At 52.0% G+C, this 134175-nt stretch overlaps 16 protein-coding genes across 39 annotated transcripts in view; 6 read left to right on the top strand and 10 right to left on the bottom strand.

Moving 5' to 3' along the window:
- The window catches only part of LOC117651929 (protein kinase C, brain isozyme), a 75529-nt gene extending 61415 nt beyond the window's left edge, over window positions 1–14114 (bottom strand). For 3 of the 5 annotated variants that reach the window (XM_034396538.1, XM_034396540.1, XM_034396537.1), the window contains exon 1: window positions 13821–14114. In XM_034396538.1, coding sequence (XP_034252429.1) covers window positions 13821–14011 — 191 coding nt within the window. In that variant the 5' untranslated portion in view covers window positions 14012–14114. The remainder of the gene's footprint in view (window positions 1–13820) is intronic. The other 2 variants (XM_034396539.1, XM_034396542.1) reach the window with 2 other exon arrangements.
- Window positions 14115–14437: 323 nt separating this feature from the next.
- On the top strand, window positions 14438–18454 carry LOC117651930. The gene is made up of 2 exons (XM_034396543.1): window positions 14438–14610; window positions 15360–18454. The coding sequence occupies exon 2, from the start codon at window positions 15410–15412 to the stop codon at window positions 16295–16297; it is 888 nt and encodes a 295-aa protein (XP_034252434.1). The 5' UTR covers window positions 14438–14610; window positions 15360–15409; the 3' UTR covers window positions 16298–18454.
- Window positions 18455–36002: 17548 nt separating this feature from the next.
- On the bottom strand, window positions 36003–40935 carry LOC117651850 (E3 ubiquitin-protein ligase RNF185-like). 5 transcript variants are annotated; one of them, XM_034396288.1, is made up of 6 exons: window positions 40430–40602; window positions 39790–39973; window positions 39583–39714; window positions 39446–39500; window positions 37707–37818; window positions 36003–37610 (listed from the first exon to the last, which is right to left on the bottom strand). In XM_034396288.1, exons 2-6 carry the CDS (start codon window positions 39951–39953, stop codon window positions 37516–37518), a joined length of 558 nt encoding a protein of 185 aa, XP_034252179.1. In that variant the 5' UTR covers window positions 39954–39973; window positions 40430–40602; the 3' UTR covers window positions 36003–37515. The 5 variants fall into 5 exon arrangements, with proteins under 5 accessions (XP_034252179.1, XP_034252176.1, XP_034252177.1 ...); XM_034396285.1 differs by lacking the exons at window positions 36003–37610; window positions 37707–37818; window positions 40430–40602 and adding exons at window positions 38457–39131; window positions 40714–40935; XM_034396286.1 differs by lacking the exons at window positions 36003–37610; window positions 37707–37818; window positions 40430–40602 and adding exons at window positions 38457–39131; window positions 40720–40935.
- Window positions 40936–40983: 48 nt separating this feature from the next.
- Window positions 40984–53743, top strand: LOC117651848 (serine/arginine repetitive matrix protein 2). Of its 6 annotated transcripts, none has more exons than XM_034396280.1 (13): window positions 40984–41141; window positions 41525–41768; window positions 41854–41955; window positions 43902–44165; window positions 44253–44312; window positions 44398–44529; window positions 44610–44688; window positions 47482–47537; window positions 47635–48687; window positions 48772–49755; window positions 49841–50038; window positions 50117–50263; window positions 52340–53743. In XM_034396280.1, exons 2-13 carry the CDS (start codon window positions 41533–41535, stop codon window positions 52476–52478), a joined length of 3450 nt encoding a protein of 1149 aa, XP_034252171.1. In that variant the 5' UTR covers window positions 40984–41141; window positions 41525–41532; the 3' UTR covers window positions 52479–53743. The 6 variants fall into 6 exon arrangements, with proteins under 6 accessions (XP_034252171.1, XP_034252170.1, XP_034252168.1 ...); XM_034396279.1 differs by having other exon boundaries at window positions 48760–49755; XM_034396277.1 differs by having other exon boundaries at window positions 47485–47537; window positions 47635–49755.
- LOC117651851 (peroxisomal membrane protein 2) lies at window positions 53664–55436 on the bottom strand. Of its 3 annotated transcripts, none has more exons than XM_034396292.1 (6): window positions 55280–55436; window positions 54958–55085; window positions 54796–54891; window positions 54534–54696; window positions 54330–54449; window positions 53664–54249 (listed from the first exon to the last, which is right to left on the bottom strand). In XM_034396292.1, the coding sequence occupies exons 2-6, from the start codon at window positions 55056–55058 to the stop codon at window positions 54127–54129; spliced, it is 603 nt and encodes a 200-aa protein (XP_034252183.1). In that variant the 5' UTR covers window positions 55059–55085; window positions 55280–55436; the 3' UTR covers window positions 53664–54126. The 3 variants fall into 3 exon arrangements, with proteins under 3 accessions (XP_034252183.1, XP_034252182.1, XP_034252181.1); XM_034396291.1 differs by having other exon boundaries at window positions 55249–55434; XM_034396290.1 differs by having other exon boundaries at window positions 55230–55433.
- An 84-nt stretch (window positions 55437–55520) lies between these two features.
- LOC117651852 (thioredoxin domain-containing protein 17-like) lies at window positions 55521–56560 on the top strand. The gene is made up of 3 exons (XM_034396293.1): window positions 55521–55879; window positions 55966–56050; window positions 56120–56560. The coding sequence occupies exons 1-3, from the start codon at window positions 55735–55737 to the stop codon at window positions 56265–56267; spliced, it is 378 nt and encodes a 125-aa protein (XP_034252184.1). The 5' UTR covers window positions 55521–55734; the 3' UTR covers window positions 56268–56560.
- On the bottom strand, window positions 56375–66752 carry LOC117651849 (SEC14-like protein 2). Its single transcript, XM_034396282.1, has 9 exons — window positions 66532–66752; window positions 61115–61184; window positions 60986–61029; window positions 59621–59948; window positions 59402–59482; window positions 59017–59216; window positions 58390–58541; window positions 58069–58220; window positions 56375–57895 (listed from the first exon to the last, which is right to left on the bottom strand). Exons 1-9 carry the CDS (start codon window positions 66580–66582, stop codon window positions 57723–57725), a joined length of 1251 nt encoding a protein of 416 aa, XP_034252173.1. The 5' UTR covers window positions 66583–66752; the 3' UTR covers window positions 56375–57722.
- Window positions 66753–68465: 1713 nt separating this feature from the next.
- LOC117651578 lies at window positions 68466–70912 on the bottom strand. The gene is made up of 4 exons (XM_034395714.1): window positions 70643–70912; window positions 69764–69835; window positions 69339–69610; window positions 68466–68970 (listed from the first exon to the last, which is right to left on the bottom strand). The coding sequence occupies exons 1-4, from the start codon at window positions 70649–70651 to the stop codon at window positions 68613–68615; spliced, it is 711 nt and encodes a 236-aa protein (XP_034251605.1). The 5' UTR covers window positions 70652–70912; the 3' UTR covers window positions 68466–68612.
- Window positions 70913–71385: 473 nt separating this feature from the next.
- LOC117651603 (phosphoserine phosphatase) lies at window positions 71386–84808 on the bottom strand. 3 transcript variants are annotated; one of them, XM_034395756.1, is made up of 6 exons: window positions 73941–74088; window positions 73567–73721; window positions 73065–73199; window positions 72835–72980; window positions 72548–72709; window positions 71386–72454 (listed from the first exon to the last, which is right to left on the bottom strand). In XM_034395756.1, exons 1-6 carry the CDS (start codon window positions 74037–74039, stop codon window positions 72366–72368), a joined length of 786 nt encoding a protein of 261 aa, XP_034251647.1. In that variant the 5' UTR covers window positions 74040–74088; the 3' UTR covers window positions 71386–72365. The 3 variants fall into 3 exon arrangements, with proteins under 3 accessions (XP_034251647.1, XP_034251648.1, XP_034251649.1); XM_034395757.1 differs by lacking the exon at window positions 73941–74088 and adding an exon at window positions 84602–84808 and having other exon boundaries at window positions 71388–72454; XM_034395758.1 differs by lacking the exon at window positions 73941–74088 and adding an exon at window positions 74370–74527 and having other exon boundaries at window positions 71388–72454.
- Window positions 84809–86277: 1469 nt separating this feature from the next.
- Window positions 86278–92622, bottom strand: LOC117651602 (mutS protein homolog 4-like). 3 transcript variants are annotated; one of them, XM_034395754.1, is made up of 17 exons: window positions 91888–92622; window positions 91601–91808; window positions 91351–91529; window positions 91122–91270; window positions 90842–91032; window positions 90641–90762; window positions 90334–90554; window positions 90063–90260; window positions 89790–89976; window positions 89569–89708; window positions 89391–89494; window positions 89089–89308; window positions 88895–88996; window positions 88697–88810; window positions 88378–88586; window positions 88119–88308; window positions 86278–88039 (listed from the first exon to the last, which is right to left on the bottom strand). In XM_034395754.1, exons 1-17 carry the CDS (start codon window positions 92105–92107, stop codon window positions 86378–86380), a joined length of 4416 nt encoding a protein of 1471 aa, XP_034251645.1. In that variant the 5' UTR covers window positions 92108–92622; the 3' UTR covers window positions 86278–86377. The 3 variants fall into 3 exon arrangements, with proteins under 3 accessions (XP_034251645.1, XP_034251646.1, XP_034251644.1); XM_034395755.1 differs by having other exon boundaries at window positions 88697–88996; window positions 91888–92024; window positions 92195–92622; XM_034395753.1 differs by having other exon boundaries at window positions 88697–88996.
- A 1611-nt stretch (window positions 92623–94233) lies between these two features.
- On the bottom strand, window positions 94234–101061 carry LOC117652068 (ubiquitin carboxyl-terminal hydrolase 15-like). The gene is made up of 17 exons (XM_034396716.1): window positions 100730–101061; window positions 99994–100103; window positions 99783–99913; window positions 99583–99709; window positions 99293–99500; window positions 99094–99201; window positions 98878–98974; window positions 98624–98794; window positions 98375–98533; window positions 98114–98296; window positions 97802–98025; window positions 97467–97726; window positions 97135–97383; window positions 96867–97056; window positions 96483–96739; window positions 96308–96396; window positions 94234–96208 (listed from the first exon to the last, which is right to left on the bottom strand). The coding sequence occupies exons 1-17, from the start codon at window positions 100834–100836 to the stop codon at window positions 96149–96151; spliced, it is 2730 nt and encodes a 909-aa protein (XP_034252607.1). The 5' UTR covers window positions 100837–101061; the 3' UTR covers window positions 94234–96148.
- A 14-nt stretch (window positions 101062–101075) lies between these two features.
- LOC117652072 (RWD domain-containing protein 4) lies at window positions 101076–102712 on the top strand. 5 transcript variants are annotated; one of them, XM_034396722.1, is made up of 6 exons: window positions 101076–101225; window positions 101563–101673; window positions 101765–101874; window positions 101954–102149; window positions 102237–102417; window positions 102549–102712. In XM_034396722.1, the coding sequence occupies exons 2-5, from the start codon at window positions 101569–101571 to the stop codon at window positions 102396–102398; spliced, it is 573 nt and encodes a 190-aa protein (XP_034252613.1). In that variant the 5' UTR covers window positions 101076–101225; window positions 101563–101568; the 3' UTR covers window positions 102399–102417; window positions 102549–102712. The 5 variants fall into 5 exon arrangements, with proteins under 5 accessions (XP_034252613.1, XP_034252614.1, XP_034252615.1 ...); XM_034396723.1 differs by having other exon boundaries at window positions 101115–101248; XM_034396724.1 differs by having other exon boundaries at window positions 101118–101244.
- A 12-nt stretch (window positions 102713–102724) lies between these two features.
- On the bottom strand, window positions 102725–105194 carry LOC117652069 (RUS1 family protein C16orf58 homolog). The gene is made up of 9 exons (XM_034396717.1): window positions 104980–105194; window positions 104735–104898; window positions 104503–104663; window positions 104236–104428; window positions 104035–104150; window positions 103757–103956; window positions 103412–103679; window positions 103126–103333; window positions 102725–103040 (listed from the first exon to the last, which is right to left on the bottom strand). The coding sequence occupies exons 1-8, from the start codon at window positions 105050–105052 to the stop codon at window positions 103294–103296; spliced, it is 1215 nt and encodes a 404-aa protein (XP_034252608.1). The 5' UTR covers window positions 105053–105194; the 3' UTR covers window positions 102725–103040; window positions 103126–103293.
- A 13-nt stretch (window positions 105195–105207) lies between these two features.
- LOC117652004 (DNA replication ATP-dependent helicase/nuclease DNA2) lies at window positions 105208–113753 on the top strand. The gene is made up of 20 exons (XM_034396630.1): window positions 105208–105462; window positions 105559–106614; window positions 106739–106900; window positions 106977–107113; window positions 107190–107342; window positions 107431–107677; window positions 107762–107970; window positions 108060–108258; window positions 108341–108471; window positions 108564–108776; window positions 108875–109063; window positions 109144–109380; window positions 109451–109597; window positions 110638–111296; window positions 111935–112215; window positions 112328–112521; window positions 112598–112787; window positions 112858–113052; window positions 113130–113327; window positions 113401–113753. The coding sequence occupies exons 1-20, from the start codon at window positions 105445–105447 to the stop codon at window positions 113563–113565; spliced, it is 4980 nt and encodes a 1659-aa protein (XP_034252521.1). The 5' UTR covers window positions 105208–105444; the 3' UTR covers window positions 113566–113753.
- LOC117652071 (ER membrane protein complex subunit 3) lies at window positions 110207–111730 on the top strand. The gene is made up of 2 exons (XM_034396718.1): window positions 110207–110457; window positions 110729–111730. The coding sequence occupies exons 1-2, from the start codon at window positions 110305–110307 to the stop codon at window positions 111332–111334; spliced, it is 759 nt and encodes a 252-aa protein (XP_034252609.1). The 5' UTR covers window positions 110207–110304; the 3' UTR covers window positions 111335–111730.
- Window positions 113754–114166: 413 nt separating the features above from the next.
- On the bottom strand, window positions 114167–129379 carry LOC117652003. The gene is made up of 14 exons (XM_034396629.1): window positions 129321–129379; window positions 129058–129182; window positions 125763–125899; window positions 120794–121075; window positions 119838–120608; window positions 119740–119798; window positions 118867–118998; window positions 118377–118484; window positions 117996–118286; window positions 117673–117878; window positions 117070–117500; window positions 116860–116996; window positions 116579–116772; window positions 114167–114207 (listed from the first exon to the last, which is right to left on the bottom strand). The coding sequence occupies exons 1-14, from the start codon at window positions 129377–129379 to the stop codon at window positions 114167–114169; spliced, it is 2973 nt and encodes a 990-aa protein (XP_034252520.1).
- Between the last annotated feature and the right edge of the window lie 4796 nt (window positions 129380–134175).

Here is a 134175-nt window from a genome sequence, read left to right as displayed (position 1 = left end):
CTCGGCCAGGCTCGGCCGGGCGTGCCGGCAGACCGCCTCGTCTGCACCACGAAAATAAAAACATTTCTCGAAACAAGAAAATTTCAAAATACGTAGGATAATTTACTTCAAAAAAAATCTACTAATTATTGTTTCGCATAAATTTTCTTATTTCATGAATTATATTTGAGGGTGCAATCTGTTTCGATTCCCGTCGTGGCGGTCGTACACAAAACACTAGACTCACACTGAATGATCATGGATTTCATGGACAGTAAAAGTACATGAAGATTTAGTGTGCAGTTCGCACCAGTTCTTTGGCGGGGCCGCGAGTCTATGTAGCTTGACCCACCTCAAAGTTGACCTACCTATATATTAATTAATAAAAATATTAATATAAATATTAGAATATAAATATGGGAATATAAATAGGAGTAATATAAATATTACCAAAAAAAGTTGACCCACCCCAGAGTTGACCTACCCTATATTTTTGACTTGACCGACGAAGCGCGACGGCCTCGCGGCAGGGGAAGCGCGACGGCCTCGCAGCAGGAGAACCGCGACAGTGTCGCGGCAGGGGAAGCGCGACAGTGTCGCGGCAGGGGAAGCGCGACAGTGTCGCGGCAGGGGAAGCGCGACAGTGTCGCGGCAGGGGAAGCGCGACGGCCTCGCAGCAGGAGAACCGCGACAGTGTCGCGGCAGGGGAAGCGCGACAGTGTCGCGGCAGGGGAAGCGCGACAGTGTCGCGGCAGGGGAAGCGCGACGGCCTCGCAGCAGGAGAACCGCGACAGTGTCGCGGCAGGGGAAGCGCGACAGTGTCGCGGCAGGGGAAGCGCGACAGTGTCGCGGCAGGGGAAGCGCGACGGCCTCGCAGCAGGAGAACCGCGACAGTGTCGCGGCAGGGGAAGCGCGACAGTGTCGCGGCAGGGGAAGCGCGACAGTGTCGCGGCAGGGGAAGCGCGACAGTGTCGCGGCAGGGGAAGCGCGACAGTGTCGCGGCAGGGGAAGCGCGACGGCCTCGCAGCAGGAGAACCGCGACAGTGTCGCGGCAGGGGAAGCGCGACAGTGTCGCGGCAGGGGAAGCGCGACGGCCTCGCAGCAGGAGAACCGCGACAGTGTCGCGGCAGGGGAAGCGCGACAGTGTCGCGGCAGGGGAAGCGCGACAGTGTCGCGGCAGGGGAAGCGCGACGGCCTCGCGGCCAGGGCCGCCGGAAGTACTTTCTGGTGGGGGGGGCGAAATTTTTATGAAAAATTGTTGGGTTGCCTACCGTTAAGGGGCAACACCCAATACGGTTTAGACTTCTCTAATAGTGTTCCAAATCCAGCAAACGAAGCAAGCTTAAAGCGAAAATTCACACAATTCTAGACTTTAACACAACTTTTGCCATTTTTAGAGCTTAATCACACGCTTTATTGGTGGGCGAAGCGAGCCAAACGGCAAAATAATGGAGGAAAATTAAGAAAACCTGCGAGCGGAGCGAGCAAGAAGCCAAAAATCAAAGAATTTGCGACATTGCTATATTTTTCTCTCTATTTCGAGCTCAAAATGGCACTTTAGTGTCTGAAAGTGGGGGGGGCGATGCCAAACAGCAAGGCTGTGCCAGCGTCAAACAGCGAGGCTGTGCCAGCGTCAAACAGCAAGGCTGTGCCAGCGTCAAACAGCGAGGCTGTGCCAGCGTCAAACAGTGAGGCTGTGCCAGCGTTAAACAGCGAGGCTGTGCCAGCGTCAAACAGCGAGGCTGTGCCAGCGTCAAACAGCGAGGCTGTGCCAGCGTCAAACAGCGAGGCTGTGCCAGCCTCACACAGCGAGGCTGTGCCAGCCTCACACAGCGAGGCTGTGCCAGCGTCAAACAGCGAGGCTGTGCCTGCCTGAGGCTGTGCCAGCCTCACACAGCGAGGCTATGCCAGCCTCACACAGCGAGGCTGTGCCAGCGTCAAACAGCGAGGCTGTGCCAGCGTCAAACAGCGAGGCTGTGCCAGCGTCAAACGGCGAGGCTGAGCCAGCGTCAAACAGCGAGGCTGTGCCAGCGTCAAACGGCGAGGCTGTGCCAGCCTCACACAGCGAGGCTGTGCCAGCCTCACACAGCGAGGCTGTGCCAGCCTAACACAGCGAGACTGTGCCAGCCTCACACAGCCAGGCTGTGCCAGCGTCAAACAGCGAGGCTGTGCCAGCGTCAAACAGCGAGGCTGTGCCAGCGTCAAACAGCGAGGCTGTGCCAGCGTCAAACAGCGAGGCTGTGCCAGCGTCAAACAGCGAGGCTGTGCCAGCGTCAAACAGCGAGGCTGTGCCAGCGTCAAACAGCGAGGCTGTGCCAGCGTCAAACAGCGAGGCTGTGCCACCCGTCACACAGCGAGGCTGTGCCAGCGTCAAACAGCGAGGCTGTGCCAGAGTCAAACAGCGAGGCTGTGCCAGCGTCAAACAGCGAGGCTGTGCCAGCGTCAAACAGCGAGGCTGTGCCAGCGTCAAACAGCGAGGCTGTGCCAGCGTCAAACAGCGAGGCTGTGCCAGCCTCACACAGCGAGGCTGTGCCAGCCTCACACAGCGAGGCTGTGCCAGCGTCAAACAGCGAGGCTGTGCCAGCCTCACACAGCCACTGCAAATGCAAAGGCGATACTTAAGTACATTTTTTGGTGATACAATTGAGTATCGCCAACAAACGGCATTACGGGAAAGTATTGCCCTCAGAACGGCGATACACAGAAGTATCGCCAAAATTTGGCGATACTTTTGGGTATCGCCAAAACCGCGGCATTAAACTAAGGCCTTATCCCCTTGATTTGTTCAATGTTTAATGCCAAATCGTGGCAATACTCCGAAGTATCGCCAAATTTTGGCGATACTTTTGTGTATCGCCGTTTTGAAGGCAATACTCTTCCGTAAGGCCGTTTATTGGCGATACTCAATTGTATCGCCAAAAAAGGTACCAAAAGTACTGCCTTTGGATTTGCAGTGGCGAGGCTGTGCCAGCCTCACACAGCGAGGCTGTGCCAGCGTCAAACAGCGAGGCTGTGCCAGCGTCAAACAGCGAGGCTGTGCCAGAGTCAAACAGCGAGGCTGTGCCAGCGTCAAACAGCGAGGCTGTGCCAGCGTCAAACAGCGAGGCTGTGCCAGCCTCACACAGCGAGGCTGTGCCAGCCTCACACAGCGAGGCTGTGCCAGCGTCAAACAGCGAGGCTGTGCCAGCCTCACACAGCGAGGCTGTGCCAGCGTCAAACAGCGAGGCTGTGCCAGCGTCAAACAGCGAGGCTGTGCCAGCGTCAAACAGCGAGGCTGTGCCTGCCTCACACAGCGAGGCTTTGCCAGCCTCACATAGCGAGACTGTGCCAGCGTCAAACAGCGAGGCTGTGCCAGCGTCAAACAGCGAGGCTGTGCCAGCGTCAAACAGCGAGGCTGTGCCAGCGTCAAACAGCGAGGCTGTGCCAGCGTCAAACAGCGAGGCTGTGCCAGCGTCAAACAGCGAGGCTGTGCCAGCGTTAAACAGCGAGGCTGTGCCAGCCTCACACAGCGAGGCTGTGCCAGCCTCACACAGCGAGGCTGTGCCAGCCTCACACAGCGAGGCTGTGCCAGCCTCACACAGCGAGGCCGTGCCAGCCTCACACAGCGAGGCTGTGCCAGCGTCAAAAAGCGAGGCTGTGCCAGCGTCAAACAGCGAGGCTGAGCCAGCGTCAAACAGCGAGGCTGTGCCAGCCTCACACAGCGAGGCTGTGCCAGCGTCAAACAGCGAGGCTGTGCCAGCGTCAAACAGCGAGGCTGTGCCAGCGTCAAACAGCGAGGCTGTGCCAGCGTCAAACAGCGAGGCTGTGCCAGCGTCCCAAAAAGCGAGGCTGTGCCAGAGTCAAACAGCGAGGCTGTGCCAGCGTCAAACAGCGAGGCTGTGCCAGCCTCACACAGCGAGGCTGTGCCAGCGTCAAACAGCGAGGCTGTGCCAGCGTCAAACAGCGAGGCTGTGCCAGCGTCACACAGCGAGGCTGTGCCAGCCTCACACAGCGAGGCTGTTTCCAGCCTCACATAGCGAGGCTGTGCCAGCGTCAAACAGCGAGGCTGTGCCAGCGTCAAACAGCGAGGCTGTGCCAGCGTCAAACAGCGAGGCTGTGCCAGGGTCAAACAGCGAGGCTGTGCCAGCGTCAAACAGCGAGGCTGTGCCAGCGTCAAACAGCGAGGCTGTGCCAGCGTCAAACAGCGAGGCTGTGCCAGCCTCACACAGCGAGGCTGTGCCAGCCTCACACAGCGAGGCTGTGCCAGCCTCAAACAGCGAGGCTGTGCCAGCCTCACACAGCGAGGCTGTGCCAGCCTCACACAGCGAGGCTGTGCCAGCCTCACACAGCGAGGCTGTGCCAGCGTCAAACAGCGAGGCTGTGCCAGCGTCAAACAGCGAGGCTGTGCCAGCGTCAAACAGCGAGGCTGTGCCAGCGTCAAACAGCGAGGCTGTGCCAGCGTCAAACAGCGAGGCTGTGCCAGCGTCAAACAGCGAGGCTGTGCCAGCGTTAAACAGCGAGGCTGTGCCAGCCTCACACAGCGAGGCTGTGCCAGCCTCACACAGCGAGGCTGTGCCAGCCACACACAGCGAGCCTGTGCCAGCCTCACACAGCGAGGCCGTGCCAGCCTCACACAGCGAGGCTGTGCCAGCGTCAAACAGCGAGGCTGTGCCAGCGTCAAACAGCGAGGCTGAGCCAGCGTCAAACAGCGAGGCTGTGCCAGCCTCACACAGCGAGGCTGTGCCAGCGTCAAACAGCGAGGCTGTGCCAGCGTTAAACAGCGAGGCTGTGCCAGCGTCAAACAGCGAGGCTGTGCCAGCGTCAAACAGCAAGGCTGTGCCAGCGTCAAACAGCGAGGCTGTGCCAGCGTCAAACAGTGAGGCTGTGCCAGCGTTAAACAGCGAGGCTGTGCCAGCGTCAAACAGCGAGGCTGTGCCAGCGTCAAACAGCGAGGCTGTGCCAGCCTCACACAGCGAGGCTGTGCCAGCGTCAAACAGCGAGGCTGTGCCAGAGTCAAACAGCGAGGCTGTGCCAGCGTCAAACAGCGAGGCTGTGCCAGCGTCAAACAGCGAGGCTGTGCCAGCCTCACACAGCGAGGCTGTGCCAGCCTCACACAGCGAGGCTGTGCCAGCGTCACACAGCGAGGCTGTGCCAGCCTCACACAGCGAGGCTGTGCCAGCCTCACACAGCGAGGCTGTGCCAGCGTCAAACAGCGAGGCTGTGCCAGCGTCAAACAGCGAGGCTGTGCCAGCGTCAAACAGCGAGGCTGTGCCTGCCTCACACAGCGAGGCTTTGCCAGCCTCACATAGCGAGACTGTGCCAGCGTCAAACAGCGAGGCTGTGCCAGCGTCAAACAGCGAGGCTGTGCCAGCGTCAAACAGCGAGGCTGTGCCAGCGTCAAACAGCGAGGCTGTGCCAGCGTCAAACAGCGAGGCTGTGCCAGCGTCAAACAGCGAGGCTGTGCCAGCGTCAAACAGCGAGGCTGTGCCAGCGTTAAACAGCGAGCCTGTGCCAGCGTCACACAGCGAGGCTGTGCCAGCGTCAAACAGCGAGGCTGTGCCAGCGTCAAACAGCGAGGCTGTGCCAGCCTCACACAGCGAGGCTGTGCCAGCCTCACACAGCGAGGGTGTGCCAGCGTCAAACAGCGAGGCTGTGCCAGCGTCAAACAGCGAGGCTGTGCCAGCGTCAAACAGCGAGGCTGTGCCTGCCTCACACAGCGAGGCTGTGCCTGCCTCACACAGCGAGGCTGTGCCAGCCTCACACAGCGAGGCTGTGCCAGCGTCAAACAGCAAAGCTGTGCCAGCCTCACACAGCGAGGCTGTGCCAGCGTCAAACAGCGAGGCTGTGCCAGCGTCAAACAGCGAGGCTGTGCCAGCCTCACACAGCGAGGCTGAGCCAGCGTCAAACAGCGAGGCTGTGCCAGCGTCAAACAGCGAGGCTGTGCCAGCGTCAAACAGCGAGGCTGTGCCTGCCTCACACAGCGAGGCTGTGCCAGCCTCACACAGCGAGGCTGTGCCAGCGTCAAACACACCTTGGTCAAACAGCAAAGCTGTGCCAGCCTCACACAGCGAGGCTGTGCCAGCCTCACACAGCGAGGCTGTGCCAGCGTCAAACAGCGAGGCTGTGCCAGCGTCAAACAGCGAGGCTGTGCCAGCGTCAAACAGCGAGGCTGTGCCAGCGTCCAGGGCCGCCGAAAGTACTTTCTGGTAGGGGGGGGGGCAAAATTTTTATGAAAAATTGTTGGGTTGCCTACCGTTAAGGGGCAACACCCAATACGGTTTAGACTTCTCTAATAGTGTTCCAAATCCAGCGAGCGAAGCGAGCTTAAAGCGAAAATTCACACAATTCTAGACTTTAACACAACTTTTGCCATTTTTAGAGCTTAATCACACGCTTTATTGGTGGGCGAAGCGAGCCAAACGGCAAAATAATGGAGGAAAATTAAGAAAACCTGCGAGCGAAGCGAGCAAGAAGCCAAAAATCAAAGAATTTGCTACTTTGCTATATTTTTCTCTCTATTACGAGCTCAGAATGGCACTTTAGTGTCTGAAAGTGGGGCGGGCGATGCCCCCTCACCAGATTTTGGGGGGGCAAGTCGCCCCCCCCCCCCGCACCTCACTTCCGGCGCCCTTGCTCGCGGCAGGGGAAGCGCGACGGCCTCGCGGCAGGGGAAGCGCGACAGTGTCGCGGCAGGGGAAGCGCGACGGCCTCGCGGCAGGGGAAGCGCGACGGCCTCGCGGCAGGGGAAGCGCGACAGTGTCGCGGCAGGGGAAACGCGACAGTGTCGCGGCAGGGAAAGCGCCACAGTGTCGCGGCAAAGGAAGCGCGACAGTGTCGCGGCAGGGGAAGCGCGACAGTGTCGCGGCAGGGGAAGCGCGACAGTGTCGCGGCAGGGGAAGCGCGACAGTGTCGCGGCAGGGGAAGCGCGACGGCCTCGCGGCAGGGGAAGCGCGACAGTGTCGCGGCAGGGGAAGCGCGACGATGTCGCGGCAGGGGAAGCGCGACGGTTTCGCGGCAGGGGAAGCGCGACAGTGTCGCGGCAGGGGAAGCGCGACAGTGTCGCGTCAGGGGAAGCGCGACAGTGTCGCGGCAGGGGAAGCGCGACAGTGTCGCGGCAAAGGAAGCGCGACAGTGTCGCGGCAGGGGAAGCGCGACAGTGTCGCGGCAGGGGAAGCGCGACGGCCTCGCGGCAGGGGAAGCGCGACAGTGTCGCGGCAGGGGAAGCGCGACAGTGTCGCAGCAGGGGAAGCGCGACAGTGTCGCGGCTAAGGAAGCGCGACAGTGTCGCGGCAGGGGAAGAGCGATGACGTCGCGGCAGGTGAAGCGTGACAGTGTCCCAGTGACAGTAGACGATACTTCAAAAAAATTTATAATAAAAATATAGGGTAGGTGAACTGTGGGGTAGGTCAACCTTTTTTGTTAATATTTATAACACTATTATTTATAGTCCCATATTTTTATTCAAATATTTATATTTATATTTTTATTAATAAATATATTGGTATGTCAACTGTGAGGTAGGTCTAATGAACAGCCCCGGGGGCCGCGTCTAGCAGGCGGGCATAGCGACGAAAGCGTTCCGCCGGGGGGTCCGTAGAGTGAAGGGAAGCACGGCGAAGCACGGCGACAAGGGCCGGGTCGAGTTCGGCCCGCTTATTCCCTTCAAACTGCGCCGCTCGTCTCTCTCTCTCTCTCTCTCTCTCTCTCTCTCTCTCTCTCCGCAGCAATCAAATTAATTACCACTGATTGTGAGCCAGCCCTTGGAGCCGGGCCGGGCGGCGAGGTGTGCAGCGGCACAGGCACGGCCGCACGGGCTCGGGGACGCGGCCTGCCAGGGCTTTGCCCGCGCTCGCCCGCCTGCCGTTCAAACTATTAGCGGCCCACGGCAAGCCGCCCAGGCCAGGCCCGCCCAGTGCGGCCGTCGCTCTGTCTCTCTCGCACCGCCAAGGAGCGCCCCATGAGTGCGAGAGAGGCAGAGACATCTCACTTGGAGTCAGTCTGCAGGGCGGCACAATTAATGCGAGAAACTGCCAAACGAACCGCAGAAAGAGAGAGAGAGAGAGAGAGAGAGAGAGAGAGAGAGAGAGAGAGAGAGAGAGAGAGAGAGAGAAGAGAGAGAGAGAAGGAGATGCGACAACCGGTGGCAAGGACACGAATAATGATTTACTGTGGCAAAAGATGAGTGACAGCGAAACGAGACAGGAACAAAACGAAAGATACGAGCCAAAAAAAATGCAACACAAGTCCCGCTGGATTTTTTTTTTTGTTTTCGACATTGAAATGGGACGAACCACGCGTGAGAGTGCGACAAACGTTTTAACAATAACAAAACGGTCGGAGAAGGAAAACTGAAAAAAAAAGAGGGGAGAAGAGGGAGGTAAAAAAAAGTCATCGTGAAAAATAATAAGATGCGGTGAAGGGAGCAGGACCCATCCGTGTGGAGTGGGTGGGTCCGGGTGGGTCCGGGTGGGTCCGAGTGGGTCCGGGTGGGTCCGGGTGGGTCCGAGTGGGTCCGGGTGGGTCCGGGTGGGTCCGGGTGGGTCCGGGTGGGTCCGGGTGGGTTCGCTGCACGCTAATCAGCGTACGTTGCGTGAGGCCCGCCCGCCAGCCCGCCCCCACCCTGAGGGGGGGGGGGGGGGCTCAGGTGCCCGCACGCCCTTGCGCACGCCCGCACGCAGACCCCACATAAAATTTGATAAACTAGAGAATAAAAGTGGCGCCTCGGCAAACGGCCCCGCCACGGCACCGCAAGGTCCGCAAGGCACCCGGAGTCATTGGCTGCGACAGGCCGACAGGCACGAGGGGGGACGGCCGGGACGACGAAAGCGAGCGGAGTCGGCCATTTCGGGGAAGGAAAGCACGAACCACGTCCACGGTGCGAGTCTAATTGATAGTGACAGCTGTCTATGCCGCGGCTTACTTTCAATTACACTGGAAGAGACAGAGCCCATCATGCCCACTAGTGAGCGTCAGCGCGAGCTGGCGTGTGTTGTGTGCGTGGTGGGTGGTGTGCGTATGCTAGAAAGGGAAGGGGGGGGGGCTGCCTCTCCGACGGGCCCTCGGTCTATCAAGAACAAGAACACGAGAGTGATTGGCGTGAGCAAGAGATACATCAGAACCGGCTGGCCCCGAGTCGGCTCGCCCGGCTCGCGCGGCTCATAGATACATGCACCGTTGTTGGCGCCAGCCGTGCCGGCCGCGCCCGCGCACACCGCCAAAAGCCGTGGAGAACTATTCGCTATTTCGGAATGGCCCGCGGGCCGAGGGGACCGGAGGGGACCGGCCGCCGAGACGCGGCCGAGGCGGGGCGGGCAGCGCACAGCAACCAAAGAGAACAAAACAATTTACACAGCTTTTCCCTCGTTTCCATTTCTATTTTGTTTTAGTTAAAAGTGGATGCACGTAGGTTGTTGCCAAAACCTTCAAAACAAACGGCATTTATTTTAAATCGATTTTTTCTGTTTCTTGTGAGGAGGAAAAAGGGGGATTTTCGTCAGCGTGCACCTAATTTTGTGCGTACTTGTTGCCCCGGCGTACACTTCAGCAGCCCGAAGAGGAGAGGAAAGCGATATCTTGCGAAAGATAAACACGGATTATCTGTCGGTACTCGTCCGCACTGCTGCTGCTGCCGTCGCTTCCGCCGGCGGCCACGCGGCAGCGGGTGGCGCTAACGCGCTAACACAACAGCGCAATCTTCTGGCAGCGAAGCGGCGGAGCGGCGCACCACCCGGCCGGCTTAAGCCCCACTCGGTGACAGGCCGGCGGGCGGTGGATGCCCGGCCATCCGCGATCCGCGACGCCTGCTGCGATACGGGCTGGCGCCGCGCCAAGGTGCGAGGGGCGGGGCACGGTGGGCCAAGACCGGTGGAGGCGGCCAAAACTCAAGACGCGTTTTGAGCTCCAGAGTCGCTGAACAGGGCTCGAACCGTACGTGTGACCCTACCAATGGATTCCTCGTTCGGAGAGCAATCCATTGGTGGGGTCACACGTTCGGTTCGAGTCCCATTTAGCGACTCTGGAGCTCAAAACGTGACCAGAGTTTTGGCCGCATCCACCGGTCTTCTGGCCCACTGTGCGGGGCGGGGCGGGGCGGCTAGCACCTCCGCGATGTTTTGTCTCGGCCTCGTGCGACTCGCGTCCCGGCCCGCCGAGGGGTTAATGGGACTCGCTGCCAGCAGCACAGCACGACGGTAAATGTTCATCGCCCCCTGAAACCGACGCTGGATCCGCCCTGGACGCACGGCCGGCACGGCCCCTAGGACCGCAGTATCGGGTAATTCAATTTTCCCGTCCGCGAACAAAAGGGGCGGCAGGCTGACTCCGCACCGCGTGACGTCGCCCTGTCTCTCTCGCTCCCCCGGGGGACGCGCCGCGAGCGCGAGAGAGACAGAGCGACGCTGTTGCGTAGACAGCTTTGCGCGCTCCTCGAGAAGTCGCCCCGGGCCATTTAAAAGGCCAGAGCGTTTCCTCGCTGACCCGGGCAGTCCCCGGGCCGCACGCCGCTCCTCAAACGCAAGAGAAAGTCTGAGGAAACGCTTGGAAAACGTTCGCGAAACGCTCGGGAAACGTTCGGAAAACGCTCGAGACAAGATCGGGGACGGTCGGGAAAGTGCGCGGCTGGCGCAGCTCGGTGCGAATGTCAGCCCAGCCCGGTCCAGCCCACTGCGATGCGGGTCAACCTGGCTTGAATGCGCTCAAAGTCGGGCAGTGCAGCGCGGAGGACAGCAAGGCACGCGAACGCCGTGGAGGTAGGCCGTCCCGCCGAGCAGGGCTGCACCCGGGTTGCCTACCCCGCCTCCGTAAGGCGCCATGCCACGCCATGCCACGCCACGCCATGCCACGCCATGCCACGCCAAGCCACGCCATGCCACGCCATGCCACGCCATGCCACGCCGAGCCACGCCATGCCACGCCATGCCACGCCATGCCACGCCATGCCACGCCATGCCACGCCATGCCACGCCATGCCACGCCATGCCACGCCATGCCACGCCATGCCACGCCATGCCACGCCATGCCACGCCATGCCACGCCATGCCACGCCATGCCACGCCATGCACGGCCTACCGCCACGGCGCTAGCTCCAGCAGACTCACTCCGAGAGTCGTTTCCGTCGCCCTGTCTCTCTCGCACTTACGTCCTGTATAGGTGCGAGACGAAAACGACTCTCGTAACCAGAGTCCTGCAAAAGGCTCGCGGTCGGACACTAATGTGGTGCGTTTTCCAAAGCACAGCCAGGGCGAGCCAAGGGGTGGCAATGGTCGAGCTTGGCCACTGGAGTGTGACGCAATACTCGAACGGCACGGCCCCTCGCAACCCCCGAGGCAAATCGACGCAAAGCGTATCGGAGAGCCCCTCGCTGCCCCTCGACGCCCTCCGACGCAAGCGCGCACACCGAATCGTCGCTCTCTCTCGCACTCGTGGGGTGTCCCTACTTGTGCGAGAGAGACGGAGAGGCGAAAAAGACTCTCGGAATCAGTCTGCTCTGGCTGGGCCCGGCTCCCCCAAGCCCTCAAGCAGGCGGCCGCCACAGAGCCCCCGCACCGGCCGCACCGGGGGTTGTAGTGCAGGGACTCCGAGGGCCTCGCCACGCCATTCCCAAGGGGATTTGCCCTTCATCGACCTGCCCGGCAGTCCTGGTCGTCCTGGTCGTCTGGCCGGCGGAGGAGTCCAGGACAGACGCCACACCAAGTGCGCGCGGTCGACGCGGACCTGGGCCCGCAGGCAACCCGCAGGCAACCCGCAGGCTAGCCGGGGAGCTTCGGGCCGATGCTCCATCTCCCTCGCACTCACGGGGCGGTCCCGGCAGGGAAGGGTGCGAGAGAGACAGCGACCAAAGCAGTGCTCGGCATCAGCCTGGAGTGCCCGGGGCTGGCCTCGGGGCTGGCACTTCAAACGGATATCGTCCTGGAACGCAATCAACTCGGAGCGTCTGCGCGCCGTAAACGGATTGCAGCCGGATTGCAGTTCGTATCGGCGTATTGGCGTTGGCGGCGAGCCCAGCCAAGCCCGCCGGGCACCGTCTCATGTGCCGTAACACATCGCCAGATTGCAGTTCAGCGTCCTGTATCCGCTGGGGGATGGGACCATGGCACGCCGCACAGTGGGTCAGAAGACCCGCGCAAGCGGCCAAAACTCTAGAGCTCCAGAGTCGCTAAATGGGATTCGAACCGAACGTGTGACGACCCCACCGATGGATTGCTCTCCGAACAGGGAATCCATTGGTAGGGTCACACGCTCGGTTCGAGGCCTGTTTAGCGACTCTCGAGCTCAAAACGCGTCTTGAGTTTTGACCGCCTTCGGCTCGGCGGTCTTCTGGCCCACTGTGTCCCGACCAGCACCGGCCACACCACATGCCACCACACTGCACCAAAATCCGACAACCGCCGCCACGCCAGCTGCGTCTCGCCAGCCGAGCGATCCGGGGGAGTCGTTTTCTCTCTCTCTCTCTCTCTCTCTCTCTCTCTCTCTCTCTCTCTCTCTCTCTCTCTCTCTCTCTCTCTCTCTCTCTCTCGCACTCGCACTCGTGGGGCTCACCAACAGGGAGGCAGGGCGACGAACCGCATCTGAATCGCTCCACTGGAAGGCCTCGCAGGGAAGCGGGCACGCCCGGCAAGCAAGGACGAGGGGTCACCCTAGACAGCCGCCTGAAAGGTATCGGCAACCAGCAACACTTTGCCGCTGTCAGTGGGCAGAAAGTGCTACTCTCTGGATCCGCCACGTCGCGGAGCACGCTTTCCCTCGGTTTGGTCGTTCCAGGGCGACGCGGGCCCGCGCGGGCCGCAGCCTCGGCCGCCGCCGGATGGAGCGCGCGGAGACGAGACGAGTCGAGTTATTGGTGACCCCGCCGACCGCCGCGGAGCCATGCCGCATGCCGCTGGACGGGTATCCCATCCCACAGTCGCTCTGTCTCTCTCGCACCCCACCGCACGCGCCCCACGAGTGCGAGAGAGACAGAGCGGCGCCCTGCAGGACCAGCCTCGACCGGACTTCCCTTCAAGAGGACACGCAGCGTGGTGTCGCAAAGGCGGCCCGGCCACACTTTCCCACACTCACACATTTACACTCTCGTCTCTGTCTCTCTCTGTTTCTCACTCACTCGCGTCAGTGTATCGGCAGGAATTCCCCGGGGCGGGAAACGCCCGCACTCCGCACCGCGAGTGGGTGCCAAAGTGCGGCGGGTACTCGATGCGCGGTCCCCGCGGCCGCCGTCCCCGCCGTCGGCTCGAGTGCGAGAGAGAGCGCGCCAATTAGCACGGCGCCCACAGTTCGAACCAGCACCACGCGCGCCGCAGCGGCGGGCGAAAAATTTTAAACTGACGAGAAATTAAATTGAGTGGCGGGCGCTGCAGCTTGCGCACCGCGGCAGCGTGTGAAGTCCACATTCATCGCGTCGACGAAAAAGCGGCGCCGCGTTTTGAGGCGATCGCGACGCTGGCGCTGCAGCGCTGCAAAGTTGCCAGGATTGACGGACGACAACAAACGCGTATTTGGCGACCACTGCGTCGACCGCCCCGCGCGGCAATGGTCATCGGCTGGACCGTCCCACCGCGGAGCCGCGGAGAAGCCAGGGACCGTAACAGGTAACGACGGCACTCGCGCGAGCGCCGCCGTCTCGGCACATCACTGTGCACAGGTGACACGCCGATCGGAAATCGCTGTCAATCAATTGCCCACAACACCGAGGAGGTTAGAATTCACGGGTACCGATTTTCAATTTAGTTTACACTGCCGACACGACGGGCGGGGACTGGTTTGACGCGTCCCGTACGACAGTTCGGAGTGCGACGTACCTCACTGACACGCCACACAACCTCAAACGTCACCTAATGTGATACACATTCAAAAGAAAGGGGACTCACCAAATGAAGTCTTTGCAGTGGCTGCAGAAGGTCGGTTGTTTGAAGAAGCGTGGAATGAACTTGTGATCCTTCACGTTGTACACATTTTTCTTTTTGAGAGCACCTTTTCGGCCACGTAGTCGCAGGCCGAATTTTGTGTTCATATCCCCTGCGCCGGGGGCATCATCTTGAACATTTTCGTCGTCCGCCATCCCTGCGAACAGCGCACAGTTGACAGCTCTGAAAGCAGAGAGCTCGCCTGCAGCACTGCCGTGTACAACGGCACTGGACTCTCAATAACAAACCAAGTTCAAAATAGAAATTCAGCCAAGGCAGTATCTTCTGCTAGTCTTCTTTTCTTCTTCTACCCGAATGCGGCCTGCGAGATGAGACTCCAACTCAGCCAGGGTTTCTGAATCGTTTTCTGACCGTTTCCAACCACAATGCTACGCTTGCGGTTTTGGAGGGTTAAAATTTGTCTACTGGGAAGCATCTGTCTTCTTTTCCCCTAACCGCATTTTAGACATCAACTAGACAGAGAGAAGCCGCTGTTCGTGCCAGCGATGGCGGTTCCGAAGACGGCCGCGAGGTGGCAGCACCGTGCAGGCGCGGCAACGTCAGCACAACGAAGGCCGACCCCCCACGCCCATCCTTCCCGACTCGCGTCGCGGGCGAGCGTGAGCAAAGCGAAGCCTCGCCTCGCCTCAGTTGGAACGGGCGAAATGGCTCTTGTGGTCGTGGAATTTTCTCCCGTCGAAGTGATTTGCTTTTGGGAATCATCAGTTACCGTACCCTCTCGTGTAAAGCGAAGGTGAGTTCCTTTGAATATTTGGAGCAGTTTGGTGTAGCTCTTGCCTCATCTTTGGTTCGTAGTTGCAAGGAAATTGTGAAAATATGAGGGGCTGGTGGCGCGGGCGCAAGTAGGCGAGCCCGTCCAGAGCCCGTCGGTCTGGGTGTCATGGCGGACGAAGACAACGTTCCGTTTTCGTATTAGCCACAATAAAGCGTTGTACGGAATTTGCTACAACTATTGCGTGCTTCGGAAAGTTCGCTCTGGCAGCGCGGAATTCATTTATGCTTGGACTTGAGTGTAGAACGCTGTCATTTTGGTTTTACTGAGAATTTGAAAAATCTCTTTGTCATAATCGGCCTCTGTTGCTAAGGGACCTCTATTTAATATAGTATTACGTTTATAGGACGTTCACAAGTTGTGTCGACCGAGAACTTCCGAATCATAGTCCGCCCTTATTTTATTGGTGGGTTATAATTCATCATTTCCTCTGTCCTGTTGGAGTTTGCTGCATTTATTAGGATTTAAAGGACATGCTGTGGAATTTTAAGCTCTCAGTTATTTTGTCTTGAGCAATTTGTTCACTTCAGTTTTTTATCTTTTTAGATTATTTTATTCCAGTAATATCTACACCCTCATACTTCTATTTTTTAATTTTGGTTTTTTTTTCAATCTTTAAATTTTACCTGTTGAAAATAAATTATTTTTCTCTGAAGTTTTTATGTTTTAAGTCAACGAGTGTTAAATAATTTCTCTTTCTCTTGTTTCAGATCTTGCAATCGTTGAGTGGTCCGCCGTGTTTCGAAACTTTCGTGAAGTAATGTTAGAAGAAAATCCGAAGATGTTGTGTGAAGTGGGTCCTGTGCGCACAACGTGGGAATCAAGGGAGAGGAGAAAACGTCATCGTCGAGGGAAGAAGCGGCTCGTAGGCAGAACTGCGGCGGTGCACCCGCCTGACCTGCATTTGAGTAAGTCTGGCGGGGAAAGGGGAACTGATGAGGACTCATTTGAGTCGGGGTCGGAGATGAGTGTTTTGGGGTCTCTTACCCCTAAACATGTAGGCAACCAGCGTCCCCCTCAGCCGTCATTACGACCTATCATCGTCCCAAAGGCTCCTGAGAACTCTACACAGTTCTTGATCGACGATCACGAAGATTCCACCCAGTTCCTTAATTTTGAGGACAGTTACAAATCCCCTGCGTGGTGTGGGCCTATGGATGACCCAGATGCGTATTTCCCCACTGATTGTGATGAAGATAAAGATGCGTTCAGTCATATGTATTATATGCGTGATTTTGAGTCAGAGTACCAAAGTGCACGGGAAGAAGTCTTGCTAGATTGGTCAAGAGAAATGCTTTTTGAAGAAATACAAAAACTGGAGCAAAAAGCCCAATCACTCGAAGAGCTTCTGAACATGCGCGACCCGTACAAGTACCTCTCAAGTCTTCAGGAGAAACTGATTCGCCTCCAAGAAGAAAATAGACGCTTGCAAGCAGCTCTGCAATCTGACAGGAGCAGCAGCAGCAATCCAACATCTGATGAAGACGTGAGCCCCTGCCAACGGCAACGTGCAGATACTGCATCCGACTTGGTGATGGTAGTGGCCCCATTGTCCCTTCAAGATGGATCTCTCAAGAGCGATTCTGTCCACACTAGTCAGTCTTTGATTGACTCTCACCATCGTCCAGTGGCAGAGGTGGAATCTTAACTGTCAAAGCTTTCCATTTCAGATTTCAGTGATAGGGTTTGTGAGTATATTTTATTTACAAAATTGTCAAGTTTCTTTCAACCCTAACATATTTGACTGCAATGTGATATTCATTCTGTTACTCTGCAATGAACAACAAAATAAAAGATGACGCTTATTATCTATATGACTGTACATTGTATATAGCGGTACCCAAATGAATGCAATTGGTCTCATTGTTGGAACTTTGGTGTGGCTCACAGTCATTCAATGATTTTTTACCAATTACACCTGTGATTCTTCTTAGTTTTCCTCTTTTGTCAAATGAGTGGACATATTTAGGCTAGCTTACTGTATTTTCGGTGTACATAATTATTATATAAGCGAAAATTGGATATTTTGTTCAAGTGCACATAAAATTAGCTTCTGTTGGAATACCCAAATACTGCTGTGTCCTTTGCTTGATAATGATGTGCCCAGGCAAAATGATTATCTTTTTGAGGTATCTTTAGCTTATCTGCTGGTAATGAGGAGGTTCAGAAACTCATGTACGGAAATGTTTTGTCATGATATGTTACCTTTATTTCTTTTTCATACTACTGTCTGTATTTCATTGTTTTCTATACTGTTGTTTCTCTAAATTGATAATTAGTGTAGACATGTCACACATTGGTCTATTCTGATTTTTTTTTTTTTTTTTGAAATGTTTAAATTGATTATGTTGTCTCAGAATGAAAGAAATTATCCAGCCAAAATCACTTTCCTTTCAGTATTGACAATAAATGTAAGATTGGCCATAATTGTGTAAGTCAGTTTACATATTACATTTAAATGTGAAGAGACTGATCATTTTAAATTATTTATTTATTTTTCAAAACAAAAGAAACAAAAAAAAAATATCATTTGAAAGTATGTACCTGTGGAACAGTGATGACCTCTGATTGATTTGTTGGCAAAATTCTCATTGTTCTTGAATAATTATTTTGAGAAGTCCAAATTATGAGTGGCTGTTAAGTCTCTGTGGGTTTAGCAGCATTTGCATTTAGAATTTTATCATTCTGCTGACGGGATCTCCTGATACAGTTGTTCTTTTCCTTATTATTTGATCTGCATCTCGATTTGTGTCCTTAGGGTAGCGTTTGTTTATCCCGTAGTATTTTAAGTGAAAAGGAAGGTTGGTGGTCTGTGATGCAGTAGTCTTAGTTTTAGTCCTTACCATGTTACTCCTACAACTAACTCGGCCTTTACTTTGATCTTGCTGTTGCTTCACCCTTTATTGAGTGTTCTCTTCATTTTTTGACTGGATTTTTTACACATGCTTGTATGGCTTCGATTGTGGAGCTGAACTATGCAATCCTGGTGAATTAAATTATGTTCATTGTGTTATTTATTTTGTTTACTTTTGCCCACTGTGTGTTGTAAAAACAGTATCAAAGAATAGGTTTGAAAACCCAGTGGATTTCTACTTCACTTTTGCACCTTGTCTTTTTTTCATTAATTTTTTTTGCGTTTTTCGAAGCATAGAAATGAATTTGGAAAGCTGAAAAAAGTACTAAGGTGTACCTCATGAGAAAATTAAATGTTCCTTTCATTATGATGTATTATTGTTTGTTTCATTTGGTTTGTCTTCTGTCTAATTTTGCCTGTTTTAATGTTCAAATTTATCAAATTAACATGTCAGAAGATCTAGTGTGTGTTTTTATGCATCACATCTTGTTTTCAGCACCACATGAAACAAATTTTTAGTTTGTCTTTGCTTTGCTAAGTGTCCTCTTCTGATTCCTCTTTATAAGTTGGCATGCAGGAACCCATCTCTCTGAAAATGTATGTTTGAAATCTCCATATTATGTGACAGTTCTTTGTTGCAAGACTCTAGAGCTTTTATTGTTGAAGAAGTATTTTATTCCTCTGTTACTGTTTGATGAAATGTGTTTTCTGGGTTTGTGTTCTATCTCTTCCTATGCTTTCTTATTGATTCTTCTCAACAGTGGAAAGAAAATTGTTCCCCCAGATAAAAATTGACCTGTACGAAAAGCCATGTACATAATATGTATAAAATGTAATCAGAAGAGCATGAAATGTTGGATACATATTGTTTGGGTAAGGACTATGTTATTTAGCGTTAAATCCCTTTATTTTAAGTGTGAGACCTTTTAATAATAAACATAGATGCGTTCAGTGGATGGTTTTTGATTGAATCCTGGTGTTACTGAAGTTAAGTGTGTCACAGCAAAGTTTGTGATCAAGCAGATTAGAAGTTCAGGAGGTTGAAGCTTGTGGTTGGTCAAGTATGGATAGGAAGTTATTAGGAGTGTTCAAAGGACAGTGGTGAGGTAGCAACTCAGCTTTTGATAGGCGGTACACTCAAGAGCCCTTTCGTAACACAAAGGTACACAACATTCTTACTAATACTGGAAATCACTCACAAAGACACTTGAGGTCATGGGAAGCCAGTCACTACACCTTCTCAGCTCTTCTATGAGCATTTTGCTAGTTTGCTGCCGGGCACACAAGACAGGCAGCGCAGTGTGTTTCGAAGACGGAACTTCGGATGAAAATTGAGTTAAAGCAAGAGCCTTGCAAGTGTGTGTGACTCGGGGAAGTTTTATTTTAAAAGGGGGAGGGGTATGAACGGCATCCACGAGGAAGGGGGTCGGCACGGCGCTCGGCACGAAGACCCCCTCAAAGTGGAACTCACAAAGGCCGTGTCCTGTCTCTCTCCCACGCGTGCCGAAACGTTGGTGGGAGCGACGGAGACGGCGAGTGGTGGCCTGGGCTGTGTCTAGCTGTGTCCGGGCGGGCTGCGGGCCGAATGCCGCCTACGGGGCGGGACCGGGCGGGACGCGACGCGGGCAGGGTCTGCAGGGCAGACGCGAGACGGGACGGTTGGTTGCGCCCGTTACCAACCGAACAGGCGGCGGGGGAAATTGTGAGGGGGGAGGGGGCTAGCGCAGAACTTCATTCAGCTGGGCCCCAAGTAGAGCGCTTCGCTGCTCCGCCAGTAGACAACGCCGCGGCCGTGCTTCGCTCAATGAGGATTGACCCCGACAGGCCGACGGCACAGTGTAGTGTACAGCCCGGCCGGCCAGGACGGGCCTCGCTGGAGGAGTCTCGACTCGATCCGGCATCGCCGGTAATCGGCGAAAGGCAGTCCGAAAAAGAGGCGTGGCACGGCGTGGCAAGCGCGGCACGGGGCTAATGATTAATGATATGGATACGCGGGGCGACGCGGGACGCGCGGTGGAACGCCTGGGATCGGAACGGCACGGCCGATCCCCTTGCGCAACGCCCGCAACACCGCGGCGCGGGGCCTGAGCTGCGCTGTGCTGCCCGGCTGCCTCGCTGCCTGGTGACGGTCAGGGTCGCCCACTGACTTACTCACTGACTGGCTTGGCTCAGCTTGGCTATAGTCGCGGCGGCGTAGGCTCTGCCGGGCCGCCTCTGCCGGGCCGCCTAAGGCAGCCTTAGGCCTCGGTGCGAGCGACGCCTCGGCCCGGTTCCGGAAAGCGAGTCTCGGTGTCCCCCAGCCGGCTGATTCCCAGTGTGAGGTCTCTCCCTCGCACTCTTGGGGCGTCCCGTGCGGGTGCGAGAGAGACAGACCGACGAGAGTCACCGTTCGGAAGCAGCCTGCACTGCAGTGCCCCTCGCGAGCGTTAGCGCAGTGTACGTGCGCCGAAGCGGCCGGATTTTGGAGCCCCTCTGCCCGTTCCCGTGCCAAAGGCTTTCGTCGCTCTGACTCTCTCGCACTTATGGGGCGTCGCGTAGGGGTGCGAGAGAGAGAGAGCAGCGAAACGATCGCCCGCTGGCGCGCGAAAACGCCCATTTTTGCGACGCGGACTCTGTTTTTAGCGCCGAAACGCGGGGCGTCGCCGTGCTGTGCGGACTCGACGCGACGCGACGAGACTTCCCTGCTGCAGCCTGCAGACTGATTCCAAGAGTGGTTCTCGCCGCTCTCTCTCTCTCTCTCTCTCGCACCCCTGCGGAACGGCCTGCGAGTGCGAGAGAGACAGAGCGACGAGACCCACTCTCGGAATCAGCCGGCCTGCCGTGCCGCCTGGATTGGGGGGCTTGGCACGGAGCGCGGACGTGCGTGCCTGCGCGTCAACACGAGGCTCTGCGCACGCGCGCACGCACACGGCTGCCCTCTCCCGCCCCGCCCCACCACACCCCGCCCCGCCCCACCTCTCCCCGCCTCGCCCCGCCCCGCCCACCGCGACATTGTTTGTCACCGAAGCCGCGCCGCGCCACGCGCCCCAGGACGACGTGATCCCCGTCAAGTACGACGGGGTCCATATTATGCGAGATGCGGCGGCACTGCCACGGCACTGCGTGAAACGAAATGTTGAGCCTCTGTAAACGAAGCATGGCGTAATCGACGAAGTTTGAGCGTGCTTTACACCGCGTTGCGCAATGGGCAAGCTGAATATCCCTCGACGTCGAGGTTTCGGACAGGAAAAGATAAGTCCGCCGACGTTCGAACTTTTGTTGTGAACTGCAGCGGTTGACTGGCCGCGGTGTGGATGCTCGGAGTGGAGTCGAGTGCAGTTGCAACTTCCCCCTCTCCTTGGCGTTTTTCTAGCGGACTGGGAGGAGGAGGGGGGGGCAGCTCGGAGCCCAGTCCCTAGAGCAGCTGGCCGGCCGTCTAGTTCTAGGAGAAAGTGAAGACGAGACGAGGAAATTCAAGTTCGCAACGACGCGAGTCGACGCGTGCTTGAGGAAATGTGCTGCTACAGTGGGCCGATCGACGCCGAGTGTCAAAACTATGGCGCAGAACACGCGAAAAATAAAAACACGAGCTGAGGGAAGTTTCTTCCTTTTTTTGGCAGAGTCGCGCGTGTTGGAGTTCGGCCTGCGGCCTGCGGCCCGGCGTTTGAATAACTCGAGTGTCTAGCTCCGCGAAGCTCGCAAAGCGAGTCGGTGCGGACCGTGGCATTACAGTGTACCTACGGCGCGGCCGTAATTTGGCGACCGATAGAGGCTCACTCGATAAAGCCTTGCGTCACTACGTGTCGTGGCCCAGTGGGCCGCCAGGCCGCCAGTGGGCTGGTGCCTCCGACGAGGCTAGGCCCACCTGCCTGCCCGGGCATGACTTCGGTTTCACTATCGCAATAAAGTGAAAATGAAGCCGGCCAGACTGATTCGTTTTCGTCGCTCTGCCTCTCTCGCACCTGTACAGTGTGCGCCACGAGTGCGAGAGAGGCAGAGCTGAGCGCGGTGCGCTGGCGGACTGAGATCGGAACGGACGCGATGCCGCACTGACCCCTTGTTTGTTGTTGTTGCTGCTGACCCTGCGCGAATAAAAGGCTAATCCAGGCGCGTGCCGCTGGCGCCGATGCGCCCAAACAACAACAAGAGGTGGTGTTGCCACGCCCCTCTCCGCCCCGGCCACGCCACTGTGGCCGCTCTATTTCGAGATGCACCGGGCCGCTGGCTCCGAATGAGCGCTCCGTCGCTCTGTCTCTCTCGCTCTCGCGGGGCGCCCCGGAAGGGTGCGAGAGGGACGGAATGAGTCCGCCGGGGTGGGCAGAGCGGCACAGTGCGGGGTCGGCCCAAGTTAGGACGGGCCTACTGACAGTGGCCGACAGTCGAGACAGCCGTCCGTCCGATGCTGGCCTCTGCTCGCTTGATACTGGCCTGATGGGGCAGTTTGGCGCGGGCTTTGCTGCCATTTCTAGTTGATGGCAGTGCGGTATTAGCGCGAATCGCCTTTGGAGTATTAACGGAGTGATGATAGGCTGGCCGGGAGCACGGCATGATGGACTCCAGGCTGAAGCGCCAGCGCCGCCCGGCGCCGCCCCCCGGGGCTCCGACGTCAGCGACGCCCACCGGGCCTCCGGGCCCCACCGCTTCGAACGTGCGCGCGAAGCACCTCGGCCGCGCCCCCCCCCCCCCCGGCCCGCCCCCGCCCCCCAAACCCCCACCCCCGCCGTCTCGCCCACTCGGTTCCAGTCTGGCCCACGACCCCGCGCACCCCGCGCCCACGCCCCCGCCGCCAAACACTACTAATCGGATGAACGCGACGAGACGAGTGGTTTCCGATGCCGCGGCGCCACTCGTGTCGAGAACCGTTTGTGGTTCGGGGTTCGACCGTCGCCGCCGCACCCCCTCGGTCTCTCTCACGGGGCTGTTCGGGCAGTGCTAGCAGCGTGCTCGCGGCCGAATCGATCGTAAATATTGCGTCGCAACATGTCAGAAACATCCGTACGCCCGGCGGGCCGGCGGCGGGGCGAGGGCGAAGCAGGCCGAAGACGCGAAGACGGGGTGGCGCCGTCTTGGCCCGAATGGGCGGCCCGAACGGACGCCCGAACACGAACGGGGGTAGTCTCGGCCCTCGGGCAGGGCCACTGGGCGAGAGCGAGAGAGACGGACAGAGTGCGACTGCGATGCAAGCGCGTGACGCCACCGAGCCTCGCGCTGTTTCAGAGGCATGTGTGATAAGGGCACGTCCCTAAAGGCCTTCCCCCGTCGGCCTCGCGTTCGTGTAGAGCGGCTTCAAGCCTGGGAAACCTGGAAAGGACCTGCGAAACCGAATGTGGTCGATGAAATTCGTGGAAAACGCCGCCCGTGTGTCGGCCATCTCTGTCGCACGCTCTGAGCTCGCCGTTCGGGAGTGACGAAGACGGCGCGGGGCACGGTGCAGGCGCTCTAGGCCCCGGGGATCTTCGAGTGGCTGCACTAGTGCTGCGCAGGATGGCGACGCGGCACAGTGGGCCGGAAGACCGGTGGAGGCGGCCAAAACTCTGGTCGCGTTTTGAGCTCCAGAGTCGCTAAATGGGACTCAAACCGAACGTGTGACCGCACCAATGGATTGCTCTCCGAACGAGGAGTCCATTGGTGGGGTCACACGTTCGGTTCGAGCCCTGTTTAGCGACTCTGGAGCTCAAAACGCGTCTTGAGTTTTGGCCGCCTCCACCGGTCTTCTGGCCCACTGTGCGCGGAGCCGCTCCGACGAGTCACTTCGTCGCTCTGTCTCTCTCGCGCCCGCACAGTGCCCTGCGGCACGCCGGGCACGCCGCGTGAGTGCGAGAGAGACCGGCGGCCCTTCGGCGTGTATGGCGCGCTCCTCGACAGCGCTACGCCGTGCTACGGCCATGCTACGCCGCACAAGGCCGTCGCGGCCTCGCTACACTGTCGGAAACGAACCGGCGGTACGGCGGAGCGCGGCAAGGCGGCCACAAAAACATGTGTGCGTTGCGCGCCTTTTCCCGCGGCCCGCGGCACAGTCCGTGCGCGCTTTGCCTTTTTCCTGCGGTATAGTCCGTGCGCGCTGTGTGCCTCGCGGCACCGCCGCCTCGGCTATCAGTGCTAACGACTCGGCGATAAGGAGACGGAGACGGACGGACGTCTTGGCGAGTGCGTGACAAGGACGCCCACGCCGAGTGTCGGAGTGACACGGAGGGAGAGAAAAGTGCGTGCGGACGGTGCGGACTGTGTGTGTCTATTCTCGGCGCGCGCCGCTCCGTTCACTCCGTGCACTCCGTGCCGCCGCTGCACTTGACTCGATAACAGGCGGGTCAAAATCGTGTCGTTCCTAGTTTCTCCGCCGCAGGAGGGGAGGGGGAGGGAGGGGCACTTGATCGAACTGGGCCTGCCTGGCTGCCGGGCTGAAACCGCGACCTGGGAGGCTGCCAGCCTCGCCGCCAGCGGTCTGTCGGTTCTTTATTGGGGCGCTGGCAGGCTGAGGCCTCGACTGACGCTGAGGCCGTGTCGGGAAGCTGGCGAAGCGGCGAAGCACAGTGGATTGGCCGGGAGACCGGTGGAGGTGGACACAATTCTAGACGCGTTTTGAGCTCCAGAGTCGCTAAATGGGACTCGAACCGACCGCGTGACCCCACCAATGGATTGCTCTCCGAACGGGGAATCCATTGGTGGGGTCCTGTTTAGTCCTGTTTAGCGACTCTGGAGCTCAAAACGCGTCCAGAATTTCGGCCGGCCCACTGTGCGAAGTTGCCCAGCGAACACGACAACGCGTCCGCTTTTCAACGCGCCAGCGTGTTGTCGTGTCGCCTGCGACAGACCCCCGAGCCCTCAACACTAGCAGTTAGGGTTGCCTACCGAGGCGCCTGTGATAGGGCTGCCTGCTCCGGCCGGAGCCCGTGGCTTGGACCGGCTGGGCTGGGGCCGACTGACTGGGGCCTCGCCACGCCATGGGGCATGGGCCGGCATGGGGCCCCTCTGCCCCGCTCCGCCCCGAGCCCCGGACCGAGCGTCGGCACTGTTCGGTGCGGACTGCGCGCTGCGCTGCGCGGTTCAAAGCGACGCTCTGGCTCCGCTCTTCTGTGCCGCCTCGCTCGCTCGGGCCCGGGCGCAGTGCGCTCGCAGCGCGCTGAGAGCGAGAGAGAGGGGAACGGAAGGGGTCGCCCCCTCCCACCCCCTCTCTCTTTAACCACCTCCTGCTGATGTCAGTGCCAGCCACTAAAGCGCTAGCCCAGCGCAAGCAGTGTTTTCCTTTCTGCTTATTTTATTGGAGATGGTGAACTCGGTGGAGAAGCCTCCCTATCTTTCGGGGTTTTCATTTTTCGTTTTTATCCTTATCCGTGCACTGTAATCTCAACTTCTGTTCGGAAAATCCCCGCGTGCACTCTTCGTGTGCATTTCTTGCACAGTGCGAGTATAGTTTAGTCGTCTTTTCACGCGCGTTAGGCATTGCGGTGGTCAGGCCGCCAGGCCTCTGGTCAGGTGATCGGCCCCGAAGAGAGGTCTTGGCGGGTCCGCGGGGTCCGCGTGGCGGTGCGTACACTGTGTGTACTTAGTGCGGAAGTGCTTCGCTGCACTGCGAGACTGCGAGGCCGCGGCCGGCGTGGGCGAGGCCCTAGCCGAGGCCTGATAGCCGCGTCCCGCGGGCAACGACTGGCGTCCGGCCGCGACCGTTCCGAACCGCTGTTCTCCGACTCGCTCGCACCCAGGCGGGTCGCGCCGTGAGTGCGACGGGGACGGCACGACGGAACGGTCTCCGGAACGTGGGGCCATCCCTCCCTGGTTATGAATAGGTGGCCCCCTTTCGCTATCGCCGCCTCTCTCTCTCTCTCTCTCTCTCTCTCTCTCTTTCTCTCTCTCTCTCTCTCTCTCTCTCTCTCTCTCTCTCTCTCTCTCTCTCTCTCTCTCTCTCTCTCTCTCTCTCTCTCTCTCTCTCTCTCTCTCTCTCCCGCAAGGACGGACCGACTACCTGTTGGGGCGTACCTACGCCGCGGGTGCGAGGTGCAGTGCGGCGCCGCGGACGTGATGTTTGACGCGTCGCCCTGTCTCTCTCGCGCCTGCACGCAACGCCGCGTGAGTGCGAGAGAGACAGGGCGAGTATGAGAAACTTGGCGGGCAACCTTTGCACCTGTCCGCGGCCCGCTGCACTCCGCCCGCTCGAAAGTAAAGACGGAAAGAAATGCTCGAGTGGTGTGGGCACGTGTCTATATTTACGCCCTCCAGTTTGCAGTCTGAATCTGCATAATCTTTGTCGCCATGGCCACCGCCGTTGTCGAGGGCACATTTAGAGTCACTCTGTCAACAAGTGAGAATTTTTAATTTATTTAATTTTTGTTCAAGTTTTTTCATTTTTAATTATTCCTTTGGTGGGAGCAACATAAAGGGTGTACGCATTGGGCGTTGGTGCTGCCCCAGCTTGCCTCAGCCCCTCGTCGGTGGCGATGCTACACTGTTGGCGTGCTGCCGCCAGCTGGCCCGCCCTCTAGAGCTTTCCGGGCCACAGGCCTCCAGACTGGAAATGATTGTTTGGGCTTTCTTTGCTGGAGAACGAGGGGCAGTGGGCACGGCACGGCACGACACGACGCCGTTGCCGGGGACATGGCACGACGTGGCATGGCACACATTTGTGGGCGTCATGGGTCGATAGCTCGACGGGTGCCATGAGGTCTGCTCGCATATCGCTGTCTTGGCGTTTTTAGGGCTTGGGACCCTAGGCGGCCCTTGCTGGCCCTGACGCCGCTTGCGCTTGCTTTGCGCGGGCTTCAAGGGCTGCACTGCACAGTGGGCCGGTGGAGGTGGACAAAGTCCCGGACGCGTTTTGAGCTCCAGAAAAGCTAAACAGGACTGGAACCGAATGTGTGACCCCACCAGTGGATTGCTCTCCATCCAATCCATTGGTGGGGTCACACGCTCGGTTCGAGTCCTAGTTAGCGACTCTGGAGCTCAAATCGCGTCTAGAATTTGGACCACCTCCACCGGTCTTCTGGCCCACTGCGCACTGCTCTCGACTGCCTTGCGCCTCGTCGTACGTAACGCCCAGGCGGAATTTGAAAGTGTCTCAAGATGAAGGCCTTTTATCTTTGAGTTTATCATCGTAGGTACGCCGTGTATTTTGATAACGATTACGTTCCCAAACATGCGCGCTCGGCGCTGTAAGGCCACACGCAGCCGTGTACACACCCACACGCGCGCAAACACTCCTCCGCGCACACACGTGCATCACCCGGCCAGTGTACACGGTGTACACGGAGAGAGACAGAGCTAGGGTGCATGCCGGAGTTATCGGCCAGGAGAGAAGCAGCGTAGTTACTGGTCGTAAAACTGTTTCTGCGGGTTGCCTACCCTGGAGGGGTCCACGCGGATGTCCGGCCGGCCGGATCGCGCGACTCACCAGTACTTTACCCCCCACACCCGGCACGCGAAAAGACCCTCTTGTTGCGTTTAATTTAATTTTTTTGGGCTGTCTTGGATGAAAAAGCGTCCGGCATTGTCGATTTGTCCGGCGAGCCCCCTAGAGCACCTGGCTGGCGGCGCGATGGGCACGGATGGGCGCGATGCCGTTGCCGGGGCTCCAGAGTATATTGTGCTGTCACGGCAAATGTGAACACGCGGGGCACGGCACTGCCATGGCGCTGGCACGGCACTGTCGACAAAAGGTCCCCTGCCACCACACTGCCAGTCTGCCACCGCCACTGCCCCGTTACGCCAGTGGCGTCCCCTAGCGGCGCACGCCGGCACTTCGCGGCGCCGAGGTGTGCTAGTAGTCGTGCCGCCGCCATTTTATTTGTTTAGACTCTGTGGAACTCACAAAAAATAAAAAGCAGTTTAATTTATTCAATTTCAATTTATTCAACGGTTTGTTCTTCCAAGAAATGTATAAAATGGGGCGCCAGAAAAATCTTGCCAGCGTAGTGTCCGAAAAATGAAATTTGAAGTTGAGTTTCGGCAGAGTAGTATGACGACAACGTTCACGCGGGTATGTGACGTCCCGACGCAGAGCCGCGACCCGTCTGAAAAGGGTAGGGTAGGGTCAGGCCCATGCAAGTGCGGGTCATGCTGGTGGTGGGCCTGGTGGGCCGCGCTGCCGTTGACCATTCGAGAGCCACTGCGAGCCTGACGCACCGTCCCAAGCCTACCGCATTCCCCCCAAGCGAACCCCAACTACAGTACCTACCTCACCATCTCATCCTTCTATTCCATTCTATCCATTGCACCCTTCCATCCTATCCATTTCATCCCTCCATCTTATCCGTTTCATCCTCCCATCCTATTCATTTCATCCTATACATATATTTCATCCCTCCATCCATTTTATCCTCCCATCCTACCCGTTTCATCCTTCCATTTCATCCTTCCATGCTATCCATTCCATTTGTCCTAACGCTTTTCGTCCTACTCATTTCATTCATTCATCCTGCCCATTTCACTCCCACCATTTCGTCCCGTCCATTTCGCTCATCCCGCCCATTTCATCCCAACCCTTCTTATGCATCCCCTCGCAGTCCGTTACACGGCAGACGGATTCCGAAGTAGGTCTCGTCGGTCTGTCTCTCTCACACCTGTAGGGGAAGCATCAGAGAGAGAGAGACAGACAGACAGACAGACAGACAGACAGACAGACCTGCCCCTCGGAATGAGTCTGCTGCCCTTCCCGGCCGGTGAGCATGGCCGTAAGGGAGAGTGGGGCACATAGTGACACGGGGCTAGTAGTGACAGTTCGTGTTTCGTACTGTTCCCGCGCGATTTCTGCCCTCAAAATTTTTCATAAGCTTCGTTTCAAGTCCAAAACGATGTTTTGAGAAGGTGGTGAAAGAGAGAGAAGTGGGAAGGGCGTCATTAAATTGTGAAATTTGACCCTCCGGAAACGAGGCATAACCTAAATTTTCTTTCCATATTTGAAGTCCTGTAGCATGTCTTTAATGATATTTGAAAGCTTATCATATGTTTCTCCGTTTGCTCTACATGTCAATACGTCATATCGACCAAATATTTAATGTATCAGTCCATCTGGATGAAGGAGGTTAAGTTGCAAAGTTTACTTTGTCTCATGGGGTAAATAGTGACAAAAATTCGGGGGTAAATAGTGACACTCGTCTACTGGCATTTTTGAATTAATATGCCAAATTTTTGACTTTTGTTTATGTTTTTTATTAGGCTGTTAATTTTTTGGTCTTTATGTTAGGTTTGGACCATTTTAGGTTTGAGGTGAAGCGTTACAAATTTTTTTGAGGTCTGGTCTCAATTCTTGTCGAAGAAACTTTGCGCTCAATATGAAATTTTAGCTTTTCTTAATTAACTGGAAAAGTGACTGTTCCATGTCCTCCAGGATCATTCTACCAGTACAAAGAAGTATTTTAAGTAACAAAATATGAATGTTAATACTCAAAACATTAAATCTTCTTGTAAAAAGAAATTAAACGGGTGTTTTATAAAATGATCAACCTGACCTAACCTAAACTAGATGTAGGACCTTCAAGAATATTAGCCGTCAAACGTTGTGGAAGGGCTGTCTGTCAGTGAGAGTACACAAGAAGTGCAGCTGCTAACATATGGTAAACGGCTTTAAAGCCGCTGCTCCTCACATTTGGAAACCCCTAAACATCTGTATCCTCTTTGATAGAAAAATATTGAGTTTTTCCTCTTAATTTAGATTTGGCACGGTTAACATTTCAGAAAACACTTAAAAACATTTTATAACTATTTTGTGATGTCAAGAAGGGAGGTTTATCAAAGGAAATTGATAGTGTCACTATGTACCCCCAAGCTGTCACTATTTACCCCAGGGTGGGGTAAATAGTGACAGTTGCAAGGTTTACCAGAAAAGCTTTTGGAAGGGATTTGTGTGACTCAGGCAACTCGAATGCTACCTTTTCTTACTCAAATAATACCATACTTCAGTTTTATTTTTAAAAAATGGGAAAATGTCCATTAAGACGCCTGTAGGACCGAAAAGAAATTATCTGTCACTATTTGCCCCCCTCTCCCTTACTGACTGCCGGCCTGCCGGTGTGCCGCGGACCTGCACTGTACCAAGTGGGAACGCTGCGGGGAAAAGTGGGGAGGTTGCTAGCGTTGCTAGGCAACAAGCGGTCCGGCCCAGTTATGGCGTCAACCTTGCGGTCTCGTCACAGACGGCCGGAACGTCGGAACGGCCGGGGCGGATCCTGGAGAGCGTGTCACGAAAATACCGGAGGCTAAATTCGCGACAGCCCCACGCCGCCCCGCGCGCCCCCACGCCGCCCCGCATGCAGTGCGTTGCCATGGTGCCGGCAGACTGATTCCGAGAGTCGTTCTCGTCGCTCTGTCGTGCTCTGTCGTACACTCCCAGGGCGTCCTTTATGGGTGCGAGAGAGACAGAGCGACGAGCTGGTGTTCTTGTGTTACGGCGCGCCGCCGCTCCCGCCGTGCGGTGCCGTGGCGTCGTTGTGGCGTTGTGCGATCCGGCGGCGGCCCTTCCAGTGCCCTCCTTCCGAGACGAGATGACGGCGGCTGCGGCTCGTGGCTCCGCTTGGCAGAGAGGCTGCGGTCGCTGACATAAGCTGACACAAGCTGACACGGCTGATGCTGATGCGCGCCAAAGGCAGCACACTGGCGGTCGTCTCCGTCGCTCTGTCTCTCTCGCACCTACACGGGACGCTGGTGCACCAGCGCGAGAGAGACAGGGCGACGGAGACGACTCTCGGAATCAGTCTGCAGGCGCGCGCAGCTGACGGCGCGGACGGGCACGCGCGGCGTGGCGGCTTGTTTGACTATCGCTCTGTTTTGCCGCGTTGGCCGCGTTCGCCTTGTTTGCAGTGTACACCTGGGCCGCGGTGCCCAGCGGTGCCGCCGTTCGGCCCGATGACGCTACCGATAGTGCAGTAGTCAGCGAGGGAAGTACGAAGTACACAGTGCGGCCACACGGCATTTTTACCCCCGTCCATTTGGCCGATTTGCCGCGCCGGCACTTGTAGTACTAGGATTCAATTCAGGGCAATGCGTTCGTACGGCAAAGTTCTATAGAACTTTAGAACTATAGAGAACTTTCTATAGAGACGGGGATGAAACTTGTGAGGTTCTCGGTGTCCAAAGTTTTCACTGTGCGAGCGCGAGACCGCTTGGCATCCGTTTGACATTGTATCGTCGTCGGCGCGATCTAGGAAAAGTGCTTCGTTTTCGTTCGTTGCTGGTTTTTCGGCGAGGAGAGAAAAGTGAAGCTGAAATCGCTAATCTGGCGGCGGGGTCGAGACGTTCTGGCGTTTTCTGGCCTTAGAAACAGGCCCTGCCCGCCTGGCGCGGCGTGGCTAGGCGCGGCTCGTTGGTGCGAGCGAGAGGACCGTCGAGTCGAGTGCACCCCAGCACATTTCAGGATCGATTCCAGGACAGGTCTTGGCGGCGCCAGGGCTGGCTGGGCCCTGACAGCTATTAAGACCCCCCCCCCTCTCGTAACGAAATTACCGAGTTTAGAGGGCGATATCTCGGCAACGATGACACTTTCGACACGCTTTCGCACTGGGATGATTCGTACGGGGGAAACTCTGCTGAAAACTCTGTTCACTGGCGAAATTTTTTAGCAGATGATACGTTCACGTATCAGCGTGCTTGTACTCTCGTGCAGAGAGTACCGAGTTTCCGGCTAGCCAGGCAGCAGTTGCCTCTAGCAAGCCTAGAGGAGGTCGAGCGCCTCGCTGGCAAGGCAGCGGCTGGCTGGCCTGCCAAGAAGAATATGAGCGGAGGACCCTCAGCGTGCCGCGCCGTCGCGCCGCGCCGCGCCGCGCGCCGCACAATGAATCGGGGCGCCTGCGGGGGCTCGGGTTGAGCGCGCGTAGAACCTCGACACCCAGTTATTTAGCTTCATAAAGTGCGTCCCTCACGTTGCGCGCTATGCCGCTCTCCTTCCTCTCGTCACGAGACACTGGTATAGCACGCATCGCGCAGCAGCCCCCCGCGCCCCTTCCTCTGCCGAGACGCCACGTCCACCGCGCCCCGCCACACCCCGCAACAGTCCAAACACACACACCCACTTGAACCTTGAGTGCGTAGAACGCATAGTGCAGCGCCCCCCCGAACCCCTGCCCCTCTCGAGAAGCGGCGCGCCGGCAGTCGGCAGTGCACGCCACTCATGCTTATCTTGAGCGTCTCGGGTTCGGGTGTCGCAGGCCGCGGCCGGCCGGCCCTGCTTGGATATGAGGCTGACACGCTGCGTCCGGCGAGGCATCCCGCCCTAGTACCGAAAACAACTTTTACGGGTGTTGAGTATTCATGTGATTAGCCACCAAATTCTGCATCCTCGCTTTGAAACAACGAAAATACCCAACACAAGTGGTATCCGACATATGAGTGTCCCACCGACATTGCGAACATGTTTAACACAAAACAATGGCACGTTAGGACATCCAAAAGTTAAAATAATATTTACATTTTCGTGAATTATTATGCGTAAGAAATTTGTCAAATGAACAGTTCCGAGTGTTTACTCTTTCAAATTAATTCACAAAATGTCACTCATCATCGTCAAATTTTTCTACTAATAGTGGAGATAAAAACATCACACATTTAAGTAAACATTCTCATTAGTATCATCTGCTTTCACGTTAGCGTTAGCGTTAACGTTTTTTTGAAGGGATAAACTGGAGATTGTTGCCGATTGTTGCCCACTTAGGGACAGGGCGCACCTGTTTGCTTTACGAGAAAGCAACCTCAGGTCATGTGGAACCTATGCGAGTGAGACAGGCGGTTGGGGACAAGTCACTCCACCTAACCTAACGTGCCCTGTGGCCCCTGTGGGTCGCAGCGGCCCCAAAAGGCGGACCAGAGTGAACGCCGCACAGTCGTTCGGTGGATCAATACTGAATGATTTGGCTCGCTATGATTGCTAGTGTGGTGTGGGGCAAAGCGGGCAAAGTAGGCAAAGCAGTGTCGTGAAAAGGAGGTGCACGGGAAGGGCCAGAACCACGCGGCGGGCTGCAGTGCAGGGCTGCAGCAGACTGATTCCCCTCACTGCTTTCGTCGCTCTGTCTCTCTCGCACACACGGGGCGCCGCATGAGTGCGAGAGAGACAGAGAGCAGTGCTCGGAATGAGGCTGCAGGGCTGTTGGACGCGCAGTCGCTCGCAGCGCGTTGACCCCGCCACCCAGCCTCGGGGGCCGTCCCCGGAGGCCTCAGCCTAACCTAACCTTGCGTCATCAGGATTGGTCCTTCCCCGAAAGTAAGAATGTCCTGATGGGAACACGATCGGGCTCTTACATTGCGCTCCTGCAGGCTGGGGGCTCGCCTTGCCCTAGCTAGTGTGCCCCCAGGCCCCCAGGCCGGACTACACTAGTCCTCGACGGGACGGGCCCCGTCCCTGTGGGGCAGGCCGGGCAGGCGGGGCAGGCAAGGGACAGGCAGGCACGCAGGCTAACCGGGCCTTTTCAGGCGGATCCTTCCTTGCTTCCTCGTATACGCGGCTACGCGGCTTTCAGTCGCCGCACCGCTCTGGCGAGGCCGGCGAGGCTCTGGTCGGACTAGGCTTACGCGCGGGGAATCTTCATTGTGTGTGTAGGTGTGAGCGAGTGCGTGTGTGTGCGTGCATGCGCGTGCCATGCAGCCGCCATGCAGCCGCCGCCCTTCGCCTGGCTGGCCAGGCCCTCTGTTCCTTTCTCCCATGGGCTGCACGGCTGGAGGTGGGCAGGCAAGTTGCCCCGCGGGCCAAATCCCGAACACTTACTGCATCGCTCTGTCTCTGTCGCACCGCAACGGAACGCCCCACGAGTGCGAGAGAGACAGAGCACTGCTGGGGGGTGTAGCGACGGGGGGACGGAACGCAACGCGCACTTTGCGTCTGCTTTGCGTCGCAGTCGCGCTGCGTTTGGGGAGAACGAACGTTGTGCCCCCGCCCCGCGAGCCGCGCCTCCCCCCCCCCTTTCCCTCTCCACCCCTCCCCCCTCAAAAATCGAGTTGGGGACTGTTGATAAAGCACGTCACCTCTGAGGGGGAAGAAAAGGGGCCGATCATGTCGAGGGGTAAATTAATTTGTTTCCGCCCTTACCGATCAAAGATTGTAGCGTGCGAATTTCGAACAGTCCAAGAGGAGTTTGAGTGCGCAACGCAAGGGGGGCCTCGTCCTCACCATCCTCACGAGACTCGCAGAGACTCGTCGGGCAGGTCAAGATTACCTTATGACTGCCCGGCCCGCCGTGCCAAGTCGTGCCCCCCCCCCCTCCTTTCACCTCCTCCGAAGCCTCGCGGCCCGCGGGTCGCTCGCTGCGATACCCCTTGCCCCAGTGTCGCAACAGGCGGGGAGTATCTGCGGCGACATCGGCAGAACAGAAAATGAATGCCCCACCGGCCCGGCCAGGGACGGGAAGGGCCTTTGTTTTCATTTTCTTATCGCTGCGTGTGCCGCCTTCGCTGCCTGCCGAGCGATTCAGAACAGTCGCTCTGTCTCTCTCGCACTCGTGGGGCTGTCCGTAGGGGAGCGAGAGAGACAGTGGCCGGCCTGTCATTAGTGCGGGCCCATCTGATGGGCATCGGGGCGCACGATGGCACGATGGGGCGGCCCAGGCCCAGAGACTGGACGGGACTGTTTTTCTACTGTACCGGAAGGACGGGACGGCGTCGAGCGCCATGCGATTGTTCCAGAACAGGTGCGCCAAAATTCGGCGATAGGTTTCAGGTTCAACCGGACAAAGGCCAGCCTTTACACATTTGGACACGCGGAGTTGTTGAGACAACAGCACTAGAGCACTCGCCCTTTCCCCGGGATCGATACAGTGGCCTGTCGTGACCTATGGTGACCTTGTCGTGCGTGAAGTGCACGTTCGATTACCGCCCCTGTTGGCAGTGCGGTGTCATGGGCCAGTGCCTCCTCGGGAACGAACACAACAGACTGATTTCGAGAGTCGTTTTCGTCTCTGTCGCACTCCTGGGGCGTCACGTACGGGTGCGAGAGAGACAGAGCGACGAACGACTCGGAATCAGTCGACTGGTCGATACCCCGGGCAGTGACTCTTTAATGCCGTCAGACATCTCTTATGCAGTGCAGTGCCTGCCGAGCGATTCCGCACATCATAGTGTCGTGGCTCTGTCTCTCTCGCACCCGTGGGGTGTTGGCGCCACAGACAGAGCGACGACAACGAATAACTTGTCGGAACGGGGTATTGACGGCGACCTGATTTTCCGTGTTTGCCCACAATGTCTTGGAGAGTCTCTCCGTCACGGGGTAGTGACGACTCGGGCCGATTCTTTTTCCACTGGCAATGCCGGTGACGCAATTTTTACCACCTAGACCATAAATAGCAGCAGAGGTGGTGGCAGGGCGTCGGGGGCGTCGTAAATTTTACGACTCCGCTAACTTTTGTTTTGTGATAAGACTTTCTTGGCGGACGATTGTACTGTTCATGTTGATCCATATTCTTTGCAGGTACCCATCCCTCGAGTTTTAGTTTTTGAGTTCGCTAACGAATGTTCTTGTTTTTGTGTTAACAGATGCGGGGGTGACGTGAAGGGGACTTTGTCGCCGAAATTCTTCGTAAGACGACCCACCGATCTTCACTCAAGAGCCACACTGCGATTCTTTGAACTTCACGCCCCAGTCAACACGATCGAAGGATCCTCCGCCCCGGAACAGTTGTGGCAGGTTCGCACCTTTGCGTGGCCAATTGTTTGCACGAATATGCCCGAAGCAGAGACTGACATTAACAATTCACTCCACAGGCGTTCCACGGGCCACCTGAAGAAGGATGCCGCACGGAGAGGAGTTTGACAACAGCGTGGGATGGGGCGGATGAACTTGCTGCAGGGTTACATTTTGCATATTTTTCTAAGCAAATTTGGTTAATAAAAACTTATTGCTACCTATCAATAAAGCAGTCTCGAATTGTCTTTAAATGATCCGCCCTCCATCAACACGAAATTCCTTACCCCAAAGTCATAGGCCGAGGCCCGCCCAACGAAGTCACAAATTATTTTTTTTTTACTTGGGTGTAGCAATTTGAGGCCCATGGCTAGATACAGCACACGCTTACTAAGCTAAGAGGCTCAAGTGATCTTAGGCCGGCGCTCGCCAATCGGCCGCACCAGGCAGCCAGTAACAAGCTATGTAACTTTGGCATTCCCTTTGCCCTCCACGTATGGTGGACTGTCGCGGCTCAGCCCCGGGCTCCTCACACCCAAACCTTTCTGGGCACACACCAAAACGGTGAATGAACAGAAAAAAACTGCATTGTCTCCCCTTTTACGTTGGGACGGAAACAGATTAGAGCACTCCTTCTCGAAGGTCTCCGCGGTTCTCTTACATTTAGGACTCTAACATTTTGAGCAGCCACTCATTGATTTCTCATACTTCGATCCAAGGACAATTTGTCATACTTCTCCCGGAAGTGAGTGGTTGGCGGGAAGTTGCGCATCTTTCTTTCCGTGCAAAAGGACAGTGCGCAACCTTGCAGTAAAAGTCCTACTCCAAGGTGTAACGTTGCGTGTAGGGACCCTCTCACCTAGTTGAGTAAGTGTGCTGAGAGCAGGATGAAGGTGTATTTAACAATAAATGGAAGAAATGAACAATCACACATACAGTTGTGACATTTTTAATGTTCACATAAACTTGTGTACATAGTTTATATTACATTCAAAGACAGGTTGGATACTTTGAAAAATGCTTTCTTCAAAAACCAAGAAAGTATGAAGATGCACATGAACATGGACAAGTTGGCTGCTACAAAATTCCCAATTAATCAATTTCCTTCGGGAAGAGAACTTCTTTGAAAAACTGCAGATTTCTTAAAATAAAAGCAATAATACCTAGCAAAAGGGAATCACAGATGCTGCCTTCTTGAAATGTCAATCAATCACCATGAACTACTGCATCTATAATTAAAGGTTACATTTATATCACCAATACCCAGACATTTTCAGAAGCTATTAACTAAAAATTGAAAAAGGTAAGGAAGTCAAGCCACAGCAAAAATTAAAACCTTCTTTTTTAAAAAAGAAAACAAGATAAATGAAAGCAAGGCAATGCTTTCAAAACAAAACTTACACATGTGACAGTTCTACATGTCAAAGAAAAGAAGAACAACAATCATTAACAGACACATAAATCTTAAAAACCCTACTTCTATTTCAAACATCGAAACAGTTCAAGTTAACATCCACCAATTTGAAAACAAAGATTGTCGTCACTTGACTTCCTCACCACTAGATTCACACTTCACTAATGGGGGGCACCGTTTTAATTAATATTACCCAGTCATCGACTAGAATCAAGTTGCACTTAAACAGCATAAACCAACCAACTTTGAGCATGTATGATAGCAAAATGCGGTCTTGCACTATTTAAGCAAAGATTCACAGATATGCTTTTAATTTGTCAGACAGATTGACTTCAAAAAAATTTTGCTTGAAGTAACAAAGAAATATTTTAAGTCTACATAAAGACTACATTTTTAATTTGAAGTTTGGAAAGAAAGTTTCCCAACAAGACGACCGTTAAGAATTCCAAGTTGCGTCATATCTTAGTTAGTTGCAGCAAGATACATAGTTGCCGGGAAATATTTATCAAATTAGTTGAAAAGAAAGCTACATGATAATATAAGAAGCATACAGTGTTGTCTCGATTCAGACGTTTAAAAACCACAGAACAGCATAAAATCATCAAAGGAAATCAAGAAAATGGAAAATTTGAATAGACATTGAACCAAGTCTAACCATTACTTCAGGCGGGCGCACAAATAATCCCTTGAACAATTCAATCATATCTGATGCTTTGACTTTGGTCCCATTTCATAGGGAAAAGCTTCCAACTAAAGACGGGATACCAAATTATATTTTTATACGAAAGTCTGCAAACCATAGGACAGACAGACACAGATTTGAAATGGAATGGAATGCAATATGACACATCACTGCTGAGCATCCAGCCCAATTTAGAAATAGGATACAATCTGGTGATGTATTGAAAAACTTAAAACTCAGCCAGCTCAAAAAAATCATAAGAAAGTATACCAGTGACGGTTGAACATCCAGGCGCAGGCAAATACAGGGAAATCCAATGCTGAATCCTGCATGCCTGGTGGGGCGTAATGCTATGCTAACAGCAGCCACACAAGAAAGGCAAGTGCAACCCACAGAAATACTTTTGACAGAAATTGGTCTTCAGGGGATTGAGTATCATGTGGTGCTAAAAAAGATAAAGAATCAAGTTTCAGAAAGACAGCAATAATAAGCAATTTAGGAAGAAGCTAAAGACAAGTTTGTTGTACAAAAAGCAAGGTACCTGCAAATCCTCTGTTGTCACCAAAGTGGAAAGAAGATGTGATGAAACCAAAGGGAAAGGCTCCAATGCCAAATGACATGAAACTCCCATGGAAGCCAAGACCAGGAAAATTCTGCAAGTAAAGAAAAGTATAACAATAACAGCGGGAATTGATGGTAATGGTAGAACTTTTGTTTAATTTATGTTGACAAGTCTGCAATATGCTGAACAGGAGAATGATTGTAACATGTTTCTTCTCCTTGTCAGTTGGCAGTATGAAATAATTCAATTTGTCAATATGTTGGTATGGATCAGACTCCCTTGTGCTCAGATAAAGGTCAGAAAATTTGAAAATGGGAACATTCCAATGCAGTCTACAATGGATCAGTTCAACACCATAAATATGACTAAAAGCGTCACAACATAAAAATTCTTTTGAAGTACTTCAACAGTAAGATTTATTTCACATACTCTTCCACATGGATGTAACTGCAATGATGTTAAAAGTAATATTCAATAATGGCAATTTCAATTAAAAGCACAAGAGTAGATTTCTTTAGTTGCACAATAAAAATTTAAAAATTATAACACATTACAAATTTTAATGCACACAGCACAGAGTAGACATGCTCTAAGAATTTGTTTCTCATTCAACTCATTCTCAGCATATTATATCACATGAAGGGATTTGACTACATGCAAAGATGACAAGAATTTTGTATGTAGTGTATAAATAACCAGAAAAGAGGAGATTGAAAAAAAAAGGATGGATTCTTTAAAGGACACCTACTACAATTTAATGATCTTTCGGAAGTACAGGCCAACAGTTAAAGAGTTAACAAAATAACTTATTTCAAGAAATGGTACAGGAATTTGGATTACAATTACAGTCCAATAAATTTGGGAATGCACACATTCAGACTGACAAATCAAATACTGTGTATGTTCATAAGAAAAATAGTTATTTACATCTTTTAGATACTTTTAAATTAGGGTACATAACACTGATGACAAAAGCGGGGAATGAAATGGACACTTGTTACAACAAAGGTTTTAAAGACCACTTTCACTCGAGGCTTCATCCACACCCAACTCTTCAACTTCCCAGTAATTATGAGTAGCTCTTACTACATCAGAAACAGCAGTACTAGAGCCATCATCAGAATCTGAAATAGAATTACTATCTGAAACTGAACTAAGACTTAGGTCTTCATCTTCATCAGATGGATCCGAAGTAGAGGAATCTAACTGGACAGTCTCAACTTCCCAGTCATTAGACTCATTAGGTGTAGCATCATAGTCGAAATCAAACCAGTTGTGCCCCAAATACACATTCATATAAGCAGCAGCGTCTAAAATACTATCATTGCCCAAGAACCATGAACCAGCCGAGTCCATGTCATCTGATGATTCTTCTCCCACCGTCCACCATTGACCTTCCTCCGTCTGTATTTTAAAAGAAATGACCAAAAACTACTTAGCTAAACACAAAACAATCTGTTGTTGTCACTGACTATGAGAAAATTGGGCAGCTAGTATGTTATAAATTTAAGAAGAACAGACTCAGTTTTCATATCATGAAAACAAAACACAATTTTTGAAGGATTTTTATTACAATATTTTAACCATAGTCAGAAACGCCAACATCTGTAAGAAAAGCTGTAATTTTCTCACTTCCTGCCAGGAGTCCCAATATTTAAAAAAAATAAAGAGGCTCAGAGGAAACTTTTTTTTTTGAACGGACAAGAAACAGTACATACCGTATTAGCTTCTGGCTCAGACCTTTGACCAGCAGGGCGTGGAGGTGCTTTGTTTCTGGATGAAAGAGTAATGAAAGGGCCATTTAAAACAAGTTAACAAAATAATACTGTCACTAGATCTATAAACAAATTCTTACCTTGGGTCTTCTTGCTTACTACTTCCACGCCCATATAACGGAATAACTTTTTCCTTACTAATAGCTGCTTTACACACAGGACACATTTGTCTTGCTGGCCGTGTTTCCAGCCATTGATGGAGGCATGGCCAACTGCAAAATTACCACTTAGCATCATTTAAAGTACAAACAAATAAAGCTCATAGAAAAATCTTCTACAGCTCTTACCAAAACAAATGACCACACATGCTTATCACAGCATCTTTTGCAGTGTCGAGACAAATGTTACATTCGAACATGCGCTCATCCTTCTTATCTTCTTCTCCTGCGTTGCCATTGTCTTGACTGCTGCCACTGCTACTGGCAGCCCCCGCAGGCCCAACATCCACCATTTTCGATTAACAGTCAATCCCTGTAACAAACAATTTCATAATTTAATTTAAAATTTTTAAATGAATAATGCACATAGCACAAAGTGTTGCAAATTGATTCCAATATAAGCAGAGATGTCAGAAAAGCATGGGGGTACAGTAAGACCATTGATCTCAGCATCTCAGTTGGACACTAAATTTGAGAATTCGAAAAAATTGCAAAATCTGGAATCACATTTGTTTGTATGCTTGGATGTTGAAATCCGCTGAGGTTATGTTCGTGCGCAGGTAGCATTTGCCAAGAGCACTACTATCTAAATAGCGATAGACGGAGAAAATAAAAGCTTAAATTTAAATAGATCATACAGATGGAGTTGACGATTTTTATATTAAATGCCAAACTGTCAGCTGACGCAGCAGTACACATATCTTCTACAAATGTTACCAGAACATTCCCATTTTCGATCTGTGGCTCGACAAATTCTACATGTACTTACACCGCATGCTACGTATAAAATTCGGTACCCAAATTTGCACTGTGGCGCAATGACAATTTAAAACGCGCAATAGGGGAATAACACGTAGACTAGAGATATAATTCACAAATAAGTGGACCTAGCAAGCTGAGTCCAGGGCAAGAAAGTAACTACCGAGAGGTTGTTACTTTACTTCAGACGAAACACAGAGTAGATGTAAAATTTATTTCTCGATCTTGCCCCAAACAATTTACAAAATTGTAAGAAAATCCATTTAATTCTACGATATTGCAGAAGTGTCGTACATTTACCCAAAACACTTGAAGTCGATGTTTTCGTTTGTAAGTTGGCTAAATGAAAGCAGACGATCTGCTCTGCTCATATCTTTCTTATAAAAGGTATACAAGTGTTTATAGATTGTATGGAATAGGCAGAGAGCTTATTCCTGTAACATTTCTTCTAACGGGTCCCATAGTCCCATCGTATGAACGAAATTGAGGCTTCTGAAGGACTTGAATTTCACAAGAAAGTAAACGTGGTGACTGCGAATAACACTCCAGGTCCATTATTCACCGCACAGAGCGATCGAAGCGCCCTCTCTCTCGACGGTGGTGAAAGTAACTAAATCGAAACTCGTTGCTGCTTGCTGCTGCACCGCACGTCGTGCATGTACACACTCCAATGGCGTTCTTGCTGTAAATTTGTTTATCGAAGTAACCGCTCCTATTTTGAGGTAAGGCCCGTACTCCAATTCGATTTATTTCTGTCATTTTAGCCCGACTCCGAACGCTGTTCAGTGTGATGAACCAGTCCAGAGGCTCACCGCATCGTTCAGAAAACGTTGCACGGTTGCACGAAGCGGCGCCGTCGAGTTTTCTTTCCAAATTTTGATCCTAATCGTTGTTTGTTTGGTGTTTCCGTGGAATCGCTGTTTTTAAAATATGTTACTGTAATGTTGTCTTTGACAGACATGGTTTTCTTATTGACCTTTGGTGCCTAGACCTGAAATTACATCAATGCAGTATTGATTAGAATTATCAGATTTATACTGCAATGTAATTTGGCTAGCTATCAGCTGTTTAAACTTCGTTTTAATTCATTTACGTCTGTATCCAGGACCTGTCATGTACAACGGTATTGGTCTAAGTACAGCCCGAGGCTCTGGTACAAATGGTTATGTACAGCGTAACTGGGCTTCTGTACGACCCAAAGAAAAGACAAAGTACAAAACTGAGGAAGATCTAGAAAAGGCAGAAGCTGCTGCCAATAAACAGCCCAACAAGGAAATCCTTGATCATGAGAGGAAAAGGAAAATTGAAGTTCGGTGTGAAGAATTGCGACAAGCACTCGAGGATCAAGGGTGAGATGTTCTATCTACAGTAATCCGCCACTCTCTACTTGTTTGGCCTGTTTTTAAAATATTTTGTCATGTTCGTTCATTTTAGGTACACTTCAGAAGAAATCAATGAGAAAGTAGGCCATTTTCGCAAGCTGCAAACTGATGGAAAGAAGTCCGAAACAAAACGTGACGACCATGGGCGTGTTGAGTAAGTTATCCCCCATACTACTCTAAATAAGTTCTTTGCAAAACCTTTTTATTCTCCTTTCTTGTTATTTTTATAAAATTTTATTTTAAGTAGTGAACGCTAAAAAGTGCTTTAAGAGTTTTTTTTATTTAGTATTTTTGCACCAAGCACTAAATTTACACCCCCACCCCCTCCCCTGCGGGCCCGACCCAGTTCTCCCAAACATTCCCTTGCTGTGACATGGTGGGATTTGTCCCGCCCGTGGTTGGCTGCCATGTGGTGGCGCGTGGGCTTGACCCGGTCTTTGACCCCCAAATCTCGGTTCTTCGTCTTCACCATGCCATGGGGCCACCCTCTAGAGCCTGGGCTGCGAGGCGCTGGGCTTAGGCTGGGCCGCATGGACTCTAGAGGGGACGTGCGACGTGTGGTGTAGTGGCGCTGCGCGTGTGTGCGTGCGCTATCGAACGGGAGGGGCGGGGCAGGGAGAGGGCGGACCGGTTTGTGGAGGCAGGGCAGCCCAGACAGCCCTGGGCACCCTGGGCTCTAGGCCGGTAGGGGTGCGGCACGGCTCAGGCACGGCGGCTGGTGCGGCCCGTCCTGAAGCTGCCTGCTGCCTGCCTGCGAGGCGGCGGCCTGTCGGCGTAGCGCGCGTAGCGGATCGATAGGGGAAGTGGCCACCCCTCCCTACTCCCTACCCCTTCCGCGTGGTGCCGCCGTGCCGCCGTGCCGCCCCAGGCTGCCAAGCGCTACCCCTTTGGCGGGGCCGAGGGGTGCTGCGCGTGCTGCGGGTACGCGAGGGCTACACAATCAAGCACTTATGCAGTGCACGGAGAGTGCCCGGAGTGCACCTGCAGGAAGAGGGGTGGAGGTGAGGTGGAGCGGAGCTTGCGCTGGATGGGGGTGGGAAACGCGGAGGGGTGGTGGCGCCGTGGTGCGGGGCCGCGCCGCCCTGGCCGTCGGGGCGCCACCTTCGCCACCACCCCCTGCCGCCGTGCCGCCCTGCCTTGCAGCCTCTGGGTCCCTGCCTGCGTCCAGGCAGTCGCGATGGGGCGCCGTGCGCTGCGCTGCCCCGCGCTGGGGCGCGCCGGGGCGTTGGCGTCGCGGCCGTAGAGGCGCTAGAGGCGCCCCCTGCCCTGTGCATCGCGTCGCGTCGGTCATGGCGGCCGAACCGTTCGGCCTGCCCGCGCAGGGCCCCGCGCAGGGCCCCGCGCCGCGAATGTGAGCCCCAAGCCGCCTTCCTCGATCACGAGAAAGTCTTCCATGTAGCCTAAGGCCCTAGATCTAAGCTGTAACCAAGTCTTCCATAGTTTTAAGCCGCTAGTTGTTAAGCGACCTGTGTCTTCCAACGTCTCCGCGTCGCGAGATCGGTGGGGATGTACTCGAGGGAGTCGTTGATGAGCGGCGCCCTGGCCGAGGCCGGCGAGGGCGAGCGCGTGCTGTTCGAGCGGATGTGGCGGGGTTCCTTCCACCGGGCCCCTAGGGGTGCGGGCTCCGGGCACAGTCACGGCCACGGACTCGACCTGGCCGATCTCGGCCACCACGCTGCGGGCTACGGGCCGCCTGTAGGGCCGCCCGGCCTCGGGCCCCTCGGGCACGTGTACGCACACACACTCGACGGCTACCGCTGGGTTGGCCGCCCCCACGCGCCCCACGCGCCCACCCCCAACCCCGCCGGCGCCTCCCCCGCCGCCCCGCCGACCAGCATGCACAACCACTGCTGCTGCAACTGCAACTGTGGGGCATCGGGGAAGCTTCAGATTTGCGTGGTGCGCCCCAGGGGCCCGAAGCACCGCTCCAAACATATGCGCTCAGTCGTGAGGTACTACCAAACCCTAGGCCCTGTTTTTGCCCTGTAGAGCTCCTAGACTGCCCCAAATAATTTCTGACTTGTCAGTCTTGCAACGTGCTTTGAGTAAAATCCCAGCATGTACCTTGTACTGACCTCTCCAACTTTGGCTTTGTTGCAGTGTTCGTGAAACCCATGAGATTGCCGAGGCTCAGCAAGAAAAGAATGCCAAGCTAAGAGATGCCTTTGGGATATCAGAGTACTTCATCGAAGGAAGCAGTCTGGATCCACAGCGTCTAGCCAAGGAGCAGGCTGCGAAGGAAGCGGCCAAGGAGGCTGCTAAAGAAGCTGCTGCAACTGACCCAAAGAAATATGCTCTTGTGAGAACACCAAGCCCTGAGGTGGAGAAGCCTGGAAAGAAACGCAAAAGGAAAAATCGGGAGAGGTAATTGAAAATTATCATCTTCTGCCAGAGAAAGAAAATTGGTTCAGAATTTAATTATCTCATGCTCCTTACTACCTTATTTTACAGTTCTTCTAGTCCAGAGCCTAAGAAGAAGAAGAAATCAAAAAAGCATAAAAAGGATAGCAGGTACTGATACTTAAGATTTTTCACGATTTTCTATCCATTTTCAGAGTGTACAAGAATATTAATGTTGATAATTGCAACCATTCAGGTCGGAGTCTCCCAAAAGAAAGAAGAAAGACAAGAAGAAGAGCAAGGATGATAGCAAGAAAAAGAAGAAGAAGAAACATCATTCAGAAAGTGAAGACTCAAGTGACTCAAGTGACGACTCGGATGCCTCAATGTATGAATTTAAATTATGCTTTACTGGAAAACTGGAAGTTTTGGACTATCCACTAATCCCAGTTATGTATTTGCCCACAGCTCCTCCGAGGACATGAAGAAGAAAGAAAAGAAGGATAAGAAGAAATCTAAAGAAAAGAAGAAGTCAAGCAAACATGAGGTAAAGCCATATTTATATTAAGACGGTATCATTGATACCAATTTGTTTCACTTGAAGGGAAAAAAAGAGATTCATCAGTGTGGTTGTTTTCTTTTATGCTCTTTACCAACATGTGGTGTGTTATATATTTGGCATTTGGATTGAAAAACAAGATAAGGGACCAATTTAAAGTAGAATCCATCTCAACCAAAACCAGAAGAATGGTCTCAGCAACCTCAATGCTCATTCATGGAGTATAATGAATCTGCCATCCATGCAATCTGTACAAAGATAATTTTTACTGTCATGCTCTAGAAAGATACTCTTTTGCTGACCATTCATTGCTGAATGTATAACCACCTCTCACCCTGAAACATTTTCTTTAAAGCTGCTGATTGCAGTTGGGGTATGGGGCTTTTCTCACCTTACTATTTTAATACATAGCAATGCTCAGGAAAATATGGTTGGAGATTTGCATGGATTGTTCCAAAACTTGCAAGAAGAGTTTTGGATGCTTATCCTTCACGGATTTAAAAGAAGACTTTTGTCTTCACAAGCCAAGTAACTTTTTATTAGTTGGAACACCTCGCATGCAAGTCCAACCCAACTGCAACTTTTTACTTAGTTTTGAAAGGTCACCTATAGGTGCAAGAGGGTTAGATTTATTCCCACTTTTTCTACTGTATATTTGATGTCAACAAATTTAGGCTCTACACCATATTTGTTGTCAAAACATGCGAACATTTTAGGTTTTAAATCTAGATGATCCTTCTGTAGTGCCTTTTCACTCAAATTTGTGTTCTTTTGGGAATATTAATAGCAGCAAGTTTTTGGACGTTGTCCCAAGGAATATTACAAATAGTAAGTATCTGTGTATCTTAATATTTGCTCAAAATTAACTTTCAACTAGAACTTTTTTTTTCTTAAATTACATTGTGATGATGGTCAACTGTGGTCATGGTAATTCCTCTCTATCAAAATTGGTTCAGAGGAAGTGGATTGTTAGTATTGCACTTGGTCCTTGTCGGTGACCTTGATTGAGGAACTCTTAGCATCAATGTGCTCAAATGTTAGGTTTGATTCTGGTGTCCAACCACACCCCCATTTCAGGATATTTCTTTTCCAATGGTGAAAGACTAAATTAGTGAATTTTGTGTGTAGCATTTTTCTTGATTCATCATTTTATTGGGGCCTTGTTATGATGTGTTTGTACATCCCACAGCAATTGCAACCACTTTCCCTCAAGTCTGTATTGCAGCGGACTACAATTGTGGCCTTTTAATAATGTTTCATTTTTCTCTCATATGTATTTCTTGTATAAGTGCTGCTTTTAGTAAGATGCTTAATATGTTGGCTGTCAATGTTTCTTTGCATGATAAAACTCATTCCTTTGTTGTTTCCTACTTTGCCGAAAGATATAAAAAAAAATTCTTCTTGTTTATATGAACTCACATAGGAGCCCTTTGGCATAAGTAAGTACTCGCTAGAAAACCAACAAACATTGCAAATACTGGTGAAAGTGATCTTTAATTGCAAAATTGTTGTTACTGCACTGGTTCAAGCATTTTATTTTTGTTATGCATTTTTTTTAAACTAATATTATGTTAGCCTTCTATAGTCAAAGTTCTGGAACAAACCCTTCAGTTCAATTTTGTTACTTCATCCACTCATTGCTTTAATGAAAATGACACCCTTTTCAGTGAAAAGATTGCAGTATTTGCATTCTGATTGTTCCAGCACTTTGTACCAGACCTGTTGCATGTTAATGTTCAATCCCAATCAATGTAGCATTATAAGTCTTACTGGATGTGTCTCATGCATAGTTTCTTGTTTTTTTGCCTTTACAAGCACATTGTTTTTTATTTTTCTTGGTTGCAAAACTAGTGCTTTTTTTCTACACTGTCTTGGGCAAGAACTAAATTTGTAAAGTTTCCATGTGGCTTGAGTTCACTGTGACTTTGTCATAGTTGACTACAGACGATTTCTACTTAAAGCTTCCAAAGTAAGATGCTATTACACATTCGCCATCACTCATTGCTATTTGTTATTTTTAAACTGTATGGAAATATGAGATGCCACATTATTTCCTCTTTCTCTAAACCTTCATTCAGTTTTCCGCCCAATGCCAATATTGCGCCTCTTTGTGTTATGAAATAATTTTATTTAGGAAACTTAAGGTGTTCATTTGTTTTTCAAACTTTGTATTTTGAAGTGTTTCTATTGTGATATTATGCTACAAAATTTGAAGAGGGCTTTGTGTAAGAGTGTTGTGTACTGGCTTGGTAGTAGCTGTTTCAGCCATTTCCTTTTTAAGAAAATATTTCAATTAATATAAGGATGATGCCTTGGCCTCACTTTCAGCTGACCTCAAGATTTTTGAAGTCAGTTGGAAGAGTCCAAGAAATGTATCTTATCTGATTATGCCTGAGAGATCAACACCTACCCAGAGCGTGTCTCTTTGCTTCAAGTTAGGAAGAAAAAAACTCTTCCTGAAGCTAGCGCTGGAGGAGCTGGCCCTGGGTTAGGTTTTGGTTTCGGTGTGTTTGCAGTGAAAATCGTAATCCTGTTAAAGTACAGTAACTTTTCTGTGAAGTTACTGGTATGAGTATTATTATTCAGTTTAGATCTACTTTTACACTTTTCCCGTCTTAAATTATGCTTTCAGTGAAGCACCTCACGAAAAAAAAGTATGAATCAGTTTTATGGAATTTATCGGAAGTGTTAGAAGAAAACAGAGACTGCACCCTATTTGGCTGGTTTGAAGGTAATCGTACCAAACTAATGTTTCCTTTGCTTTTCCTTTTCTGCCTTCAGAAGAAACGGGAATCAAAGAAAAAGCACCATGCATCATCAGACAGCGATTCAGATGAGTGAGTTTTCACCCCTTAAGTGCCATGCCATGGCCGCACCTTGCACAGACAATCCTCACTTTCTGACTAACCTTCGTCTTTTAACTACTAATTGCAGGGAAAAGGACCACCATTCAAGAAAACTTAAGACAGATGACTCCTCCCGTAAGAAGGACAAGAAAGAAGATAAGAAGAAAAATGATAGCAGTAAGAAGAAAGAAGATTTAAATGAAACGAATAGAGAGCATGAGAGGCGCAATGATACTCGATCCAAGCGTAACCATGAGGAGAACAAGGAGGACAACCGCATGAGACATGGTGACAAACACAAAAGAAGCAGAAGAAATTCAGAAAATGAGAATGAAAATGAATCGATGGATAGAGAAAAGAAGTCCAGAAAAAAGTCTCGAAGCCCTAGTGAAACCCGTTTGAAGCAGCGTCCTGGGTCCAAAGATGTAAAACAAACCGAGTCAGGCCGAAAAAGGCCACATGAAGAGAAGCGCAAAAACACGAAAGATGACTCAGACAACGAAAGAGCAAAGAAGCGCTCCAAGAGGCATGCAGCCAGCAGCTCCTCTGATGACAGCAGCAGTTCAGATGAGGAAGAGGAGCTGAAGCGGAAGAGAGGCAAGGAGAAGGACTTGAGGAAAGACAGGGACAGGCCCATGAAGGGCAAGGAGCCCGAGAGCAGACCCGAGCCCACTGCTCGAAGAAGCCGCTCGCCGCCGCCCCACGCGGACAGGGACAAGGAGAAGGACCAGCGCCACGGCCGGGAGGCTCTCCGTCGGCCCTCACCTCGCCGATCACCGGCCAGGAGGTCGCCCGCTCGCAGGCCCTCGCCTCCCGCGCGCCGCCAGTCGCCGCGCCGCGGGTCCAGGCACTCGCCGACCAGGTCGGCCTCCAGGAGGTCCCCGGCAAGGAGGTCGCCCCGCCGTTCGCCCCGTCGCTCGCCGCGCAGGCCGTCCCCTCGCTCCGTGCGCTCGCCGCCGCGAAGAGGGTCCCCGCGGAGAGCGTCGCCGCGCAGAGCATCCCCGCGAAGAGGGTCCCCGCGGCGGGACCGCGACCGGTCTCCGCGCAGGTCGGCGTCGCCTCGGGCGTCGCGCTCCAGAGGCAAGCAGTACCGAAGGCAGTCCCGCAGCGCCAGCCGCAGCGGCAGTCGGGGTAGGGGCAGGTCCAGGGACAGGTCCAGGGACAGGTCCAGGGACAGGTCCAGGGGCAGGTCCAGGGACAGGTCCAGGGGCAGGTCCAGGGACAGGTCCAGGGACAGGTCCAGGGACAGGTCCAGGGACAGGTCCAGGGACAAGTCCAGGGACAGGTCCAAGGGCGGTCGCAACGCGCGCGGCAGAAGCTCCTCGCGCAGCCTGAGCTACTCCCCCGTGCGCAAGTACCCCGAGCGGTACAGGGACATCCTGGAGGGCAAGCCGCGCCAGGACCGCCAGGACCGCGACGACAAGAAGGAGAAGGCCGTGTCCGTCAACACCAAGGTGGTGCCCAGGGTGAACCTTCGGGACTCTGGCAGCGAGTCCGACTCGGACTCGAGTGACTCGGACGTGGGCGCCGCCATGGTGAAGAAGGGCCTGGACAAGGACCTGCAGGCCCTCAACATCCTCAAGTCGGGCCTGGCCGCCAAGGCCAAGGAGGCCATCGAGAAGAAGATGCCCAAGCCAATGCCGCCCGCCTCCACACCTGCCGCTCTGGCGCGGCCGGATTCCCCCGGGAAGAAGGAGCGAGTAGAGAGGATGCTGGCGGCGGTGGGCGTGACGCCCGGCGTGACGCCCGGCGTGACGCCGGTCTCCGAGATCTCCCTCCCGGAGAAGCCCAAGCCCCCCAAGCTCAAAATCAAGCCCGACCCAGATGCGGAGGAGAGGCCACCCGTGGTGCAGGTGGTGCAGGCGGCGGCAGTGCAGGCAGTGCAGCTTCCCAAGACGAAGCCCTTCCAACTCAAGGACACCAAGAAGCTGGCCCTGTTCGGTCCCAACAAGCAGCCCCTGGGCCTGGCGTCCAAGAGTCCCGAGCGTCCCGAGGCTGTGAGCAGGCCACTTCCCTCCCCACCCAAGGCGCCACCCAAGGTGGCTCCATCCATTGCTACTCCTGCCGAGAGTGGCCCGACTCCAAACGCTTCCGACGTACCTGTAGCCGCACCTACTACGAATGGATCCGCACAGCGGGCTAGGGTCAAGAGGTCATCATCTAGCAGTAGTGGACACAAGTCAAGAAGTAGTTCAGAATCATCATCAGCGTAAGTACTAACATTTCCTTGTGACTGCAATCCCTCTGAATAAGATGGATCAGCTGTTTTTTAAAATTTCTTTGTTCTCTCTCAGTTCTTCAGGAAAGTCACACAGTCGAAGTGGCTCATCATCCTCTAGTAGTAAATCGAGATCTCCATCCCACAGCAGATCTCGCTCTTCAAAGTCTCGATCTCCATCTGCTAAGTCTCATTCCCGGAGATCACGATCTAGAAGTAGGTCCCATTCCAGGAGTCATTCAAGATCTCATAGCAGGCATTCTTCCAGCAGCAGGTGTGTGATTTGTTTCTAACGAAAATTATGCCCTTAAGAATATATTAAATAAGTTCATTATTGTTTCATTTGTTGTAGGAGTGGAAGTCGCAGTGGAAGTGGAAGTAGCCATAGTAGCCGTGGAAGTGCAAGACGAAATGGCACTAAGGACAGGAAGTCTCGCTCCCCCTCTATTCCTAGGCGCCATGGCTCCCCAAGTTTCTTAGACAGACGACGTATAACAAGGTAATAACTAATTTTTGCTAAATTGTTCACCTGTCAGAAAATCCGAATTTAAATTTTTTCTTAGCATTTTCTTTACTTTTGCTGAATTGCTTTAGTCTTATTTTATTTTGCTGTGTGAAAACCTGTATATCTGTAGCTGAAATCACAATCACAAGTTTGTTTTACTGTTTTCTTATCAAATATTAGTCAGTACCTTATTTTATTTTTTTAGTATAAATATTCCTTGATTGGAAAGTTCATTGTAAGCAAAGAACTGCTTTGCATGTGAACACCTGTGCACAGTGTTATTTATTTTGTTTTGTTCCTCATTTATTTCTGTTTTATTTACATTTTCTTTGATCCCCACTCACAGTAAAACTGCAAGCAAAGTGAAATCTGAGCCCCGTCCCAGATCAAGTTCGGCATCCTCCAGCAGCTCAGGGGGCTGAAGCAGTCTGCCCTATGGCCAATCCCCCCTCCTTTTTCGCCCAAAAATGCAAGCCGTATTCTCAGAAGCTTGACATCAGATTGGAAGTTTGCTCTCAAAGCTGCAAAACTGTCAGTTCATGAACTGCCAGAAATGCATTTGATTGTTTACCCTCAGCTTTATTTGAAGATTGTGTAGGTCTATCAGACTAGTCCTTCAGTAGATGCTCTTTACTGCCCCCCTTCCCCCCCTCCCCCTCCTTTTCCCATACAAATGAATAAGTCAATCAACTGGTTATCTAACTATCAATGAAACCAGACTCCTTTGACTGTGACTGTGGCTGATTATTTTTCATCAACCCCTCCTCCATTTGCCTCAAGTTTGGCATGGTTTCTTAATATTATTTTTGTTTTGTAGACGTATTATACTTGTAGACGCTTTGTGTATAATTTAGTGTTGTGACAGTATGTCACAGGAGATGAAATGTTGACTCAGCGTGACCTGTGTGATGTGATTTGTGAAGGAGATTACAAACTCTTTTTCCCTGTTGTGATTAACTTCTTTCATCTATTTTATGAAGAAGACTGAACAGTAATTTTTAAGATAAACGGGAAATCTTATCTTAAGGGAATCTGTAAACAAATTACAGTTGCGAACTTACAATCTTGCAACGTAACCATCCACCCTTTTTAGGGTTTTGGATGAGGCAAGTCATTAGTTACTGCATTTTGCCACAAGATTTGATCTAGTTTTATTATTACTATTGCAAAATTGACTTTGTTAATAGACATTGGTTTTCATCTGAATTTCATTTTTCATTGACACCATCCATTAATGTGAAACATCCAACTCAATTGTAATACTCTTTCAACTTTCATTTAATTACTATCTATGAGCTCAAAGTTTGTTATGCTGTTTTTTTGTTGTTTTTTTTTTCAAATTCTTTTGGATGTAAATTGTCTTTTAATTACTATGTAATTGCTTTCTTTAATTTTATCTTCATATACATGTGGATTGGCAGATCCCTGTCTGGTAATTTGACAAAGTACATAGTACTTATTGCAAAGTAACAGTTGTGTGGCAGATAAGTTCAATTCTTATTCTAGATGAAGTTAAATTCTCTCCATTAAATTTAGAATTACTGTATTTTTCAATCCATTGTATGATGCAACGATAGTTTTCTTGGTAACTTGAGGCTTGCCAAATGAATTAAAATTACATGGATTAACCTTTCTTAAAAGTCATGAGATGTATTCAGTCTGAATGTTAAGCTAAATTAAATGGTTAAGAGAAACAACTCCTATGACTTTTGAAATGTTTTTGGTGAAACCCCTCACTTACTCACATTTTCCAACTATGCTTCTAACATTTCACCCTCTAAAGTTGGGAATGGAATCCATAGGTGAGTACACACACAGCTAAATTAGCATGTTAGAGATTGTAAGCTTGAACTAGCACAATTTATGGCCAAGTGAGCAGAACGTCTTTTGCAATAGATTCGAAACATGCTTGTTTGCACAATTTTATTTTGTAGTAATTTGCCCATATGTATAGAGCAGCTTTGTAGGAATTTATTCAAAACCAATAACTAATGGAAAAGAACAAACTTAACAATTTTTAGTTCTATATAGGAATCTATTTGTTCATGCTATTTTCCATTGTGCCAACAGTGCCCGCAAACGTCCAATACCATATCAACGTTCTAGCCCACTGGGCAGTGGAAGTGACTCAGATGATGATAGTGATAGCCGTAGCTCACGGTGGTCTGGAGGAAGCCGTAATGGAAGCAATGTAACCACACAACGCTAACACAATAAATTTTAGGCAGAAAATCAAGCTACGCTTCTTAATGTTGTGTTCTTGCAACGCTTGTGAATGGGAGGAGTAGTGGCTGAAGATTGTTTGTTGAGGAAGTTTCAATCAAAAGTTATTACATTGTCTCCTCTTGCATAGAAAAATTGAGTACAAATCAGAGTCTTCATATGTTTTGCCAAAGGTTTGATCTGACATCTAGCAGTAATAATGTGGCAAAGTTGGAATGATTAAGTCTCATGTTATGTGACGTGTTTCATATTATCGATATTATGCTTTTTAAAGAGCTTATTGTGCTGAAATTATGTGATACATAAAGAACCTGTAAATTATCAGGAAAGTCCAAAGAATTTCTAGTGTAAAAAAGATGACAAAAATCAAGCTGCCTCTCTTGGGGGACAAATTCATTGCAAAGGGTGCAATTCTTGCTCCTAAATTAAGCCTATCTTATTACTTATTGAACTGTTATTTATGTGAGTTACCAAAGAAACAGACGAAGCCATTAACAACTGGTTTCAAAGGTTTCCTTAACTTTACTAATTTTTAAGATTAAAATATGTTGGTGGAAAAACTTCTTCTCATGGCAGATGGATTTTGAACTGTGTTAGTCAAATGAATTATGTAAGTGGGTACCACATCCTCATTCCAGAAGGACGATTTATGAAAAAATTAGGGTCCCTCAGACCAAGGTTGTCTGGATTCTGAAGGGAGCTACTGTATCCTGAAAATATGTAGCGTGTTTGACAACACCTTCTGAAGGCTGAAGATCTTTCAAGAATGCATCTAAGGAAACGAAAATTTGAACAAGTTTATGGGCACATTATTGCTGGAGAGAATTAGGTGCATTTACTGTTTGTTTTTTAATTTAAGTGTTGTTTTTAGGTTTTTTTTTCTTGTACTTGTTTATGAATAATGCTCTAGTCAGATCTCTTCTTTATAATTTTAAGAAAAAAGATTGTTTGGTTTACAGTGTATTGTAGGAATAATTGCCTAAAATTTGATGTTTTGTTAATGTGTTCTAGTCTTTAATTGTGATATTTTTGCCTTTTACTTATTTATTGAAAGCTATTTATTGGCATAAAGAATTTGCGTCACATGGGAAATTGAGGAAATTAACTGAATTGGTGACAATACATTTAGAATGTAGAAGTTGTGAAGGAAATGGAGTAGATAAAATGGAAATAGTTTTGAATTTCTTACCTATTCTACATTTCTGCAAAGTGCAGCTGAACACCAACATTAAAGCACAGATCTAATAACAAGCAAATTTTTCATTTCTACCCTATCATTCATTGACTTAAAAGGCACAAAGTCATCACTAACATACAAAGGTTGCAAAAGCACCAGTAAATGCATCAACAGAGTATAATTGTTCATCAGAATCCAAAATTGGCATCTTCAGACATCAAGTGTGGTTCATAGGCAATGGTTCTTGGAACCACATGGTCAGAAAGTGCTGACCACATTAGAGTAACAATGACATTCAACAAAATTACCACAGCAAAACAATATAAAATAGTACTATAAAAGATAATGTGAGTATAAGAATATAACAAATATGTGACCCCCTCTCTTCCCCCAGTTACAAGTTTAACTAATTTCGCCCAAAATAATTGGCAATTTTGAGGCATACATACAGTACCATCTACAAACCGGGTCGAGATCCTCCCTTGGCTCCACCCCCTCTCCTTTCAGATGCCTTCCTCCTCTTAGTGGCAAGGTAGATGCTCCAAACAAAGCCAACAAGGTTCATGAAGACCACTCGTAGCTAGTGCAAGAAAAGACACATCACATAAATTATAAAATAAATAGAGAGGACAAATTCATTAAATTGATGAGGACCCTTACAACAGGAGGTACAACTGTGAGGTTGATGATGCTGAGAGCAGTAAGCCACTTCCAATTGGCGATAAGGACTGGTACATAAATTGGTATAAGCTGCTGTACAGCTTGACGGTGAGTCCGTCCCTGACCAGATCAAAAGACATGTCAAATAGCGGAGCAGAATAACAGACAAGGTCTTAATAAATTTAAATTATTAGCAAATTATACCTCAAACCGAGAAATGGTGTACAAGGTGAACAATTGGTAAAGTGGTGTAAAAATTAATCTTTGAATCAACAATTGTTTTACGGTGGCCAACGCAGACTTTCCAGGTACTAGCCACTCAAGACATTGGAAGAAATAATGAGGAATAGACCCTCCAAAGAGTAAACTGAAAAAAAAAATAACAGGATACAGCAGATGATTAAATTACCATAATAAGGAAAGAAAGCACCACTTTAAGTTGAAAACGTCAACGTCATAAACATACCCATAGGCACCAAAGGATAAAAGGCTGTTTAATTCTGTGACTTTGGCTCCAGAAATACGTTGAGATGTATAATTGCCCAAGACATAGATGATAGCGCTAAAGATTAAGAATTATGAGACTGTGACAATAGGAGCGACAATCCATTTAAACACATTCACTTACCTGGTCACAGATTTAGTGCGCAAAGGGTTAGTGTAAAGCTGTATAAAATATGATTCCAAAGATTTGTAGGCGACCCTTTTTGCTGACTTAGAGAGAGACATTTTGGGAGGGACAGCACTCAGCACAACCTATCCAGTGACACACAGGAAAAATAAAATTTAGAGAAAAATTTGATATGATTTAAGCAGTGTGATATATTTTCCAGAAGATAAACATATTTTAATTCGTTTGACACAAAGCATAATGAGAGGAAATTGAAGATGTTTCGACACCTGACGGTAGAAAGACAACCTGTTGCTATCTGCTAGTGGAATTACTCAACAAAAATATTTTGGTGTCCAAAGAGCGATCTTGTTCGGGTGCGTTCTAGAAACGTTGAAGTTGCGTTAAGGCCACTGAAATAAAAACAGCTGTGTTTTGGGTTTTGGTACACCAGACCGTATAATTGAACTGAAATCGAAACCGAGAAACAGGTCTCGGTAGCTACTTTATCATAGAGAAAGAAGTTCAGCTGGTCAGATTTAAATGACCAAGCCGGCTCACCGGCGCAGTACAGTGGAACCGCCGAGAGAGGAGTAGGGCTGCCCATAAGAAACAGGCAGAGAGGCCTACTAAACTCACGGGAGGAGGAGAATAACCTTAAATCCATCCATTCAACCCATTCAACTTCCAAACTAACTTCAACTTCAGATCAGCTGATAATCGCTCGGGGGGCGTAGTGGCTTGCTGTTCATCTCTCTCTCCACTCATTTTACCTCATTCACCTGTCAGTCGACGATGGCGCAGATTCACGAAGTTAAAAATTTTCAAGATTTTGAGAATGTAATAGCTTCTTTGGCAGACTTAAAGGTACCAGTGTTTGCTGAATTTTATGGTGCTCATGACAGCTCTGGTAAAAGTTGGTGTCCAGACTGTGTCAAAGGTATGTGCAAAGTTCAAAGTTCACCTAATGTTCGGCCGTTCCATGTAATTTTTAAAGGAATCAATGTAATTGTTTGTGTTATCTAGCTGAACCAGTCGTGGAGAAAGTTATGAAGACAAGTGCGCCTGGAGATGCCCATTTTCTTCATGTATCTGTCGGAGAGAAAGCAGAGTAAGTATTAGCTCCCCCTGTTTTCTAGATCTTTTCCACCCAATTTTATCTATTCCGCTTCTTCTGAAGGTGGCGAGACCCTGGCTGTCCCTTCAGAACTGACTCCCGTTTGAAGCTGACTTGTATTCCAACTTTAATGCAGTGGGGAACATCTCGCAAATTACTTGAAGAGGACTGTGCCGATGAAAAAAAAGTTCTTGAATTTATTTCAAACTAGACTGCTTTGAACTGCAGCTGGTCTTTGTCTATGAAAATGTATATTGTGATTACTGGTAATGTCTTTGTGTGTCTGTTTCTGAAATAATTGAAAGGAAAGAACTAGAATTACAGGGTTTTTTTACATGTGTATTTTTAATTAATTATCACATTTATCTATGTCTAGTTACACACTGGTTTTGTACAAGTATGTAATACTGAATATAGCATTTTATTATCCCTCTGATTATCACTTTATGAAATTGAGCTGGTCTGTGACTCTTTCGGTCATAAAAATAAAATTATGTTCACTGATCAATAGTAGTCTTTTCTCTTTCTCCACCACAACAGGAAACCAAAGGAAACTCGCATTTTACATGTAGAAGCTTACAAAATTGCACTAATCTAAGTGGCAGAGGAAATGCCTCTATTCGCTAGCCACTGAAACAATGTTGAACCGACCATTCAGAATCTGGGCGGCATGCGGCATCCTGCCTCCATAGAGACAATGACAATATGTCTCCATGCTTCGCGCGGCCGATACTCTCACGGTCATGTTTTTGGCTGTAAGTTCAGTCTCTGCAGGTACACGTATTGAAACATAAATCAACTCAATCGCGATTGTTTTGAGCAACAACAAAAAAGGAACGAAAGCCGTATCGCCCAAGCTGAACAGCACAGATGAGTATGAGCCCAGCGGCGCCCGTGGCAGGCATCCCTCGTTCAAGTCTCTGGAGGCGAAAGTAAAAGTCCTGCGATGCAACGGCCGGATGTCGATGCACTCCGTTGGCGTTGGCATTCCCTAACACAGGGCGTCGCAGGGCGAGGGCGCCCTCAGACGTTTTCGTCGCTCTCTCTCTCGCACTCATGGGGCGAGGGGCGTTCCCGATGGGTGCGAGAGAGACAGAGCGACGAAAACGATCCTCGGAATCAGTCTGCATGCAGGCGGGACTGACCTCCTTTGCGGGCTTCCCTGCGCCTGGGAGCGCGATGACGTCACGCTGACGTCATGACGCCCTGCAAGCGCGTAAGCATTGCTACTCCCCAGTTACAGTTAGTTACTATCACAACGACGACAAAAGAGTCGACTCGTCACTACTCCCAGCACGAGGGGCTTTCGGGGGTGGGGTATTGACGAAGTGAGTGAGTGGAAGCACTACCACGGACACTCGAAACGAGTCCTCTACGCCCCGTGCAAGGCGCTCTTCTGAAGGAGTTTCCCGCGCGTGGGGTGGCGATCGCTCGATTCGTTGGTGGTAATTGAGTACCAATAGCCGCACACGAAATGACCCCGTCTGTACCCCTTGCGCAAGAGACCAGCATTGAAAGTCACTTGGGCACGGAGTACCGCCGGGGCGTTTTCTACCGAGGGCTGTGGTGACTACATGAAGAAGAGGACGGTCCTGCCGCCTCGCGCCCGGCAGCCCGCCGCCCCCGCCGCCATCACGGCCAGGACGGCGAGCAGCGTGGCCAGGTGTCAGCCCGCCGTCTGCACGAGCCGCGCGTCGCTGAGCTCGCCCCTGAAGCGCGTGTCCTCGACGCCGTCGTCGCCGTCCTCGCCGTCGCACGACAGCGGCGGGGCCATGCCGATGGAGTAGTGCAGCTTCTTGCTCCGCAGGTAGCTGTACGTGTTGTCGAACACCACCGTGTCTGCGAGGAGGAGAGAGCGGTTAGCCGGGGGAGTGGACCACGCCAACGCGCACGCCAAGGCGATACTCCGCGCCGAAGGGACTTCCGCGGCCGTCTGCGGGGGCAGTCCCTTTGCGCGTGGGGTATCGCCGGGCTCGTTCCTTTGGAGAGCGACTGTACCAGACCGCACTTACACGTCCCCGGCGCCGGGCAGGTGATGAAGCCCACCTCCTCGGCCTCGTGGGAGCCGACGCGCTTGAGCGGCACCAGCGTGCTGCAGTTGCCGTCCGCGTCCTTCATCGTCACGGAGAAGCGGATGTCGTGGCCCTCGGTGCGGAACTCCCACCTGGAGGGAACCAAGTTAGAACCAAGCGGCCAATGGGTCACGTGGACGCGGCAGCGGCCAGACAGACAGACAGACAGACGGGCAGACAGACAGACGGGCAGACAGACAGACAGACAGACGGGCAGACAGACAGACAGACAGACAGACAGCTAATGGTGACAACACTGACTTGAGGAAGGTGCCGGTTTGCGCCGCGATGTAGTCCAACTTGAGCTTGCCGCCCTTCTTGACGACGGCCGTCTCCACGGTGCTCTGGTCGTTGCGCCGCTCGACGTCCTGCTTCTGGAAGTACTCCTTGGGCACTTTCCCGCCCTGCTTGATCTGCAAGGCGAAGGGGGAGACGTCAGTATAAATTCACCCTCCCGCGATGCTCCAGAGTCGGAGATGTGGTTGCCAACCTGTCAGCCAGCCTGCCAGGCAATATCTAGGTGCTCTCGAGACGTTGCGTAACAGCAGGCTCAGATTGGCAACCCTTACAGCCCTGGTGCATCATGAACCATTTTTGTGGCGACGCTGCACAGTGGGCGAGAAGAGAAGACCGGTGGGGGCGGCCAAAATCCCGGACACGTTTTGAGCTCCAGAGTCGCTAAATGGGACTCGAACCGAACCTGTGACCCCACCAATAGATTGCTCTCCGAACGGGGAATCCATTGGTGGGGTCACACGTCCGGTTCGAGTCCCATTTAGCGACTCTGGAGCTCAAAACGCGTCTGGAATTTTGGCCGCTTGCGCCGGTCTTCTGGGCCCACTGTGCACTGGTTTCCGCTCGCGGGGCTTGGGCGGGGCTTGGGCGTACCTTGGCGGAGCAGTGCGCGTCCCCGGAGGCGTCCTCCATGGTGCCGCCGAAGTAGCGCGGCAGCTGGTCCGCGGGGATGTTCTGCAGCAGGCTGGCCTGCCACTTGGCCGGGTCCGCCTTGTAGATGTGGATCTTGCTCTGGGTGTAGTCGTTGAGGAAGTTCTTGACCACCGACCAGGCGATGGAGAACACTCGCGGAGCTGCGCACAAGGCGACGGCATTGAGCAACGCTTTAACGAGAGCAGCGAGAATGGCCGTGTTCTGCGGTTTTTGCCGGGAGTTTGCCGAGTGAAAGGTTCGTCCACGCAAATCCAATTACAAGTATACAAACAGCCGGCAGCGCACTGTTTCCTGCACGCCGCCGGGCGAGCCGCCGGGTACCCACCGTTAATGATATAGCAGTTCTTCAGGATCTCCGGGTAGTTTGCTTCATACATTTGCAGTAGACTAACGACGACATCACCGGCTGCACGAAAGAGAAACCAATTTGAAAGAGTGGCGCAATTTCAGAAGGAAAAAAAAGCTTTCCGATCGAAATTACGCAGGAATGGCGCAAAATGGCTCGCACAGAATGTTAAAAAGCTCATTACAAAAACGGACGAACCTGGTCTCCAGGCCCACTGGCGCAGGTTGAAGTTGGCCATGTCGATGATGGTGACGACGCCGAGGGCGCCCTCGCCGTGCTGCTTGGCCTGCTGCCTGCCCAGGAACAAGTAGGTCTCCATCTGCTTCACCGTCATCTGGATGAACTCGCGCTTGGATACGGAGTTGAGGATGCCGAAGATGTCGAGGCCGGCGAACGGCACCACGACCACGGGCGACCCCTCCGCGTCGTAGCCCGACAGCCCGCTCGGGTAGTACTTGTCCAGCACTTCGGGCGGCTGCCACTCCAGCAGGGCGTCCACCTGGTACTTCTCCCGCCATCGCAGGGACTGCGGGCAGACGGCAAACACAATGCAGGTGGACTAGGTCCATCGGTCGGAGTTCGAAATCGCTTTCGCGGAACGGGCGCGGTCGGTGCACCCAAAAAAATGACTTCTTTGATCAAGAAAAATTTAACTTTTCTTGGTTTTTGCAAGAAAACTTTTCTTAATCCATTTTTTTTCTTGAATAAAGAAAATTTTTCTTGTGTGAAGATTATTTTTCTTACAAAAAACCAAGAAAATCAAAAATTAAGAAACCATTTTTTTGGGTGTGGGCCTGCGCAGGCCCTGGCGCCTGCAAAGCGGCGGGTAGGCAACCCGAAGGCCCGAACGCACCGGTGCGACGCGGCCGAGTGGTTGCCTACCCGCCGCGTCGCAGGCGCTTCGGCAGAAGCGCGGACCGAACCGGTTATTCTTGATAGTCTATTTCTTTCCGATTCGCTAACCGAGTTACGACTTGAGGCCAATTTGCCGAACGAACACGTTCCGCGGCTCCGCGGCGTGGACGGGGCGCGGGGCGGAGGCTCCCTTACAGTGCCGGTCACGTGGGCAGCCAATCCCGACCGCGAGCGGGATGAACATTCATCGAAAACACAAAGCGCGCGTGTTTCCACGACTTTGTTTATTTGCACCAGCCAACACCGTTTATGCAACTACACTGCAAACCTAACTGTCTACTAAGTACACACTTACAAAGGCATGCTTGCAAGTACACACTTACAAACGCATGCTTGGCCAAGTACACACTTACAAATGCATGCTTGCAAGTACACACTTACAAACGCATGCTTGGCCAAGTACACACTTACAAATGCATGCTTGCAAGTACACACTTACAAACGCATGCTTGACGCCGTATAACTCCATGCGTCAAGCATGCGTTTGTAAGTGTGTACTTGCAAGCATGCATTTGTAAGTGTGTACTTAGTAGACAGTTAGGTTTGTAGTGTAGTTCTGACTGTCAATGGGGTTTAAAAACTTGATTTGAATGATTTTAGGCGGAAAGCAGACGACGCGACGAAAGCATCTTCGAAAGCCAGACTTACATCTCGCATCATCTTCTCGGCCGCGGCCGCGTCCCAGTTCCGAGCTGAAACCGAAAAACGTTGGAGGTTAGCCGCTTGTAGAAAACGCCGCGGCGCCGGGGATCGAACGTGGAACTTTGGCGCGCTCACCTCGCAGCCAGCGCAGCAGGTAGTGGTCGTCGTGGTGGGGCTGCAGCACGTCGGCCATGCTGCGCCGGAACTGGGGAAAGAAAGGAAGAGTTGGAGTGAATGGAGGTGCTTTGGTGTTTACATTGCTAGAAATGGAGCGCGGGAGGCCCGTGGGTCATTGTGGCGTGACCAAGCTCCCGGTGTAACAGGTGTCCATGAAGGCGCCACTGAGCTCTAAGGTTTCTTGGGCGAACAAGGAAAGGGTCAGCGCCTCATGTTTGTTGCAGTGGCTCGCTCAAACGCTGAAGGCTTGCTCATGGCTGAAGCCTAGAAGGCGCTGATGATGATGAGGGAAGGCGGCTCCAATGACGCAACTTGTACTTATGCGAGGTGCCTCTAGAGTAGGTTAACCTGTTGAACGACATGCAGCACGTCATCAAACTGCGCCGCCGCCCTGGACGTGCCGGCCGGTGCAGGGCAGTGCGGGCAGGGCGCCCCGGCACTCCGCCTCGCCGGCAAGATGGAGGCCAGCTCGGCTCGCACCCCCGCATTAGGAACAAAACCGCAGCCTTTCCAGCAGGAAATGTATTAACGCCGCAGACATGACCAGCGCAGCAGCGCACAGTGGGCCAGAAGACCGGCGGAGGCGGCCACAACTCTAGACGCGTTTTGAGCTCCAGAGTCGCTAAATGAGACTCGAATCGAACGTGTGACCCCACCAACGGATTGCTCTCCGAACGAGGAATCCATTGGTGGGGTCACACGTTCAGTTCGAGTCCTGTTTAGCGACTCTGGAGCTCAAAACGCGTCTAGAGTTTTGGCCGCCTCCGCCGGTCTTCTGGCCCACTGTGCAGCGCGCGCAACACAGCGCAGCGCGCGGCGGTAGGCTCACTGTCTCCCTCTCTCGCGCGCATGCGGCGTCTCGAAGGGGAGCGAAGGGGAGCGAGAGAGGCAGAGCGACGGCGCTCCGTTCGGGGTCCGCCCGCGCCCGCTGCATCCCCACGGGGCACGACGGCGCGACCGGCGGCTGTCTCTCTCGCACCCGTGCGGCCGTACGGCGCGCCCCGCGAGTGCGAGAGAGACAGCGACTGTGAGCCTGCAGGCCTGCAGGGCGCGGGGAACGGGTTTCAAGTGCGCGCTGTAGAATTACAGAGCGCTCGGCTGCACCTTTCCTTGGCGGGCCCGGCCAGCGCGGCCCGGCCAGCGCGCCAACGGCAGCCAACGGCCAGTAGTCACTTGGGGAGAAAACTTGCGTTAGGTCCACTGCTGGCGCGGCGGGCGCTGCACGTCTCGCCGCGTCTTGCTCCGTGCGGCCTGGCTGGAGTCTGCGTGCACGGACGAGTGTGTGTGTGTGTGTTTTACTGTTTTTTTCGACGTCGAAGTGAGAGTGATGGGTTATCCACTATGGGAATCGTCGGTTATGAATGGACTCCTGGGACTCTGACTGGAATCCTTGTTGGGAACCGCACGACTGTGGTGTTTTACCTCCTTGACACTGGTAGGCGTGTGAGTGGGCGGACAAGCCCAGCGTGTGAGAGTGAGAGAGAGAGAGAGAGAGAGAGAGAGAGAGAGAGAGAGAGAGAGAGAGAGAGAGAGATGCATATCGCCAACCTTTTCGCCTCCTATTAGCCAATACCTGTCATTATCGCGCCCGGCTGAGTCGTTGCGTCAGAAATCGCCGCATAAGGTTGTTGACAAAGTGTGATGTATAGTTCGGTTCGGCCGCGGATTATGTTGGGAGTTTGGCGCGCGTGAGTGTGTGTGTGGTGTGTATGTGTGTAGAGTATATCCGCCGGCTTGCAGCATGAGATGACTGATTTGAGTCGCCAAGTTGCCGCTAGGCGGAAGCTGGGGAGTATTCATCAGGCCGATGCCCTGGACTCGCTGTCAGCCCAGCAGGTACGTGAGTGGGGAAAGGGGGAGGGGTTACTCTCCAGCTGTACCACACACAGACTAACAAACGATCAAATGCGCCATCAACCTGACCTAACCTGACCTGATCGAACCTAACCTCCCCGTGACACTTCGACAGGGGAACCAGCAGCACGTTGAAGTTGCTACCGACTCACGCTCGGTGCGATTACGTATCTGGCGCGTGCCTTGGTTGCATTTGACTGCACGTGCCTTGGTTGCATTTGACTGCGCGTCCGCGAGCGATTAGGGACAGTGCGGTTTTTGTTTTTAACGAGGCGAGGGACGCTGTAGCAGTGCAGCAGTGTTGCAGAGGTGCAGATTACGACGGACTCGTCGGCGGCGGTTCGCTGCAGTCGCTGCAGTCGCCGGCAAAGGGAAAAACATCTTAATGACCGTGCTGGATGGCACTGGTACGTGTACGCAATAAAGTCAAGTCCTGCGCGCCCGGACGAAAAAAAAAATGAAGCGGCAGTTAAAACTTTAACGCCGTCTTCGCTGGCTCTGTCTTCAAAAAAAAATGGGAGCGTGCATTGCTTTCTACTATATACTCGAAAATTAGCAACAGTGCGGTGGTAATTTTTTTTTGCGAGTGACAGCGAGTCCGACAGTACCATAGAAACGCTCGAAGCCAGAGAAACTCTAAACTTGGGAGGAAATCGCGAACAGGAGGCCAGAATCGTAGCTTGGGACCAGAGACCGGTGGCGTCGTCCGGGAGGATACAGATTTTTTAGCATTACCGTGCTGACAACCCAAGTTGTTGTCGGATGGACTCGTGCAGCCAAACGACTTTTTGGCGACTTCCTCGCGGACTGGCCGCGGAAAAAGCAGACGCGGGTGACGATGACGGCGACAGGGCCCGAAAGGGTCTTCTTGAAATTGTCATCAAGTGACTTCTAAAATTTTTACAGTGTAATGCTACCTTTCCTAGGCCGAGCTTCGCTGCTGCGCGCCCGGGCTGTGCACGGACAGCTTGGTGTTCCTAGTGCTGGTGGCCCCCCGTGCCCTCGGCCACCCGTGCCCCCGGCCACCCGTGCCCCCGGCCGCGAGGGCCCGCACCTCGACCGCACCTGCTTAGCGATTCAGAACAATCGTTTCGCCACTCCGTCTCCGTCGCACTCGCCGGGCTATATATCCCAAAAGGGCGCGAGAGAGACAGAGCGACAAAGCGATCTTGTAAATCGCTCTGCTGCGGCTCACCGCTTTGCTGCTTGACCACTTGGGCCCCAGCAGACTGATTGCGAGAGTCCGTTTTCGTTGCTCTGTCTCTCTCGCACCCAAAGGGAGCGCCCCATGAGTGCGAGAGAGACAAAGCGCGACGAAAACGACTCTCGGAATGAGGCAGCAGAGGCCCACAGCCAGCCCCCCGAGTCTCACCTGCAGCGCGGCCTTCAGCGTGGCACGGGCATGGCATGTGTGAGCGCCGCGTCGCTGCAGCGATGCGCGTCGAGTCGCTAGTCGCTCCCACCGAAACCATTGTGGCACCGCGGCACCGCGGCCGCGTGGGCGTTTTGTTCTTTACTTATTTACCGCTCCGAACACTTCGGCGTTCACTTAACGAGACACGGACGGTGAAGCGGCAAAGTGGCAAAGTGTGCGGCTGAGGCGTTCGGAAAAAAAGAAAGGCTATCCAAGTTCCGCCCAAGGCTGTACTGACCTATCCCAACGCGCCGTGTCGGCCGCGTCTGACAGACGGAGCGCCGCCAGCACACTGGCTTAGACGGGCTGGCTGTCTCTCTCGCACTCTTGGGGCGTCCCGGAAGGTTGCGAGAGAGACGGAGAGGCACTTGGCTTCAATTGCAACTCTGTGCGCGATACAGTCGTAGGCGCCCGGATTGGCCGGGTGGCGCAATCCGCCAATCCACGCTCCGCACCCGTTTTGTGCGGATGGGCAGGCCGCACAGTGGGCCAGAAGACCGGAGGAGGCGGCCAAAACTCTAGACGCCTTTTGCACTCCAGAGTCGCTAAATGGGACTCGAAACGAACATGTGACCCCATCACTGGATTGCTCTCCGAACGAGGAGTCCATTGGTGGGGTCACACGTTCGGTTCGAGGCCTGTTTAGCGACTCTGGAGCTCAAAACGCGTCTAGAGTTTGGGCCGCCTCCACCGGCCTTCTGGCCCACTGTGCGGGCAGGGGGCGCATTAGAAAGGCCATTGCGGCAGTGCTGGACGCGCTGGAGGAGCTGGAGCCACCACTACAGCTTCGCGGCTGCGCGCTGCGCGCTATTGAGGACTTGACCAGCAGGCCGCTGCGGTCGAGCAACGATTCGTCGCACTGTCTCTCTCACGCACGTACTGGACCTACTGGACGACCCACGAGCGAGAGAGACGGCGCGACGAAAGCACCGTTGGGACCACGGCGACACCTCCCGTCCAGGCCTTGGCCGGTCGCCCACAGAAGGGGGAGTAGCGAGTGTCGTGTGGCTTGTGGCCTATGAGCGTCCCGTGCCGGCAGCAGTGTCCCTGCCCTGCACTCGTTCCACTTGCCAGCGGAACATAATTACCCGCTGGCACGGCACCGCACGCCGGGAGAGACGGGTGAAAGGGGAAGTGCTTCGGACACTTCCTCGAGGACGTCAGCGACGACGGCGACGACCCACCCCGGCCAACGCCGCCACTGCAGCGCACTGCAGTGGCGCCACCACGTCTCGTCGCTCCTTCTCATCCTCCACGGCACGGACGGGACGCACAGTGGATCAGAAGGCCGGCGCCGGCAGCCAAAACTCTAGACGCGTTTTGAGCTCCAGAGTCGCTTCGCTTAGCAGGACTCGAATCGAATGTGTGACCCCACCAATGGATTCCTCGTTCGGAGAGCAATCCATTGGTGGGGTTGCACGTTCGGTTCGAGTCCCATTTAGCGACGCTGGAGCTCAAAACGTGTCTGAAGTTTTGGACGCCTCCACCGGTCTTCTGGCCCACTAAAGGACTCTCATGAGAGCGGGGGAGGCGGAGTCAGCCTGCACCTGAATGGCTGAATGGCTGAATGTCGGCAGTGAAATGAAAGGCAAGGTGGCCGCCGAGTGCAGCGAGTGCATGTCCGTGCCGTGCCGCTCCACCGGCGTATGTCCGCACCGTCCGTCGTTTTGCTTTCTTCTTTTCAGTATTTGGCATTTGGGCTGAAGGCCCGCCCGCGCCTCGCTGCTCGTCTTGTCCGACTGGCCCACATTTTATCGGCGATGCGTCACCGCGGAAAGAAGACCCAGTGCGAGGCTGAGGTTTGCCCGCGTGACTTTGGCAGCGATTCGCCTTATCAGTGCCGCAGCGTGCGGCAGCGTGCAACACTCCTTCCTTTGTCCGACCGCCTCGGTCTGTCGCTCTGTCTCCCTCGCACACCGACGGGGTGCCCAATGAGTGCGACAGAGACAGCGCGACACGCGCGGGGCGTCACGGCATTGTTGTGGCGGGAAGCCTGAAAGTGCTGGACGTTCCTGGACGTTCCTGGAGGATCCTGCAGGATTCTGGAGGTGGCGGACCACGCGGGCAGCGGCACTGCAGGACTCCATTGTCACCGTTCGACACCCACCTTGATGAGCGCGAAGCGCTGGTCGTCGCTCAGGCCCTTGGCGGGCGCCATGGTGAACGTAGACACTACGACAGGTTGTCGTCACTTGTAGACGTCACTTGTAGACGTCACTTGCAGACGTCACTTGCAGACGTCACTTGCAGACGACACTCGACGCGGAGCACAGCCGTGCCCGTCCAGACCGTCCAGGCCGTCAGCGCGGCCACGCTCTGGCCACGATCGCCGCGGCACTAGGGCCCCCCGCCGCGCGCCGCGGCCGCACCGCCACGCCCGCCAGGAGCCCCCCTCCCCTCCCTCCCCTCTCTTTACCCCCCGCCTCATCCTACGGCTTTCTCCAGCCGCTCCCCTCCCCCTTTCCCCCCCACCGCCAGTGCTCTGGTTCTTTTCCGCCTTTCCTTCTGAGCCACTCATATTTCTCCAACTGCATTTCTCATACTGCTCTGATGTGGAAGCGGCAGTGGCAAGAACCCGAAATCCCCCCCCGGGCCCAGGTGCGGCCGCGACACGAGCTTTGGCGGTCAATCTGCTTCTCAAAGTCACCGACCCGACAGCCCGACAGCCCGACAGGCCGGGTTGTTTGTTTTGGTCCGTCTTTGCTGCGTCCGTCCCGTGGGTCTCGTGAGTCTCGCGGGTCTCTCGCGGGTCTCTCACGGCTTGGAGACTTTTGGCTGCTCTTCGCGGCCACGCACATGCCGGCCACCAGGCCGGATAATTCGTGACCGACGCATCCGGCAACAGCCACAGGCCTTGCAGCGCCTTGCAGCGGCGCCATGCACCATGGTCATGGTGATTTTGATGGTGGTGGTGGTGGTGACGGCGATGGTCATGACGGGCATATTCCGCATAAGGAGCGCCCCTCCCCCCCCCCTCCCCCCCTGGGTGCCACCGGCTGGCTGGCCGGCTGGCTGGCCGGCTGGCTGGGTCGGCTGGCTTTCCGAGGGGAATGGGAACAAAAGTTGCCATGACGCAGTCGAAAAAGGCTTACCGGCCGAAAGGCCCGAAAGGCCGAAACCGCACTCGCCACGATACGGATTGGAAGAAACACGCTCCATTGCTGGAATTGCTGCATTGCGGTGTGTGCATGTGTGTGTGTGTCTGTGTGTGTGCGTGCCACCGTCATACCGGCAATACGCGGCGATCACGGCGGCCGGGCCGGCCACCCTCCCTCTAGCCCGCGGGGGAACCCCCCCCTCTCCCCTTCCCACTTCCCCCTCCCGGACTAGACTTCCGCCTAATTACTATTACTACAGAGCTCCGCCGCGCCGAAGAACTGTTTACGCAAGACCGACCGGACACGGGGCATTTGTGTACGTGTGTGAGCGTGGCGCGCGCGCGCGTGTGTGTGTGTGTGTGTGTGTGCGCGAGAGTGTAACTGTAAGCGGTGGTGTATATGTGATGAGGTATATGGAGCAGGCCGTTGGATCCACGGTAAAAATCAGTCATTCATCGAGTATAGGAACGAGCCAGTTTGAATCCGAGAGATCGTTTCCAGGGGACGGTCCACGCGGTCACGTCTGCCAGGACGGTCCCCTGGAAATGTTGTCATGTCTACAGTCCCGCAGGACGGTCCTGGGAACGGGCCTTCGGATCGCGACGCGTCGCATCCAAACTGGCCCGTGCCACGGCGTGCCGGCCCTGGAAAAACACCAGCACGGTGTTTACCGCGCGGGTCGCTGGGCGTTAGCGCGTTTGCGCGCTGGCTGGAAAATTGAGCGACAATCTGCCAGGAGGCGACCGGGTGGAAAGGGGGAAGGACGTCGCCGTTGCGCCGGAGCACGGCCAGAGCGATGCGACGGGTGGGAAGCGGCAAGCAGCCCGGCCTCCAATTAAGACTAAAATTAGAGAGAGAGCAAACAAAAAGCGGTCGCCGTGCGCTTGCACGACCCGGTGCAGCGCACGCGCGACCTGGGGGAACTGAGGGCGACAAATCAGCATTTTTGGGTGATTGGGACGAGTTTATTGTCGGTTAATGGTTAGTGAGTACAATGTGATGGTGCGGAAGGGAAGCGTTAATACTTGGAAACAGACTGGCGCGAAACAAAGAACTTGACGGAGCGTGGCGCGGCGTGGCTGGCTCAGCTTCAGGCGGCCGCCGCGGGCACGGTCTTGAGGCGGTCGCGCACGTTGGAGGTGCAGACGCCGTCGCCGAGCTGCAGCTGGGTCAGCACGAACCGGGACAGGGGCTCGCCGACGCCGAGCTTCTTCTCGTTGATGGCCTCCGTCACCTTGGAGGCGAGCAGGGCGTTGAAGGCCACGGTGGCGCCTTCCATCGTGGTGTCCACCCCGCTCACCTCGACGTCCTTGACGGACGTGAAGTTGAAGGAGCACGCCTCGGGGCTCACGGTCGCCAAGCCCTCCGCCTCGAGCCGCAGCACGCCGATGGTGGTGGTGAAGTTGCCGGAGGGGCCCACGCCGGCCACGGTGCGCGTGAACTCGCCGCTGCAACCGAAATTCATTTCCTGAGAAACATAAATCCCGCAGCACACCTCGGATTCGCGGGTGGGCCAGTTGTGGGCCGATTCTTATTTATGGGCCGCGCCGCCCATGTAAACACGAACAGGCCGAGTGGAGGCTAGCTCGAGGCGGGGCATGCCGCCGGGGTCGCGGCGACGAGCGGTCCGCAGCCGTGCTCCGCCCCATCGCACCTGCAGACGGAATTTTTCGTCGCGCTGTCTCCCTCGCACCCCTGCGGCACGCCGCACATGTGCGACAGAGACAGAGTGGCGAAAACGCTCGCGGAATGGTCCGGCTGGCGTCCGGTTCGCCCGGGTCCCGCACTCTGAAAGTAGTGCCGACTGGTGCCTTACGTGAGCTTGGGCTGGTCGATCTGCAGGGGCAGCGTGAAGGAGACGGTCTTGCCGGACACCAGTGGGTCCAGTCCCAGGGCGCCGCCGCGGTGCAGCGAGGTCAGCCCGCTCAGCTTGATGTGCGTGGCCTGCTTCACGGTCTCCACGCTGATGCCCAGCGTGGTGCGCACCGTCTGTCGGATGTACGGCGGCAGGTCCAGGTCCTCCACCGTACTGAACTTGGTCAGGGTCTTGTCCAGGGCCTCCTGCAGACCCTCACGCGCCACCTCGGCCTGCCACAGGACAAGTTTACAGCTGGAGGGTGGAGTGTTAGATGACTGAGTCGATGCGTGTTGTGCGTCTCTCTCTCTATCGCGCGCCCATTAACACGGCTGTAATTGCGCCTGATTGCCGGGCGCGCGCGCGAGAGAGGACAGAGGGCTCACCTGGCCGGCGGTGAAGTCCGCCGCGAACGCGGTCCCTCGCAGAAGGGCCACGCACAGCACGATCTGCCACACCTGGAGTGGAGAGGAGGCTTTAGCTGCTTTAGCGGGGTCAAGGTTGGCAGCACTGCGCAGCACTGCCCGACCATCTTCTCTGTCTCTCGCACTCACGGGGTGCTGCTGAGTGCGGGAGAGACAGAGCGACGGAACATTGTGTGCGGATTCAGGGAGCCCTGTGCAGTTGATTCGAGCTGCACATTTCTTGGCGCCTGGTTGGCGTATCGTTGGCGGTCATCTCGAAGGTCACCGCCATCGCCATGCCCGGCCATACCATGGCCGTGCCGCGAGAAAAACAAAGCGCTCCGTGTCGCTCTGAAATCCACACGGCACAACTTTTCCGCCACGGCCGCCGGACGACGGTAAAGCAGTACACCGGTAAACCGCGACAGCGGTCGGCCCTTCCAGACGCCCATGTTCGCTTATCGCATCTCGATCCAGATCGTCGCCTATTTCCGCCGCTTCTCCGAGTAGACTCTGCCGACACGTCCGCACCGACGCCGCACAGTGGGCCAGAAGACCGGTGGGGGCGGCCAAAACCCTAGACGAGTTTTGGGCTCCAGAGTCGCTACTCAGCAGGGCTCGAACCGACCGTGTGACCCCACCAATGGATTCCTCGTTCGGAGAGCAATTCATTGATGGGGTCACACGCTCGGTTCGAGGCCCATTCAGCGACTCTGGAGCTCAAAACGCGTCTAGAGTGACCGCCTCCACCGGTCTTCTGGCCCACTGTGCGCCGAGAGCAGCTCCGGGGAAACAATGGCCGCTGAACCACGCCAATCGTCCCGCGTAATCCAAAGTGCGGCTCGACCGAACCGAACTCACCTGCGGCATGTTGGCGGCGTTGCTTGGCTCTCCGGTTCCTCTGTTCCTCGTCGCGCTGACTCCAAGTCTCGTGACAAGGTGCGAGCGGCGGTCGGCGCGGGGCAGTGGCTGGCTGGCTGGCTGGCTACACCTCGGCGGGTCGGAAGGCACTGCGTCCGCCAGTCCGCGTCTGCGAGGAAGTCCCGACGATGGAGCCGCCTCGACCCGTCTCGTCTTCCTCTATCGTGCTCGCTGGCACTTTGACCGGACGCCGCTTTTTGCCTTGAAATGCCCGCCGAACCGTACCGAATCAAGGCAGACCGGCTCGGCCATGTTGCCAGCTGAAGCTGCCAAGCTGGGGAGGTGGGAAAAAGATCGCCGCGAAATCCGACTCCGCGTTCTGTTCTTGCTGCCGCGTGGCGTAGCGGCGCGTGGCGCGGGCCCGGGGAAGTCCGGCGGCGCTACCCCGCGCGAGCAGAGACCCCGCCGTGCCGGTTGGGCTGCCTACCCTGCAGGGGCTCCCGCAGACCCAGCACGGCACCGTGCGGCGTGCGTGCGGTGGGGTGCCTGCCTCCCCAGCCTGCCCGTCGGGCGAGTCAGAGTCATCTCGCACAGTGTACAAAGTGGTGGTCGCACCTATGCGTGTGTGATGAGCCAGAGGAATGCCCACCTTTACAACCTCGAGGAAAATTCCACTTGAGTTTTATTAGGGTCAGTATAGAGGTGCTGTGTTTGCGGTCGCTCCAATGAGACAGTCAACAGTATACAGTTTTAAAGAACATTTATTCAGACTCTTTGTGACCTACAACTAGATGAACTGCTAAATTATAACATCGTATCACAATATTTCGGCATCGGCGCTTGCGAGCCATGGAAGACAGGACTTCATATGACAGGTAAATTTGTGCATCAAAATCCAGTATGTTTATTTCTGGTACAGGACTAGCTGGGCAATAGAGGGAGTGTGAGACCCCATCACTGAATAGCCAATGCACATTAGTTTTCTGAACCTGTACCCTGGAAGAGCCACACATTTTGTTCTTTCCCTAATTTAATAAAAATACATGCAAATTGGCCTATCTACACAAAATAGTACAACTAATTAATAATAACAAACACGGTTCAGGTAAAAACTCCATGAAAGTAGTGCAAAGATCATGACAACACATTTCATTCATTCTGACTGAGACATTACAAGGGGGCTTTACACCGATACAATGCTCAGACAAAAAAATAAAAACAAAGCAAAAAAAATAAACATACAAAAATTTAAAAATTTTAAAACCCATACCAGCCCTACAAATATGGATATGAAATAAATATGTCACTGTTCTTGATGTGTTAGATTGACACAAAACTTGGAAGCATATAAGCATCTCAAAAACAAAAACACAAACAGGTACATTTCAGGCTTTCTACCAATCAAAAAACAGCCTCACAACCTAGGACTCCAAGAAGAGAGACTCATAATAATAGTCTTATCTAGAATCTTCAAATACTGTTGTAGCTGCAGCTTGGCACATAGTTTGGATTTATTGCCAATGCATTTTCTTCATACTTTTTGGATGAAACAAAAAAAGTTTTTTAAACCCCCATATGTAGACTGATGTTCATGATTTAAAATACTGCTGATGGGTACAGTTTTAAATCAAAGGGGTTAATTGTAAACAAACGGCCAAGCAAGGGCTGCAGCATCCATGTTAACCTGTCGTTGAATGAAGTGTCACTTATTTTATCCTCCTTCTCATAGTGCATCGATCAACTCCTTGAAGTCTGAGACGAACCACTTGGCTCTTGATCTGACTTCCTCTCTGACAACATTGCCTCCAAAACCTGAAAATTGGGAAATAGGATGTAATTTAGTACAACAGTTTCAAATAGTTTCAAATGGGATACATGCTGTAAAAAATTTTAAGCTAGGCTCACCAATGAAAGCATCAGCTGGAGGGCAAGCTTCTAGATCGGTGGCTCCATCTCCAATTAGAACAATGGAGTTGTAACGGTGAGTTTTCTTCAGCATCTTGATCACCTCTCCCTTGCCACCCTGTCGAGATGTAGGCTCATCTTCATCAAAGCCAGCATATTCACCTGAAAATTTTTATTTCACACCATAAAAATAAGGAACAGATGAGCCCTAGAATAATGATGGAATGATCATGCCTCCGGCTAGATAGTAACTCAAGATTTTAGTCTATCTTGAAACCATTACTTACCATTGAAGTAGAACTTGAGTCTGTTGGCATACACATTCTGAATGGGAATGTTCAATTCCTGCGCAATTGGCTGAATAAGAACACGGAATCCACCAGAGATGAGATAAACGGGAATACGGCGTTTGTGCAGCTCTTCCACTAGCTCCCTGATCAGAGCAAAGCATATCATTAATAATTTGTTTCCAGATATTGAGAAATAAAAACAAACGAAGAAACACCATTTTTCTTACTTTATCCTGGGAGACAGGCGAGCGGGTTCATTTTGAAGGAAGCTCTTGATTTGACTCACGGAGGGCTTGATGATGTTCAGACGCATGGCAAGAGCCTCACGGAAATTCATACTACCCTTCATCGCTTCTTTGGTCCTGGAGATTGAAAATTTAAAAAACAATTAAACAAGGTAAAATTGAAATTTTCAAAGAAAAGGAATGGTGTAACTGACATGCAAATGTCAAAGGAAAATTTTTTAGGCTTCTTTCCAATAATGTGCGTGTCTCATTTCATGCATAGTTGTGTTTCCATTATCAGTTAATTTTCCAATGTCAGCGGCACAAGGAACCACTATCAGTAGCTTGGAGCACAGCTGTTGCAATCTTATGTTATCTTGACAAAAATGTACAGTATAGAATTGGTCCCTAGCAACAGCTGACACAACTTCCAATTTTTAAAAGAAGCGGCATTGCTTCACGGCAGTGGCCCAGTTTGAGAACAACAGAATACTTAGAAACTTACAAAGCAGCGACGGCATCTCCTTTCCCACAGTATTTGGCCATCTCGTCGATGGCTTCATCCATGATGACAGTGGAGTCGACATCAAAGCAGACTGCGTCAGCAGTGCGCCAAAGGTGGCGCACCTGGTCCGACGAGTCCATATTCCTGATGATGGGCTGCGAACAAAAAGGAAAGCTTGTTGAAGACAACAGAAGTACGCTTCCTTCTTTGAGGAGAAAGGACCTTAGTAACCTACAAACAAACAAGCCTAACTTCTCCATAGCCACGGTTGCTAAGGAAAAGGCTGTCTGCTATTCTTTAAAATGAAATAAAAATAAACGTCACAACCGTGCCAGGCTCTTGACGCCACGGTCTTACAATCCCTAAGCACTCACAGTGGTGGCCCATGTTGGGGCAGTGGTGGACAAGGACCTAACAGACACTGTTGCTTTGGCCACAAACGCCAGCAACACGCTGGTAACCCTAAACCGCATGGCCTTGAACTTTGCGGCGGTGCTGTCGCCTTCGCGTCAAACTGTCAGTTCCCGGGGCACTTGTTGCTTAAGCCTAGCCGCTAAGCGCAGGTCCTTGAGATCGAGAGTCCGGGCCGGCCTGTTGTTGACACTCTGCTGACCGCCGCCACCGCCCCCTCCCAGTGGCCGCCCCACACCCACCCCCACCCCAGCCCCTCGGAACCGGAAACGGGAGGGAAGGCCCGGACACGCTGGACACCCTCCAGGGCCTGGTGTTGTCATTGTTGTTGTTGACACCTGCGCGGCGCGTGCAGTGGCGAGGCGTTGGCGTGCAGCTGCAGGTGCACTCACCATTTTGCTAATCGGTTTATCCTTGCCGGGGGACGAGAAGGAACGCGGCGCCGCGAGAGCCGAGCCGTGCCGAGCCGAGTGAGTGAGTGGTCGCGGTGGCGGTGCGAACGGAATGGGTCGAGCGGCCGGCCGCGGTCGCTTTATAAGGAACACACACACTCGCCGTGCCGTGCCGCCTGGTGCCGCCGTGCCGCCGTGCTTCGACAAGACCTCCTTCCACCGCCGCCGCAGCAGCAGCAGCAGCGGCGGAGGCGGCCGGCTATCCGGACATCGCCTCCTGCCCCAAGCCGCGGGCCCCGGGTGGGAGGGGCGGGGCGGGTCAAGCGGCACACGCCCGGACGGCCATCCAGTGACGAAACGTGGTCATCTTGTTACCAACGAGGGGCCCCAGGGGGGCTCTGGGGCTCGGACGGTCGCGGGGGGTCATCGGTGGAGGGGGCCCCGTGGGAACGGACGGTGGCTGATGACAAACACATGCATCCCGGGGCATCACTGCCGTCGTTGCCTCACACCCGGGGTCGCACCACCTTCGCGACGACGACGGCGTGGCCTGGGCCTGGCGCGCCGCTCCAGCATGGCTCCAGCTCCAGCGCGCACTTACCTCCTGCAGCGCGCACTCGATGACCGCCGCACGCACGCACGCACTCACGCCGGCAAGGCCCCGCGTTCGCCACGCTCCGCCACGCCGCGGCGCTCGCAGGGCAGCAGGGCGACGGTGTGGCTATAAACGCGAGCTGCTGGCGGCGCGGCCACAGGGGCTACAGCGCGGTGCGGGACTAGTCCGCCAGCGCCGCCAGGCGAGCAGCGCCAGCCAGGAGACAGGCTCACAGTGGGCCAGAAGACCGGTGGCGGCGGCCAAAACGCTAGACACATTTTGAGCTCTAGAGTCGCTAAATGGGACTCGAACCGAACGTGTGACCCCACCAATGGATTCCTCGTTCGGAGACCAATCCATTGGTGGGGTCACACGTTCGGTTCGAGGCCTGTTTAGTGACTCTAGAGCTCAAAACGCGTCTAGAGTTCTGGCCGCCTCCACCGGTCTTCTGGCCCACTGTGAGGCACCCCCGTGGGGGCCGTGGGGGCCGCCATCCCCCGCCAGCCCCCGCCCCCACTACAAAGGGGCGCGAGCTTGGCGCGAGCTTGGCGCGAGGCAAAGCCCTCGGAATCCCATTCTCCTTGTCCCAGTCCGCCCCGCCCCGCCCCGCCCCGCCCCGGCCCGCCCCGTCGCGCCCCCGTGTCGTGTAACCAGTTATACAGCACTCCCCCTTCCCCGCCGCCAACCCTTACGCGCAGCCAATTCCTGGTCAATTACGTCGTTTTCGCGATCGGGCCGAAACAATGACGACGCGGACGCAGCACCGCAGCTGTCTAACCCAACCTAAGCCTGAGCCAGCCCCGCGTGACCGCGTTAAGGCGGACGAGCGCCCTGTGTCACAGTGCAGTGGTCACAGTGTCACGACACGGACCGTGCCGTGAGGCCGCGAGGTGGACTGGTGGACTGGCACCGTTGGCGCCAACGAGGGAGCACGTGGATGGGGCATCTCGCCACCGCCAAAGCGGCCGAAGCCCAGCAGACTGATTCCGAGAGTCGTCTTCGTCGCTCTGTCTCTCTCGCACCTGTGCGGAACGCTCTATGAGTGCGAGAAAGACAGGACGACGAGAATGACTCTCGGAATCAGTCTGCAGAGGCGGCGGCTCGCCTCGCAAACTGATACCTACGCCGTGGACTGCGCGGGTGCGACGTGGTTGCCTGCTGTTCATAATGTTGGCAGCAGCTCGGGGGACGGGGGTGTGCGCGGAAAGACGAAAAACGAGTACTATGAGACAGTGACAACAGTGGGGCCGAGCCTGGCGGTGCCTGGCCGCCTAGCCTACTGTCTAGTCTAGCGCATATCGCGGTCTTGAAGCCGGCACCGCCGTTTGGCAACAGCGCCGCACCACGGCACACATAGACGCGCCCCTCCCCTTGCCCCTGGCCGCCCCTGGCCCCGGCGGTGCCCTGTGATCGAATCACACTACTAATCACGCCTCACATCACCGCGGTGACGAGCAGTTTTCAGTAATCCAGAAAGTTCAAATGTCTGCCATTGTCTGATTTGTTGGCATAGTGGCGCCGGCGGGGCGCTGTGCGGCACTGTAACTGTAACCACCTCGTCCTCACCCCTTGCGCCGGAGCGCTGGAACGCTGGAACGGTGACTCGCGCCTCGCCCAACCGGTCCACGTGGGGCCCAGGCCCGGGCCCAGCGCGTGGCCCCCACGTGGACCCCACGTGGACCGCAGGCTGTTTACGAGAAGGGCTGTCTCCGTCGCACCCATACGGCACACCCCGTGGGAGCGAGAGAGAGAGAGAGAGAGAGAGAGAGAGAGAGAGAGAGAGAGAGAGAGAGAGAGAGAGAGAAAGAGAGAGAGAGAGAGGAGAGAGAGAGAGAGAGAGAGAGAGAGAGAGAGAGAGAGAGAGAGAGAGAGAGAGAGAGAGAGAGAGAGAGAGAAGGCTCCCGCTCGAGGAATGAGGCTCAGGGCTTCGCGGCTTCGCGGCCGCAGACGGGAGTAGACGGCGCGGTCACTCTCGCCTCGCGGGGCGTCGCGACGGACTTGGGGGAAAGGGGGGGGGGGCTGTTTGGCGGTCAAGGCGACAGCGGCCGCGGCCGTGTCACCGCCACGCGTTGGTGGGACAGGTCGTCACAGTCATCAGCGGAGGAAGAAGTTTGGCCCCTCACTCCCTCTTTCTCGATTTCCCTTACTTCTCTCTCCCTTTTGGCAAGCGGAGCGTGTCGGCTGCCACCGTGAGTAAACTTTCAAATGACGTGTTCTTTCATCCGAGGACTGCATCTGCTGGGAGCGCGTATCGCCGCGACTCGCCTCGTCGCGATGCGCCGCCGGCAGGGCGGCGGCACCACGACGACCACGACGACCACGACGCGTCGGACCTCTTGACCCTTCCCGACGGACTAACTGGATATTACCAGTTGCCAGTGTGACCTGGTGACCCGCCTCGTATCTCCGCTGCCTGTCGCGTCAAGTTCGAGGCACGGCGCGGCACGGCGCGGCACGCACGTGGTCAAAGCTCCGTTTAGGCCGCTCGATGGACGGACGACTGCTTGGCGGCTGGCGGCTCCCGCGTCAAGATCCCCGAGATCCGACGGCGGCGGTGGCTGCGGCCTCGATTCCGAGAGTCGTTTTCGTCGCTCTGTCTCTCTCGCACTCATGGGTCGTCCCGCGTAGGTGCGAGAGAGACAGAGCGACGAAAACGACCCTCGGAATGAGCGTACCGGCTTCCACCTGCAGGCCGTGCAGGCCCTGCAGGACAAAGCGGCCTTGTGGCTGGGCAGCCGGGGGCAGCCGGGGGCAGCCAGGGGCAGCTGGGCACGGAAATAGCCGGGCCGCGCGATGCCGCCGCTGTCATCCTTTGACCTCGTCCATTGGACGCGCATTCGGGTTCATATCCATTGACAACCGCAATCCGGCTAAATTTAAGTCGCGGCGTCGGCGGCGCGGCAGTGCGCGGCAGCGGGCTAGACTACCTCTCGTACGCCGCCAGTCCCGCCAGTCCATTCATCACAGCCTGTTCCCAGCTCCCCGCCGACGCCAACAAGGCCCCGTGCCCGAGGGACGTCGGGGACGTCTCGACCGCGCTGTCCCGAAGGCGCCCCTTGCAGTGCGAGCTGCAACCTGCTCTATCCTACGAGTGTGCTAGAGAGAGAGCGTCGGATAAACGACTCTCGGAGTCAGTCTGCAGGGTGCCACCCGTTTTGTAGGCTTGCAGGACCTGCGGTGGCTGGGGCGTCGTCGCGAAGGTTCCAAGTGTTTGACAAGTCGGAAGCTTGCGGCGCGGCGCGGGCCATGACCACCGCCACCGCGCCGCCACCGCGCCCCGCCCGATGACATGATTGCCGGGCTCGACCCCGACCACGCACTGGCCAGACGAGCGGGGGCGTGGTGTGGCGGGGCAGGGCGGCGCGCGGCGTAGACTCGAAACGCACTATGCAGTGATTGAGGCCAGCAATCTCAACCAAAAAACGAAACCGTGTGGACAAGAGGACGGCGGGGGGCCGCGAACCCACCCCGCCCGGCACGCAGAGGAACACGCGTTCCGTCGGCATGACGTCATACTTCTTGGTACCAGGACGGCGAACGGGGGTGACTCCCGGTGACGACGGGGCGACTTCAGTCTGAGTCACGGCACTAGAAGGATTTGGAGCGCGTCTGGCAGCAGGCGTGGCAGAAGGGCGGTTTTCTCGTCTCGGCAAGTACTTCAGGGCAAGTACTCGGAAACGGCGCTGCACGTCATTCATTCATGCGGGGTGGAGCGCAGAACTCGCCGTTTGGCAAGTTACAGTGCAGGGCCGCCGCACAGTGGGCCAGAAGACCGGTGGAGGCGGCCAAAAATCTAGACGCGTTTTGAGCTCCTGAGTCGCTAAATAGGACTCGAATCGAACGTGTGACCCCACCTACGGATTGCTCTTCGAACGAGGAATCCATTGGTGGGGTGTCACACGTTCGGTTCGAGTCCCACTTAGCGACTCTGGAGCTCAAAACGCGTCTAGAGTTTTGGCCGCCTCCACCGGTCTTCTGGTCCACTGTGCGCCGAGCAGAGCTGCCAATACCTCGCGGGCAGGTGACACGCCTCGAAGCACGTCGAGGTGGAGCGGCATGACACTGCGAAAAGGAAGAGACTGTTCGCGCCATTACCAGTGCCGGCATCGCCCATCGGGGCAAAGGCGAAAACAAAGCGACCTTTCTTTTTTCAAACTCCCAGCCTCGCAGGCCTCGCAGTCCCAGTCGCGCCAACGATAAATTTGATACAGCGCTTGAGGCGGCCGGGCCCCGGGATGGGCGCCGCCGGCGTGGTGGTGCAGCAGACGGCTGCTTCCGAAGCGCCACGTCGTCGCACTCAGGGTGGGGTCCGTAGTGGTGCGAGAGAGACAGCAACGAAACGACTGTCTTCGGCACCGCTCGGCGGGAAGGCCGAAAGAAGTCGAAACCAAGCCGAGACGGCGGCCCACAGTGGGCCAGAAGACCGGGGGAGGCGCACAAAGCCCTGGACGCGTTTTGAGCTCCAGAGTCGCTAAACAGGCCTCGAACCCAACGTGTGACCCCGCCAATGGATTCCTCGTTCGGAGAGCAATCCATTGGTGGGGTCACAAGTTCGGTTCGAGTACCATTTAGCGACTCTGGAGCTCAAAGCGCGTCTGGAGTTTTGTCCGCCTCCACCGGTCTTCTGGCCCACTGTGGGGCCGGCCAAAAAGCGAACCTATCCGGAGGGATCGTCTCGTCCGCACGCGGCTGCACGCGGCGCGCCGGAGGGCCGGAGGGGTGGGCCGGAGGGGTGCGAGAGAGACAGAGCGACGAAATAAAACGAGGCGGCATGGCAGTCGGCGCGGGGCCGGCGCGACGCGGGGCTCTGACCGGGCTACGACCGCCTTCTGTGTGAGACGCCGCGCCTCGCTGCCTCCGCCTCGTGCGTACGATGAGACGGCGACACGCATCAACTTTGTTCCGTTGCCCACAAACTCGAAAGAGACGCTTTTATTTCTTTGTATTTTCGTGGAAAGCTTTATTAGGAGGAATGCTACGGCCCCCGTTATCGGCCTTAGCGTGGCATGCTCGCCTGTCTGATCGCTCGGAAATTCTCCGGAGACCTGCCTAGTCTGGGGCGTCGTTCGGAAAGTTACCGGCCCGAGCCCTCAGTCAGGTGGGAGAGGGAGGGAGGGAGGGGGGGGGGGGGAGAGAGAGAGAGAGAGAGAGAGAGGAGAGGGGCATTGCTCTGGCGTTGTACGCACACCGTTGCCACGCCCCCTCGTCCTCAAGGAGGGCGACCAACTGTTTTCACCACAAAATCGATGAGTAGGGAGTGAAAATCATATAAATGTTGTGCCCAAAATTACGGTCCAATCTCAGCACAGGGCATCAGCAATGGTATTTCAGTTCAAATTAGTTTGGATGTTACTTTATGTTTGCGTATCCACGACAGTGTAAGCACAGCTTCCGGCCACAACAACAAAGATAGCTTTGAGGCACATAGCGACTCGAAGAGGTACAGCAAAGCTCTTGAGAGCGATTAAAAACCCCGAACACTCCATGGCACGTGCCTGCCGGCCTTTGTTATGAGCATCGGGTTGTTGTTTAGTTTCGGTCACCTGAGGAGTTCCTGGGTTGTTTGTTGGCGCGCTATCGCTGCCCGTGCGAAGATGCTAGTGCGAAGCCGAAACAGAGAAACATCGCGTCGCGCGCGTCAAGCCGATGATGTACGAAACGGCAGTGTTTTGCCTCGGGGAGTCGGTGGCGCCATTCGAGGGGACAGACGTAGAAACGCGTCGAAACGGGAAGGAGCGAGACGAACCTCGAATCGACGTCACCAAAGTCACCAACACTTATCTCTGCCCGTGACACGCACACGCTCAACAACAGCAACATCACCACAAACAAAAACAGCAACAACAACGGCGTGAAACGGCCCCCCTGCAACGATACTTGGTGTAATCCCGCGCGGGAGAATCTGCAGTCTGAATTGTACCCAGGAACTGATGTCCCACTATGCTTTTAAGTGAACAAGGAGGGTAGTTGTAGTGTGGCTCAATTGTTCTGAAAGTGTTCACAGATGTGCTATTTTGTGTGTAGAATGAAGTATGCATCGGGCATAGTCTAACTGCAGATGACCGGCTGCAGTTCGAGTACGGTTAAAATACAGTTTAAGTACACTTAACTGTACTTGAACTGTGCTCTAACTGCCGAAAAACTAGTAGTTTTTTAGGACCTTTTCAGTTTCAACTGCAGTTTTGCGGACAGTTCACGACAGTTTTGACAAAAATACGGTTTTGCCATAAAAATTCAAAATTTTTGATTTCCAGCCTTATGTTGCCTCCCTCCCTCCCACTCTCTCCCTTTTTTTTTTTTTTTTTAGTCGTTGAAGTTTGTCAGTCAGTAGTCGAACCCGGGCCTCAGGGTTGTCAGACCGCAACGCTGCCAACTGCGCTACGGAGACGTGTGAGGGTCTGGCGCCAGCGCGGGCGATGCCACTGGCCATGCCCGCGCGCTCAGGTAGACGAGGGATTACCGCCACTCCGCGCTCGGCGCGCTCCACTCCACGAGGAATTTTCCCGTCATTTGCCGAGACAAGCTGATCTGGAAGCAGTGCCGAGCTTCACTCGGCGAAATTTAGAACATTAGAATCATTCCAAGGCCGTGACGTGAAAGGGCATTCAGGGTGAAGTTGGAAGTACTCTTTGACTTCTACAGCAATAAACTTTAATTGTAGTTTTTGACTGCATTCCCAATTGACCCCGGGAATGCATATGTCATGCACTTTTTTTTACTCTCCATGTGTAAGCAAAGAGCAAATTAGAAGTATATTTGTCACGGCATTTGGATTTGGAAATAATTTGAACTTTGACTGTCGTTTGAACTACATTCTGGACTGCCAAAGCAGACTGCAGTTGGATCTGGCAACAAAAATGCAGTTGAAGGACAGTTTCTGTGCACTTTAAAGCACAAAATTGACTGCAGCCAGCAATACAGAACTGATGGCACTTTAAATGCAATTTAAGGGCAGAAAAGAACTGCAGAAAGGAACTGCAGATGAGCCACTGCAGTTTCAAATACAGTTTGACTACTGATCCTTTCGCGCGGGATAACGCTCCAAGCCAACAAAGCCAAAATAATAATTTTGATGACAGTTTCAGTCAGCATCCACACAGGAAACAAAAGAAAAACCAAACATATTGCAGGAAGGGTCGCTTCGGGTCAGCCGTCCATTTTTTTTTGTAATTCACTGCATTGTGTTTTCATTTCGTACTTTGTGGCGATAGAGAGCGTTGCCCAACGCGGTGCTGTCGGGGCGCACCAGCGTCAAGGCAGCAGAAGCGAAGGCAGTACCTTTAACGCCCTCCGCCCCTCGTCGCTCGGCGTCGCTCGGTTTCGCGCCAAAACGACACAGTCCACGCCCCATTTGACGCCTGTTCGGCCTTTGTGTTGGATCGTGCCACTCTAAATGTCTTACGGTGAAAGGCTGCACCACCATATTATGGAGAAGATTTTCTTTACAATACAATAGAAGTTCGTCAAAATATCTATAAGGTGCAGTGAATTTTCAATGGCATGTGATGAGGTCAGCTGCACCCCATGATCTTCAGAATTTTCACCATAATATGGAGAATCTTCACTACAATTTTTAGAGAGCGGCAGGATGGTCAACCCCGCGCGAGCTGAAGACACCCTCCATAAGGGTGCCTGATCTGGCCACCGGGTTGGCTGTGGCTGATCCGGGCCCTGGTCTGGCCGATCAAAACAACGATGACTTGACTCCGCAAAGCCCAGCGCGACAGCCGCCAGGCCGGGGCCGCGCGCGTGGACATGACCGCGCAGATCTGGCCGAGGGCTCCTGATTGCGCTCGCCTGATCTGGCCGCGCGCTCCGCTCTGTCCCTCTCGCGGGATGCTCCACGAGTGCGAGAGAGACAGAGCGGCGGAATCGGCCTGCCTGCAGTGCAGGATGGCATCATTCCGAAAAGCGAAAACACGTGCGGAGAAAGCCCCATGCTACCGCCATGCCGCCGCGCCGCCGCTCAGGCGTGCTGCCGGCCTGCCGGCGCACATGATGCAACGCGGCCGTCATGTTGGTGCCCAACGTGTCATCATCTTCCACCAATCGGGGGGCGGAGTATCGCATCGCCTGACCCGCCGGCACGGCACGGCGCGGCAAGGCACGGCGTGCACAGACTGAGGGCCCGATTTGTTTTCATCGGTGGAGCCCCTGCCGAAGACCAGATCAAGGCAGGTGGACGTTCTGTCAGAGTGGCTGGCGCGAACGCCTGGAAGGTAGGCACTCCGTCGGCCTGCCGAGCACCGGTGTTCGGCGGGACTGACTACCTCAGGTCCGCAGGCGCGAACGCCTGCAAGGTAGGCACTCCGTCGGCCTGCCGAGCACCGTTGTTCGGCGGGACTGCCTATCCCAACCATCTCCCGTCTCGACGGGGTGCCTCCGAACGCAGCAACCTTTCGTCGCCCGTCTCTATCACTCTCGCCAGCTATCCCAACGAGGGCGACAGAGAGAGAGGCTGCTTCCGGACGCACCCCGCGTATCTGGGCGCTCTCGGCGCACACCGGTGCTAGTGCCTCGTCCGTGTGTTGACCCGCCCCGGCACTCCCCGCCACGCCTCGCGGGGACGGAAACGCGGGCCGTGTTTTCAAGAAGGCTGCTGCAGCGCTGCCGCTCGGCGTCAAGGCCATCACGGCACCAGCGGGCACCAGGCCCCCTGATAAGAGGCGTCCCTCCGTTTCAGCCCCGGTGGCCAGGGTTCGCGGTTCGCGGCCCGTCGCCGCCGTTTCTTGGTGCTCTAGTTCAACAGCTGAAACTAAAGGACTAAAATCCGTGACGCGGCGGCGGAGTGTCGTCTAGTCTCGGGCGCGAGCAGCTGGCCGGCTCGTAAAGTGTGTACACTCGTGTGGGGCCGAGGGAATTGGCGGTGTCACCGGGTGGCTACACTACGGGGCGTCGGTGTTCGCGTGGCTGTCGTCACTGTCGTCGCGGCCCCAGTGGGATGGACGCCGTGCTGCAGGGCGGCTTTGAACGACTGCAGGCCGCCAGGCCGACCGCGTCAACTGCCGTCCGCGGCGTCCACGGCGTCCGCGCTCCGTTTCGACACGGTGACGTCAACGCATTGTTTCCGAAGCTTGCCGAACGTTTCCGAAGTGCTTCGCGCCGCGCGATTGAGATTGTGTGTCGCGTGGCCGCCACAGTGCCTGTGCGTCGTCTGCTTGCGAGAGTTTCGGCCTGGACGACGTCAGAGAGGGAAAGAAATCGACGCGGTTCTCGTTTCATCGATGCAAGCAGGGAGCGGCCGCGGACAAAGAAACGCGTGAGACGAGTGACGTGCAGCGGACCGTGTCAACGCTGACTCAGTCGCACTTACGAGCGATTGGCCGTCTCGTAGGGCTGCGAGAGAGACAAAGCCTTTGCGGCCGGTGTGCACACTGCGCACGCGGGAAGCACTATCACTATCACCGGCTCATTACAAGATTGTCACGATTTATGAGCTTCTTCGGGTCGCCTCTGTTTCGACGAGTCAATTATGGAAATTTTCATACGTAAGAACCTTTCCGGGGGAACAACAAAATCCCCCCCCCCCCGGGGCTCTCGATAATCGAGTTCCCTTTACGCCAGCAAGGTTGGCAAGGCAGGCAAGGTCACGGACACCGCGACAGGTGTACCAACAACACGCAAACACGATACTCACCAGGGAGGTTTGGAAATCCGGATTCACCATGTCGCTCGACGACCCGCTGGTCCCGTGGGCGGCAAAGCAGGCAAAGGCAAGGCAAAGTGACAAACACGCTCACACTGACACACGCACACAGACAGGAACGCGGGCTCGCGACTTTTTGCTACGGGGCACCGAAAACACGGCAAGTGTCCCAGCCGAAGACCGCTCGAGTGGTTGGTTGTGGGTTCCGCGGAGGCCCGGCGTGATCTAGTCAAAGTCTGGACAGTCGGCGAGTCAGCGGCTCCGACTTCCTGGCCCTCTACACGCGCCAGAACGCCCCCCTTCCCCCTCCACTCCCACCCTTACACAAACACACACACACTCACGCGCTCGTTTTCGCGAGCACGACACAGCGAAGCTCAAACGACTCACTCAGCAACAACACACTGGCTAGTCTAGCCTGGCCGGCTTGGCCCCGGTTGCACGTGGCCTAGGCGCCCGCCTAGCGCGCTGCTAGAGCCCAGGCCTAGGCTGGCTAGCCTGCGACTCCCCCTCCACCGTCGCCTAGCAACAGGTGCACCTTTCGGGGAGGGGGAATGCCCAGTCATGGACTTTTGCAGACAGAAGCCGTGCACATGTCTGGAGCAGGGCGAGCAGGGTGCGTGGAGGGAAGCGGCATCAAACACCGGGCACGAAGTTGGACCATTTTATTGCAGGCATCGTTTCAAAACTGCCCTACGGATCCGGGGAGGCCACCATGCACACCGGCGCCAACACGGCACCCTCGCCGCAGGGGATGCCGGTACGAGGGGTGCGACTGCGATGAGGTGCTTTCCGTCCTTGTTGCTCGCGCTCGCTCCGTATAGTAATGTGAGACTTTCCACGGCCACAAACAGATGCGGGCCGGGACAGCCGGGACGCCCCGCAGTGTGGTGGACAATGGCAGCAGTGTCCGGCCGGGCCGGGCCCTGTCACTCACGCTGTCGCACTGCGGGGGCAGGGCCGGGCCGGGGGCCGGGCCCGGGGGTCCGTTGCACCCTTTTGCACTGACAAACAAAGCCACGCCCCCACTACCACCGCACCGCTCGTTGCAAGCGGAATCGCCTGACTTACAGTGACGTCGGCGGCGGGCCGAGCCTCGGGCCGAGCAGCGCCGTGACGCTTGGTGAGTGGCGACGCCCCCCTCACTGACAAACAAGTACGCCAGACTACCCCCTCCCCTCCCCGTCCTGTCGGCACGTGCCTGCCAGTGCCTGCCTGCCTTGTGCGCCACGGCCCGCACCAACAACCACGCAACTGGACGCAAAAACGGAGGAAGCCGCAGCAGTGCGACTCCAACAGTACTCTGTCTCCCTTGCACCCCTATCGAGTGCCCTTTGAGTGCGAGAGAGACACAGCACTGTTTGGAACCATCCTGCTGGTCCAACTGGACGCGTTGCCCCGTCGCCAATATTCCCGTTCCCTTTTGACTGACTGGGTCACTTACTTCGACCTCTTGGCAGTGGCCTGTGCAGCCCGGAGCGACATCGCGGCCAGGTGCTGGGTAAGCGCCTGCCGAAACAGCAGGGTATTCTGTGCCGCACCGCGTGGCCGTGAGATGGGTTGCCTGCCCTCCAGGCGAACAGAGCGGCTAGCCTGCCACTTCTCTCCAATGACTACGTTGTGAACTCAAAGAAAGAAGGAGAAAGAAAAGAGACTCTTTGCTTGATTATGGAGCTAGCCCTTAAACATAAATTATTTTATTATAGTTAAACATGTTGAAATTTGATAAAATAATATATTTAAATAATTCATATAAATACTACACAACTAATCACTATCTGAGCCCGAAGAGCAGTAGGAATCCATAACCAGTTGGAGAGAATGGAAACCTCCTTTCGGCGCTTGTTCCAGTAGATTCTTTCCGCTAGAGTGGATCTTTTTTTCTGCTGAAACTTGTAGCGACTTTTTACTGCCACTAATTGGTGAGCAAGAATCACTGCTGGCCCTTTTCCGTGGATTGCTTGAATGACCGGGTGACTCATCAATGTAGCCATGATCACTTGGTGAGTAAAGGCCACCACTGGCTCTTTTTTGTGAAGTACTCGTTTGAGGGGTCTTGTGGGTGTAACCATGATCGCTTGGTGAGTAAAAGCCACCAATGCCTCTTTTTTGTGGAGTACTTGTTTGAGGGGTCTTGTGGATTGATGGCCCTTTGTCAATGCATCCTTGTTCACGCTGTGAGTAAAAGTCACCACTGGTTCTTTTCTGTGGATTACTTGTTTGCGGAGTCTTGGAGGTCGTGAATGGGGTTGATGGCCCTTCGTCAATGTAGCCTTGTTCACTCGGTGCGTTAAAGTCAGCACTGGTTCTTTTCTGTGGATTATTTGTTTGCGGAGTCCTAGAGGCCATGGGTGGGGATGATAGCCCTTCATCATTTAAATGTTCACTTATTCTTGGTGACATGAAGAAGCTGGCTGGAAATATTGGAAGTCTCTTCTTCAGAGGTGTATCTGTGCTCTTGAACAGACTTTGGAAACTTTGCTGCTCATTTATGAATTGAAATGGATTTGATGCGACTGAGTTTTGGCTGAGGATGGCTGTAGATTGGCTGAAGAAGTCAGTGCTCCTGTCTTTACTTTGACGAGAGATGTCCTGAGGTTTACAAAATGCATTGAAACTCTGCCCATTTGTCACTTTGTCTTCATCATACACACTCATCATAGAGTTTGACATGGACAACTCAGATCTAAAATGGCTTAGGGATGAATTTTCATCACTTCCTGAATCACTGGCATCACTGAAACTTTGAGACCTTCTGCTTGAGGGACATTTACTTTCGGAATATCTGCTGCTTTGGTCTGGAGTTTGTGCCAGCCAAGTGTGTTGCGAGCAGAAGGAGGTGACGCTCCTTGGGGTGTCAAGAGTGCTTATTGCGGTCAAATTAAGAGTAGGTGAGGAACACAGAGTCGAATCATGTGCGTCAATGTTATCTTCTGGGAGACTTGATTTTGGTGTCTCTTCCTCAGGACTGGGGCATCGACCATTATCATGACTTTTTGGACTGCCATAGTCACTACCACCGGAAATAGGGTTTTCAGGGAACATTCTCTCTGATGCTTCTAGAATGGGGTTTTCAAGGAACATTCTTTCTGATGCTTCTGAAATTGGATTTTCAGGGAACATTCTTTCTGATGCTTTGGAGACAATTGGGCTAAGACCAGCTTCGGAGCTTGAATAGCCACACAAATTTTGTTGGTGAGCTACAACGTTAGATTGAATATCTTCTGCTACAGCATGTTGTTCCATCTGTTTACTTAATATGACATCTTGCTTTCGTTGTTGTGCCTCTCTGATTTCTTTTCTCACATTCAACTGAAATGTTTTTAATTCATCCACAGTCAAGCCATCAGTAGTGGTGAGAACTTTCAGTTTGTGAAGGGCCATTGCAAGAGTGTAAGTCTCATCTCCTATGTCAGATATAAGATTTGCCTATAAAAAGAAAAATGATTTCACATAATTGAAGATGTGGTCCTGCTACCACAGAATTTGCAAACATTATTTTATTCACCTCGGAAGTATTTCTAATCTGTGATGCAAAAGTTTTCGACATCTCGAGAACTGGTTTCGGTACATCCAAATTTTCTGCAAGGCGTAAACCATAATTTTCTGCAGGATTAACACCAGGCAGCAATCGATGAGTGTAAACAAGTCGACACTTTTTGTCAGAAAACTCATGCTCGACTGTTTCCAAGTAAATGCTGAAAATTAAAATCTTTGTTTAATGCACAGTAAGAACAAAATGGAGCACAAGTAAAACTGCAACTGACTTTTTAATAGAAGGGTAAAGAGATGACAGCCTGGTTAATTCTCTGAAATGAGTTGTGACAAAAACAAATGCTGTTGATTGGCTGAGCTCCTCACACAGCGACCACGCTATTGCTGTCCCCTCTTCAACAGAAGTTCCCCTGCAAAGCTCATCAAGAGCAACCAAGGAAGTAGCAGTGATGCTTGACAGAATAAGCTGCATTTCCTTCATCTGAATAATTACAGTAAAAAAACAATCATCAATGATTTTCAATGGGAAAAAATATTTAGACTCCAAAAACACAAACAAGAGGCTACAAAGTAGTAAGCCAGGAATTATACTTCTAAAGCCAAGGTTGAAGCATTATTTTCAATGCTGTCATCAAAGTTCAGATGAGAAAATATGCGATCTGTGATGCGAAATGTTGCTTCCTCAGCAGGGACATAACACCCAACCTGAACAGTATATAGGAGGAAACATTGTTGAAGTTGAAAATAAATGAAACCCAATTTAATGAGTAAGAAAATTGAGTAGCTTACTTGAGCCATAATTTGTAGAAGTAACACTTGTCTGATGTAAATACTTTTACCACTCATATTTGGACCAGTAATGACAGACATATTTTGCCAGCTTGTGGCTTCCTGTTCGGAAAAAAATAAAAATAACAAGCTTGAGAAATGTTTAAGTGTGAAATGCCTGCATTGGCACAGGTGGGGGCAAACAAGATACCTACAATGTCATTAGCAATGGGATCACATGAAGCAATGGACTCTAAAATTGGATGGCGAGATGCCTTAAGGCAGAGTTTGTCTCCAAATTTAGGCCTCACATAGTTATGGCTTCTGCTGATTTGGCTCAACGATAATGCAAGGTCTACCTCAGCAATGCTTTCACACATTTCATACAGATAGCCAATATGTTCACGGATGTCATTCAAAATGGAAGAAAGTAGTCTACAATAAAAGTAAAATATATGTATTCAGTCAGTGCATAGCTAAATAGCTAGGAATAATTGTACTTGAAATAGCTACTCACGTATTGCTCAGGGTGAGTATATCAGTTGTTATATACTTAATTCGTTCATTTGCAAGAATGAGAGTGTCAGTTGTACAGGTGAAACAGTTTCTACTTTGCTGCACCTTTGAATAAAAATTAAAACATTAAAAATTTCAAAAGAACAAAAATTAAAAATTAATATATTGTTTTTAAATACCTGTACAAACTGTGCTGGCAGATCGGATTTTTTAACAGGATGGTTTTTTTGGATTGGGACTTGAATATGATATCCTCTGGTCACAGAATAGTTCATTTTCAGTGGAAGTGAATAAGTGCTTCCAAGTTCTATGACATTTTCTGAAATGCAAAAAATATTAGGGTATATGCAAACTTACAATTTTCAGTAGATAGGAAATCGATAAAGAAAATTGTATTTACCATGCATATCATTGATAAGCTCACAGTATGTTTTGCGAGCAACATCCATGAGGTCATTGATTCCACTTTTAACAGCAAAGCACTTCTGAAAAACAGCCGTCTTACCTCCCTTGGGAGCTTTGACATCTTCATTTAGTGTTTGCAGGATTCTTGCTTTCATTAAATTACCTCTGGGATCCTCAAGACACTATAAGCAAATAAATTATTTTTTAAAAAAGGACAAACAGCTGGTTTAAGTGCTTATTAAATTCCTTAAAACTTCCCACCTCCTACCTTTTTAGCTTTGCAAAGCAAAGAGGACTGAACGTTCTCCATAGCAGCCACAATATGAGGTAGAGATTCCAATGCTGTTTTAAGCTGCAGTACATAGTTCACTCTTGTCTCCATTGCCTGAGTGCTATCAATAGTTGATGGGGTTTGCATACATAAAGTTAGGAGCTGCTCAACATCAGGTAACTGCCGGAAAACTTCCTGTTAAAATGAGAAAACATGTGTTAAAAGATTTACTTTGCGAGAAAATTAAAAGAACTCATGAAGACCCTACCCGTATTTTCTGAGCTACATCAGGTTTTTCCACCAACTCTTGAACACTATCTTGGCGCTTTGTAATGAAAGGTAGGGAACATGGGGGGTGCAATAAGGAGGCCCGCAACAAACGACTTCCCCCATTAGTGCAGCAATGGTCTATCACCTTCACTAAAGTGTGGGAGGCATTGTTGCTCTGTTGATTTAAAAGCAATTCTAAATTTTTTGCTGTGATCACATCTGTAAATGGGGACAAAGTTATTGCGCACAGAGGTAAAGCACAGAGTGAAACATCGTGATAAGTTTAAAATTATTTCTTTACTTACCAATAATGGTTCCATGGTGCGCTCCTTGATATTCTACTTTGAGTGAGTGAGCAGCAAAGATTACATTCTGTACAAATTCTACATACTTAAGAAGAGCAGCAGCTGCAGCCAACGCATAAAATCTTTCAAAATGGAATCAAAACATGTTAGAAAGATATAATACAAGACAAAATAAATTTTTTCAAGTGCATACACCCTTACTTGTCTTGCAGAATCAACTGGCAAGATGAATTTTGAGGGAGGCAAAGGTGCTGAACCTTTTCTAGACCATCTGAATCTCGAAACAGCCTTCTCTGAACTTTGGACATGCTCACAAAAGGAAATTTCTCTTCAAGTAATTTATAAAGTTTGTTTGGTTGATTGGAGTCAACAAAAGTATTAGGTACCAAAATCTGCCATAGGAAATAAAAAATTATTTGCGAGTTCTTAGTTAAAAACAGTTCTCTATAACATTACCTCATCAAAATATAAACTTGCTTACCTCAACCGGTTGAAACACACTGATTTTGGTGAGAGTGTTTACATAAGTTTGACGGTCACTAAGTTGACATAAAATCAGGCGAGGCCTCTTGATATCGATGACAGCTATGCCAACTTCACCTCGAGCATGTCCCCTCCCCTCGGATACTGCTACTCAAAAAAATAAAATAATAATGAATAATTGGCACAAGACTAACACAACTGAAAAAGTGCATTATAGTCAATCATACCAAGAATTACATGTGAATGATGTAATTCTCCTGTAGAGCCAGATGTGGGAGTTGTTCTTGGTGTGCTTGACACTATCAAAGAATTCCTCGGCGTGAAGAGATTACTGCGAGGAGTTTTTGGAGGGCCCATAATAGAAGTAGCTCTTGGAGTGACATTAGATGATGAAGACGATGATTGCCTAAGTGAAACAGAGGTTCAAATCATTCATATTGTAATGGCATCTAATCTCATTAGTGGAATTTTACGAACCTGGCAAAAACTCTTGATCTAAGCATTGGGTGGATAAGAGAATGGCCTGATGGTGTAGACGGGTTTGCAGAATCGGTGTGAGTTGAGGAAGAGGAACCTCGATGAGCTGAGGAAATGAGTCCCATCTGTAGCGCCAGATTGCTCGGAGTCCTCATTTCTCCACTGCTGGAAGTGGAAGTGCCTCTCTGACGGCCAGGGCGGTATTGAACTAGAAGGAAATGATCATGGCTAAAATTCTAAAATACAGAATACAGGAACTTTGATCAACTGCAAAGTGGAGGTCATACTTGGGTCAAAGTCTATGGCTCCTCGCCCACGTCCTTTGGGTTTCTGGTTGGTCATTATGAGGGGCCTCGAACCACCAGGGTTCCCCCCTCCACGCTTGGGTTGTCGGATCACGTTCATTCTGGGAAGAATCAGACAACTGGAAACAGAACAAGCATCGAAGTTTTTCAAGCAATTCAGAGAAACCTGCAGTAACCCCAGATCAAACAGTCCAGTGAACATCACGATCAAGGCTGACGAAAACTAAACTAGATTTAGACGAGCATCAATGGGTGCATCTTCGACGTTCTCCCAAGCTTCTGCACTTACCACGGGTGGAAATTTACGGAGCAAGGTAACTTCACAGACACGTAAGAGACGGGACGGGACAACACGTACAAAGCAAAAGCTAATTTAAGGTGCACGACACTGCAAGGTGACAGTTTGTACGTCCTCCCGCGGCCGCGTCAACGCCATCCAGGCTAGCCAACCAAAGGTGCCAAGTGCCCCGATCACTCTCTGAAAGAGGCAAGCTGGGACCCGATTCCAGAGCAGACTGTTTTTTTTGCAGACTAGCAAGACAGAATAAAATCGGCTCTGTCTGTCCTAGATCATGGATTTATTGAACTGTTTTCAGTCATATTCGCTAACAGTTGGTTTTCCTGTTCGAGTTCCGCCTTTTTCAAAATTCAAATATTTGTGAGGAGGTGCCGTGCGGGCCGTGCCTTGACAGCAAATCTTCATAGGCCGGGGTTGGCAAGCTATTGGCACCTGTTGTCATCAATACGTCCCCACATAAAAGTCCATTGCAGTCACCTCCATTAGTATGAAAGCTAGAAAGAAAAAGAGCCCTAGAAACCACGACAGCTGAGGGGAGGGGATAATAGTTTTTACGGAGGGCCAGCAAAAATGTATGCAAATGATGTGGTGCTCGCGACATGCGCAACGCGCAATCCAATCGGGCTGCGAATTCGCTTTCCCTTCCGCCGCCGTTTCTTCGTTTCTTCGACACTCGGAGCATCCAGCGGTCCATAAAACGGCGCGCCGCTGCCCCCGTGCGCCTCTCCGGCGTTCGCGCTTGGCGGCGAGGCGCGGGGCCCGCAGTCTGCCGAGTGCCCGGAGCGCGGCACCGTCTCCCCCATGGTCCTCACCGCCATGCCCTTGCTCAGGAGCGCCCCGAACGCCAGCGTCGTCGCCAACGCCACCAACCTCCAGGTCAGTCCGGCCTCCGTTGACGGCGTGCTCGGGCGCGGTCCTCCCTCATCCCCTCGTCTGCTCTGTAGGACTCCATGGTGACCTCGGCGGCCTCGGTGCTCTACGTGCTGCTGCTGCTGCCAGCCTTGGCCAAGAACCAGTCCATCGGCTTCGCCCCTTCGTACGTGCCCTACGCCCCGACGGCGCCACCGCTAAACGCGGGGTGAGTGCTGGCTGGGAGTCAACGGTGCGGGTTTCGCCGGTTTTGCGACGGCACGGAGTTCATCGTTCTCGTCGTTGTCCAGGTACCCCGCCTTCGGCTTCCCCGCTTACGGCGGCGGGTACCCCTCCCTCGCCGGGGCCTACGGCGCCGGCCTTCCCCCTGTGTTCGCGCCCGCGGGCTCGCTGTCCACCGGGCCGCCGTTCTCCGGGGGCGTGGGCGGGGTGGGGGTGGGGTCGGCGGGGGCGGGAGGCGGCAGTCCGCTCGGCTTCGGCGGCTACGGCTTCCCCGCCGGCTGGCCCGCCAGGCCGCTGGGCCCCGTGGCCGCGGCCCTGGCCACCGCCTACCCCACCCTCTTCGCCGCCATCGCGGGGCCCTGCAGGTCGTGGTGCCGCGCGCCGACACTGCCCTTCCTCTTCCCGCCCAGGTAAGCGGCAAGCCGCGGCAAGCGGGCTGGACGCCTAGCCTAGCCGGAACAGCGCCTGCGGGGTAGGCAGCCCATCGTACTCGCACGCGCTGTGGGGCGAGCGCGGCCTACACCGCAGGCGTCTAGACTCTAGGTGAACCTGCCTCCAGACATTCGGTGCGTGGCGCGTCTTCTGGGCCGTATAAGTTCGCTTGGAATGTTCGACTTGACTCCCCTCGCTCCGTGGGGTCGAGGTCGAGTCCGACTCGCTGTTCAAATGGCACTGCTGCAGGTTCTATTGCTGCCTCTAGCGCCGCCGAGCCCCTAGCCAGTGAGGCGACTGCCAGTGCCGCGACGACGGGGACGGGGCAGCCGCTGCAGGCCCTGCTGGCGCTGGCCGAGCGGGAGCGGCCGATGCTGCGCTTCCTCCGCGCCATGTTCCGCGAGGAGGACAAGAGCGAGAGGGAGAGAGGGCCGCTCATGCGCCTCCTCTTCGGGGACGAGTGATCCTCCTTCCTCTCAGGTCAGCGGTAATAAATGGAGACTGAGTGAAATGTTCCGCATTCTTTTATTTGTACATTTGATTTCAAAGTTTGACACCAAAATGTACCAACTCTCCGTATAGTGAAAATAAAAGGGTCCTGATCTCACAAATCAGTGGCATAATTAAAACGGCAACAAACAGTTGGCGGCACTTTACCAGAAGAACCAAATCGAAAAAAAAAAAAAAATGAAACAAAAACAACTCAGAAATAAAATAAGTTGCTCCTAATTTCACATTTGCTGAATCAAATCAGATAGCAGTCATATCATACATCATCCACACTTGAACTACCATCACATTTTTGTAAAAACTGTTAATTTTATATGCTAATACTACATGACTTCAACAATACGTATCAAAAGAATTTTAGCTTACAATGGACAAATTGATAATCTTCGACTTGAGCACCTTCACATGATACACCGTTCATAAATATTAAGAAATCTCCTCAACAAAATTTGACAAACTTTTGGAGTGCTTTACATGCTTTGTACAATAGATTTCTGATCTTAATGGAAATCAAAATTAAAAGCCTACAAGGGTATGCCAAATTAAAAATTATCATATTTCCTTCATTAAAAATGTGCAAGGCAAAGTGATTTTTAAAATTAAACAGAGATACAGTCTTTTCCTGTGGCATATAAAAGGGAATTTTAGGCTTTGATACTACAGCTAAAGCATAACAATCTTTCCAGAAAACCTGAACACCACATTTTAAAAACATCAGTGAAAAGGTTTCACTGATAAAAACATTAAGAACAGAAGTGATTCCTAAACTACACCAAACTAAAATATTAACATTGGGGTTGCACTACATAGCAAAATTTGAGTAGAACAAGAAATTGGACAACAACAAAATAGGTGTGATAAGTACAAGAGAAGGGCCTAGTACGGTTAATTAGAAAGAGTTTAACAGAGGAAGGTTGGATATTTAAGATAGAAATTAGCACTTAACTGAACACTTCAAAATTAATGTAGTAAAAGGAACAATCAATTCATAAGAAATAAATAAGGCAATAAATAAAACCCACATGCCACTTTCCACAGAATATTTTCCTAGAGAAACAGAGAACCCAATTAGTGAATCGATAGTACATACGGCCACTGTCTTCACTGCTTGATGGTAAGTTAACACTACCATTTTAGCAAAAGTCTCAGCCTCAAATCTCAAAACTAGTTCAAATATATATCTCAATATTTTAACAGTAGTTGAAAAATATCAGGACAGCTTCAAGCTAATATTAGAAGCTGATGTTTAAAAAATAAACTGGAATTAATTGGACAATCTTCTACATTTAATACATGTTCATCGATACTCTCTTTTTTAAATAAGAAATATAACTCACTAGGATGTCTACAGCAAAAGTGAGAATCAAATCCAGTTTACTTTGTACCAATTTGTGAACAGTACCATTAACAGTTTTGGGAAATGAAGGCTCTAGTCTCTTTTACCATTACAATCGGAGCTTGACATACATAGTCCGGTCAATAATAGGCAAAGAGAATAACAAATACAAGCAAGAGACACATACCTCAAAAGAAGCTATGTTTCAAAACAAAGCTGTTATAGAAGGCAGAGAGACAAGAAATCCATGCAGCCTCTCAGGAGGATTAGTTAGTAAACAAAACACATGACAAATAATGATGAACAATTAGCTAAATGTCAAACAAGACAACTGTAAAACACTAAACAACAATGAAATGTCCTCTCACTGCCTTAGTTCTTCCATCAGTCATAATGCAAACATTCCAGCTTCTATGTCTTGACTTGTGGGTAAACCTTCAGTTTTATCACAGCATATTTTAAATAAAAAGGTTTCCTTCATAAGGCTTTCAAGTGTTGCCACTCAAAGATGCTTACTTGCACATCACAGTGGAATTTACCACTTCACACAATTATTTTAACAGGGTTGGCATTGGCTATTGCTGCATTTCTTCATCATCACGGCGCATATAGAACAGTACATACGCGTTGTTTGACTGCAACAAAAATGTTAACAAACATTGTCAGAAAGTGAAAAATTAATTGTAACAAATTACTGGATAGTGCTATCATCAGCTAGATAGCAGAAAACTTACCACAACAGCTGACTCATTTGCTCTCCCAACATGATTATCATCAAACAGATACCACGAATTTTCTAACTTGTTCAGCCCATAAGCTGTATCTGCAAAAAAAAAAAAAAAAGAAAAAAGAGAGTAAATTGTTGAACCTTCCATCACGAGAAAAGTGCGAGAATGATGAGAGGCTTACAGTGACCCCCAGCAAGGTTTCCATAATGATTGCAAACTCCAATTAGGTCATAAGTAGAGCTCTTATCGTAGTTAGGATCTACAATATAATCTTTCAGTTCCAATCCATGTAGTGGGAAATTGACGGTGAGGTCAATTTTGTCTCGGCGGAATCTGCTGAAGTGGAACCGCTTCAGATGGATAACAAGTATTCTTGGAAGATTCCACAGATCAAACTTTTTGGTTGCTTCTATGTGGTCTTTGCACTTTGGACAGTACCTAAGAAAACACAGAAGGTCAGCTTAAATTATTGAATCCTCACACTCATCACCCATTTCACTATGACCCTACAAAATTTATGAAAACACCATGAAGAAGACAGTCAAGTACATCATGGATACTTTACCAGGCCTCAGATGCATCCAATTTCTCTGTGCTGGTGTAGAGAGATAGACAGTCTTTCAAGTCAACGCCAACTGACCTCATAGAAAGGTAACTTTCATGCTTCACATAGTCACGAACTGCTGTTTCTTTGAAGTATGTTTGACGAGATTTTGGCGTCCATTGAATTGCCAGGTATTGTCTTCCCAAAGCATCTGCAATTAAGAACAGGATGTTGAGAATTCCCAAGATAAAAACACCACAAAATTTCAAAATGTTGGTAGATTTTTTACCAGGGAAAGTAATAATTTTGTTCATGTCAGAAGAATTCATGCTTTGAATCCTATTGTTGTTCACAATGAATATTCCAAACTTGTTAGTTTGATTGATAGAGTCCCCATTTGTATACTTTTGATCTTCATCATCTCTATCCCAATCCTCATGTTCAAAGTGAAGATCCATCTTCTCATGACCATCCCCATTAGCAGCTTTCCCTTCACTGTCTTCATCCTCCTCATCTTCATTATCCGAATCTTTCATACCTATAACACAGTTAAAAAGTTTAAAATTCACAAAACATAACATGTTATTGCAAACTTTGGTAAACAAATTACAAGATACCAACTTCCATTTAGATGTACAGAGTCATCATCAAAACTCTTGTAAGTGGGGTTCGGAGTCACATTAATCAGGAGGTAAGGATCCATTCTCTTGAGAATTGCATTGCAGAGTTGATGATATGAGCATCCGACTCTGGGAACCACAACAAACACTGGCATGCCAAACAACTGACTTCTTGCAAACTCTTTCCTTTCAGCCAACTCCCACTGGCAAACCGGTAGAGCAACATACTTTTTGTCATGAATTGATACAGGAATTTGGTAGCTGTTGACAAATGCCAGGCATTAGAGCTGAGATGGCAACGTATATGAGAATATTGTCAAGCAAAAACTAACTTACACAGCTATTGGATCTTTGTCGTCCCTTAATGAATCTAATGAGTCAGTAGCATCAAATATCTGCTGGAAGTGATGCTTCACATTTTCGGTGGCAATCATTTGGTCTACAGGGTAATTTGTAAATTTATGTAATCCTTGAAACACATCTTCCATGCGTGCTCTCTGAGGCACTTGAACTCTGTAATGTGTTGGTTTCTGCTCTCCTGAGTACGGAATAAATAATACCTGAATAGTGGAAAAGAAGCCAAAATAGTTAAAATAAGATAAATAAAGAAACATCAACAATATTAAAGTGAGAGTGAACTAAACATACCTCTACTTGACGATGTAACTTGGTAGGCAAGGGTAATGATAGGTAACATGACGGGTCAAACGTGACAGATGTTATCTTGCACCGAGGACACCACACAGTAGATTTTAATAGTCCGTGGAAAAGTTCAACAATTATTGAGTCATTGCGTTTCTTGTAGTTGCTCCATGCTTCAGCAGCAACAACCTGACAGCCACAAATCATTCTAGTTTTAGCTCAAGAAAACAACACCACATCAACAAGATAAAGAGGTAAAAATTTTACCTCATCAGGCCGTCCATCAGAGTCTCTCTGCTTAATATATGGCTTGTCATGAATGCGGTTAAGATCTTCATGCAACCCATCCAAGAGGAACGTGAGTAATTCTTGAGCATCATGTTGTTGGTACCCAGAAAATTGTGGGGCAAATTTGGAGACTTGAAGCTGAAACATAAATGGAAACAATGAGATAGATAAATAATTTATCTACTAGAAAAAGCTTGGTTTTCTGATATCTTGATTAAGAAACAATACCTTGAAGTGATGAGGTACAGTACTTGAAGTGCCACTCCACATCGTTTTGATCAGCTCACCGAAAGACTTGGCAATTTCACCTCGCATACCTAATGGATTATCAACATTTAGGTCATCATGATGATGGTTGTTGAGGAAGTAATCAGTGATGGGAGGAGTGTTACTCATACACTGAAAAAAAGTAATTTGCCAAGTCAGGGACTACTCCAAACAGACCCACAAACTATAACTACAATAAATAAAGAGGAATATACCTGGAGCACACTGTTCATAAAACAGGTGTTTCCCAAATTAGAAAGACCACACAATCCAGCAGTAACAGTTGAATGGTTCATGCTGTACCTAGTTGTCCTGCAACAGTTTAAAAATTATAATATAAAAATAAATGTAGAAAAAAAATTGGATAATGTTTGCTAAGACACATAACAAAACAGCAACTAAAACTTAAAGGGATAAAACTGTTTACATACATAGGGGGAGCAGATGAAGGTGCTTCAGGAGCTGGCAAAGGAATAGCAGCACTTTTGACAGTCTCTTTCGATGCTGTTGATTTGTTAACAGGCTCTCGGAGGTCAAATCTATAAGACAGGAAGGAACAAGTCAATACTTTAAAAAGTTTAAAAATGGAAACAAACAAATAAAAAAACAAAAACATGGCTTTTTTCACACCTTTTCATATGCTCTTTACTTGAGTAGACTCCATCTGGACCTTGGGTGTCAAGAATAACTACACAATTAGGACATATCAGCTCTTCTTGGAGTGTTTTTTCAAGATTTTTGACAAGATTGTAAGCATTGTTTGAAAAGCAAGTCCAAAGTTGACTTTTGATGGTGTCAGGAATCTCAAAATGTTTCCTAGCTGCATCATGGACTTTGCCTAAGATGGAAAGAATAAATTAGATGAAGAGCAATTTTGTAAAATACAATCCAAATACTTGCAAAGAAACAACAAAATTTACCAGCTGGATCTTTCTTGCTGAAATACATTTTAACTGTCTTGTCTAATTCAAAATCCTTACACAGCTCTATATTAACTAAATATACTTCAACTTTCAGGTGAGCCTGGAACTCTCCAACATTGACAACCTGGAAAAAGAAACAAGTAGAACAAAGGAGAAGCCATTTCTTTCGAACTAACTTCTAATGTTAAACCACTTACATATCTCGATATGGGTTCTTGACCTCCCGCTAAACCATAGATGTTAACTAGATACTCCCAGATATCTTCAGGAACCAGTTTATAGTCCATTTCATCGATGAGATGTTCTCTAAGTAATTCATTGTCATCACCTGCAAAACAACAAGCAACCAAAATTCAGTAAAATACATCACAATGAAAGCAGAGTTCCTCACAATAAAAAATGGATTACCTTGAAGAATACTAGAGTTGTCAATAGGACCAGGATTTTCAGCATCATTTGGATCATCGCTGTTCAAATAATCCATTAAACGTGTGAACCATGATGATGCTATCAAATACCTGCAAAATAAGTAAGATAGTTCCGTCAACAAAGAACAATGGACACGAGAAAGGGGTCATTATCAACTATGATTAAGTTATTATCTCCTCTCATAAAATTCAATAATATCAATATTTTAAGTCACTATGTAGAAGTTTCTGTAAACAATAGATAGATGTACAAGGAAAAGAAGTTGGGAGGGAAACAGAGGGAACCGTATGAACCTAACCTAACAAACCGAACGCTAACCTCTTACGGCATACGGACGGGTGAATGAAGATCAAGCTAGATTGAGATGTTCATAGGCATGAATCTGGCATACAGATACTAACGACAACAGCTATTTGCAGAATACACAGTAGAAACGTCCAGAATATGACAAACAATTAATATAATTCACGAAACCGGACGAATCCACAGAGCAGTTGAGTATGGTCGTAGTCAGAGTGCAATTGAAGCCATGCAATGACTCGTATAGAAATTTATGATGTAGATAGCACACAGAGGAAATTCAAACAGAATGTGACACTAACAAAAACACCCAAAATTAAAATAATGTTGAGTCACATGGTTTTGAATAAGAGAAAACCAACATCATGCAAGTTCTGCTAGAAAAGATGGTTGTAAAATGGAAGAAAACACTTACCACTTCTCTCCTTCGACGAGCTTGCGTCTCGCATGTTCGTCGACTTTTTCCTTCTGACATTTTAAATCCATCGTTGTTTCCATTTCAGAACTGTCCATTTTCACCATTTTGGAGAAAAGACCTGTGGTGTGTCTGTCAATGACAGCACGAGAAGAGCTAACCAACAGCACAGCAACAAACGACCATTCGGTAGCTTCAAGCAGACCTTTTTAGTCAATTACGCCAGACTGAATCAAACATTTGTAATTCATTGATGAATGAATTATACCTAACCCGTCCTTCAACAAATTTAACCAACTTCTTCTTCAATCAAAAAGAGGTCCTCGTTTTTTGGTTTGGGAGAGATTTCACCGGAAATGACGAACCTTCTATAGCTCGAGCGACCTATCGACTCTCTTCCCCCTCCCCCGTAAATGTTTATTCTGCTCTGCTGTCGGTCTGGACCTGCTGAACATAATTTGTTTTGAAAAAAACAAAAGCAACATACCTTGAAGTGGTATGTTTTTTACGACAGCGTAGGTCTGCAATAATGTTTCTTTTGATGCACTTCTACACCTGTGATACACAATGGCTACGTATTTGCTCGAGTCCTTCAAACGTAACCTTCTTGGTACCCTTAGATTCTCTTAAATTTTTATTTGTGCTTTTACTCCTATAAATTTTAATTTTTGAGACAAGTCTTACTTGCTTTATACATTTTTGTTTTGTATCCTATCTGTCTTTTCAATTTACGTTGGTTGGGAACTTGCCAAATGCTGTTCCAAATACACCTACGATTCCTTTAATTTTTATGAAATGACATCGCCCTTCACTACTTTATGTACATTTTACAGAGAATCATGAGTGACGCAGAGCAGCAAACTGATGAACAGGAAGTACTTATGTCAATTTATGATGGGGATCCTTCATTCAAGCAAGTATCTCCTACCGTCTACCAGTATAAAGTAAGATCATGCTTTTATTTCTGCCAATAAGCATAATTCTTCTCATATTATTCCTTGCCTTGTTAACTATGCTTCTTTTTTTGTCTGGCAGTATGGTGATGATGGAGCTTCGAGGTCATTTGTCCTAGAAATATCATGGGGTCCTACTTATCCATCCGTCAAACCCGCCTTCAATTTGGAAGCATTTTACAATAGAAATTTGTAAGTAGGTTACTCTGTTCGAATTTCTTAATTTGTTTGTTAATTAATTTGTCCTTATATTTTTAAATTTTGTTTTCAGACTCCCATCTGTTAAAGAGACAATCATTAGTTACATTGATACAGAAGCTGAGCAGTACTTAGGAATGCCTGTAACATATACAATTTTTGAATCAATCAAAGAGAAACTAGATGAGCTGTTGAAGGAACAGCCTGAAACACTTCAATCTGTTACTGCCTCAATGGAAAGAGTACAGCTTGGAGCATCTTGTGCAACAGTCAGTATAATTTCACAGTCTGTGACATGTTCTACATAACTTCCCATTTTCATGTGCAAGACCCTTTTACTTTTTATTATCCCACAGGAGTCAGATAAACCTAAAGAGAAAAAAGAACATTTAACTAAGGCTCAAAAAAGGAGGCAGTGGGACAAAGCCGATTCTAAAGGTCAAAAAGCCCGTGGATGGGACTGGGTGGATGTTGTTAAGCATCTATGTCAGACAGGAAGCAAAGCAGAAACTGGATGATCTTTTACAAGGTATTTAGGTGAGGATTTGAAAACTCTAATTACCATACGTTTTCAGGGGCCATTGCTTTTCTTTTGGCCCATTTCCTCTGGCTGCACATTTAAAATATGTTTTTGTCATGTTTTGGTCTTAAAAAGTTCATTGTTGCAGGTAAAATCCTCTAACTGTGATTTGGCATTCCCTGCCGGACAGGAAATTTTTAAAAGTTGAAATGTGTTCATTAATGGCGCAGTCCATATTTTCTGTATTTTTGTTATGGTAAAGTTGTGAAATTTCCCTGCTTATCTTGATACAATATAGGTCTTTTGATATAATATTAAGACCAATATCTTTCTCAGTGTTATATTGTTCCCATTATTATGTTCAAATGACAGCTCAATATGAAAGTAGTTCCTGTCCATACCTACTTCTTCTGGCGACAAAGTACATGTCTGGCGAATTTACGCACTCTCTGTGCACTTATGCACTAATACAGTACACATTAAAAGCCAAACACAGATGAGAAAAATCACAGCACATAAATGAAATTTTCTGGAATGTTCATCATAGAATATGCCTAGGCATTCCCTTTTTTAGTTGGTGATTGTGACCATATGAAACGCCATTCATTGCTGCCAAGGTGATGTCCACTTGAAGCCCAACCTGTTAGAGGTGTGAAAAGTTTGTTATATAATTCATGAAAGGTACATCTTGGTACCAATACAGACTGGTGGTTAAAAAAACTCACCTGCAGACTGAAGGCCATTTACAAATTGATCAGTTTCATCACTGTCAATTTGCATCGAAGCCATAATAGCAATAATAGATGACATTGGGGGAACATATCCTGGACTATGCATATCCGTGCTAGATTGAATAGGGGTTGATGCAGCTTTCAGAGCTTTTTCCAGTCGCTTCAGCACAGAATTACCACTTGGTGATGAACTCCTGCTAACCTACCAATGATTTTAAATTAACAGGCTGATAAGCAGATTCATAAAAGACAAAACAAACAATGGACGAAACAAACTTACTGCTGCTCCCCATTGTTGGACATGATTGCCGCAAGGCCTAGGAGAATACCATGAAAGTAGGCTTTGACGATTGCATTAGAATTGGCACAAACTCTATGCTGCAGTAAAATAAAGATTTTCTTTTCCTTCAGAGAAGGGACTAACATGTAACCTCGGTCTTCATGCAAATGATGTAGAACCTTAAATTGATCAGCAGTCAAGGCAGAGTCTCGGACAACCGATGCAACAGATTCCCCAATCACAATTTTGTGGCCACAAATATCTTTTGCTGTAAAGAGATAGCTGACGTTGAAGTTTCTCTCCTTTTGTTATCATAAAATACAATACAAATACAATACTGCTTACCAGTGAGCCCTTGACCAAGAACAACTGCTTCTTTCTGGTTGACAATATCTGGGTTTAAAACAGTGCCAGTCTGTATATAGTTGCTAATAACAATGTTCAGTCGAGCTATATTCAGAGTGGATATAGTTAAAGACTTCACAGCTTTGTAATTTGCATAAATGTGAATAGATGTGAATATGAAAAACAAGAGCCACAGAAACCTGTAAATGAAATGGAATATTTTTAATTCTGTCAACACAAACAAAAGAGGAGTAGAGACGAGTTTCAGAGGCTCCTACCGCGAATCTTGTACAGCTGTGAGGACTACTATTCCAGCCAGAGAAGCCAAGAGGTTCACACAGGTTTCCTGACTTCCATCCTTTGCAGAGACATCTGCCATATTGTCTCTTATGGCCTGATAATAGAGCAAAATTATTGTCACATTCTCTTAAGATAAGTTCAAAGCACAAATAATTTAAGTGTTTACCAAAATGAATTACCTGGTGCTGAGTCAAGGCAGCTCTTGTGGCTCCACCTGCTACTCCGACAATGCTTTTAAGTAAAGTAGCGACACAAAAGAGGGCAGTGGAATAACCCATGAAAAACGGTAGAAGGAGCTCAAGAAACATGGCTAAATCATTAACAATGTCAGCAAATAGACGCCACTTTTTGCAGTCTGCATCCAAACTTGTGCTAGCAAAATGTACAAATAATGTAAGAAGTTGTAGTTCATTTAATAATGTGATATAACTTCTCAAAAGGATTACCCTTTCCACCATGCAAAAACAATTCGTCCAATATTCCCAGTACCATCCTTCAGGATCCATGTAATCGCAGCAGCAACAGGGGTCGAAGCTTGATCCCCGACTCCAACACCTTTCATAATGGCTTGCGTTGTTAGTGTTCCATTGAGGGAACTGCAAAATGCCTAGAAGAAAACAGCCAATGTAAACAAACTAGTTTGTATCTAATTTGAACAGCGGATATCATTATACAAACCTGCACAGTATCCCATAACTGATACGAGAAATAATCTCTGCTCACACTCTCTGGGTATCCTTGGGGTAAAAACACTAAGCGGAAGAAATTTGTCAGAGAACCAATAACAGAGTATGCCACACTCTGAGAGTACCTAGAATCTAGTGGCACAACGACTTTTTGATCTGAAAACAGGAAAAATACACTAGTTCAAGAACTGCTCTTTCTGCATTGTGTCAGTGCCTGTCAGCAGCTTGATGCTTCACCTGGGGCTTTGATGTAAAGAACTTCATGTCCATTCCCACCGTACTGTTCACGAAATATAATTTGATGAGGCATGGAAACAGACCGTTTTGACTGTCAATATTTCAGAGAAGTGAGGAACAGTGGTTTTTTCTAATGTTCTAGTGTTCCGTGTTCTTGGTGCAAGTGACAACTCAACTTGCATGCTTTGTTTTGATTTGAACGAAGCTTTTTGTTGTCTTGTCAGTCGGCACGTCGGCACATGTTCTGCAAATAGTCGCAATAGCAGACGAACAACTATTTGCACGATTGTTTTGTTTTGCTCCACTATGGCGGGAAAGCATCAATGGGATGATTTAGGTTAAGCAGTTTAGTTGCAAGTGTCAGAGTCATTTATTTTTTGACGAGAAATAGAAACACAAAACCCCCGTTCGAGCAGTCTGGAATGAAATTGAAATAAAATAATTTCTGCTGACTCGTAGTTGACAATGAAGCGGTCTACTAATGTAAGTAATTTGTCTTTAGTCACCATTGGGCTTTTCTTATTGTTTGAGGAAAATATGCGTTTATTCGCTCTTACTTTTTATTCTTTAATGCCGTAGGTTAAAAAGAATCCAAATCAAAGAAGCATTTCATCGTTCTTTACCCCCGCGTCCTCACCGAAAGTTGGAAAGACATCTGTAACATGTACTTCTTCTACCCCTGCTGCGTCCCATACACCCTCATCCACCAGCAACCTTACTTCTGAATCAAAAGTTTTAAGTACATCAGAAAATGAAAAAACTAGACCTTCCTCATTAAGCCCCCTTAAGAATTGCACGCCCTCCAAGAAAAGAAAGCTTGAGTTGTCTCACATAAGCTCCGCTGATAGGAAGAACATATCGCCTCCAGCAAACGTTCCAAATGTGAGCCTGTCAAAGAAAAGTAAGAGACTGTCCTTGAATTTTAAATTGTCACCTGATGTTGGGAAGGCATTTATAGATACTCAAAGTAAAAAATCACCTGTCAAAATAGACAAACCCATTCACAAAGAAGAAAATGATCTGAACATACTTCGAACGCCTGACATGCCTAAACATGATTCCCCCAGTTCTCTAAGGCGTGATGTTAAAGAACGTTGTGATTTAATTTCACTGTCCCCTGCTAAGCGCAATATCACACCTGAGAAGAAGAGCCAGGTTGAAACTGTTACATCAAAGAAATTTGTGATTTCACCAATAAAAACAGAAAATGATGAGGTATTGAAAAGCATATTACAAGATATATCTCCAATGAAGTCTGATTCCAAAGTCTCAGCTCCTAGAAAGAAGCCCTCCAAGCTACGAACTTCAAGTCTTTTTTCTTTACAAAGTGTTGGTACCACCAGTACTCTTCCAGAAAGAGGAGCGACTAATGGCACCTCAAAACCATCTCTGAAGAAGAGCTCCTCATCTAGTTCACTTTCTGATACACCAGAACTGAAGTACCCGGCTTTAGATATTCGGCCAAAAACATTGAGGCGAAAATCTACGGAAGACTTCCTTTCTTCTAACAAGGACAGCTGTTCCCCACCAAAACTTACCTCTTGTGCAAATTCCCCAGTGAAGCCAAGAAAAATTCTGAGCTCTCCAGTTAGACGATCTCCTCGAAAGATAGCTTCTTTATCAACCACTTTGCAGGTAAAGTGAAATTCCTGTTTTTTTTTTCCCCACAAGCGCAATTAAATTATTTATTTTGTGTAAATGCAAAGTTACTAGATGACTTATCCTTTCCTTAATGTATTGAAGTATCATTTTTTTTTAGGATGAGAAAAAAACAACTAAAGTGGAAACTCCGCCTTTCTTAGCAGAGGAGCTTCGAATACTAGATAAGGAAAATAAAATTGATAGCCAGGCAGCTCCTCGCAGGTCACCCAGAAAACATATCAGTACATCTCCCACTGTCAAAAAGACGATTGGGAGCAATGTGAGTTCTTATTTTTGTGCACAATGTTTATTCTAAAATTTGAAAGGTATATTGCAAATGCTTCCTCCTTTATTAGTCTCCAGCTAAAGGAACCCCAAAAAGTTTTCCATCCAAGCCTCAAACTACAACTCTAACTGAATCAAATGAGTTTCATGACATTGAAGCTGTATTTCAAGATGATTTTGATGATGTGTTGTCCCTTATGGATAAAATGTAAGTGTTTTGTTTGTCACATGTATCACATGTTTTATTTGTTCTATTCAATCTGAAACAACTGTTCTTGCTTAAGGAATGAGGAAGAATTATCTCCATTGGACCTTCGTGAAGCCCAGCTTTGTGAGGTGGTATCCATAAGTGTTGAGATCCCTTACAAAGAAGTAATCATACACGTCAAAAGCATTGGAAACAAAAGTGTTGCCTCCTGTAGAGTTCGCGGTTGCTGGTCTGATACTTTACAATAAAAATTCTTGGATTTTTCCACGATGAAAATTTGTTTGATGGAGGAAGTCTTTAATCTAAATATATTCCAGGTTGGGCTGCCCAGTTTCAGAAGGAGACTGTATCAGTTTGGAAGCTGTCAGGGTTAAAGATGAATGGCTTCTGGATAATACTCAAGGATTTCTTGTTTTACACCCAGACACTTTAATTTCTGGTACAACAGTTGTTGGTTCACTCTTCTGTGCTCGGCGTTCTGTCCTTAGTAGTCTATTTCGTGGCATGGACAGTGACTCACCAATAATGGTAATTGGCAGTATTGTTCATGAGCTGTTTCAAATGGTTAGTACTTTTCATTGATCAATTTCATCCACTTTTAAATCATTTCATTATTACATCTTACCATGTACTTAATTTAATTTCAAGGTACTTCAACAAAGAAAACGCACTGAACCTGAAGTGAGGCAACTATCGGAACAGCTTATTTCTTCAAAGAATTGTGTTTCAATGATGTATGCGGCCAACATGACCATGGCTCAGATGCAGAAAGAACTTTCTGGCTTTATTCCACGTATTGTGAACTTTGTTGAAAAATTTGTTGAGATTCCTAAGCCAGTCAGGAAAGATAGAAAAGGGTTTGTGTATATCTTGTACATGTAGTGTAGTGGTCAAAATGTATCTGCAACTGTCTGATTGTTATTATTACTAATTCTAATATTTGCAGTGCGTGGCTTGGAGCTCCTGCTTCATCCTGTGAAAATCCAATTCGAGCATTTAAGGGGGAAAATAGAGGAGCAAAAGATTTCAATGGTAAAATAATAGGTATTCGAGACATTGAGGAAACACTCTGGGAGCCAAAACTAGGCATTAAAGGCATGGTGGATGTATCCGTTGAAGTTCAAGATACACATGGAAACAAGAAGGTGTGTGCCATTTTAATGTTTTGCCACCAATATCTGAATGTATTCCTAATTGCTGAAATTGAAAATTTATGGTTTATCTTAGATAATGCCTCTAGAGTTAAAAACCGGAAAGGCTTCATTTTCTGCCGAACATCGTGGACAAGTTACCCTTTACACTATGATGATGTCAAGGATGGGCCAGCCTGTTGAATCTGGTTTATTATTGTATCTTCGGTGAGCTTATGACCTTAATGAACTGCTGTTGTATTGTTACAAAGTAATCGGATTGAATATATCTGATTTTATTTCTTCTCTGAAAATTATAGGGAAGGACAAATGCAGGAGGTATCAGTCTCCCGGAATGAAAGCAAGGACCTCATTCTACTTCGAAACACTATGGCACACTACTTGAAGCCTAGAGCTCCTGTTATAAATGAGGAGACTGGCCACTTCTTTCCACCTAAGCTACCTGAGCCTATTAGTTTCAGAAGTGCTTGTGAGAAGTGTCCCTACGTTACACTTTGCTCCACATTTTTAAAGTAAGTCATTTACCCTTCAGCCTCTAATCTAAATTAAAGTTATAACATAATGTTGATGACTGAACATTTTCCTTGAGTTAATATCAACTTGTTTCCAGGGAAGATGGGTTGTCAGCAATTTCTTCAGACCATCCAATGGTTTCAATAGCTTCATCATCAACTGAACATGTATCCAAACTCCACTCAGACTATTTCCTCCATTGGATGAGTTTGCTTCTCATGGAAGATATGGAACAAATGAAGACTGCTAATTTGAGATATATTTGGAGGTTTACACCCAAGGACAGGTATTTTCCAAAAATTTTGTTTTGTACAAGATTTGTTGTTTCCAACTTTGCATTAACATTATTGTCCTCCATGCTTGTAGGGAAAAAGGCCGAAAAGCTATTACCAATCTACGCCTGTTAAAACCAGGGGTAGAAGTAGCGGGGAAGTTCCATCACACATTCACCCGAGATGTTTCTGGTGCTGAGATTTGTGATTTGAGGGACCTTGGTCTAAGTGCTGGTGACTACATACTGATTAGTACAAACAAACGTGTAGCTATTGAGCGTGGTAGCATAATTGATATAGATGCTTCTTGTGTGAGAGTTTCTACAAACAGGTAGTTGCCTTACTGGATTTTGTGAACAATTTTGCTCTTGGATTTTACATTATGTCCAATGACTTCCCAGGAACCTATTTGAGCGGTATGCACATGAAACATTTCACCTTGATGCCAGTGAATCCAACACTGTCTTGGTGTTTAATTTAACAAATCTGGGGTGCCTGCTAGATAACAATGAATCTGCTGAGCGACTTCGCAAAATAATCATTGACAGGTAAACTCTTTATTTGACAGGCCCCCTGAAAAAATAAAAAATTCTGAGAAATTTTAAAATAAACAATTTTTTCTGAGCTGTATTTCTAAACCAAAGTTGTATAAAATTTGACTCTAGAATCTTTGCCTCAATATAATAAACCCGAAAGGTTGAAAAAAAAAATCATTCATCGACGGGGTTTTGGGAAGAAAATCTCCTAAAGCCCTTTCAATAATAATCAAGTGAAATGCGTTCAATTCAAAAAAATTGAAATATGATGGGTGGAATCTGCAAATTGAATTGGTCTTCCCGCAACCCCATCGTGAACGTAAATGTGAATGTAAGGGAATTTCCTTCAGTTTTGAAATTTCGCGCGTGCGCCGTTTGACGTGTGTCTCGTAGTGAAAACATTCCCGCTGCTTTTAAACTGCAGTGGTACAAGTCGTGCTTCAGTCGGTAATTCGTAATAAAGTTTATGAAATTTAATGTATGGAGGTGAAATTATGCGGTTCTGTTTGACTACTTAAAGTGGTTCAGTGATCGATCATTTGGAAACCCATGATGGCAGTTTTACGCCTGAGGTTGGTACCTGCAAGGGGTAGAACAAAAGAAAGAAAGAGAGGGGGGGGCGGGGATGCATGATTTTCAACTGTCAGCAGTCAGCAGCCGATCAATAGGTTACCGACCGTCGTCAACATCGGTATTAAGTTTCTTTAAGATTTATTGAAATGGCCGAGCTGTTACTTGACCCGGATATACGAGTGTGGGTGTTTTTACCCATTGTCGTTATAACATTTCTCGTGGGTATAGTGCGTCACTATGTTTCCATATTGCTCGCTACTCAAAAGCGGGCTGAGCTCCAGCAACTTCAAGATTCGCAGGTTAGTGTTTACAAGTTTTATTTTTTCGTAAAGAAAATTTCTTATTTACAATTTTTGCACAATGCATTACAAGAACTCTCTTCAATAAACATTTTATTATTCTTTTACTTATGATTTCAAATTACCTCTATTCATTTTAAGTCTTTTTATGATTATTATTATTAAAAATTGTGTTCTCAGTTGTTTCTCATTTATTCTCTCCATGTGTATTTCATCACCTACATTGAACCTCTTGTTAAAAATTTTACTGATCAAACCACTTTTTTGTCAGGTTATGATCCGGGCTCGGTTGCTGCGAGAAAATGGACATTATCTACCTCGTTCGTCCTTTGTAATGCGTCGCCATTTTTTCAACAATGAAGAAACTGGTTATTTCAAAACTCAGAAAAGACAAGCTGTATCTCAAAACCCAATGACTGATCCAAGTATGATGACAGAGATGTTAAAGGGAAATATTACTACAGTTTTACCCATGATTGTTATTGGTGGATGGATCAACTGGACATTCTCAGGCTTTGTTACCACAAAAGTACCATTCCCCCTTACTTTAAGATTTAAACCTATGTTGCAAAGAGGAATTGAGCTTGTATCTCTAGATGCTGCTTGGGTTTCCTCTGCTAGTTGGTACTTTCTCAATGTTTTTGGTTTAAGAAGTATTTATACTTTAGTCTTAGGTGAGAATAATGCTGCTGATCAGTCTCAACATCTCCAGGATCAAATGTCAGGTGCAGCAATGGCTATGCCGCCTGATCCAAAAGTTGCATTTAAAGCAGAATGGGAAGCTCTTGAAATTTGTGAACACCGGTGGGCATTAGAAAATGTAGAAAGTATTCTTTTAGGTACGCAAAATCCTGCTCTTGAGCAGCCCGTCAGCTGATGAGTTGGTATTTAGAGGTATAATGTTTCATGTTGACTCTTGCTGTTGTCAGTGGGAAAAGGGGTCGTTCCAAAAAAATTTGTGCATTGTTTGCACCCTGTTATCCTTTAAATTATTTTATGAGTTGTAGGAGGTTCCATCCTCCTTCCAAATCAGTATGGCTTTTGTGTGTTTTGTGCCTTATTTATATTAAATTTCATTTATGTATGCTTTAGCCACAAGTACTACATATTATTTGGTTTCTTTTGAACTCTGTTTAAACTTGAGTGATCTGTTAAATTACTGCTGAGACTTTTCATGTAAAATTGTTGCATAATCTCTGTACACTTTATATCTTTATGTTACCTTATAGCATAATTAAACAGACGAAATATACTATTGATTGGAGTTACTGTATTGCTGTGCATTTTGATTCCTTACCTTCAATACCCCATTCAACACAGAGTTTATCTTTGTGGTTTGTTATCTTACTTTATAACAATATTATTTTCATAAAACATAATTTTTCCGTGTTCAAAATTCAAAGCACTCGAAGAATTTTGGCATAAGAATGAATCTTTCAATAATTTCAACAAAAACATATTTTAGTTTGGTCTGAATGATATACTGTATATGGCTACTTTGTTCTTTCCTCAGGTAAAACTGCGACAATGGTAGCTTTGGTCCAACTCTTGGTCCGTGCAGGGTTATCTGTATTGGTAACTAGTCATACCCATTCTGCTGTTGACAATCTATTGGTGCGCTTGAAGAAGGTAGGATTGAAATTCCTACGACTTGGACCAGATTCACGCATTCATCCTCATGTTCTGTCATTCTCTGAGACTTCACTTACAAAGCATTGTAATAGCCCTGAGGACTTGGATAAAGTATATAGTCAGCAGGTATGAAGTCAGATTTTTTTCTAAGAAGCCCACTTTTTTCACCAGTCTTCAAATTGCAATGTTGAAATGGGACACTGAAATTTATTCTCTAATTGTAATATGATTTTTCTAGCAAATTGTTGGTGTTACATGTCTTGGAGCTGGACATGCATGTCTATCCAGACGTGTATTTGACATTTGCCTTGTTGATGAGAGCACTCAGGTCCTTCAACCTTCTGTTCTGCGCCCATTGTTTAATGCTCGTCGGTTTGTCCTGGTGGGCGATCCAGAGCAGCTTCCGCCCGTGGTGAAATGTCATCAAGCGCTGTAAAGTCTTGTTCTCATATCATCCTTATTGTATTTCTTAACGGTGATTCAATTTTTTAAAATTTTGTTCCACCAGGGAACTTGGACTTTCTGAGAGTCTTTTTGCTCGATTGGACTCAGAAGCAGCAACTGTCTCATTGACATTGAATTATCGGATGAACCAAGTCATCACAGATTTAGCCAATAGTCTCACTTATGAAGGGAAACTAAAGTGTGGAAATGATAAAGTTGCTAATGCCACTCTTCATCTAGCATCACCTGCCAAGGTTTGTTATTTTAACTTCCTTGCCTAGTTTTAGTTCTGTGAGTGTCATAAAATTTTATTTTATTTTGCAGGTTCCTGAGGAGTCGTGGCTGGCTGCTTCATTGTCAACCGATATTGAAAAGTCTGCTATATTTATCGATACTTGTGGAGCCTCTCCAAAACTAAATGTGGAAAATGCTCAGAGTTCTGAAAGTAATGGAGAATCCTCATGTTCCAATCACTTTGAGCTGTCACTTGTTATGAAACTTTTATATACTTTTTTAAATGTATGTAACTGAATTATGTTATCAGTGTATAGATGGTCTCAATACTACAATGAAATTAATTGTCCACCTTGTTCCAGAATGGAGTAAACACTGAAGGTATTGGTGTCATGGCACCATACCGGGCCCAAGTTTCCTTATTAACACAAGCGATCAAGTCTGATCCCAAACTATCTGAAATTGAAGTGAATACAGTAGATCAGTTTCAAGGCAGAGACAAAGAAGTGGTTGTGTATTCGTGTACAAGATCGGATGGTGCATCCCAGAAGCAAGCTAAGGTACAACTTAAGCACTCCAATACTAAAACCGTTTCATATCACTCATGCTTACTACATGCAAACTCTGTTGCAGGAACGAGGAATTTTGAATGACAAAAGGCGCTTGACCGTAGCTATCACAAGAGCTAAACACAAGTTGGTTTTAGTTGGCCACAGCCAAACTCTTAAGGTTTATGCACCCTTTGAAAAATTGCTCTCATGTATACCTAAGAATAATATTATACCTGTTGATCTCTGACCGTTTATTCTGGTTTCATGTGATATAAGTAGGATTAATTGTGTAAAATGCATTTGAAACTCTTTAATTTCTTTTATTGTTTTTATTTGAAGAATGTTGTAGCAAATTGCCTGTTTTGTTTGAATGCTGAATGTACATATATATTTGATGAAATTCATTAGACCATTAAATCTGTTTTGCTCGAGAAATTTATAGTTTATTCTCTCAGTACACAACACAATCAACAAGTGACAACAGTAAAATCACTTAAATACCTCTATTATCTTTTTATCAGTATATCTCTGAATGATGTAACAGTATCGATACAGTAACAGTATTGAAGTTGCAACTATCCTATTGGGCTTTATTTTGGTACAATGCTACTTGGAAAGAAAATTACAAAATGTATTTTTTCATTGTAGGTTTCTTTTTTCCATGGATGTCCATCCATGAATACACTTATCCTCAATATTGACCGTTTTGAGCACTATTAAAGAGATGCTTTGTTGACACTTGACAATCGTTCTTACTTAATTTCTTTTCATTGGGATAACTTTGAGTATTAGGTAATAGTGTAGGGTGAGGCACTAACTTGCCTTTTTGGAATTTTGGAATATTTTTACTAAGACTCTCTAGACTCTAGAGACCTCTTTCCTCTGCTACCTGAAAGTTGGGTAAGAATTAGGGCACTTTGGCATTTGAAATGTATCAGCCTGAGGGCTGTGTATGAACACTCAAAGTTTCTTTATACATTTGGCAGTGAGTGGCACCAACAGGTAAAGCATAAAATACACATTAAGTATCCATGCAAGACCCCTGTATCACTGTTAATCACAAATTTCAGTATTCAAGAACCATTTTGGTACTCTTGTCCTCTCATTTGAATACGTGTTGGCTTTGGTCATAATGACATTGATAATCTTGTCCCATAGTTACCTAAAATAGTTGAGTTTCCACAGCAGACATCATAATTCTCAGGAACCTCCTTACTGCCTACTTAAAGAAAGGTACCATCAGACCAAAATTATGTCACAAGGATTATGATATTGTGAATATATATTGACTGAGGATCGTATGACACATAAAGTTTACGATGTCCATATTGTCATGAATACTCAATTTCCTCAAGAAATTTTGGCTCTTATGACAATTGTATGCTTGGCTTCTCTTCTTAAACTAGCTACGTTACAACTGAAAAAACTTAAGTGTTCAGTTTCATTCCTACTTTCCATACAATTAAATTAAAAATAGTTACAAGAAATACACTGATAAATCCCTGCACTGGTGAACAATGCGTAGACAGAGTACACACATTCTGGTGATGTCTATCAGAATGATCAATCAGCTCTTGAATTCTTTGGGATACGACAAAAGTCCCCAGTACAAAGATAAAAATGACAGAACTGGAAGCAATTTTCTGAACTTCGTTCACCAGTGTACTGAAAAAAGACACTAATCAAATATTTTATACAAATGTCATATAAAATTTTCTATACTAACCAGCAACAAGGTCTTCTACTTTACATCAATGTTTGTGCTGATGATCACAACAGTATTAAATTTCACAAAATTCCTGATCAGGATCACTATTAAATTAGTATCAACATTTTGTCATCTTTCTTCCCTGGCTTTTGTCAAGTTGAACAAGAAGACCTTTATGAAAAGAAATCAAATTGGAATATCATTACCTAAATCTCATGAGGAATAGAAGTAACAGGCTATATATCTATATTTTTTGATTTAGAATGGGAAATATAATTTATTAAATGCAATCGCTATAGGGAGAGTCACTTGGTTTCAAATTCTTCCATGCATTTACTTCTCTATTAATAATTTCAAATGGAATTAGTTAATGAGCCTAGAAAGAACGAACAAACATTTTGAGAGGAAGACATTTACTCAGTTTTAACAAGAGCTTACCCCTCTCGGATAAATTCTCCAAAATATTTATAATTTGTTTATGGAAGAAATATTTAAAAAATAACTCCTTAATTTAAATGGGGCAGTATCGATCTTTAAATGCGCACAACCATTGTTCCTCCTGTGCTTTGAAACATTTCAGGGAGGCATTACCCTAACACCTTCCTCCCTCAATGATGCAGGAGTCACTGTACCTACTTTTAAACAAATGTCATTGATTAAGATTGGCAACTATTGTACATGATTATCACTATCATCATAAAATCTTTAAAATGACCCTGTATATTCTTTTGTAGTTTACTATGTACAAACAATTTTTTGGTCAAATGACAGCACCTATTAAAATGCTGTGCGTTTATATGCAATCATCTTGCAACAGGGGTAAACTTCCAGGCTTCCCCACAGGATTTATTATGGATTCTACGGGTACGCGGGTCTGATTCCCATTCTCCAACCTACCTCACTCTTTCCACCTTTGCCTTGAGCTAGCACAAAACAGTTTCCAATGTTGTCCCTTAAGGAGACCAAACTCATTCAGGGTTCTTACAAGTACCTCTAAATTGACATATCTTTCTCTGGGGCAGAGGATGCAAGAAGGAGGGGTGCCTTTGACAACAAGTGCGATTATCAAAAATGTGGTGTCGAGTCAGTTAGGAGCTTGGCACGCCCAGGCCGGCCACGCGGCAGGATGCAGGACGCCGGCGAGGCGGCCCAGAGGCGGGCGAGGCGAGGGGCTGGGCAGAAGGGCAGACGCGCCCGAGACGGACAGACGGACAGACCGTCGGCGCGTCACACAGTGGTGACGCGGTCCACCTCGACGTACCGCGTAGAATCCTGCGAATGTCAGCAGATGACCTCCTTGGAGTCCAGTGACGGCGCCTCCTGCAGGTGGCGCTGCAGCGAGTCGCGGCGACCGCGGCTGCGTCGTCGCTTGCCGACGCGCGCCAGGACCACGCAGCACGCCGTGGAGGCCGCGCACAGGCAGCGCACCTGAGAGGCATGCAGGGCGGGCAACTTCCTGCGAGCACTGCACGCGGGCAGACCCGCCAAGCGCGCGCGCGCTGCGTTGCCTATCTGCCAGGCGCTGGGCCCACACTCGGCACGCTCGGCTTACCGGCCAACAGGTGCAGCACGGGCAGCTGCAGCAGCACCCAGCAGTGCGTGGCGGCCTCGTCGTAGCCCGACGGGCAGTGGGACGTGCCGTCGCACCACAGCGACGCGTTGATGCAGGCGTCCAGCTCGGGGCAGCGGTGGCGGCACAGCTCCAGCGCCTCCAGAGACACACCCACGGACGGCGGCTCCAGCGGCCTGGCGCAACAACAACAAAAACACGTGGGGTCAGCGACGGCGTGCACACTGCAGAGTGAAACGGCAGAAATGGCGCGTCGAACTCACCTGCGCGACAGCTCGAGCCAGCTGACCAAGTAGGAGCCCGGGTCGTTGCCGATGAACTCGATGGCCACGCTGCGAGACGCGTCGTCCGAGCCGGTGAACGGAGGCTCGCCCGCCACCACCCAGCCTTCCGAAACCACCTGCAGCAACAGAGGGGAGCTTTGCAGAACACTTCGCTTGGGGTTGACAGCTGTCGCAGGGGCAAAGACTCACCTCGATCTGGCGGGCGTAGCCGTAGGCGGGCTCGGGGCACACGACGAGGCTCCTCCTGCCGGCGTGCAGCGAGACGCGGTTCTTGGTGGCGCACGTCTTGGTGTCGTTGGGGTGCATGGCCACGCCGCGCACCGTGACGTACAGGTAGCGGCCCGCGGCCGGCTCCACCAGCCAGGGCACGCCGTCGCACGGCTCCGACGAGTGCGGCGTGGAGGCCGCGCCGGCGGGGACGGCGTTGCCCGGCCCCAGCTGGATGCTCCCCGACGGCCCGGCCAGGCGGCGCGGCCGCGTGCAGGGGTCCTGGCGCACCGACGTCCACGCGCCCATCATGTTGATCTTGCGGAAGTCGTCGGCCGCGTCCATGTTGAGCGCCGTGAAGTGGATCTCCACCACGGGCGAGGAGGAGATGAACGTGTAGGGCATGTGGTCGCCTGGAACGCCACGCGAGGGTCAGTGAGGGGTGGGGGTAAAACAAGCCCGGGCTCAAAAAAATTTGTGGCCACCTGGACGCAAACATCCCTGTTCAAGTCTCATGTGTGCACTACAAAAATCCGGCCCAGTGGTCCCAGTGGTCTGCGTGGCTGCGTGTCTCGCCGTCCTTACCGGAGCACAGGCAGTCCCTGGGGATGAGCGGCCGTCCGGGCCACACCTCCTCCAGCACGCGCACCGTCAGGGAGTTGTCGCCGGCGCAGTAGAGGCGCCGCAGCTCGGGCACCTCGCGCGTGCGGCACGCCCGGCCGCCCATCATGACCCGCGTCAGCGTGAGCCGGACGTGCTCGCCGGGCTGCGCCTCGAAGCGGTACACGCAGCTGTGGGGGCAAAGAGGGGCGCGGTAAGTCACGCGGAAACAAAATCGCAAAAAATGGCTTGGGGTTCGAACCACGAACCGCACGGCCGGCAGGCAGGCGCGCTGACCACTACGCTACCTGAGGTTGGCGGCGCCGCCGCGGCCGAACAGGAACACGTCCCTGGGCGACTGGAAGGTCTGCGGCTGCAGCATGCCCGGCACGATGAAGCGCCGCGAGCACGGCCCCGGCGCCTCCGGGTACGGCAGGCCGTCCTGGTGCAGGTCCACGAACTCGTAGAGCGCGCGGAACGACACGGGCCGCAGCGCCGTGGACTCGACGGTGCGCAGCTCCAGCGTGAGCGCGTCGCCCGAGCTCAGGAAGCTCTCGGCCAGCGAGCACGGCCGCGGGCCGCGCGCCGCCGACCGGTTGCTGGCCGAGGCGGTGGTGGCCGAGTCCCAGGGGAAGGACGCGGGCGTGGGCGGGTACGGCGGCGGCGTCGTGGCGTCGCGGAGCGTCGACGGCGCCGTCAGCAGGCCGTGGTCGCACGACCGCGGCACGCGGTCCTTGCAGTAGCGCGCCAGCAGCGACGTGTTGCCCAGCGACGACGGCACCGGCGACCCGTCCGAGCTGCGGAAGCCAGTCAGTCAGGGACGAACGTCGAGGAGGCTTACAGTGTAGTGTAGCAGGGTGACTTTCGTCGAACACGAGTCGAGCATGCATGGCTGAGGCTGGGGGCAGTCATCTGATATGGCAGACGCTGAAGACGGTGAAGGATGGGGAGTCTTCCGCCTGCCTGGGCGAGGGGTCGCTCCGTCGCTCCGTCTCCCTCGCACTCCGGCTGGACGCCCAGCAGTGCGACAGAGACGCAGCGACGGAAAGACCCCTCGGAATCAGTCAGCGGACTGACGCACGATCCCCTGACTCAGACGACGGCCCCCAACCGGAGACGCTGCTCGACAGGCATTAGCGGCGCCAGAAGCCAGAGGCTGCCGGAGGCGCCCGGACTCACTTGAGGGGCGCGGAGCCGTCCCAGACGCGCAGCTGCGACGCGCAGCTCTCCTCCATCCGCACCTGGGTGGTGGGCGAGGCGTCCAGCCCCGTGGTCACGTGGAACTTGAGCACGGACAGCCAGACGCGGAACCTGCAGCACGAATCTCTTTACAACGCGCCCTCGAGTCTTGCTTCGAGAGATCGATACGGCCGGGATGGGGCCGACGATAAAATACACAAAATAATAAATAAATGTGGCTGCGGCAAATCCCGAGCCGGGAGGCCGGAGGACGGAGATATGAGGGAGATGAATGAGGTTAGGTTAGACGACAGTGATAAACGACACGCTACGCTACGCGGGGACCAGCGGGGACGCCGCTCATATTTTATTCATTGGCCCAATACCTTTATGCGTAGGGGCGGCGAGGACTCGGCGGGACAGGCGTACAGGTGGGCTTGCCGGGGTCCCGGCGGGGCGGGCGTGGCGTGGCGCGGCCCGGCGTGGCGTTTGGCCGCCCCAGGGATTACGCAAAGGCGCAAAACCTCAAACAGTTCGTAAAAACGCGGGGCTGCCTCCCCGAGAGAAGTGGAATAAAATCGGGGAAAGGAAAAGGGGACGGCCGACCTCCGGCGGGGACGCGTAGCGGCGGAGCGGCGTAGCATGGCAGCGCGACACCATGGCGACACTTGACGCGGCCTGGGACGTCCCGGAGTCGGGCGCTCGGGGACACTTTGGCCGCCCCACCGCGCCCCGCCGCACTGCAGCAGGCCCGGAGCGGAGCGCGGAGCGGAGCGGCCCCGACGGGGTCCGCCGCGTGAAAGGCCGAGGCTGAAAGCCGCCGAGGGCACACAGCAGCACGTCGTTGCCGACAGCGCAGCTCGACACACTTACCTGGGCGGCGGCAGGGCGGCGTTGGACCTCCAGGGCGCGGGCTGGAACCGGGCGGGCGGCTCGTGCGCGGAGGGCGGGTCGTCCTCGGGCAGCGCCACGCCCTGCAGGTGGAACAGGCACGTGGCGTTCCTGGGCAGCGAGTGGCGCGGCGACTCCAGCAGGCCGCGGCCCGCGCCGCGCACCCACAGCTCGCAGCGCTTGCCCTTGGAGTACTGCGGCGAGCGCGCGTCCACGAACTGCACCTGCACCTCGAGCTGGAAGCCGTGGAGAGGCTGCAGCGGCCCGGGCTGCTCCAGGCAACCGAAGGCCGACGTGGAGAACTCGACGAGCAGCTCGGGGCCCGACGACGTGACAGGCGGCACGGGCTCGCCGCCGCCGCAGAAGCGCAGCAGCACCGGGTCGCGCGTCGTGTAGCCGTCGTACACCGTCACGTAGTCCTGCACCTCGTCGCACTCTTGCCACACCCGCAGGCCGCGCGTGGGGCCGCGCGTGGCGCTGGACCGCGACGACGCCCCCGCCGGCCCGGTGCTGCGCACGGCCGTGAGCTGGCCGTCGGGCTGCGACACGGTCACCAGCGCGTGCATGCCGGCCGGCACCTCGTGCTGCCGCACCGCGTAGTAGCACGTCAGGTTGCGCGGGTACACGCCGGGGAAGTTGGGCGACTGCAGGCGGCACGGCTTGCGGTCGCAGTCCGAGAACAGCCTGGAGCAGTACGTGCCCGCGATCAGGTCGCCCAGGTAGTGCTCGTCCGGACGGCCGCTGCCGCCTCCGCCGTTGGTCGCGCCCACGCCCATGCCCCACCAGGGGTTGCCGGGGCCCTGCGCCGGCGGGATGCCCGACAGGTGTGGCGGCAGCGGCGGCGGCGGCGGCTCCGGCGTGGACTCGGCGCCGATGATGCCGCCCATGCCCGGGATGGTGTTGTCGATCCGCGACGTCATATTGGAGCCCGGCAGTGGCGGCCAGAACGCGTTCTCTGCGGAGGAACAGACCGTGGTTCGAATCCCGCCGAGGCGCAAACTTGACTTTAACCACAGCGTGACGGCTTACCTGGCACCTTGCCGCCGTAGCGGACCACGGCCCTGTCGCGCGGCAGCAGGCGGTAGCCCAGCCGGAAGTCGAAGTTGTACCCGGAGGAGTCCTTGTGCAGGCGCTGCAGCTTGACCGTCACGAGCAGCGACCGCGTCTCGGAGAAGTAGACGGCCGGGCCCCAGGCAGGCCCGCACCACGCGCCGCCCGCCGTCGGCCGCCCCGACTCGCTGATGGCCATGGAGCCGTCCGGGCAGCCGTCCGTCGTGAAGGACGTGAAGCGGCCCACCGTGAACGACTCGAACGTCAGCTGCGAGTCACGCCAAAGTTCAGGTCATTAGAATTGAGAGAAAAAGAAGAAGAAGGAATGGGGTTGAACCCACGTCCCGCCGCCCGCGCGCAGCCACTCTACCCCGCGGCCACGGCGGCACGCCATTCTGGGCTGGGCCACGTGTCTCACTTCCCAGAGACTCCCGTCGGACTCCCGCCAACCCGAAAACAGGACCATTCATCGTGGCGCCACAACAACCCCGGCGCGCCTCCAGATCTTTATTTCTCCGACAAGACTGCCGCCGCTCGGCCCGCCCTCGCCGACGGCCGAGCGATGCCGAGAAGTCTCTCTCGCACCCAACGGGCCGCCCCATGAGAGCGAGAGAGAGAAACAGACCGACGGCACACTCTTCGGAGCCCATAGGCGCTTCCTCGGCGACCGTCTGGGCAGCACCGCCTCGCCAGTGTAGTCACCGTCGCCACCGCCTTCCAGTTCTTTTGTCTTTTTATCAGCGAGACTTGCAGACTCGGAGCACTCGGAGGGGGCGCGGCGGGCCGTGGCGTGAGGACGGCGAGGACAGCGGCCAAACTCTAACCTCTGCGCACCGCGGCCAAACTTTACCTGCGCGGCAGCGGCACGAACAAAAGGGGCAAAAAGACGTGGTCCGTGGACGCCGCCCCACGGTGGGCCAGAAGACCGGTGGAGGCGGACAAAACTCTAGACGCGTTTTGAGCTCCATAGTCGCTACTCGGGACTCGAACCGACCGTTTGACCCCACCAATGGATTGCTCTCCGAACGAGGAATCCATTGGTGGGGTCACACGTTCGGTTCGAGGCCTGTTAAGCGACTCTGGAGCTCAAAACGCGTCTAGAGTTTTGTCCGCCTCCACTGGTCTTCTGGCCCACTGAACCCCGCCGCCGCCGCCCCGCTACGCGGCTCCAAAGGAACAAGCACTTGGAGTCGAGTCGGTCTGCGTGCACGCCGTGGCGGCGCCGCTAACACGCGCGGACAAATAAGCCCTTTTTCTCGACCCACTCTCTCTTTTTTTGCCTCCCGCTGGGCGCAGCAATACTACGCGTGGCGCGGGCTTTTGTCGGGCAAGTGGGGTAGTTTTAGCGCGGACCACGGCACGGCCACGCGGTGCCGCTGTTTTGCCCTTCATTAGTCGCCAAATGGCTCGGAAGGGACGGAGAGGGAGGGGAGGGGGGAGGGGAGGGGAGGGAAATCACTCCTGGGCGGTGCTGTTGTCGGTGCGACTCGGTCCAGTCGATCGCAAAGGCGGAGGGGAGGGGCGCGCCAAGTTGTTGCCGTCCTAGCGCAGTCGCCTTGGTTGACGGCGGCGGCAGAGTAGGGCACAGTGGGCCAGAGGACCGCGGTGGAGGCGGCCAAAACTCTAGACGCGTTTTGAGCTCCAGAGTCACTAAGTGGGACTCGAACCGAGAGTGTGACCCCACCAATGGATTTCTCTCCGAACGAGGAATCCATTGGTGGGGTCACACGCTCGGTTCGCGTTATGTTTAGCGACTCTGCAACTCAAATCGCGTCAAGAGTCTTGGCCGCTCGCGCCAGTCTTCTGGCCCACTGTGTAGGGCCGGCCCGGGCAGGGTGGACTCAAATTTTGGGCCGCCGGCTCCGCAGAACAGGCCCGGGCCACGCCCAGGCCGCGGCGCCGCGGCACGCGTTTGAGTTTCGCTCAACTTTGGCGGCGTCAGTTAAGCCTCGGGGAAACAGGGCCGTGGAGTGGCGTCGCCTCGAGTCACACGACGCTCGTCTTCATCTCGCTACTTTGACGCCGTGCTCCGCCGCTCCGCCGCCACACTGGAACGATTAACAGTCTAGGAACGGCCAGCAGCAATGGCTTCAGAAAGTTGACGGCGAATTTCGTCTGGACAGAACATGCGATTGAGTCGCGCAGTCAAATAAAAGCGACGACAGAGTTTGCCACACTCTGTGTCTTTCCGCCGCCGCCGTAACTTTTGCCTCGCTGCTGCAGGGGCGTGCTGGGGTTGCGGGGCGTGGGCGGGGCGTGGGGTAGGCAGGCTGTTAGCCAAGGAGCGGATGCCCCCCACCCCAACCCCTTTCTGCTCTCGAAACAAAAAAGGGGCCCATCGATAGCAGGAACTATTGGGAGCCAAGAGCCGAGTGCCGGGCAGTGCAGTGCCTCGCCAGTGCCTCGGAACTCGTCTCTGCTCTCAAGTCGGTCAGTCGGCAACCTCGCACTCTCTACTCTTTCCTGCTGCTCCCCCCCCCCCCCCCCCCCGCTCCAGCCTGCTGCGTTGCAGGGCCAGAAACATCGTCGACAACAACAAGAAAAACCTCAGCCCTATTTTTGTTGATCGTGCGCGTCCAACTTTCGGGCGGCTGCTTGGAAAGGCGTCTGAGGCTGATGCGGTGGCTGATGGCCATCAGTCGGCCACCCCGCCCCGCCCCGCCCCTCCGCTTGATTAATCGGCCGGCGTGCGTCCGACGCGATGACGGCGACAGCCAGTGGATAAATCAGTGTCCCGCACAAATCATTTCCGTTTCCGCGGAAGGAAGGAACCGGTTGCACAAGGGAAACGAGGAGGACGAGGAGGAGAGGACTGTGATGTTGTGCTTCTCGAATCCCGCACCGCATGAGAAAGAAGTCGTCGGCGAAGTTGTTGCGCGATAAGGTCGATAAGGGGGAAGTCGGCGAGCCATGTGTTATTTCGAGTTGACTTTGGGCCGTTCCGCTCCGACCCGACCGTCGTGGTGGCCGCCCTGCCGCGCTGCGGGGGACTTGGGGTCCAGGGGGATTCCCCGGGGACGCAGAGGCGGAGGGCCAGAGCCGGGGCGGCGCCCCGACGGGGCCCCGTGGCACTGATGCCCTACATTGTGACTGAGCCCTCCCTCCCATTTCTGTCCGGACAGCACAGCCATGGCGCAGCCCTTTGCCCTGAGGTTGTATTCTCGGATCCAGCTGTGACCAAAGGACGCGCGGCAGCCTCGGCAGCGCAGTGGGGCGGGGCGGGGCGGGGCGGGGCGGGGCGGGGGGCGGGGCGGGGCGGGGCCGGGGAGATTGGTCTTGCTGGCTGGCTGGCTGCTCGGCGGGGCGAGGCCTGCCGGGCCACGCCGGGCCGACCGAGCTGGCGGCAGACTGCTCCGGACAAGCCGAAAGCCGGGACGGCCGGGCGTCACGGGAACACCAACACACGGCGATGCGGCCAGGCGGCGGCGCACAGTGGGCCAGAAGACCGGTGGAGGCGGCCAAAGCTTTAGACACGTTTTGAGCTCCAGAGTTGCCAAATGGGACTCGAAGCGAACGTGTGACCCCACCAATGGGTTGCTCTCCGAACGAGGAATCCATTGGTGGGGTCACACGTTCGATTCGAGTCCCGTGTAGCGGCTCTGGAGCTCAAAACGCGTCTAGAGTTTTGGCCGCCGGCGGCGGCCTTCTGGCCCACTGTGCGGCGGAGCGGCGGCAGGCTGATTCCGAGAGTCACGCCGCTCTGTCTCTCTCGCACTCGACCGGGGCGCCCGGCGCGCGTGAGTGCGAGAGAGACACCTCTCCGGCGGGGCGCTTCATCGGCGACGCGACCCGTCCAATTCTCCTTTACTTTTATGGCGCGCTCGGTAGGTGATTGAAGCGTGCGCGGCCGGACGGAATACAGATGCAGGAGGGGGAGGGGGAGGAAGAGAGTGAGAGAGACAGACGGGCCGGAGGGGTCAGCACAGTGCCGTGCCGCCGTGCCATCACGGCCCGCACCCACATGGCCTCATCCCAGCAGGTGGCGGTCCCTTTGTCGGAATAGTCAGTTCAGTTGGCAGCCCTGCCTTGCTGTTTCCGGTGCACCCCCTCCCCCTTCACGATCCACGAACCGCTCAGACGCGCGTATTCTCCTCTTCCTCCCCCCCTCCCTCCTCCTACACCCCGAAGGCCCCCCGCTGCTTCGCGCCTATCGCCCTCGCAAACTTGTCCATTGAATCGGAATATGCGCCTCGAGTAAGTTTCAGCCAGCCCGATGGAAATCCCACCCCGCCCCGCCCCGCCCCGCCTTGAGGCAGCGCGAGCCTCATATTCGCGGCTCCAGCAGCTCCAGCAGCATGGACACGGGCGGCAGACTGCGGCAATAAAGCGTCGAGTTTACAAGTTTGAAGCCCACCCCCACCCCGCCCCACCCCGCCCCACCCCGCCCCACCCCGCCCCACCCCGCCTCGCTCACGAGGCGTTCCGGCCCAAATATGGAGGCCGCGATGGACAAAGCGGCAGTAAAAGTCCTAGATGACGCCTCGGAGTGAAGCGCAGCGAGGCGTGGTGATTTGGTGACGCGCAGCGTGCGGCACGCGGACCGCGGCGGGGAGGCCTTCGCCGAATTAAACGGAGCGCCTGTGGACTGCGGGGTAGGCAACCTGTTGCACACGCACGCCGTCGCGTTGCCTACCCTGCGGACCGCAGGCGCTCGGCCTGTGGACCGATTCCGAGAGTCGCTTTCGGCGCCTCACCGTGGACGCAGTGCACAGTGGGCCAGAAGACCGGTGGAGGCGGCCAAAATTCTAGAGGCGTTTTGAGCTCCAGAGTCGCTAAATGGGACTCGAACCGAGCGTGTGACCCCACCAATGGATTCCTCGTTCGGAGAGCAATCCATTGGTGGGGTCACACGTCCCCACCTCCCCCCGCCTCCACCGGTCTTCTGGCCCACTGTGCAGTGTGGGCCGCCGCGGTCGTGCCACCGTAAAACCGTAAAACGAAACACCGTTGCTCACCTGGACCAGGTCGCCGAGCTCGCCGCCGCCCGCCGTGAAGGTGAGGTGGCACAGGAAGGGCAGGCGGTCCTCCTTGGGCCGGTGCAGCTCCAGGGAGTAGGTCCTGCCCACCGTGCCGTAGTACGTCCGGTTGCACGCTGGAACAGAGAGGCCGTCACTGGCAGTGCTGCCGGCGAAGAAAGAAGAACAACAGCATCATCGTCGTCATCATCGTTCGCCCGCGTCAACTCGGTGGAAAAGTTGGCGGCGGCCTCTCCTTCCCCGGACTACTGTCTCCGCCTCCGTCCCTCCCTCTGGCCCTCAGGCTCTCCACAACGAGGCGTCCGTCATTGAATCCGAGCTCTCCTCGCGCCGTCTCTCTCGCACCGCGGTGGGGCCGGGCCGCGAGTGCGAGAGAGACGGCGCGACGGATTCGCTGTGTGGGCGGCGGAATCAGCCTGCGGGAATGCCGACGAGGACCTCGACGAGGACCCTCGCGGACACGATCGCAGTCCTCCACATTCCTTTCCCAGTGTCGGAGCTGGCACGCTGAAAGAGAGAGGGGGGGGGGGACCTCCACGGACGTCGGACGTGCCGCCCGCCGCGCAGCGTGTAGTGGGCCAGAAGACCGGTGGAGGCGGTCAAAATACCGGACGCGTTTTGAGCTCCAGAGTCGCTAAGGAGGGCTCGCACCGAACGTGTGACCCCACCAATGGATTCCTCGTTCGGAGAGCAATCCATTGGTGGGGTCACACGTTCGGTTCCAGTCCCATTTAGCGACTCTGGAGCTCAAAACGCGTCTAGAGTTTTGGCCGCCTCCACGGGTCTTCTGGCCCACTGTGCAGCGCGCAGAGGCGCCCGGTCCAACTTTTGTTGAGCACCATGCGCACTGTGCTCGGCCCTGCCGGCTCTGCTGGGACGGGCGGGGAGCAGGTGCGCGATGCGGGGCCGTGCGTCCGCCCTTCATACAAAGGGATGAACGAATGAAAAGGACCCCGGCCGGCGCGGCCAGAGGGAAGCTGCCACGACGCGACTAGCGTCCAAAGGGCCTGACATGCGTACGTCTCGGCCCGCCTCGCCGCAGCGAGCAAAAAATTAACATAAAAAAAACGACAACGTTTTGAACGTCTTTGCTGGAGCGTGAAAAGTTTTTTTTTGTCTTCGAGTTTGTGCCTGGGGTCAAGTATTTTTAGACAAAGAGCATTGCTTGAGGGGAATCTTCAGGCTCAGGGTTTTTTTTTATGAGGCTGAAAGCATTTTTTGAGACCATATAGAGTCTTTCTTGAGGCCACAAGCATTTCTTGAGGCCACAGTCATTTCTTGAGGCCAAAAGCATTTCTTGAGGCCAAAAGCATTTCTTGAGGCCAAAAGCATTTCTTGAGGCCAAAAGCGTTTTCTTAGGCCCCAGGCGGGTGGCGTCGGGTGGGCAGGGACAGGGGCGGGGAGGGGCGGCAATCGCATTCTTATTTCCGAAAACGGGGCGCCGCGTCGCCCGCTGTCGAGCCGCGCCGTGATGGGTCCGTTTGGATGAGAACGAAAAAGAAAATAGTATGGAGGCGTGCGAGATTGAAGGGGGAGGGGGTCGCGTCTGTGGCGTGGCGCTGACAGTGAAGCTGTTGATGATAATCAAGGGAATCCGTCCCGCGCGGCGTCGCGGCGTCGCGGCGCAGGCCCGCCTGCTGCACCGCCGGCCTGGCAGGAGTACTCCCTTTGGCTCGGCACAATGTGTTTCTCTGCAAACGCGGGAGGAGGAAAAAAGAAAACTCGCGACAAAAAGGGAAAAGTAAAAAAAAAAAACCGCTACCGCCGCGCGGAATGCGAATCCCTTTTTCGGCAACGCCTTTTCGTCGCGAGACGGCAGTCGTACTTATTGAAGGGGAACGGGGAGAGAGAAACACTGAGAGTATCGCCGCGGCAGAGTGAGAGGCGCGAAAATTAGGTCGTACGTCGATAACCCCTCCCCCTTCCCCTCTCCGGACCCGGCCGCGGTGCCGAGTTGAACGCTCGTTTTGTTCGGACGGCCGTGGTCTTGGGGGAGGGGGGGGGGATGCGCCTGAGGGGAGGGGGAGGGGGGAGGCAGGAGGGAGCGGCGCTAGGTTGCCACCGCACCTATCGCTGCCAACCCAATCCAAACTTTTTTGGTCAGTTGGCGTGGCAAAAGGTGCCGGTCTGTAATGGGATGGTGGAGAGGGGGAGGGGGGGCACCTCGGCGCCCTGCCCAACGCAGCCCACGCCGCAGCGCCGCAGCGCGCGGGTCGTGCAAGATTTACGTGCGAGGCCGCGGCGGGATGGGGTGCGAAGCAGTGCGCAGAAGAAGAAGAAAATAAAAAATAACTAGGGAAGGCGCGGTAGCGAAAATAACGCTTCTTTTCCGCGCGCGCCGCGGGGAAATGCCGTCTTGTTTATTTTCCTTTCTTTTTTCTTCCCCGGTTTCCGGGTGTTGTTTTCTTGAAAGTGCGCGCTCTTGCCTGGCGGCTGTGTGCAGGCCGTGCAGGCCGGGCGGGCCGGTCGTCCGGCCGACGGACTGACGCTGACATCGGCACGCTGGAACGCGACGCCGGGCTGTCCGCACGTCAGTGTGTCAGAGGTCAGCGCGTCAGTACCCAGAGTCGTGTGGAGCCGTGGTTTTGATTTCCCCTGCGTGGCGGTAGGCACGGAACGAGGGCCCGGCACTGCCCGGCCGTCCCTGGAGGCTTGGGCCCCCTTATGCTGCCTACACCACACGCGCAACGCAACGGCAGCGGAGGTCCGCGGACACGACGTGGACACGCGGATGAGCAGCCCTGACCGCGCCCACAGTGGGCCAGAAGACCGGTGGAGGCGGCCAAAACTCCAGACGCGTTTTGAGCTCCAGAGTCGCTAAATGGGACTCGAACCGAACATGTGACCCCACCAATGGATTGCTCTCCGAACGAGGAACCCATTGATGGGGTCACACGCTCGGTTCGAGCCCTGTTTAGCGACTCTGGAGCTCAAAACGTGTCTAGAGTTTTGGCCGCCTCCACCGGTCTTCTGGCCCACTGTGGCGCCGACCGCGCCTCCAAGCGCCTGTCGAGTCCAGGGTAGGCAGTCCCGCCACGTGGCACTGCGAGCCCGTTGCCTACCCTCGATCCGTCCGGCGCTCCTTTACCATTCTCATTAAGGGCTAGACCACACATGATCGTATGCCATTTCGGGCACTCCCGGCTACTCCGGTGCCGACTGGCAGTCGGTGTCTCTCTCTCGCACTTTTGTGACTTCCCGGAGGAAAAATAAATACAGTCCGGCGGGTGGGTTCGAACCCGGGACCATCGGGTCCGCGTGTCAGTCCACTTACGCGTGCAGCCGCGGGGCTCGTCCGACGCATCGCCGCAGTCGTTGGCCGCGTCGCAGTAGCGGTTGAGCGGGACGCAGCGGCCGTTGTCGCAGAAGTACTCGGAGAGGCGGCAGGCGGGCGTGGGGGGCAGCACGGCCAGCGCGGATGCCAGCGGCACCAGCGGCACGGCCACCACGGCCAGCACCGCGGCCAGCGCGCCCAGCGCCGCGGGCAGGCGCGGAGGCCAACCTGCAACAACAACAAAAACAACGCGTTGCAGTAACCAGCGGCCAACAACAACAACATGCATCGGGTCCACGGATGCAGTGACAACAACACGCATTGGGTCCACCGCCAGCAGCAGCAGCAACAACAACAAAGAAGTAGGAGAAAGTGTCGCAGCTTAATTGTGGCGGCGTATGAAAAATTCACGACCGATGCGCGCGGCGCGGCGCAGGGTCCGCAGAGCCGCAAGGCCTCGACCTGGCTGGCGGCCGCGGCGGCCAGGAGCCTGCCAGGAACATGCCAGGAACATGCCAGGAGGACGCCGCGGACGGGGTTTTTAATGTTTCATGTTTCGCCGAGGCTTGTAGTTATGACGTCCGCCGGCGACGGCTGTGTGTCTGTGTGAGTATGAGTCCTATATGGCGATTGTGTCTGTATATGTGTGTGTATGTGTGCTGCAAACAACTCAACCCGACTGCAGGCACGGGACGCAGCAATACGGGAGTGGAATGGGTGTAGGGTTGGGTTCCTGGGGGGAGGGGGGCCGTGCGTATATGCGTGTGTGTGTGCGCATGTGTGTGTGTGTGTGTGTGTGTGTGTGTGTGTGTGTGTGTACAGTGGAGGGGCCGGAAGCGGGGTAGATATTGAAGATGCGGGACGTACGTGCGCTGGTTGTGAGAGCCGTCCGGAGAGCCGTCACGCACGCACTATCCGACCGACAACAAATTCCTATTCGGCCTACACTTTTCCAAAACTACGCACGCCTAACCTGGCGCAGGAGAATCAAAAATAAAACTGCTATAAAACTACCGAGGTTGCAGAAATTAAAAAAAAAATGTGTTGGCGGGACGGCGAAATGAGTGGCTCAACACAACGGAAGGTGTAGCGGGGTGGGGCGGGGCGGGGCGGGGCGGGGCGGGCGGCAAGTCGGTCGTAAAGAGCAAACTGGCCTATTTCGGCAGCTTGAGGGCGAGGCGGAACGCGGAACAAGCGGGACCAGCCAGGGCCCCGTCGTCGGGGTGCGGCGGGGTGCGGCGGGGTGCGGCGGGGTGCGGACGCGGGGAGGCCGGCCGGGTCATTTTAAGTGAAGCGAGATGAAGGGATGGTGCCAAGCTCGTCGGCACGGCACGGCACGGCACGGCACGGTGAGCCAGCCCAGCCGGCAACACAATTATTTCTTTTAAAGTTGGTTAAAAGCAAACGCCGGTCCGAGGAGGGAGGGCGGGCGCCTACCTGGCGGGGTTGGCGGGCCGGCGGGCCTGGCGGGGTGCGTGCGGGAGATGATGACTTTCAAGGAGGAGGAGGGAAGCAAAGTAAAGGTCACAGAGATGAAAAGGAACGACAGCGGAGGAGGGGCGGGGCGGGGCGGGGCGTCTTAGCTCTCCTTAATAACGCAGCGCCGGCTCCATCACACTGTTATCACCTTGATTAACCCCTTTATTCGCCTTAGTATTATTATTGTTACTATTATTACTATTATTACTATTGTTGTTATGACGCTGCTTTGTTGTGACGTTCCGTGGTATTAACGCTCCAGTTTCAGTCTTTTTCTCTCTCCCTCCTTGCACGCACACTGGGGGTTAAAAATGGGAGCTGAAAGTGAAAGTTTGTCTGTTGGTTTTGGGACAACAACCGCGCGGAGTAAAAAAATATCTCTTCTTGGCCTTGCCGCGCAACAAGTTCGTTAAGACAAGGCAAGAAAAGGAAAGTTTCTGGCGGGAATGGGAGAGGCACACATTCGTTCGGATTTCCGATTTTTTTTCCCCTCACGGAAAGTTGCGGTTGTAACCGTGTCGGTGGAACGGTTCCGGGGCCGGCCGGCCGCCGGAGTGCCGTTTAGCATAGTGGGTCGCACTGCCGCTGCAGCGCCGCCACTACAACGCACTGTTGGCTTTGCATTTCACACGCGCCAGTTATTCATGAGGTGGCCACACTGCTCCACGCTGCCGGGCCGCCGCACAGTGGGCCAGAACACCGGTGGAGGCGGCCAAAACTCTAGACGCGTTTTGAGCTCCAGAGTCACTGAATGGGACTCGAACCGACCGTGTGACCCCACCAATGGATTGCTCTCCGAACGAGGAATCCATTGGTGGGGTCACACGTTCGGTTCGAGCCCTGTTTAGTGACTTTGCAGCTCAAACCGCGTCTAGAGTTTTGGTCTCCTCCACCGGTCTTCTGGCCCACTGTGCACCGGGCCGCCGGGCCGTGTGCAGTCAGACTCGGCCGTGCAAAACTTGGCCTCGCTGAGCTCCTGCCTGGCAGGCAAGGCGAAATCCCAGGCCAAGTCCTCTCGGTACGTACCGCCTGTCGTACTGCCGGCTGTCGCATCGGTCTTGTGTCAACTTCACTCCGGCCATACCTCATCCGGTGCGGTGGCAGCCTCCCCCCCCCTCTCTCTCGCACATGGAAGCACACACAGCACGTGGGGAAAGGTAAACGCATGCAGTGTATCAGCGCCAGCACGCTAAAGACAAAGAGTGAAACGAGTAGTGTGCTTCACTGTTCGCCAGTGTGCAGACAGCGTTTTTCGTTGGCTGCTGGCGGTGTAACCCGGCGATTGGGAAACAGGGCGCCAGCGAGAAGGCGCGGTGCTGCGCGGTGCTACGCTGCGGGGAGCATCGCACCGCCAGGCGTCGCCTCAAACATTCATTGCATGAATCTTTCCGTTTCAACTCGCCACCACCAGGCGCTTCTCCTCCCAGTGGGGTTGCCGTGGCCCCGTTGGCCCGCAGCGCTGCGGCGCGCCCCCGCACAAAAGGATTACCCGCACACAAATGACTTCCCGCACGCACGCACCTGGACCGAATCACGGAATCACGGCCCCGCCCGGCCCGGCCGCACAATCCGCCGTTTTATTCACATCGATTTTCTAATTGAAACAATTTCCCGCTGGCTTTCCGGGGGCGGCGGCGCACAGTGGGCCAGAAGACCGGCCCAGGCGGCGAAAACTCTAGACGCGTTTTGAGCTCCAGAGTCGCTAAACGGGACCCCAACCGAGCGTGTGATCCCACCAATGGATTCCTCGTTCGGAGAGCAATCCATTTGTGGGGTCACACGGCCGGTTCGAGTCCCATTTAGCGACTCTGGAGCTCGAAACGCGTCCGGGATTTTGACCGCCTCCACCGGTCTTCTGGCCCACCGTGTGCCGCGGCACTGCAATCGTTTCCGACGGTGTAGCAGGATGGCGTGCCGAAGTGCCGAAGTGCTGTGGCCGCAGAGCCTCCACTATGGCCCGAGCCGGGCCAAGCAGCCCGATACATTGCTCTGAAAGGCAACGCTCCCTTTTTCTCGCTTCCTTTTCCCCTTCTTTCCCCTTCTTTTTTCCCGCTTCCTCTCGACTCTAGGCTGAAGGGCACTAAGGGTTCGATGCCCCGCGCCGCTGCACCGCTGCATTGTGGGCGTGTGTCGCAAACCGCGCCGTCGAGAGCACCGATTCCGCCGCGCCCAGCAACCGCACTGTCAAAACGCCTCGTCACAGAATCTTCCATGACCTTTTTATCACTTAAAAAAAATGACATTTTTACAAAAAATATTGCTAAAGCTTTTTGCGCTGTAACTAATGTCATCAACAGGGTTGATTAGGTTAGGTTAGGTTGGTTAGGTTAGGTTATCAACAGGGTTGATGACATTCTTGCGAGAAAAGTCTGCTTCCAAGTTATCATCAAGTGACAACCGAAATTTTGACAGTGCCACAGGATAACGGAACGAAAATAAAAGAGAGAGAGAGAAATGATGCTGGGGTCTGTGGCGTGGGACTGAATCAGTCAATACACACACAGTTACGGCACCGCGCTGACTTGGCGTGCGTGTCGACGAACTGGCATCCTGACAGGCTGACAGACGCGGGCGAGCGGACGGATACGGGCAGACAGACAGACAGACACGCCGATATCCTTTCGCGGAGTCTTCTCCATTCATCACATGGCTGCCTCCAGTGCAGGCGCTCCAGTACCGCCCCATCTGAAAGCCGCACTCACATTCGCCGCCAAAGGCTGTCTCTCTCTGTCTCTGTCCCTCCCGCGCGCTGGTGCGGGACGCTCCCTGAGTGCGAGCGAGACAGAGCGACGGCATCCACCGCGCGGAATCACCGAGTCGGCTACCTTGGAGGTAACTCCGCTGCGGCGGCGGGCCAGCCTCTTTGCCTCGCCTTGCCTGCCACTGCCGGGGTCCGCATTGACTAGACCAGGCTCTCGGAGCCCTTTAGGTCCTTTAGGTCCTTTAGGTCCTTTAGGTCCTTTAGGTCCTTTAGGTCCTTTAGGTCCTTTAGGTCCTTTAGGTCCTTTAGGTCCTTTAGGTCTTTAGGTCCTTTAGGTCCTTTAGGTCCTTTAGGTCCTTTAGGTCCTTTAGGTCCTTTAGGTCCTTTAGGTCCTTTAGGTCCTTTAGGTCCTTTAGGTCCTTTAGGTCCTTTCGGTCCCGTAGGACTGTCGTCTCGGAAGGTCTCGCCTTTGAAGGGACTGCGCTCGCTCTCTCGCGACGTTTGCTTTTACTCCGAGTGGAAGGCCCCAAAGCCCTGCCACGGCAGTGCCGCACCGGGTACGTCACTTTTTGCGGCGTTCGAACTGGAGGCACGCGAGCGGAGGGCGGGTGAGTACTCCGACGGGCGTCGCACAGTGGGCCAGAAGACCGTGGAGGCGGCCAAAATTCTGACGCTTTTTGAGCTTAGAGCGTGTCCGCGCGCCCCGCTTCGCCTCCCATCATTTTATTCCCCTCCGCCACTGTCTCGTACATCTCGGAGGAGTCGGGGACTATCCGTGCCGCCAGACCGAGCGCCAGACCGCAGCCTGACGTCGGGGAGGGGCGGGGCCAGGCCAGGCGGCGCCCTGGGCCGCGTATACCTCACCTGGAAGGGTGGAGGTGGGGCCGCCGAAACCATTCTGCCCCCCTTCCGCCCCCCTTCCGCCCCCCTCCGCCCCC

This window comes from Thrips palmi, unplaced genomic scaffold, assembly GCF_012932325.1.
Source record: "Thrips palmi isolate BJ-2018 unplaced genomic scaffold, TpBJ-2018v1 HiC_scaffold_6, whole genome shotgun sequence".
Classification (NCBI taxonomy): domain Eukaryota; kingdom Metazoa; phylum Arthropoda; class Insecta; order Thysanoptera; family Thripidae; genus Thrips; species Thrips palmi.
This window is presented reverse-complemented; position numbering and strand designations above follow the sequence as displayed.

Coding starts and splice junctions, on each gene's coding strand:
- LOC117651851 (XM_034396292.1), bottom strand. CDS start 55,058: ATGTCTCTCTCTAAGTCAGCAAAAAGGGTCGCCTACAAATCTTTGGAA. Junction 54,892..54,957: donor CGCACTAAATCTGTGACCAG/GTAAGTGAATGT, acceptor CTTAATCTTTAG/CGCTATCATCTATGTCTTGG. Junction 54,250..54,329: donor TCACAGTTGTACCTCCTGTT/GTAAGGGTCCTC, acceptor TTCTTGCACTAG/CTACGAGTGGTCTTCATGAA.
- LOC117651848 (XM_034396276.1), top strand. CDS start 41,533: ATGTACAACGGTATTGGTCTAAGTACAGCCCGAGGCTCTGGTACAAAT. Junction 41,769..41,853: donor CAAGCACTCGAGGATCAAGG/GTGAGATGTTCT, acceptor CGTTCATTTTAG/GTACACTTCAGAAGAAATCA. Junction 50,264..52,339: donor GACAGACGACGTATAACAAG/GTAATAACTAAT, acceptor TTGTGCCAACAG/TGCCCGCAAACGTCCAATAC.
- LOC117651603 (XM_034395756.1), bottom strand. CDS start 74,039: ATGCGGTTTAGGGTTACCAGCGTGTTGCTGGCGTTTGTGGCCAAAGCA. Junction 73,722..73,940: donor CCCCAACATGGGCCACCACT/GTGAGTGCTTAG, acceptor TTTTGTTCGCAG/CCCATCATCAGGAATATGGA. Junction 72,981..73,064: donor CGCCTGTCTCCCAGGATAAA/GTAAGAAAAATG, acceptor TGCTCTGATCAG/GGAGCTAGTGGAAGAGCTGC.
- LOC117652003 (XM_034396629.1), bottom strand. CDS start 129,379: ATGCGTGTTGTTGTCACTGCATCCGTGGACCCGATGCATGTTGTTGTT. Junction 117,879..117,995: donor GGCGGCGCCGCCAACCTCAG/GTAGCGTAGTGG, acceptor TTGCCCCCACAG/CTGCGTGTACCGCTTCGAGG. Junction 114,208..116,578: donor CGTGCTGCACCTGTTGGCCG/GTAAGCCGAGCG, acceptor CCCAACTTTCAG/GTAGCAGAGGAAAGAGGTCT.
- LOC117652071 (XM_034396718.1), top strand. CDS start 110,305: ATGGCCGAGCTGTTACTTGACCCGGATATACGAGTGTGGGTGTTTTTA. Junction 110,458..110,728: donor AGCAACTTCAAGATTCGCAG/GTTAGTGTTTAC, acceptor CTTTTTTGTCAG/GTTATGATCCGGGCTCGGTT.
- LOC117652072 (XM_034396720.1), top strand. CDS start 101,259: ATGTTTCTTTTGATGCACTTCTACACCTGTGATACACAATGGCTACGT. Junction 101,875..101,953: donor GCATTTTACAATAGAAATTT/GTAAGTAGGTTA, acceptor TTTTGTTTTCAG/ACTCCCATCTGTTAAAGAGA. Junction 102,150..102,236: donor TTGGAGCATCTTGTGCAACA/GTCAGTATAATT, acceptor ATTATCCCACAG/GAGTCAGATAAACCTAAAGA.
- LOC117652069 (XM_034396717.1), bottom strand. CDS start 105,052: ATGCCTCATCAAATTATATTTCGTGAACAGTACGGTGGGAATGGACAT. Junction 104,899..104,979: donor TCTTTACATCAAAGCCCCAG/GTGAAGCATCAA, acceptor TCCTGTTTTCAG/ATCAAAAAGTCGTTGTGCCA. Junction 104,429..104,502: donor GTTTTTGCATGGTGGAAAGG/GTAATCCTTTTG, acceptor ACATTTTGCTAG/CACAAGTTTGGATGCAGACT.
- LOC117651850 (XM_034396285.1), bottom strand. CDS start 39,953: ATGGTGGATGTTGGGCCTGCGGGGGCTGCCAGTAGCAGTGGCAGCAGT. Junction 39,501..39,582: donor AGTAAGCAAGAAGACCCAAG/GTAAGAATTTGT, acceptor TCTTTCATCCAG/AAACAAAGCACCTCCACGCC. Junction 39,132..39,445: donor CTGAGCCAGAAGCTAATACG/GTATGTACTGTT, acceptor TTTAAAATACAG/ACGGAGGAAGGTCAATGGTG.
- LOC117652004 (XM_034396630.1), top strand. Junction 106,901..106,976: donor AAAAGACGATTGGGAGCAAT/GTGAGTTCTTAT, acceptor CTCCTTTATTAG/TCTCCAGCTAAAGGAACCCC. Junction 112,788..112,857: donor ATCTAGCATCACCTGCCAAG/GTTTGTTATTTT, acceptor TTTATTTTGCAG/GTTCCTGAGGAGTCGTGGCT.
- LOC117652068 (XM_034396716.1), bottom strand. CDS start 100,836: ATGGTGAAAATGGACAGTTCTGAAATGGAAACAACGATGGATTTAAAA. Junction 98,975..99,093: donor CCTTCATCTGCTCCCCCTAT/GTATGTAAACAG, acceptor AAACTGTTGCAG/GACAACTAGGTACAGCATGA. Junction 96,397..96,482: donor AAACCTTGCTGGGGGTCACT/GTAAGCCTCTCA, acceptor TTTTTTTTGCAG/ATACAGCTTATGGGCTGAAC.
- LOC117651930 (XM_034396543.1), top strand. CDS start 15,410: ATGTTAGAAGAAAATCCGAAGATGTTGTGTGAAGTGGGTCCTGTGCGC.
- LOC117651852 (XM_034396293.1), top strand. CDS start 55,735: ATGGCGCAGATTCACGAAGTTAAAAATTTTCAAGATTTTGAGAATGTA. Junction 55,880..55,965: donor GTGTCCAGACTGTGTCAAAG/GTATGTGCAAAG, acceptor TGTGTTATCTAG/CTGAACCAGTCGTGGAGAAA. Junction 56,051..56,119: donor TCTGTCGGAGAGAAAGCAGA/GTAAGTATTAGC, acceptor CTTCTTCTGAAG/GTGGCGAGACCCTGGCTGTC.
- LOC117651849 (XM_034396282.1), bottom strand. CDS start 66,582: ATGGCGCCCGCCAAGGGCCTGAGCGACGACCAGCGCTTCGCGCTCATC. Junction 61,030..61,114: donor CCTGCTGCGCTGGCTGCGAG/GTGAGCGCGCCA, acceptor TTTCGGTTTCAG/CTCGGAACTGGGACGCGGCC. Junction 58,221..58,389: donor CAAACCGGCACCTTCCTCAA/GTCAGTGTTGTC, acceptor GGTTCCCTCCAG/GTGGGAGTTCCGCACCGAGG.
- LOC117651578 (XM_034395714.1), bottom strand. Junction 69,611..69,763: donor CGGACTTCACCGCCGGCCAG/GTGAGCCCTCTG, acceptor GTCCTGTGGCAG/GCCGAGGTGGCGCGTGAGGG. Junction 68,971..69,338: donor ATCGACCAGCCCAAGCTCAC/GTAAGGCACCAG, acceptor TTTCGGTTGCAG/CGGCGAGTTCACGCGCACCG.
- LOC117651602 (XM_034395753.1), bottom strand. CDS start 92,107: ATGTTCACTGGACTGTTTGATCTGGGGTTACTGCAGGTTTCTCTGAAT. Junction 89,309..89,390: donor ATACTCACCCTGAGCAATAC/GTGAGTAGCTAT, acceptor CTTTTATTGTAG/ACTACTTTCTTCCATTTTGA. Junction 88,309..88,377: donor CTTTACCCTTCTATTAAAAA/GTCAGTTGCAGT, acceptor TTTAATTTTCAG/CATTTACTTGGAAACAGTCG.